Genomic DNA, 137,534 nt, shown 5'->3' with positions numbered 1-137,534 from the left:
TCACACAGCATGAGTAGAGATGGGAGATCCTGCCCAGATTGTTGACTCTTGAGTAGAAGAAATGACTATAGTTGTTTAAGCCACAAAGCAGCCACAGCTAACACTGATGCAGGATCCATGGGAGAAAGGATGTGTGAATAATCTTTCTGCGCTCTGAAAGGTGAAATGAATTCTCTTTTGCTATTCTTTGTAGGTTTATAAATCACCTACATGTCTCCCTTCGCAGTCTTACCTTCCTCACAGAAGTTGCTGCTTCTTGGCTCTAGCAATTGACTTCTAGCTTGTGCTAGCATTTAAGGAGGGTTTGATTTAATTAAGAGAAATAGCCTGTACAAGGAAGCCTAAGGTATTTGGACTGCCCAGGAGAAACATGATGTCGAGAGTGGGAGAATGAGTCTAAAATAACACTTCTCAGTTAGATCAAAGATTACAAGAAAATTCCTATTTACCATGACTTTTATGTACAAATGCATACAGAGTATGTTGCAATTTTCCAATAAGCAATCTGGAAAACACTTTTTTTTTTTTAACAGCAGAATTCCACTCCTATCCTGCACCTTAGGGGGTGTGGTTCCTAGAACAGAAAGCTGAGATAGAACTAAATTATTCTGTGTGAGAAAGTTATGTGAACTAACCCCATGTTCACTGTAGCATTATTCACAATGGCCAAGACATGGAAACAATCTAAGTGTCCATTAAGGATGAATGGATAAGGAAGATATGGTGTATATATATGCAATGAAATATTTCCCAACCATATGAAAGAAGGCAATTCTGTTATTTAGGACAGCAATGGATGGACCTTGAAGGCATTAAGCTAAGTGAAATAAGTCAGTCAGTAAAAGACAAACACTGCGTGGTATTGCTTATATGTGAAATCTGAAACAAACAAACTACCTGAACTCATAGACAGATTGGTAGTTGCCAGAGGTGGGCATGGTGGGATAGGTGAGACGGGTGAAGGGAGTCAAAGGTATACACTTCCAGATATAAAATAAATATGTCATGGGGATGTAACGTACAGCATGGTATTGTATATTGTAAAGCATTGCGTGTTGGAAAGTTACTAAGAGAGTAATCTTAAAAATTCTCAACACAAGAAAAAAATTATAACTGTGCAGTGGTAGATGTTAGTTAAGCTTATTGTTGTGATCATTTTGCAACATATACATGTATCTTATAATATTGTACACCTACAACTCAATTATGTCCCAATTTTTAAAAATGTCATATTAACCTTTGGGGGACAGGTAGAAAGAAAAGTATGTGGCGTTCCTTGGCTGGCCTCTTGCAGATGACTTCAGAGAGGATAGAAATGTCTAATGGCAATTTCAGTTAGAAGATTCACTATGTGGTTTATGACAGAAATCCTCTCTTTGGTCCATATGATCTATGGTAAATTCTGGTAAATATTCCAGGAATGGATTTACTTTATGGGGCTATAAGAAGTGCCAAATGGCACCCTGGTTCCCAAAGAGAGGTCGATAGTGGATCAAAATACCACCCTTTCTTAGGGTAAGGGATTGCTCAGGGTGGTGGGAAAGTCTAAAATTAGAAAAGCCTTTCACTTGACAACATTTAAAACACTTTTTATTCTGGACATTCTCAAACATATATAAAGATAGTAAAGTGGAATAAAGAATCTTTATGTGTCAACTATACTTCCAAAAAAAACCCCAACCCTTTTATCATTAAAAAAAAAGAAGACTCTTCATGTACCCATCATTCAGATTTAATATTTTGACAAATCTGGGTTCATTTTTTAAAAATCATATTGTAACTTTTCATAAAGCTGTATCAAAAGACAAGAAATGTTGAAGACATTAATTTTTAAAAAATATTTTATTTATTAGAGAGAGAGAGAGCACAAGCAGGGGGAGCAGCAGGCAGAGGGAGAGGGAGAAGCAGGCTTCCCCCTGAGCAAGGAGCCTGATGTGGGGCTTGATTCCAGGACCCGGGATCATGACCTGAGCTGAAGGCAGATGCTTAACCAACTGAGTCATGCAGGTGTCCCAAGGACATTAATTTTTTAATAGCAGTCATCCAGAACAGCACTGGAAATATATTTCTTCTGAAATAAACTAGAAATTAAAAATGTCTTGAAGCCATTGGAAACCACAGGATTAGTTGAATTAGTTTCTAAGATTTGGGGTGAGATAGCACTCAACAGATGTAGTATATCATTCTAGCATTTCTTTCACCACATTGTGAATGTGACCTGTAGAAATCAGGAAAAAAAAAAAAAAGAAGAAAAGAGAGAATAAATGAATGAACAAATTAGGATTTATCAGTTTCGTCTTTCTTTACATTATCTTGTTCGAATATCAAAACTTCCATTCTACTCCTCCCCTACTGCCAAATTGCTACATATTTGCAATCTACATCAAACCATGGCCCCCGGTTCAGCACACTGTATTAGAAAGAGTCACCATCATCAGTTAAGGTTCAGAGGAGTTTCCTAGGTTAGAGCCTCATTATGCGTCCTTGCTTGAAAGCTGCATTGGTTTGTTCTTCCACAATATCTATTAAGTGCCTACTAGGTGTCAGGCATTGTTGTTAGGTGGTTGAGGGAACTGGCAATAGAATGCTCTGTAGATTGGCAAAGTTAGCTTCTGTTAACAAATGTCCATGTATCATCAACCATGCCAAGGTAAGAGTCTCCAAGAGGCAGAGAATACCAAACGATCTTTGCCACTAACTGGATAACTAACTATAACAGTAAACTGTCACATCCTTCTTCCTCTAGGACTACTTTGACATCAGATTCCAAGTCATTGTTAATATGGGCCTTTTAACAAATGTCCTTGCTTGGAGAGACAACAGTCAATTCTCGGGAGGTAGAGTATAAGGAGGAAAAAGAGTGATCTGGACTCTGGATGAGAGTGAATAAAGCACATTAGTTCTTGAGGGAAGCCATTAAAACAATCGGAAGACAAATGCTAGGATACTAAAATGGTATGAAAATGAAACATGAAATGAACTAAAATGAAGAAGGACTTTATTTTGTGAGGTATGTGGCAAAATAGCTAAGAAAGAGACAGATTGGGCCAGTGACAATTTATCATACACATGAATGTACCATCCTGAGCAAACATTCCCAAAGACCTGATGGGAGCTAGGATTTTATAGATAATAGCCATTTCCAAGTGAAAACTAAACTTTGATTGCAAATTCCACAGGGCCTGGCAATAAGAGATTGAAAGACAGGACAAGTAAACTATTACTCATTTGTCTGAGAGAAACAGGTACTCAGATTAAAAATGTAACTAGGGGAGCTAGGAAATAGGTAACTGAGCAGTTACCCAACTTTGACAATACAGCCACCAAAAAGTCAGTAACTCTTCTTCATAGTGGGGGCTTTGGGAATTTTGGATGACTGGGTGAAAGGTCCACACTAACTTTACAGAGATTTATTTATTTATTTATTTATTTATTTATTTATTTATTTATCATAGACAGAGAGAGAGAGAGAGAGAGAGGCAGAGACACAGGAGGAGGGAGAAGCAGGCTCCATGCTGGGAGCCTGACGTGGGACTCAATCCTGGGACTCCAGGATTGCACTCTGGGCCAAAGGCAGGCGCTAAACCGCTGAGCCACCCAGGGATCCCCACTTTATAGAGATTTAAATAGCTTCCTGTCACTTTGGAGGAAGGATTATTATGTTAATATTCTGGTGTTGTCACAGAACTAGGCACATTACATAATCACACTTAGTATAACACCTCATTTGGTTAGTGTTGGCAGAGAAGACCTAGGAACTAGACTTAGAGAAATGAATGTCTGGTCGCACACATAATTTGACTACCAAAAATCATGGTCTAGTTAACATACACATGGTTCATATGTGGCATGTTCATTTGGTACCTCACACAGCCACTCTTCCTGTGGTAGACAACCTAACAAATCTTCAAATTCTTTCCTATCCTTCCAGGTTTAGCCCTTTCAACCCATGGAGGCTGACTACCAACTGTTGGTGTAGGCTAGCAATTAAAAATGAGTTGTCCTCCATTTTGCAAGGGATGTTGCATGTATTTGTGAGAGAGGACCAAAAAAATAAAGGATGTTGTTATTGAGAGTTCATTTTGATATTCCTAAATCAAACAATTCCCACCAACTTACCAAGTGCCTTTTAGAAAGCATTCATTGCTTTTCTTTTTTCAATATCTCGCTTGAGTTGACAAAGGGTGCATAGAGGGAAACATCCCAGCCATAGGAAATCACTGAAAATAGATCCCTGTTAAAAAACAAACATTGGATCAGCATATAGCCCATAAATATAGTCACACAATTCCTTGTATTTGTATAGCTTTTTAAAACTTTTTAAAAGGTATCTTTTATGCTACTGGTTTATCATGAGAATTCTCATTATACCCATTTTTCTGATGACCAAGTGAAGGTAAATAAGTTGCTCAGATTACATAACAAAGTGGTAGCTGCACTTGGTCTTTCTTTTATCAAGCCAGTGCTCTTACCATAGTATAACACAATTTCAAATGATTTCCTGGTTCAAGATAGCTTTTGTCCTTTAGCATCTCTTCTGAAATGCTTCCCTTTAAAACCAGCTGTAAAATGCACCAGTTTTTCTGTAGTTTGAGAGCAGAGCCAGACCAAGGCACACATTGTATCCCTCTAGTCATTTTCATTGACATCTCTCAAGTTCTGCAATGGAGGAAGTTTGGAGCAGAGGGGAGATACATAAATTTTGGGGAAAAGAATGAATATTGTTTGGAAAGCCATAGAATAGGGTACTTTGCAAGGATTTGAGGGCCCTCTAAATAGAAGGGTCCATTTGGATCCTCAATGACCTTCTGGGAAACATACCCTTGAAGGGACTCCTGTTCTGGTTGCAGGAGGCACTGGGTGAACCAGGGAGTTATAGTCTGATAACCCGATTTTATTACAGTGTATCTTGACAGATGGAAATAATTTTGAACTCCATTATTTGACAGGGCTTATTTTTTTAAAATATTAAGTTTGCTATAATTCCCAGTTTACAGTGTGAGCTCACGGGGTGGGGCAGGGGTGGTGTATAATCAGGAGCTTCTAAAAAGTGAAATTATGAGTGATTTATGTTTTACACACAAAAATTTTTCTCATTGTTACAGTGATTTTGATTGTTATCTAACAGAATAAGCATGTGGGGCAAAAGAGCAAACAAATAGCAGTCTTAAAAAATCTAATGCTGTGATCTCATGATATGGAAGAATGGGTACTAAGCTTGAAAATAATTCAGTACTTGGGATGCCTGGGTGGCTCGGTCAATTAAGTGTCCAACTCTTGGTTTCAGCTCAGGTCAAGATGGAGCCCCATATTGGGCTCCCCACTCAGTGCAGAGTCAGCTTGAGATTCTCTGCCGCTCCCCTCCCTTCCCCCTATGTAAAAGAAATTAATTAATTAAATAAATATTTGGAAAAGAATAATTTTGTCCCTTGTCGTCTCTTTTTCCTGATAACCTTTACTTATAGTACTTATTTTTTGGTTTTAATTCATTATTACTTTTAATTTTTTTTTATCTTTTAAACCTTCATTAAACCAGCATTATTAAACACTTATAATATGTCACAAGGAAGAAAGTATTCTTATTTGATGAGGATCTAATTACTTGGCTGTTCCAGCACATCTATACCTGTCTTTTAACCCAGCTAGTTTTCAGGGGGAAAAAATCCCCATTATTATTTGTTGAGAAACCTAGGAAACCTATAGAAAATAAACCCTGATTCTAAGTACGTTACACAGTGTTGATACAGAGAAGAAAAAAATCATTCCTTGCTCACAGTGAGAAGAAATGAGCTATAGGTTTATACCATGCTGAAGTTAACAAAAGACAGAATTGTTTTGACCAGAGAACACCCTTTCAAGAAATGGGTGCCAGAAATAAAGATTCTGCACTCATTACTCTGTTTGGTTAAATGAACTGGTGCTTTACTTGTTTGGAAGTTGTCTTGTTATGAGCACTACTTAGGAATCACTGAACAAATAAATGAATGAATTAGGGTACATGGCTGGCTTCCTTCTCAGGAAGGCAAGATGTAATGTTGGAAAAACCAGACTGTTGGGAGTTAGGATAACCTTGAGCCCAAATTCCAACATTTACATGTTCTGTGACCTCAAGATATGGTTTCCATATTTACAAAGGGAAGTAACAATTCCTGCACCACAAGAGTTTGCCAGTAGTGAATGAGCAAATATAGGTGAGATAATACCCCAGCTTATGGTAGTATAATCAGTGGTTGTCTCTTTTCTTCCTCCTTCTCTCCTGCCCTGCCCAAAGGGATGTATCCATAAAGCAAAGGGCAGATCAGAGAGGCTGCATTGTAGCAGCCCCATAAAAGTTTGCATGGGTGTGAAAGGAAAACAAAGCAGAGAGCCTGAATGATACAAACCAGTCCTGGGAATTATTTTTAGGTCTGTTCTAAGGAGGAAATAGAGATACACTGCCTATAAATAAACTGCTTCATTGTGTGTCTAGGAAACCTACTATATCTAGAATCTTAGGCCTAGAAATCATCTTGCACAACTTCCTCATGACAGGTGAGAAAACTGATGCCATCACATGACTTATTAGTCAAAAAGTTAGCTATTTGCTCAGCTGTTCCCAAACCCTTATCTCCAGGTTCCAGCTCAGTGCCCCTTCCTAGGTACTATGTTGGGGTTTTAGGCTGCTTTGAGAACCTTACCCTCACACCCTCACACCATATACATAAGTACACATGCATGCACTTTGCATACAATTCAGGAAGTTCAAGGTCCAGGCACAAGGTTAAGAACCCCTGTGTGTTATGCTGCCTTACAGGTAGCATGAATGAAAGTAGCCTTGAGCACTGAGCAAGTCAGGAGGCAGAGCAAGTACACAGGAGAAATGAGGCCAGGGCCCTGAACACACCTCTGCCCTGAGGAAGTGGTTTAGTAATTCTCTGAGAAAAGTACAAAAATAAAAATAGTTGTTTACTGAGCACTTATTGCATGCCAGGTCCTGTGCTATGCCCTTTCCATATATTATTTTACATGACTCTTTCTACATGATCAAAGGGGAGGTGTCATTATAACTATGTATCAGTGAGGGGGTCAAGGCTTAGGGAGATTAATAACTTGCTTCTGTTCCTATGGGGGCAGTTTCCAGGAAAAGAATCCATCATATCACTTCTTTATTTAAAATATTTCAATGGCTTCCCTGCTCATTCATGGCAACAACTAAAGTTCTTACAATGGTTTTCAAAGGCCTAGAGTTTCTAAGTCTTGTTCTGATGTCATCTCTTTCTATGGCATCCTACCCCCACCCCCTCATTCATTTGATTCTTGCCTGTCTGGCCCCTTGCAGTTTCTGGAACATTCCAGATATACTCCTTTAAAGCCTTGAGTGACACTCTTTCCTCTGCCTGGCTCTTCCTCAGATGGGCCATCTTCCCATCCTTTTACTTTTGTACCAAGGCCTTCTCTGATAACCCTATTTAAAGTTAAAACTCCCTTTCTAAAATGTGGATGGTTATTGAATTTTATTGATGTTTTTCAGACATCAACTGAGCTGATCATATGGTTTTTCTTTTTTTGAATCTATAAATAGAATATTCTGCTATTGAACCATCTTTGCATCCCAGGGGATAAATCTTGCTTAGATAAAAATATATTTTATGATACTGAAAAAAATAATAAAATAACATTAGAATCCTTCAACATTCTCTACTCCTCTTCTTTATTTTTTTCTGTACCACCTTACCAGTATCCTATAAGGTTTTTACTTGGTTACACAGTAGTGATCTCCTATTAGAGTGTAAGCTCTACCATTGACAACCATCATAGTAATAATTGATTCAAGTGAGACGCTTCAATGGATGTTAATCTTAGTGGATCAAGGTTTGATGAGGAATAGAGTATTTTATCTCTCTACAAGGTCCTTACTCATTATAAAGGGGAAAATGGCAACCTTATAGTGAAGAATCCTGGTGGACACTATCTTAACTAGGTAATCAATGTAAACAATCATAATGGGATACACTGATGTCATGTGCCTCTTGGTATGAAGCACAGCAAATATCACATCAGTTCTGTGGAGGATCTGCCAAAATGTAAAACCCAAGTCTAACCATGAGGACATACTTGGCACACCAAATTGGGGGAAAATACAGAATAACTGATCTGTACTTAAAAAAAAAAAAAAAAGACAAGGAAAGACTGAGAAACTATTCCTATTGTAGGAGATGAAAGAGGAATGACAATTGAACACAATGTGTGATCCCAGGTTGATTTTCTTCCCATCCATAGAATGTCATTGGGTTAATTGGTGAAGTTTATATAAGATCCACAGATTAGCTAATACACTGTATCAGTGTTAAATCCCCGATTTTGATGGTTGTATTATGGTCATATAAATGAATGTTCTTTTTTTTTTTTTTTGAATGTTCTTGTTATTAAGAAATACATGCTGTAATAGAGGTAGTAAGACATCAAGTCTGTAATTTCCTATTAATGCTTCAGAAAAACAGAATAGGCAAACGGGTAGAGGAAAGAGTAAACAACACAAAGGTGGCAAGACTTTAAAGTATTTGGGGAACGTGGGTGCAGGGTATTCAGGAATTCGTTTTCTTTTTTTGTTGTATTCTTTCTGCGACTTTTAAGTCTGAGAGTTTGTTAAAATAGAGGTCTCAAAAAAGTAAGAAGAAAAAGGATGTAAGCTACATGCATGCAGACAGGGCTTTCGACTTGCTTTGTTCACTGAGATGTCTCTAGCGCCCAGAAGAGCAGCACCCCACATGTTCCGTGCACGCGACAGGCCCCGTTGAATGCATGCCTACCAGTTTAGGACGGAGCCAGGGTCTAGAGGCTCAATAATCCCTTGTGAATGAAGGAGCACTGGCTTATGAGGCAGCCGTGCCAGCTCGGAAGGGGCCGACCACACAGCCGTTTTCTCCCCACGGCTCCCTAACAGACCGTGGTGCAGGCTGCAGATTGGCAGAGCCGCGGGCGGGCCTCTGGGCAAAGCGGCCAGAGCGCTGCGGGCCCTCCAAGGCTCCCCTGCGCGCCTCGCAGCTGGGGCCGAGACACACCTGCCGCGGCCAGGTAAGATGTTCTTACGAACTGTCCCACCTGTGGGCGGCCACGGCCCTGTGAGTCCCTGCACAGGTGTGGGCCGGGAGCGGAGACCGGGTCGGGGTCAAGGCGCCAAGGCCAGGAGGGATCGCAGCCCGCGCTCAGACCCAAGGGAGCCCTGGGGCCTCGCAGGGCAACGGGCCACTCACCGGGATGCCGAAGCGCGTCCGGTACAAGGTCCTCATGGCGACGCTCGCTCCGCACAGGCAGCATTCGTTCATGTCAGAGGCGATCTGACACGAAAGGCACAGGGGACAGAAAGCCCCACAGAGGCCTGGGTGCGGGGGGAAGGCACACAGAAGAGTTAGTGTAAGTCATCATACTTTCAACGAAATCACACCTCTTTCAGACAAGATGCTGGCTCAGAAAATGGCTTTAATGGGCGCTCGGAGAAAACAACGTCATCCTCTGGCTCCTTGGGCCTTGCTTCTAGAGCCATCTGTCCAGGAATTGGGGATAATTCGTGAGTCACTACACCAGATCAGATTTAATTGCAGAAGCTCATGCCTTGCTAATCTCAGCATGTTCACATTATCTTTCTTCCCTGCGCTTGTCACATTCGGGTCATGCTTGCAGAGGAAGTTTGTGGCGTCAGGATGTCTGAGAAGCCCTCTAAAAACTGGTAGGGCATTGAGGGTCAGGAAACACCGAGTGAAGAAATCATCAGGGACAAAGAGAGGAAATAGATTCTAGATGGTCATTCGGGCAAAAGGACTCTATCATCATCATGAGGATGGATGCAAGCAGAAATTAATTGGTATCAGTTGTTTAAAAAGTTGAGTGCAATTTCACTTTACAGAGTTTCTGTAGGAAAGAGGGCCTAAGAAAATGACAACAAACAGGAAACTGTTCTCAAATATGCTCGGAGTAAAAGTCTATTTTGAAAAGTGCTGGGGTGGAGTTCTGGTATGGCTGTACCCTAGATAAGAGAGTCTGTGGTTTTTTAACTGATTGTTTTTAAGCAGAAGGCGATCTCCGAAGAAACTGCAACTTCCATCATACACACAAAAAAGGAGGCTGTTTCTCACACACAATGTCAAGATGAGCCCCCACAGAGAATGTCTGTAACCCATATGGCATGAGACTCTGAAATAAGAAAAAATTTCTCACGCAAAAGTGTGTTTTGTAGTGGAAGTGAGTAAAGCTAAAAGCCTGCAGTGCTTCCTGAGATGGAACAGTGAGAAGAGTTGCAAGAATGTCACTGACAGCTGGAAAACACAGAACAGCATTGTCAGAAAAGGTAGAGGTAAGTAGAAGACAAGCTAGAGCAACGTGTCAAGAGCATGGTGATATAAGAGGTGAAAAACTGCAAAAGGCAATTGGTCTGGACGAGGATCACAAACTCAAGGTCATGCAGGTAGAATGAGTGAAATAGATTGGAAAAAACACAAAAGAGACAGCAGTGGGCACAAATAAATATGGCAAGCTGTAGAATGAGAATCACTTTTAGTGGGATCAGCTAATGCTAAGCAGCAGCTGAACTCTGCCATATGTAATGAAGGCTCATCTTTCCAGATTTTCCAATTTTCGAAAGAACTGGCAATCTAGAATGGAAAGTCAGATTTTTATGTGAAATCTGACTTTTATATGTTTCCTAGTATTTTTTTTTAAATTTTTTTAAATTTTATTTATTTATGATAGTCACAGAGAGAGAGAGGCAGAGACACAGGCAGAGGGAGAAGCAGGCTCCATGCACCAGGAGCTCGACGTGGGATTCGATGCCGGGTCTCCAGGATCGCGCCCTGGGCCAAAGGCAGGCGCCAAACCGCTGCGCCACCCAGGGATCCCTGTTTCCTAGTATTTTTAAATTGCTATCTGAAGAGAGCTCGTTAAGTATAGGATGAACAAAACACATCTGGTGGTTAAATCCACTCAATGGGCTTGGGAGTTGGACAGTAAAGCAGAAGCTCAGTGACAGGGTAAGTAGACGAGTTCTATTAGGTCAGGAACCTGAACTCCTAGAATCCAGGAGAAGCAATAAGTAGGTACACTTACAAATCCCCAGGTCATCAAAGCAGTCAAACATGCCAGTTTGCCAGTCGCTATTCATCATACTCCCTCCTGTACCATATCCTGGCTGCGAAACAACTGGATTCATTTTTAAGACTAAGTTCCAAAAGGCACTGCCTGTGAAAACAAAACCAAAAAATATTAACCCTACCTGTGTTGGTTGGATATCATGTAAATTTTAGTTGAGAGGACGTTTCATCACACTTCTCCTGATTAGGGTTGGCCACACTCAACAAACTTAGCAAGACATAGGTAACAGTCTATTATTGATACTTGGTAATTAGAAATTTCAAGGAAGTGGAGTGAGGGTTCATTTTTCTGGGTTTTCTGGGGGGATTTTGTTGCCCCTTTCGTTCTGATCTTATTTTCTTTTAATCTGCAAGATGATTTTTTTTTCTTCTATTTTCAAGACAACCATCCTGAGCAATGTCTATTTTGCATATGAGGTGTTTTATTTAATACTGCTTGTAACGACTCTTACAACACTATTGCATGGACATGATCTCAGTTGCTTCTTGAGAACTTTGTGAGATAGAGTTCTTTACTTCTCCAGAAAGTTGTCATTACACTGATGCCTCTAGCTAATGTCAGTCCTCATTGCCTAATTGCTACTGGTATCCTGATAGCTAAAGTTTTAACAGATGTCCTAGGTTACTTAAAAAAAAAAAAAAAAAGATTAACTTCTTTTTGTGAAATTGTCAGGCAAGAATCTGAAAAAAATGGTGGGAAGACTTTAAGCTTTCACAGAAAAGTCCGGTAGTTGCAAAACCACTAAGAAATAGTGTCTCTCAAACAAAGTGGGGCCTATACTTTTCAGATTTCATCCAGGGATCAAACGAAGTCTCCTAAGCTCTACCCAGTCAGAACTCCGGAGAATGTATTTGGTTTCAAAAAGGCTGATGTTAAAACGTTCTTGTGTACTGCTTCATATCTAACCATGTGTTGTGCTCTGGAGCCCTGACCCCTGCTCATGTCAAACACTTCCCTTAATCAGGTGTGAGGAAACATCCAGTCCTATTATCTGTCCACCTGTTCCATGTAGCAAGGGAAGGCCCAAGTCAAAGATGCTCCCAGAGTATATCTCAATCCTGACTGTGCACTAGGCTCATCCCTAGTGCTTAGTTGAAAACACACATACTTTTTTTTTTTTTTTTGAAAACACACATACTTGATTCTGATTCAGTAGCTGGGGTGGACCCTGGCAAGTAAAAGTTTTCAGAGGTGATTGTGATGTAGACAGCTCTGGAGACCACTGCTTACTGGTCATTTCACTCTCTTTCCACCCTTCCCAGTCCTCTTCTTAGCTCCTCCCTTGCCCTGCTCTTTGTTCTGGTTGATTTTGTCTACACTGACATCCGTGGCTATCATTAGTTGATTTCCCCGACAGGTGATTATGGAAAAATCATGGGACAATAAGAGCCAAGGCACTTTGACTGCCTTAGAAGTCTGCCTCTAATATTTATTATCAAGAACCTGCTTTATGACACAAAGGGAAAACAACCAAATTGAGAAGGCTCCATAATTATTGTCACATCTCACTAGGGATTACATTTGAAACTATTGGGCTAGATAAACATTTCACTAGAATCCAAAGATCTTTCTCCTCTCTGATTATTTAGGAGGACTATGACATCTTTTCTACTACCATCTTATCAGAGTGGGCACATGCTGTCAGCTCAATGTACTATCTGAAAAATAGTCACAAAATTTGAATAAATTGCACAGGTAATGTTGTGTACAATATTGAATGTTACAGATATACTTCTGGCCTGAAGGATGAATTATCCAATACCTTCAAAATATATACTGGGAAAATCATTACACAAAATGTACAAGTAGCTGTTGCTGCTGCGTGTGTATCATTAAAGAAAAATATGCCAGTAAGACTATATTCTTAATAGAAAATTACTTCTTAGAAGAAACATTGCTTTTGGTGAAAAAATTTGCATAACCAAACAAATCAGTTTAGCTAATGTATCAAGATGGAAAACTATGTTAAAGTTCTTTTCAATACTCCAACCCTAAAAATATTCTGGAGCAAAGACTATATTTTAACTATTCTTCCAGTGTTTCATTACCCTTTGCAGAGCCCTGGAAACATTTATTTGTGTGGTCAGCAGTTTACAGTAAGTATAAAATTTGCTGTGCTTAGTGTGAAGACAAAAGGCCAGTGAGGAGGCTCGAGAATCAGTTCTGATAGGAATCCTGAAATGGGTATAGGCTGTAATTACTCTACACACAAATTACATCTATCTTACATTGTACTGTTTGTATTAATTCAATTAATTTCTAATCTAACACAGGGACTCTTGCCACTTGTTCTTAAACCCCTAAATTCCTGTTCTTTAAGTAAAATGTTTACAAAACACACTACAGTGTATGTCTGTATGCATATATTATGTGTCTATTTATAGATTTTGTGCTTCTGTATGTGGATACACTGAGCAGTGGTTCTTACTGTCCTGTGCACAGGACTCAGTATCCTTTTAGAGTGTAGAACCTAGTGTAGAACCTAATTCATAGGGCCAGAGGCTTGTTTTGTTTTTTTTTTTTTAAGATTTTATTTATTTATTTGAGAAAGAGAGAGAGCAAGAGCAGGGGGAAGGGCTGAGAGGGAGGGAGAAGCAGGCTCCCCACTGAGCAGGGAGCCTGATGCAGGGTGATCCCAGGACCCCAGGATCATGACCTGAGCCGAAGACAGATGCTTAACCAACTGAGCCATCCAGGCGCCCCTGCAGTGGCAGTGCTGCTGGCAACTGGCCCGCACTTTGACTACTCAGTGTCTAGATCATGATTAGGAACTGGGTTCAAATTTATTTCCCACCTTCTATGTGTTCTTGGACAAGTAAACTAACCTCTTTGCTCCTCAATTTTGACACCTTTAAAATGATTATAGTACCGCTTTTCTCATGGGTTGTTGTATTACTGTGATGAGACTATGTCAATAGACTTATGCCTTTTAAACACTGTGTTTTCTGTATGGCAGTGAGCTGACATATGCCCCCTTGTGTCTATCTGAGGCTAAATGTTAAGTAATAGGTCATACACCTGACTCAGTATCAGGCAGTGCCTGGGATCACAGCTCCATAAAGCTAACACAGTGTGGTGATAAAATGAGCAATGGGGTAGGAATCTAAAAACTTGGATTTAGTCATTGCTGGTATTTGGCAGGCTCAAGCAAAATCCTGTTATGTGAAGACATTTTGAAAACTGCAAACCACTATATATATGAGAGAAAGAGAGAGTCTAAAAAGAGTCTAAGTGCCAAGAACATGGATGGAAAAACCTGAGTGTGATATGTTGCCAATATGACAATGGTTTACACTTGCTTTCCAAAGTGTGTTCATGCTTGATCTCTAGTTGACACTTATCTCTGTTTAATATTTCCAGCAGACTAAAGCACTCAGACAATGAAGGCTGATAACATGCTTTCTACTGTAGACATGAAAACTGAGGCAAAGAGATTACATGCTGGGGCTAGGGAAAGGTCATGATCACTAGTCCAACCTCCTTAACTTATAGATGAGGACATGAGGCTTGTCTCAAAGACTGAGTGTTACTCTGTATCCTCTTCCCAGTCTCTTCAAGAAGAAGACATGAGGACACCTCACAGGAAACGTTATAGAAACCCAAAGATGAGAAGGTAGACCAGTCAGCACGATCCAGTGGTTTTCATCATTGATGCTGGCCACAGACTCCAGCTTTCCAATCATTAGCTAATGACCTTGTCCCTCAGTGTCTTCATCTGTGAAGTGCACAGTATGTGGCTTCTAAAACTGTCAGGAGCATTAGATATTTGAAAAGCCTTTAGAGTGATGACTGGCATGGGATACATTCTTCATGAGTAGTAGTTACATAAAAGTGAGTACTTGGCCCTGGAGGGAAATCAGTAGAATCCCCTCCCCTTCTTTACACTCTCCTGTATATTATGGGATATGGGCATTTCTTCTATAAGGCCACAGATGAAAGGGAAAGAAACAGAAAGTAAGTCACATGCCTACAGTGACAGAGTGACAAGGCTGGGATCTGAATTCACTTCTTGGGACTCTAAAGCAGTTATGCTTATTTCCACCCAATCTGGGATCGGGAACCTTGGCCAGCTAAAGTGAGCCAGACCTGCTTAGGGAGAAAAGGTAAGCATATCTTAGGTTATCCTTTCCCAGGTGAATTTTGGAACCACAGGGAGGTGGTTTGTGACTAATGTTGCTTTTTTTTAAGTCATGTGTCTGTGTGTCTGTGTGTGCTCATGTGTCTTTCTTTATCCAGGTAGATATTTTTAGTGTTTTGAAAGCAGTCACTCAAAAACTCCTTTAGAGTTCCACCATACAGGTTCAGCTAACTGGTTCACAACTAGGATTATTTTGCCCCCCCCCCCGCCCCCGGGGACATTTGTCAATGCTTTGAGATATTGTTGGTTGTCATGATCAAGGGTGAGGTGCTATTGTCATTCTAGTGGGTGGAAGCCAGAGACTTTGCTAAACATCCTGCAAAGCACAGGACAGCCCCCACAGCAAACAATGTTCTATCCCCAAATATCAACAACAGTGCTAAGGTGAGAAACATGGTTAGAAAACATCAAAAGCCTCATGACACCTGAGCTTTGGGAGGGCTTCTAAAGGTATTTGATTCGGTTTTCTAGGGGTTATCTAGGATCCCTGGGTGGCGCAGCGGTTTGGCGCCTGCCTTTGGCCCAGGGCGCGATCCTGGAGACCGGGATCAAATCCCACGTCGGGCTCCCGGTGTATGGAGCCTGCTTCTCCCTCTGCCTGTGTCTCTGCCTCTCTCTCACTGTGTGCCTATCATAAATAAATAAAACAAAAAAATAAAAAAAAAAAGAAAGAAACCGAGGCTATAGTAGCCAGACAAGCAGTCCTTGTAAGGAATGGGACCTAACACTTGGCCTCCTAGTCACAATGTTTCAAAGGCTAGAACTCAGGGATCATAACACTACCCAGTTTCCCCATAGATTGGTTCATATCCTATTCTGAAATCCTGCTTATCCTGCCAGTTGCTCCCCTTCCACCACTTGCCTCTTTCTCTTCCTTCTGCTTCTTGTTCCTATGTGGACAGTGTAACTCTCCAGTTCTATTTTTTCTCTTTCAATAAACTTACTATTTTTAAAACTTTTTAAATTCAATTTGCCAACAGTGTATAACACCCAGTGTTCATCCCATCCCATCAAATGTCATTAGTGCCTGTCACCCAACTTCTTTTTTTAAAAATTTAAAGTCAATAAATTTTTATTTAAGGAATTTTACATGTGATTCCTTCCACTGCCCTTCATTGTAGTTTTTTCAAAGTCAGAATCATAATCTTCAGAATAGCCCTTTTTTTAAACTTTTTTTTAATTGAACTTTTGTTCAGTACAGTTGTCACTAGCAATCCGGAGTTCTTTCAGTTGGGCTTCTTTGATTCCAAGTGAAATATGAACACACTTCAAAAATTCTCCACCTGTAATCTTTAGAGTCCAATTTCTTTATTCTAGGGACACATTTAGGATCAGAGTAGACGGATCTGCCTGTTTCTCAATTCAGACACCTTCTAAACATGAATGAGTTCAAATCATATTCACCCCTAAACTATCACACCCTAGAATTGTACAGATTGTTGGGATATGCCAATATCTAAGATTTTAAAAATGTGACTATTAGGTCTTTCACATCATCTTAGCAGATAGATGTCTTACAGTTCTTTCCCACAGATCTAACACATAGTTCTGTGAATAAAGCAAACCACACATATACTCAATGAGGCATTTCCAACCACGTTGGTCTACAAAAAAAAGCCCCATTAGGATATACCTCAACTCTTTCGGTGAACTCCTAACTGAAGTGCAATATACATTCAGTGAAGTGCAGAAATCATAAGCATTACTGATGAATTTAATGGTGAACAGTTCTTGTAATCACAGCCTGATTTAAGAAGTCCATTATCAGCACCACAGAAGCCCACCTTACTCTTAGAAAGTCCCTCTGCCTCTGCCTGTGTTTGAGCCTTACATATATTGAATTATATGCACTATTTGTTCTTCTGTGTCTGGCTTCTTTTGCTCAAAATTAGGATTGTGAGATGCAACCATGTAGCAATAATTCATTTATTCTCATTGACATATAATAAATCATCATATAGATATAACACAACTTATTCATCCATGCTACCATTGTATTGTTTCCAGTTTGGACTATTAGGAATGGTACAGTAGTGCTATGAACATTATTGTACATATCTTTAGGTGGGCCAGGTATGTATTTCTATAGTGTCTACACCTAGAAATAGAATTGCTGGGTCCGGGGGTTGGTAGATAATGCCAAACAGTATTGTCAAATGGTGATACCAATTTACATTCCCATTAGTAATGGATGAGAGTTCCATTGGCTTCATGTCCTTATCAATACCTGGTGATGCCATCATCTTTCTTTTTACCCATAGAGTGCTACCAGAATCTGGGAAGTGGAAGCCTAGGCTTAAGACTGAGAAAAACAGAAATTATGGTTAAATGATTAAATAGAATTGCCATATTTAGGAAAAAATAAAGAAGATTGTTAAATTTGAATAAGTAAGTCCCAAGCAATATTTGAGACATAATAATACTAAAACATTTTTCATTCTTTAGTTGAAATTCAAATTTAACTGGGCATCCTGTATTTATCTGGAGGGTTTGGGGAATAACTTTGAAATTAGAAAATATGGTGGCAGTTTCTGCCCCCCAATTTACAGGAATGGAACTGGCATGAGGGAGGCCAAAAACAATGGAGATTTCCTAAGTTGTGCAGGAAGCTGTTTCCCATCCCCCAGGGAATGAGCAGAGGCCAAAGGACACTAACGGTGGCCATGATTTATGATTTCTATCTAAATTCTTACAAGAGCATTTCCTCTGGGAATGCAATTGCTTATTTATGGTTAAAGGAAGGAAACTGAAATTTCTTGAGCAGTTTCTACTGCTAATTTCCATTTTAAGCAATCTTAGGTACATGATGAGCCCCATAACAATCTTTTCTCCTAGTTTGAAACCAAATACCTGGAGCAGCATAGCCAGGTGCCCAGGCAGGTGAGCTGAATCCAAAGTCCACACTCTTCCAACCTACCAAGTCCTGTCTTCCAGGTCCTATCTTTAGAGGAGTCCCACTGACTGGCCCCAGGGCCTGCATGGGCTCCATTTCTCTCAACCAGTCTCAGCTATGCTGATGGGATCCACCAATGGCTATTACTCTCCTTGGGTTTCCCCAGGCTCCTCATTCCCTCTATTTCCATCCCTCCTTTCTCCTCTGTCCATTTCCTTCTGGCTTTCAGCTGCCTACCAGACCATTCCATGGGTTGTAGGCAACCCATTTCTGGAAAAGCAAAGTAAATAAAGTCAATTGGGAAGGCCCCGCTTTGAGTCACTTTGAGCTTCTTCAGCCCCCAACCAGCCTCCAGCAGGCCTGTCTTTTAGTGCAGGGATTGAGTCTGCATCTGGAACCAGTTGTCCTACTACCTTGCATCGCAAGCAGAATTCTGCAATCTCTGCAACACATGGGGACTCTGCCTCTGTACATGTTGTGTATAGACCAGAAAATGCCATTCCAAAATATGCCTTTATGGCATAAGAGTTATTCTGAATCCATTATTTTGAGAAACAGCACACATAGGAGAAGCTCTGAAAACAGAGTCAAACTTATCCTTTAAGGTAATTTACATTTATAAGGGAAAAATCTCCTTTTGTAAGTGCCCCCCTCTCCTATCAGGAGTAGAGGGATGACTCTATACCACAAGAGACTCATCAATGGAAAAAGTATGGACTTAAATCTGCATGACAAGCCTTTATTTTCCTGCTCCCTTTCTCATAACTGGCTTCCCCCACATTTTCTGTCCAGTGCCTTTAGCTAAAGCTGGTTTAAGCCTGAATTCTTTTTTGTTTTCATTGAAGTTCGATTTGCCAACATATAGTATAACACCTAGTGCTCTTCACATCAAGTGCCATCCTTAAGTCTGAATTCTAAGCCACTTCTGAGAGTTACTCATTTTCCTGCATACCTCCCATGTATATGAGATATATGTGTAATCTTTTTTTGTTTGTTTTTCTTTGTTTTCTTGTTTTTCTCTCTTTAATCTGTCTTTTCTTTCAGGGCCCCTAGTCAAGAATTTGGAAGGATAGAGGTTAACATATTTTTCCTCTTCTACAAAGTCGTTTCTGAAATTTTAGCCAAACCAGGAAATTTAAAAATGATTATTTATGCATGGTTGAAAAGATAAATTTTTTTTAAAAGGTTTGTTTATTCATGAGAGACACACAGAGAGAGACAGAGACATAGGCAGAGGGAGAAGTAGGCTCCATGCAGGGAGTCTGATGTGGGACTCGATCCCAGGACTCCAGGATCACGCCCTGAGCTGAAGGCAGAAGCTCAACCAATTGAGCCACCCAGGTGCCCCCCAAAAATGACATTTCTTAATCTAAACTAAATAATATCTGAAACAAAAAGCCTCTGGTCACTGCTCAGGGTGATGGAATAGTGGGAGCTGGGCATTCTGCCCAATTTACTGACGCCCCCATGTTAGGCCTTAGCTGAGAATATAGCTCTTCTCTTTATAGACTTGGACTGGGGAAAGGAGGTTCCTCACTTACCAGTATCTGGCTTCTAGTCTTCCCTCCCTCCCCAGATACATTCAGATCCTGCTCCTCCCAAAGAATTCCCTCTTGAGCTTCTCCCCACCCAGAAGCATCACAGCAAGCCTGCTGTTAGTCCTGGGTCTGATCTGTATCTGGAGACAGTTATCTGGATCACCTACAGAATGCAGTATTGCCTGTATCATAATAGGATCCTTGACTAATATACCACCAATCACATTATTTCTGAAATTTTAGCCAAAACAATGAAAACTCCATTACATGTAAGTTTAAAAACAATTGTGCATCATTGAAGTTATGGCATTTCCTAATTGAAGTTAAATCATTTCTATCACCAAAAGCCACTCCAAAACATTTTCCCTTTGGTTAAAAATGGTGCTCATGCTTGGTAATCCTTAAATTTAGAGCCCTCTCAGGAGTATTTGTTTATTTGATAGTGCTCAACTGGGAATTTTTCTGACACCGGGGGAGTCCTTTATCCTACTTTTGTCAAGGAAGTAAAGGTTTGTGCTCACTAAAACATTTAACTGAGGCGAGGATTGGTGACAAAAACCATAGAATACACTGGATCCTTGCAGGTCTCTTCTCACTCTGCCATCAACTAATTCATTCAGATTCTTTGCTACTTTTGTCTTAAAATTTGTTAATCTGCTGTCAGGCATACATGGCTCTAGGGGAAGAATGCCTGTTCACTCCTAAACAGTTTTAGGGTGCCCAAGGACTCACCCTGTTTTTTCAGTCCTTTGGCTGCCATTTCTTTCTCTTATCCAGTCAGGCCACAATGCTCACCAGTTTGCAGGCATTCCCTCCATCCAGTTCCTGCTGTGAGCTCCTGTCCCTTGTTTTCCTATTTACCTGTTTTAATATCTCAGCTAAAATGCCACCTCCTCCATGAAGCCATTCCTAATCCTCCAAGTTGGATTTGCCTGCTCCTGTTCAACCTTGCACATCACTCTCATGATGGGCTGGAGAGCCTGTTGGATGAGGGAGTCAGCATGCTGGGTGCTAGCCACACTTTCATCTTTTCTTTAAATGCCAATAGCAGTTTTTGCCTTTCCTCTAAATGCCAATAGCAGTATCTCCACTTTCTTCTCCCAAGGGTCATTGGGAAAGCCCTCAGAACTGACATTAACTTCAGATATGAGATTCAGAGATGTGCAAACTGAGCACTTATATTTTTCTTTGTTTTCTTTTTTTCATTTGCCGGTTTTTCTGACGGTGCAAGTGGGTTTCAGTCATCTGGGTCCCCCAAAGACAGTGACTTGCACATAGCCTAGAAAATACTAAGTAAGTATTGGGCTTCGGGATATATTACCCTAAAATATGGCAGCTTAGCATGTTGAATGTATTAAGGAGGCTGAGAAAATGGCAAAAGCTTGAAGGTCATTTTGACCTCTTCTTCTTGCCCTTCTTCCCTAAAAGCTATAGATAAATCTGTCATGTGAAAGGTACTTTCCTAGTACCAGGAACTGCTCTTGACATCCAGTGGATGGAGGCCAAGGACGCACCCCCCCCCCATTCTTCCTTCCAAATCCTCCACTTAATCCCCCATTCCTGCCAACAATAAAGTATTTGGCCCAACAGTGTCAAGACTGAGAAACTTACTCATACCCTCATCTTGTTCTTAAGAAGATTTGAGCAGCTCACAAACTTACATATATAACAAGATACAAAAAGAAAAAAAAAGAAATTTGTCACAGGGAAAATAAAGTCTGAGCAAATTTAGCATGTCCTTTAAGGTTCCCATACAGTGCTGGACATGGGCTGCATATGAGGTTCTGGGCTTCCTGCCAGGCAAAGAAAAGAGGGCATGCAAACATTTAGGAAATTGACTATGTCTATAAAATAAAAACATATTGATACCTAGAGAAATTTCTCATCAAGGTCCTCAAAAAAAAAAAAAAAAGGAGATGATATATGACATGTGGTGGTCCAAGTCTTTAACAGTATCTCTAAACGGAACTGTGACTTTCACGAACATATTTCCTAATATACGGTTAAATCACAATGCTGGAGCAGAATCACTGAAGGCAATCTACGAGCAGCTAAAATGATCCCAGCGAACTGCTTATCTCTGATCATCTGGATGATCCAAGATTAAAACATCAGATTTAAAATGTAGATTGTTCAGAGAGACACGTGGATGTATATTCTTGGGCAACCCTCCATAAGTAATATTTTCACCAGCTAGGACTTGATAAAAATTGGGCAGCAATGGGTCTGAATTAGAAGTCTTTTTTTTTTTTTTTGAATTAGAAGTCTTTGGTGAGAACCAGAGTTTAGATTCTCCATGAGAGCTGCTTATTATGCATAAGAACAGATATGCAGCAGGAAAGGGATATAAAGCAAATGTATTGTTATAAAAATTAAATGATGCAGTCAGGCCACACATCTGAATAGAAGGCACCCTAGTGTAGCACGGAGGGAGCTAACGGAGGGAGCTAACGGCTATCCTAACTCAACATGGAGATAAGATAAAGGTATATCTGTAAGAAAGCCTATGTTTTCCTCAGATACAAGTTCAGGGCCTGCTTTACCAAGTAACCGATAGTGAAGTTGAGAAAGGAAGAATGGCCAACACAGGCTACAACTGGCATTTAGATGATCATTTAAAAGAAGCAGATAGTGTTACGCTAAGAGATACCTCTTCTGCATGTACTTATGAATTGCATGTGATCATAGGAGTGATCAAAGTCCCAAAGTTGTACACCATAGAACCTGGAAAATGCTTATATCAGGTGTTAGCAAAGCCTACCCCCTGTGACAATAGAAGAAGGCAGTAAAACACCCTTGGAGTCCAATTTTAAGTAACTAACTTCCTGGTCAGTGCTATGGAGATCAAAGAATTGCAACGTGGAATCATAGCATAAAGAGTTGACCTTTTAAAAACACCAACCACTTGGGTCCACTGTGATTCTGACCCATTAGTCTGGGCGAGAGGATTAGTGACTTTGGAGCCGGTATGTTTAATGCTTCCCAGGTGACTCCAAGGTGTGGTGAGGGTTGAAAATCAGTGTATTAAAGAAAGCCTAGCCAAAATGATAATTTGAGTATTGAAATAGTGGAGCCTTAAGACTTGTACACAAAAATAAAACACATTTCCTCTCAATTCAAATTTCCCCTACCACTTAAATTTTGACTGCAAACACATATAATTATAAAAATGTAGCCAAAATAGAATGTTCAATGAAGACACCCTAAAAAGCACAAAAACATCAAAAGAAAAAAAAATCTGTTAATCCACCATACAAAGTTAACCTTATTGAAACTTGTGACATACATCCTTACCTGTAGTCCAATAAAAAAAAAAATTGTGGATAGGACCATGTTTTTTAAGGAATATTCTCCTAAATATGGCAATAAATCCATTTCTCCAACAGTGTAGAGAAGGCTGCTCCCCTTGCTGTTTCTGACACTCGGGGAGCAAGCGTTCATCTCTTTGAGAAGTGGCATTCAATCATTGTGCTCCAGCTCAGAATCATTATCTGATTAGTTAATGACTCTGGAGTTGGTGTAAAAAAGACAGAGAGGGTCTTTCTCTCTAAGAAAGAATTTAATTGGAGTTGTTCCAGCTCATCCCACAATTTATTTCTGTCTGTAGAAATAAAGGTTGAAATATTACTGAGTGAATCAATCTTTGAATTAACTTAAAAGTCCCAATTCATATGCAAATATCCTGAAATCCCTCACCTAAACCCAGATCCCTCACTTAGGCAATGGTCTATTTCCCCAGACTCCTGTCTTGCCTTTATTCTTTCTCTCCTCATATCCTTTCTAGAACTCGTCTCCAGTAGGAGCTCAGCAGAGAGGAATCCCAAAAGAAGAGGGTATCACCACCTCCTGGACTTGCACAGGGCTTGGCTCTCCCATGCTTAGCCTATCTGGTATCTGGTCACACCCACAGTGCAGCAGTCCCATAGATATCTCAGATTTAATATTTTGGCTACAAGAACTGGAAGACCTATGAAGCATAGCATTGTATTTTAAATATTGCTGTGACTCATATCTGAATTGGAATTACTTGCCCTTTTTACTAGTGTGGGCCAAAGCTCCTTTACCAGGGAAGTCACTACAGCCAATAGCCATATCCATTTCAGTACAGAACATCTCCACCAGACTTTATTTATTTATTTATTTATTTATTTAGTTAGTTAGTTAGTTAGTTAGTTAGTTTTGGGTAAACAATCAAGTTTGTTACATGATGTTAAATTTTGTTTTACTTTAAGTAAGTGGAAGAGTCTCCCTCACCCTTATCTTCCCCATTGTAATGGAAGTAAAGAGGGCTAAGATAGTGCTGGTCCTTAGCCATATAGTCAACTATCAAAACTTGCAGGCTATTGAGTTTGGGTGGTATCTTAAATTTAAAACTTGACCGGGGTGGGGGGTGGGGCGGGTAGGGCTGGGGCGGCACCTGGGTGGCTCAGTGGTTGAAAATCTGCCTTGGGCTCAGAGTGTGATAGTGTGATCCCAGGGTTTTGGCAGGGAGCCTGTTTCTCTCTCTGCCCATGTCTTTGCCTCTCTCTCTGTGTCTCTCATGAATAAATAAATAAATCTTTAAAAAATAAATAAAAAGAACGTGACCAGGACCCATCCAATACTTTATCAGAAAACAGCAAAACCATTTTGAGTGCTCTACTTGGTATAAATAGATCTCAAAACTTCCATGAAAATACAGTTACTGGTGACCATGAAACATTTACATGTTGACAAATTTAGTTCAGGCAAAAGGCAGCAGACTATACAAACACTTGATTATAATTTTTTTTTTCTCAAAATCTTCCAGATATACTTTTCTAGAGCATGGTCTATACACCAAGAGCATCATCCATTAATTTCACACACATTTGTCTCCATTTTCACTCCCCCAAGTTAAACTCAAGTGAGCTTCAGTGCAATCTTCAGTGCTAATTTCTCAATAAAACTGATGGCTACATGGGATGCCAGTTCAGGCTGCTGGGCTTCCTCCACATTTTGCTAACACATTGAAGTGCTCTTAAGGTCAGTTACCTCCCAGGAGGTAAACTAAGCATATCCTTAGGGCATCAATAAAGCTAGGGCAATAAAGTAAAATAAATGAGAGAAAATTTTAGAAAAATATTTAGTCTTCCTGCTGAAATGAATGCAAATCCTTGAGGGAAATATTCATAATTATATTGGCCTTGACACTGATTTACATATGAAAGGGTGTAGACCGGTAGTACACCATAAGTACATTTTCCAGTACATTTAAGATGTCTAAAGACGCCCATCAGGTCAGCTGTTTCCAGGTCCTTCTCCCCTACTGGAGTCAGGGTCACAGCTCTGCTGGTGCTGGCCATTCAACTTTTAATCCCACCACAGTGCCTGGATGCTCAATGGGTGTTTTTTTTTAAAAAATGAACAAACAAATTCATGAATATAGAAACTGTTAAGTTTCATACACATGATTGTAAAGTCTCTGGACTAGACATCTAGATGTCAGAAATACCACCTCCCGACCCCCACCTCCCTTGTAACAGTCATTTTTAAGAAATGTGCTAGCCTTAGGGGTCTGGACAAAAGAGGGAGGGAACAAAGCTTCTTTTTTCCTCTTCCGTTAAATCATGTAGGCGAGAAAAGCTAATCATTCCGTCAACAAGGAAAATACTGAAAGCCGACTTGGTATTATTGGTGATAATAACAATGTAACAAATTGGGAAAGGTAACAAGTGGCCAGATCACTTGTTTTTGTTTTATAAAAACAGAGACATTTAGCATTAATTCTGACAATAAGATAATAATAAGCTTCAAGGTGACTGAAAGTAGAAATCGTGCCTCCCTACCAGCAAAACTAATTCCAACAGCAAATCCTGAAACCAATGGTAAAGACACTTTCTAGAAGCAACTTAATATTTAAAATATTCTGTTTAAACACATCAGTCTTCATGGTAATGCAAAGATTTCTTCTTTAATGATCAAGAACATTTTTTCCCTCTTAAAAATGCATCTCTAGTAGCACATTTTAAAGAAACAGGCTACAATTTACCTCGGCTCTTAAGAATCACTACTGCCAAGTTGAATTTAAAAGACAACTGCATGCTGCAGACTTACGGGTTTAAAAAAAAAAACCCAAAAAACTCAATGAGGCAAATGATGAACATGTACCACTCAATTCTGCCCTGGCCTGTATTAATTACACAGTAAGATTTTACTGGTTCTATCGTTTATTTTTTAAATATTTTTTTTTCTTTCGAAAGAAGATGGGAAGGACAAAAGGTTACACAACGGAAAGGTATTATTTTGTATTGCAGTAATACTCACCCCACTCTGGTTAACTAGGAGGCCAGCAGCCCAGGCCAAGCAGGAGAAGCCCCAGGGGTACAACTGCTTGGCAGGAGGCTGCAGCCTTGCGATGTAGTAGCTGGCAAGGGTGGGGTTAGGGGTGGGGAAAGTCAGGAGGTGGGACAGGAGGAAAGAAAGCTAGTTGTCTCTACTGCCTTGGAGGCCACTGTTTTTCTATTTAAGAAAATGCACAATGCATTTTATCTCACTATATTTATTTTCTGTGATACTTGCCTGACAAACCTCGCGCCCTTAGACAGCGAGATTTATTTATGATTAGGCAGAAACACGTTTTATGAAGGTCCAAATTTTGTTTATTTACTTAGGGTTTCTCTACTTTTTCCCCTCCCTAAGGCACTTACGCGGCATGGAATGTGTTTAAAAGTAAGCGTTGGGCAGCGGGTCTGAGGTCTCAGAAATGCTAAAGAGATAGGCCACCTTCCTTCTGGCCAGGTTGTTGGGACTTAGGTTCCAAGCTAAGGGGCTGGGTGGCTCGGACAAGAGGAGTTAGTGAAGGGTAAGGGGACAGAGTGCGGATGTGGCCAGTGGCATTTCAATACCACTCACCTGGTGCCAGTGTGGAGAGTGGGTTCTCACAGATGAGACCGACATCAAGGAGCTCACTGTGGGAGCAATTCTACGAGTGAGTGAAGGGTGCAGAGGGCCTGAGCAGGGTTAGAAAGCAAGAGGAGGGATTTAACAGAAACTCAGGACAGGAAAAGGCAGTTCTTCGAAATTGGGCAGGGGAATGGAAGGGGAACTGCCTCACTTATCAAATCGTTAGACAGGCACATAGATACACGATACTGCGTCTAAAACCTCAATTGCTTCCAGACTGCCCACTAAAAAGGAGTTAGCTTAGCAGAGGTTGAAATGTCCTTCATTCCTATCAGTGTGGCCCTAGCAAGTTGTATTTTCTTTCATAGGGTTTGAACAGAAGAGCTGAATGCCTCACATCCCTCAGACTGCTTTCTGTTCCCCCAGGTGAGACATGTGTACAGAGGGAGCTGGTGGGGGAGGCACCAGGTAAGCGGAAAGGGGTTCTTGAGTGCTCACCTCTCTCCCAGGAACGCTTGCCTAGACTATTCACATGCACATGTACCATTAAGTGGAAAATTCACTATCAGTAGGATACATGCTTCTGTTTTTTAAAGATACATTTATTGGGACGCCTGAGTGACTCAGTGGTTGAGTGTCTGCCTTTGCTCAGGGCGTGATCCTGATCCCGGGATTGAGTCCCACATCAGGCTCCTTGTGACAAGCCTGCTTCTCCCTCTGCCTGTGTCTCTGCCTCTCTCTGTGTGTCTCTCATGAATAAATAAAATCTTTAAAATAAATAAAATAAAGATGTGCTTATTTATTTGAGAGAGAGAGAAGGGGGAGGGCAGAGGGAGAGGGAGACAAGGACTCCTCGCTGAGCAGGGAACCCGATGCAGGAGCTTCATCCTAGGACCCTGAGATTGTGATGAGCTGAAATCAAGAGTCGGACGCTTCACCAATTGAGCCCCCCAGGCATCCGTATAATAAATGCTGTCTTATTTCAGGTCCCTGGCGTGTGAGCAATAACCACTGTGTACATAGGCCACTTCCCTGTCCTGGAAGAGCTCACGGCCTGGAAAGTGAGACAACTGAACAGTCTGTACAGAAAATATCATTAGCATCTTACAAAGTAAGAGGTCACCTGTTCTAGGCCACTAACTGGGTGGCTCTTGGACAAATCTCTTAACCAAAAAGACTGTGATTTATTTAGGAACTGGTATGTGCCCAGCACAAAAGTGTTGCATTTCAATCGTTTCATATATTAGTATATGTTTTCACCACTTGATAGTCACAGCAAGAGATGTGCCCCTATTTGGCTTCATTCTAATAAAGAAGAAAGACAAAAGAAAAACACATGGAAGCACAAATAAGACCTAAGTATGGATGCCTGGGTGGCTCTGCGGTTGGGTGCCTGCCTTCGGCTCAGGCCATGATCCCAGGATCCGGGATCGAGTTCCACATTGGGCTCCCTGTAGGAGCCTGCTTCTCTGCCTGTGTCTCTGCCTCTCTTTCTCAGTCTGTGTCTCTCATGAATAAAAAATAAATCTTTAAAAACAAACAGACAAAAACAAATAAGACCTAAGTAAACCTATAAATGGACACAATAGTTGCATTGTTCTAAGAGTCTCAAAGAAAATTGTCAAGGGGCTGAGATTCTGAATAATGGGGTAGTAAGAAGGAGGCTTACCTTGGACAGGGTGGGCAGGAAGGGCCTCCTTGAGGCAGAGCCAAAGGAAGAGCAGCGGCTGGCTGAGTGGAGGGAGTGGTAGGAGAATCCTGGTAGATGGCAAAAGTCCCCCTGTAAACTCAGTGGATTTTAAGGAACTAAGAGGGGGTGACCGCAGAACAAGCAATAAACATTCTATTGGACAACGTGCGGAGCCAAGGAATAGAGGTGGAGATAGTTTTACAGGACTATTCAAGAAAGTCTCCATGGAATGCTGTATTTCCAAGACAGATTGGCAGCCTGGATTGTTTGTATGCATGCATGTGTGTACGTATGTGTGAATTCATGCTGGGAAAACCACCAGGCCATTTGTTAGTCTTTTCATGATTGATTAAAGGAAGTGGCATGGCCACAACCTCGCTTCTGTTGCTTCTCTCTCTGCAAAAGGGCTCAGCAAGCTTTGGGGCTGAGGATGGGTAGATTTAGTGATAGATGACCAGTTCCCTGAGAAACATAGTCAGGGCGGCTGTGTGTGACGTCTAACATGAGTGAACTGCATTAGGGTCATTGCCATTTTCAAAGTCATTGCCATTTAGTCAAAAGGGACTAAATAACCACTGGTCTGGGCCATGTGGAGGACTGCTTGCAATGAATTCCATAGGTCCTGCTCCTGGGGTTAGCCACCCAGCAAATATATATCCAGACAGTATGGCAGAGTGGCGCTAAGTGTGGCCTCTGGAGCTAGAATCACCAAGACTGTGTGGCCTTGGACTAGTTAGTCACTGTCTCTGAGCTTCTGATTCCTCACAGGGCTATTTTCAGGATTCAAAAGTGAACACGTCCTCACAGTCTCTAAGTATGTAGCCGGTATTCACAAACACTGATTTTCTTTCTTCAACCCTGAGTTAGGGAAGTGGAGAAAAGGCACCATAATGAGAACAAATTGAGGAAGGAGGCCATGCAGACTTGCCACATAGCATGTGTGCAGTGAGGGAGAGGGGGCAATCGAAGCTACTGCCCTGGCACTTTGCTTAGTAGTTGTATAATTTAAGGTTTTCTGACTTAGTCACAGAATATTAAACAAAAAGGGGATTCATTGCCTAATGTCTGAAAAATCCTGGGCATGACCAGCTTTGGGACCAATTGTTGCAGGGCTCACCCCTGTGAAGGGCCTGGTCTGTCCTCCCACTGCCTCCCCTCTTCTTCATGCTGACTACACTTCTGCTCAGAATTCACATGCCCTGGACTGTTGTCCTCCCAGGTCCTGGGGCACGAGAAATTGACAATAGTTAACATCCATATCTGCACACTATATAAGTACTGTTCTAATTTTTTTTAAGTTGGCTCCACACACAACGTGGGGCTTGAACTCACAACGCTGAGATAAAAGGTCATGTGCTCTATAGATTGAGCCAGCCAGATACCCTCTCTTCTAATTTTTTTTAAAGATTTATTTATTTATTTATTTATGATAGACAGAGAGAGAGAGAGAGAGAGAGAGAGAGAGGCAGAGACACAGGCAGAGGGAGAAGCAGGCTCCATGCCGGGAGCCCGATACGGGACTCAATCCCATTCCAGGACCGCACCCTGGGCCAAAGGCAGGCGCTAAACCACTGAGCCACCCAGGGATCCCCTAATTTTTTTTTTTTACATAAATTGATACTTGTAATTTTCACAAGAATGAGATAGGTAGGAAAACTGAGGCAGATTAAGTAACTAACCTGAAGTTGCAAATGAGAGACAGAGGAAGGATTTGAGCCAGCAGTCTGGTTTCCAAGTCTGAGCTCTAAAGAGCCTCTTCTGAAAAACAGCCACTATCTCTTTGGACCTATTTGTACTAAGGTTGTTGTGTTTGGGTCCCTAAGGCTAGTAGAAGGTGATGTCTACTTGTCCAGTGGCAATCACTTGCCCATCCTGAAGTGGGCACAAGGAAACACCATGCAGAGCTCCCAGGCTGGGCAAGGGGAGGGACTGGCCGCCAAAGGGGATCTGGATACTCCATTCAGAACAGACAAGTGAGGGGCACCTGGGCTGCTCAGTGGTTGAGCGGCTGCCTTGGCTCAGGTCGTGACCCCGGGGTCCCAGGATTGAGTCCTGCATCAGGCTCCCTGCAGAGAGCCTGCCTCTCCATCTGCCTGTGTCTCTGCCTCTCTCTCTGTGTCTCTCATGAATAAATAAATAAAATCTTTAAGAAAAAAAAAGAACAAACAAGTGAAACAAGAGCTTTCCATCATGACCAAGATGGAAAAGAAAGAAGAAAAAAGGGAGGAAATGATGAACTCAGTGGGCTAAGGTTTAAAGTCCTAGAAAAGCATTCACGCAAAGATATGGCCCATTGGACATATTGATTCATACTTCAAATAAGATGATGATAAAATGGTGAGCAAAGAGACACTGGACCAATGAAGACAAATGAAAGCGGGAGCAGTAACATTAATCTCAGACAAAGTAGAACTTCAGGCTAATAGCACTTAGAGTGTAGGGAACATTTGTCTGGAGTTATAAAAGGCACAAATAATAAAGAAGATAAAACAGTCAAGGGAGACATCAAAGAACATAGCAGCTAAATACATAAAGGCAGGAAGGAGACCTTGTACAATTAATGAGAGATTTCAAAATACCTTGCTCCCAATCATCCAGAATTCATCATCAAAATAATCCTTCAACTCAACAAGTAACACAATGTTTTAACAGTCAAAACTTTATTCAGATGAACCAAATAATATAATCAAATAACTTGAGATAACACATATAAGGATTTCTTACCTGCCACACATAAAGACAAATTTTTCATAAAAATGAAAAATTAAAGGTACATGATGAATGTGATCTAAAAGCCTTAAATAGTTGGAAGTGAAGGCACAAACTCCGAGGCAAGTCTTGGATTAAAGAGAAAAGAAATGGGAATCCATTCATTCTCTAGAAACCAATGAAAAGCAAACTACTTTTTCTTGAGACCTAAGGGATCCTGAAAGTAATACTAAAAGGAACATTCAGAGTTTCAAAATGCCTTAGCGATTTAAAAGTAAAACCAAAAAATAAAAGAACTAAATATTCATCTTAAAATGTCAAAAAAGTCAATCAGGAAATTGGATTAATTTCAATTAATAAATAAAGGTAAAAGTTGAAATTAACGGTATACATAGAAAAAATAATAGGATAAAAATAGTAAGACGATAACTCAGTCAAACTCTACTGAAAATGACTCCAAAAGTTTACTGAATAGACTCCCCCTTCAGATCTTTGCCTCCGTGGCCTTCTGTCTCCCTAGGCATGGCCCCGGGTTCCCTGTGGAGAGCTGTTACTGCAAGTCCAGACCTGGCGGTGATGACTTGATCCACACCTGTGGAAAAACACAATTTGATGGAGGAAATCTGAAGCTTGAATTCCCTTTATTAAACAATTCATGAATCTGGCAGTAACCCACCTAGTAAGTAGAGCAATGCTCTGAGGAGTTGTTAAAAAAAAGGAAGGTTTTAATAACCTCCCAGGGAAAAGAAAAGATAGAATTATTTCAGTCATGGTCCCTTTCATATATTCTTCTTCCTTTTTTTTTTAAGGTTTTATTTATTTATTCATGAAAGACACAGAGACATAGGCAGAGGGAGAAGCAGGCTCCCCATGGGGAGCCCTAAGCGGAACTCGATCCCAGGACCCCTGAATCATGCCTTGAGTTGACGGCAGATGCTCAACCACTGAGCCACCCAGGAATCCCCCTTTCATCTATTCTGTTAGTATTACTTGAAGGCGGGAAGAACAGGGATTTCATCATGTGGATTACCTCAGCTTCCTCTATGGGATCTGGAGGGTGTATGTGACAGATTGCCTCTTTGGGGCTTACCAGAACATTCCTTACGGAGCAGTTAAAATTACACTTCCAGTGGACTTTGAAACTGCAGTCATGCTGAACACTTAGCCTCAGTTTGGTGACTTGGTCTGGCATAGGTGACTCTATCTTGGGCCTGTGGTTTTCTTTTTAACAACCCCAAGAGAGCAGCCTGTACATCTGTTTTTGCTTCCTACTAGGAGTATGTTGCTTGGCGCACTGCAGTCCCTCCAGAAATATTGAGTGAATGCAGGAGAAAGGTAAGAGAGCAAAGACAGCTGGAAGGATAGAGTCCAAGAACACAGAAGAAAAAGAGAAAACCATACCTGGAGACGATGCAGTACAGAGTTTCTATAAAGGAAGCCAGGGCAATGATGCCGAATGCTTTAAGAAGCAAAAATGAGTGAGGGATTACTTGTCTTATTTTCCACCACAAAGTTCTTTTATAATCCCAACGCTAAAATGTTGACCACTTCACTGATTCTGGCTGATGTCCATGGAGTATCTACAAAGTACTTTCAAGCTCGTAATCACATTTGGTACTTCGAAATGTCCTAGAGGATAGTATTTTTATCATCCTTATAATGATAGAGATAGATGGAGAAATAAAGGCTCAGAAAGGCCGGGTAACTCTTCCAGAGTCACAAAGCTGGGAAAGTCAAGGATGGTACTCAGGGGTTCGGATCAAATGCGGTGCTCTTTTAGATGTTCCCACATAGGTTGATTGCAGCTATAGAAGGTTGTCAGCGGCCTGGTCGTCAAGACACATATTCATCAAGCACTTCCTGAGCTAGGAGGCATCCAGTATACTGTAGTGAATGTGATCCAAGACAGCCAGTCCTCTCCTGAGCTGACTCTGGGGCGGGGAGTCAGAAGATCACAAGCCACCACACAGGCTAGGAGCAAACAGGTGCTTTGCTAGAATAATACACAGGAACTTCACGTCAGCTGCGGCGAGGGTGGAGGAGTGGAAGGTGTCACACACTTTATTTTCCTCTGAAAACTAAGTTTCAGGACCATGTCCTTAACTATGTTGGCTGCAGCCAGACACATTCAAGCTTGTTCTGTTCTGCAGGAGGGTTCAGTTACCGCACAGGTGGGTTCAGTAGAATTGCGGGTAGAAAGTCAGATCCCCACCCAGACCAGCTGAAACTGGTTTCAGTGTTTTCACAGTCTGGGAAACACTGTGAAAGTGTGTCTGTTTGAATACACCCAGGGTGAGGGTGAAGCAAAAATTAGAATTAGCGGGGATCCCTGGGTGGCTCAGCTGTTTAGCGCTGCCTTCGGCCCAGGGTGTGTGATCCTGGAGACCCGGGATCGAGTCCCACGTTGGGCTCCCTGCGTGAAGCCTGCTTCTCCCTCTGCCTGTGTCTCTCTCTGTCTCTGTGTCTCTCATGAATAAATAAAATCTTTTTTAAAAAAATTAGAATTAGCCCCTGGGTGGAGAAGTGACACAGCGCCCATCACCTATGCTGTCAGCATTACTGTAAGCAAGGGCAGGGCATCTCTCTCATCTGTATGAGGAAAAAAGTGCTGTGTGACTTGATGCAAATCTTGAAAAACTGACTTCTATCTACATTCCTCTCTTTCCCCAGATTGACACGTAGAAAAAGTTGACAGGAAAGTACTCACAAGACACAGTTGCAAAAGTTCACACTAACACCGGAAGGAATTCATTTCTGTTAAAACAAAAAGGGAATGTATTTCTTTGTCCCCTGGTTCAAATCACACTGCACACACTTAGTAGATGAATTGTAGGTCTGATAAGACAGAAATCATAGTTGCCACAACTGTGATAGACATTTAGTGAGGCCAGAGTGTTAGGGTGTCAGTGGAGAGTCGCCGGTCGTTCATTCGCTGACTTACTGAACGTTGACTACGCAGTTACCACGGGCCTGCTCTGTGCCCACGCGGTTGTAGGTGCTAGGGAAGCAGAAGGGCATGAAACAGGGAAAACTCTTGCCCCTGTAAAGCTCATCGCCTAGAATAATAATGTCGGGAAGGGAACGGGAAGTGTAGGAGGCGGGCTGTGAGTGTTTGAAAGAGTAGTCGGGGCAGTGGCATTTGAGCAGATATCTGAAGGAGTTTTGCAGTGAGTCATTCTGAAACCCAGGAGGAACCTTCTGGGAAATGAGACTGCACAGCATGAGGCATGAACATGTTTGGCACTTTCCAGGGAGAGTAGAGAGGTCAGGGTGGCTTGAGTAATGACACAAGCAGGAGATAACTGGGTTCGGCTCATGTAAGGATTTCATAGGCCATTGTAAAGACCTTTACTCTGGGTCAGAGGGGGAAGGTGTAAAGAATTTTGATGAAAGGATATTAATGCTGGTAATAGTTAACCTGCATATAGCATTTCCTAGATGCTGGGCACTGCTCTAAGCACGTTATATACTCATTTACTTACATAAGTACTTTATGTATTTATAGAAGTGTGCTCATTTATTTCCTATATCAACCCTGTAGGTATCATTCTCATTTATACAGGTAAGGAAACTATGACTCTAAATAAAGTGAAGTAACTTATCCAAAGTCACATAACCGGTAAGTAATAAAAGCATAATTCCAACCCAGGCAGTCTGGCTCATTTCCTCTTTCCCAGGCCATGCAGTGAGACTACTCTGCTCAGCCTGCCTTGCAGCGAGGCTGTGGCCGCGTGACTGAACTGTGGCCAATGGAACGTGAGGGGTCCTGACCGCACTATCTCCAGCTCCCACTTTCAGTCTTGCGTGCCCTTACCCGTCTTCCTGCTGAATATAGAGAACTTCAAGGTCCTAGTGGAAGGTAGAGTCACAAGATGAACCGAGCCTAGGTTTTTAAATGACCACGTGGCAGCCTTCCCACAGAATTTCAAATAACTGTCCTTTGAAATTTGCAGTAGACTTCTATTGTGTAAGCCACTGGGAATCAGGCCTTGTTTTAAAAGCCTCGAATTTATGGCCCCCACAACGAAGAGCACACAGATTATTAAGGGAGACAGGCTTGTGAATGACGGCAATGCGGTCCTCTAACACAGGCATTACAAGAGAAGTGTGCTGCTCAGAGAAAGGAGTTCTAAACACTCTCTAGGGAAGTGGAGGGTATCACTACCTGGTGACATCTGAGTAGGGTGATGAAGGGTGGCTAGGAGTTTGGGTGAGGAAGTGTGGGGAATAGTGGTGGGGCCAATTCAGTGACAGCTCGTGAAATGGGTTGAGGAGTCTGGGGAGGATGAGATGTTCGGTCCCCCAGTTTATCTCATTTCATGCTAATTCCTGTTTTCCATCCTCCTGTCCCTGATTCTTCATGTCTTCAGGCCTCTGACCTGAGGAGGCAAACATACCCCAGTCGTTTGTTATGTTAAACATTTATTCTAATACTTGTCAAAATGGCAAGGAGGACTTTATTCAGGACTCTTGTGACACCTGTCAGGGAAAGAGAAGACAGGAGAAAGAGATGGGGCTAAACTCCGAATACAGCAAAGGCAGCTGGGGACTTCTAGCCAATGAGCAGACCGAAGAGGTCAGTGCATGGAAAAATGCTAAGAGAAGGCATTAAGGGTGGGGGGATTCCTGCTGAAGACTGGCCAGACTACTCTGATCCCCATCTCTTATGTTAGAATTCTGAGCAACTCAGACTGAAGGTGTAAGCAGAAAGAATTAAGGGTCCCCAGCAAAAGAAAGACAAGACATAGCTTTCTTGACATAAGATAATTCATTTAGGCCCCAACCATCTGTGAAGAATAAGACAAATAGGATAACATCCTGTGAAAGAATATAAGAACAAATAGGAGATAACCTAATCATATCAGGGCCAAAAAAGTCAGCAGTAAAATTCTTAGTATTGGTTCCAAGTAAAGATCAATCTGACACATGTTCTTAAGTCATCTTTACAGGATCTAAACCCATTTGAGCACTCACATACTAGATCAGCTGCGGAGAAGTGATAATGCTGACTTTTTCCAAGCTCTCTGGACTTCAACCTGGATTCTGTCACCTTAAGATGATTTCTGCCCTAATTCCATGCTGTATTCCCCATTGCTCAAGCCCCTTCATGAATATGTATGCACCCTTAACTTAAAATTTCTTTAATTTTGTTGTTCAGGGAGACTCTGTTTTGGGAAGTAACCCTGGTGTTATCTTTTACTTGTTGCAAATAAAACCCTTCATTTTCCCATTCTTTGACTTGGTTGTATCTTTCAGCTCAGCATCCACCAAGAGGTGGAGCCAGTTTTGGGTGACAAAGGTGCCCCTGTAGCATTGCCAGATAAAGATACCAGAAGCCTAGTTAAATTTGAATTTCAGATACATGATGAATACATTTTTAGCATAAGTATACCTCAAATATTGCATGAGATATACTAAAAATTTTTTTATTGTTTATCTGAAATTCAAACCTAACTAGATGTCCTGTATTTTTATTTGCTAAATCTGGCAAATCTACACCCGAAATGAGGGCAGATAGAAGTACATAGGAGGAAATGGAATTGGGAAGATGAATAGAATGAGGGACTGAGAGACTTGTGTGAAAGTACCTAGACCCATTACTCTCCTCATCTTACAAAATCCAAAGCCTAAGGCCCACTGTGGTACAAATTTCTCTGAGCTACTCCAAAGAAAAAAGATAGGGAATACATAAAGTCTTTCCACTACATTGTCCAGAGTGGTCTTATGAGAATGAAAATCTGATTACTTCCCTGTTTTAATCACCTTTGACTTTTCAGGGGTTTGTAATCTATGGCCTCCAGGCAAAATCCATCTGCCTTCTTGTTTTTGTAAATTAAGTTTTAGCAGAACACAGCCCTGCTCATTCACTTATGTTTATTTGCGTCTGCTTTTGCGCTACAGTGGCAGAGTTGAGTGGCTGCAACAGAAATTGTCTAGCCTGCAGAGCCTATAATATTTATGACATAGCATTTATTTTTCAAAACTCCCAAATGTCCTTCTTCCTCCTCTTTTCTGCCTAGTGAAATCCTGCCCTAAATGTGAGATTTCTCTCAACTTATACTCTAGGAACCCTACTTCTCTGTGCTCCCATAGTATTTATACCACTTCAGTATTACAAAAAAATTGTTTGTAATTAGAGGTTTGGTATCTGTCCTCTCTACCGGCAGTGGTTTCCTTGGATGCCAGGAATCATATCTGGTTTTCCTTTGTAGCTCCTTGAGCTCTTAGCACAGGCAAGTACATAGTAGGTATTTGTTGAATGACTGGGAAGGATAGCTGCAATGGGAAGAGTCTGGGGTGTTAGATCCAGAAAGACCTATTTTGAGCTCCATTCTCTTCCTCTTACTGTCTACTGATTTAACAGTTATTGAGCAAGTTACTTTTTTGTTTTTTTTTTTGTTTTGTTTTGTTTTTCTTTTTTGGGGGGGGGTCTGAGCAAGTTACTTAACTGAACCTCAGTTCTCAGCTATAAAATGGGGATAGTAATACTAGTGAGGCTTCAATGTGACAACTCATATTATGTATACTTGGTATATTATTTCCTCTCTTTCTTTCTCCTTTGAATGAAGGAAGGGAGTAGAGAAAGGGGAGCAGTGGTTTCCAAGAAAGGGGTAGGTAGAGTAAGTAATAAGGAGATCAAATGGACTATCTCTCCATCTGTGGCTAGTTCTCTCTCACCTTGGGGAAAGGATTAGGTACAGACACATCTGTGCTATGCTTTGGGGTTAATCACTGCACTACAAATCATAGCTCTGTCTAGACAGACCACAGATGGACACAAGGCCTCACATGGAGATAATGATCAAGGTGCTCAACAAGCATCATGGTCTTCACAGCTGGTTCTAATGACCCTTCTCCAAATTGGGCATTTCACAGCCTGGGTCTTCCAGGTCCATGCTATGCAAGTAAAGAGTTCTTCCCTGTTTGCTCCTGGTCTTCAAATCATTTGGATAGAAATATACCCCCAGCCCCAAATTAGGAAGTTAGCTCTTGAATTAATTGGTCAAAGAATAAATCACAAGGGAAATTATAAAATATTTTGAGAGAAATGAAAACAAAAACATAACATACCCAAACTGGGATGCAGCAAAACACAACTAAGAGGTAAGTTCCACAGTGAAAAATGACTATATTTTAAAAAAAGAAAGATCTCAAATCAAAAACCTAATTTTATACTTCAAGGAAGTAGAAAAAGAACAAACTAAACCAAAGTTACCAGAAGGAACGAATAATAAAAATTAAAGCAGAAATAAACAAAATCGAGAATAGAAAAACAATAGAAAAAAAAATCAACCAGGAGGTTTTTTTTTTTTTTTAAAGAGTTAATTTTCTTAACTGGAGTAAGAAAAAGAAAGACTCAAGTCGGAAAAATCAGAATGAAAGGGGAGACATTACAACTGATATCACAGAAATAAAAAGGATCATAAGGAACTAAGACTACTATCAATAATTATATGCTAACAAATTTGATAACCTAAAAGCAATGGATAAATTTCTATCAGCATACAACCAACCAAGACCGAGTCATGAAGAGTTAAAAAAACTGAACAGACCCATAATTAGTAAGGGGATTGAATCAGTAATAAAAAACCTTCCAACAACGAAAAACTCAGGACTAAATGGCTACACTGGAGAATTCTACCAAATATTTAGAGAAGATTAATACCAGTCTTTTTCAAATTCTTCCCCAAAATTAAAGAAATGGGAACATGTCTGAATTTTATGAATCCGGCATTACTCTGAGATTAAAATTAGACAAAAATACTAAAAGTACAGACTAATATCCCTGATGCATATTGATGTAGAAATATTCAACAAAATTCTAGCAAGCTGAATTCAACAACACATTAAAAGGATTAGGCACTATGACCAAGTTAGATTTATCTTTAGAATGCAAAGATGGTTTAACATACAAAAATTAGTCAAGGTAATATATCATATAAGCAGAATGAAGGAAAAAAACCCACATGTTTGCCTCAATTGATGTAAAAAAATATTTAATAAAATTCAATGCTCTTTCATTTACTCAACAAATTAAGATTAGAAGGAAATTACCTGAACGTAATAAAGGCTATATGTGAAAAGCCTATAGCTAACATCATAGTCAATGGTGAAAAGACTGAAAGCTTTCTAAGATCAGGAACAACGCAAGGATGCCCATTCTTGCCACTTCTATTCAACATAGTGCTGGATGAGTACTTAGGTAGGAGAGTAATTAGGCAAGAAAAAGAAATAAAACGCATTCAAACTGGAAAGGAAGAAGTAAAATCATCACTATTCAAGATGACATGATCTTATATGTAGAAAACCGTAAAGACACCACCAAAAAACTTAGATCTGAGAAACCAATTCAGCAAAGTTGCAGGATACAAAGTTAACATGCAGAAATTAGTTGCATTTCTATATACTAACAATGAATAACCTAAAAAGGATATTAAGAAAACGATACCATTTACAAAAGCATCAAAAGTAATAAAATACTCAGAAATCAACTTAACCAAGGAGTCAGAAGACTTGTACACTGAAAACTACTAAACATTGCTGAAAGAAATTTAAAAAGACACAAATAAATGGAAAGACATCCTACATTCATGGATCAGAAGACTTAATATTGTTTAAATGTTAATACTACCCAAAGTGAGCCACAGAATCAATGCAATCCCTATAAAAATAGCAATGGCACTTTTTTTTTTCAGAAATAGGAAAATCTATCCCAAAATTCATATGGAATATCAAAGCACCCTGAATAACTAAGACAACCCTGAAAAAGAAAAACAAAGCTGTAGGCCTTACACTTTTGGATTTCAAGACATATCTGTGGTAATCAAAGCAGTGTGAGACTGCATAGACACAGAAATATAGACCAGTAGAACAGAATAGACATCCCAGAAATAAACCCTCATATATGTGGTTAACTCATCTTTAACATGAATTTTTAACAAGACATCACAATGGGGAAAAGATAGACTTTTCAACAAATGGTGCTGGAAAACTGGATATCCACAGGGGAAGAAAATGAAGTTGGACCCTTAGCTTACACGATATACAAAAATTAACTCAAAGTGGATTAAAAACCTAAATGTAAGACCTGAATGTATAAAATTCCTAGAAGAAAACATGTCATACATTACATCATTGTATTCTGGAATGATTTCTTGACAAGATGTCAAAAGCAAGGCAACAAAAGTAAAAATAGACAAATGTGAATACATCAAGCTTTAAAACTTCTGGGCAGCAAAGAAATAATCAACAAACTACAAAGGCAACATAGAATTGGGAGAAAATATTTACAAAGCACATATCTGATAAGGAGGTAATATCCAAGATACATAAAGAACTCCTACAACTCAACGACAAAAAAGCAAACAAACAAACAAACAAACAAAAAAAACAATCTGAGTCAAAAATGGACAAAAGACCTGAATAGACATTTATCCAAAGAAGACATATAAATGGCCAACAGATATATGAAAAGATGCTCGACATCACTAACAACAGGGAAATGCAAATGTAAACCACAGCAAGATATTACTTCACAACTAATAGGATGTCAAAACAATAAAAAATAGCGAGGATATGGAGAAACTGGAACACTTGCACAGTGTTGGTGGGAATGTAAATTGGTGTAGCCACCCTGGAAAACAGCGTGGAGTCACCCTAAAAAATAAAAAAAATAGAATTACCATATGATCCAACTATTCCACTTCTGGGTATGTATATGCATTTTAAAAAACCCTAAAAGCAGGATCTCAAAGAGATTTGCACATCTATGTTCATTGTAGATTATTCACAATAGTCAAGATGTCCTCTGACAGATGAATGCATAAAAATGTGGCATAATACATAAATTGAAGTATTTTTCAGTCTTAAAAAATAAGGAAATCCTGGGGCGCCTGGGTGGCTCAGTTGGTTAATGTCTGACTCTTAATTTTGGCTTAGGTCATGATCTCAGGGTCCTGGACTTGAGCCCTGCATTAAGCTCCTCACTCAGTGGAGAATCTGCTTAAGGCTTCTCTCTCTCTGCGTGTCCCTCCCCCTGCTCATGCTCTCTGTCTCTAAAATAAATAAATTAATTAAAAAAAAAAAGGAAATCCTGTCATATGATGCAACGGATGAACCTTGAAGACATGATGACAAGTGAAATAAGCCAGTCACAAAAAAGACAAATGCGGGGTGATGCCCTTTATACGAAATATCTAATGTGGTGAAGTCCACAGAGACAGAAAGAATGGGGCTTGTGGGGCCGGGGAAGAAAGGAATGGGGAGTTATTGTTTAATGGGTAGAGAGTGTCAGTTTGGGAAGATGAAAAAGTCCTGGAGGTGGGTAGTGATGCTGACAGCACAGCAATGTGAACTTAAAGCCACTAAACTGTACAACTGAAAATGGGGAGGATGGTGAATTACATGCTAAGTATATTTTCCTATTACACTCACACAAAGATATTCCAGAATGTCATCTCCACAGATCATGATTCTGTAAATCCGGGGCCCTGGAGTCTGCATTTTGAACAAGCAGCTGAGGTGACTTGGAGAGGGGTAAACAAGCAGTTGGACGTACAGGGAGATGGGCAGTTGCTCACAATGTGGGAACCCTGTCCAGAGCCCTGGGTGACTGAGACACTTCCTGCTGCTCTGTTGGACCTCTCGGTTTTTACTGTGCTGATAACTCGCCGCTGAACACCACCTAGGCGTGAGGTGCTATGCTAGAGTACGGGTGGGAACACAGAATCCAGTTTTAATCTCAGGGGACGAGGTCAAAGTATAGAACCAAAAAGCCCAAAGGGACCCTTTATGACTTCTAACACTTCAACACTCCCTTTCCTCTTCTGACCAGTGGGGCAGTGACACCTGTTTCACAGGGCGGTTTTACAGGCAAAACCAGATAAAGGATGTGAATGTGTTGGTGTTTTTTTTTTCTTTTAATCTCTGTAATCCATTATTCAGTATTTACCTACAGGGTGAGTGCTGGAATCTTGGCTCCATAAAATGCCAGGGCAGAAGTTCTCAATCCTAAGTACATATTTAACACTACCAGGGAGTTAAAAAAAAAAAAAAATCTCTGTTGATTTCCTCCCCTCTGAGATTCTCATTCAGGTGGTCTGGGGAGGGGCCTGACCATGAGCATTTTTTTAATAAAGCTCTCAGTTTTTTCAACTGACAGGGTTAAGAACCACCGCACTATGGAACATACAGGAGAGAATGGTGTATTCAAACTGGTATGATGAGAAATGGAAAAGGTTATGTTTGCACTAGACCGTGGAAGGATACGTAAAATTTGGGGAATAATGGTTTGGACCAGGCAATATGTACACATAATATCAAATCCAAAAGTCCAAAAGTATCTATCCTGACAGGTGTATCTTCCCCTCTCTCTCCGCCCTCTCCTCTGTTCTGTCTGGAGCAAACCTGTCTTACCAGTTCTTGTTTCTGCTGCTGGAGATACACTTTCAGTTGCTATTAAGAAATTTGGCAGTTTGGTAAAGGGAAAGGAGAAAAAAGGAACAGGTGTCATTTTCTCTTGCACCAACTTCCACGAGGCTCAGAGCGGCAACGACATAGGAATGGCTTGAATGAGGAAGTTCATCTACTAAAAAAACCGAAAAGTTGATTTTCAGAATGAGCCTTTTCACTTTCGGACGATGGGGTGTTACTATTTCTTTCTTCCTGTCTAGTATGTTCTGAATAGCTCGATTTCTAAAATTGCACCTTTTATTTTGAGGAAACTGTAGATTCACACGCAGTTGTGAGAAACAATCCAGAGAGCCGGTGTCCCTGTTGCCTGTGGGCCTTAATTTTATTCTGGTGCGAATCAAGCTGTTTCAGATCCAACTCTCTGGAACACCAGGTCTTGAAACACTGTGCCTGGGGCCTGGGAGTGAGCCAGCCGCCGGGAAGGGGCGAGGAGGGGAGGGGAACACAGGGTTTCCGTTCGTCCCCTTGCTGGGAAAGCAAGACCAACCTGTGAATGGGCTTACTTCTGGGTGTCAGGTGCTGCCCCTCCGCTGCCCCGCTCCCTGTCTGTCGGTCCGTGTGTGCGCTGTGAGGCGGTGAGGGACGCCCCCCAACAGAGGCTAAGTCGAGCGGAGCCCAACGGGCAATTTCTACTTGTGTCCAGGCCCCGGGTCAGGAGTGAGCCCTGCTCTGGCGGATCCCATCCTTCTGACTTCCAGACGCACAGGGACGAAGAGCTGTAGGCAGCAAGCCGTTCCTGACTCTTTTCCACAAGGTTCTGATCTGTTACTGGATTCCTAAGTAATGCACCCCCCTCTGTTAAAAGAGGCATAAGCGAATCCGCAATGATAACCAGGTGGCCCCAGTCTTTCCCGGCCTCTTCCGTTCTGAGCTGCACTGGCAGGAAGGGACGCCTAGTTGGAAAGCTTCTAAGAGGGCTGATGTTCCCTTTATGTCTGTGTTCTGCAGGGCAGCGCTTTTCCTGATTGAAAATGCAAATTGCCAGGGTCGAGGTTCTGTCAGCGGTAGGAGATTCCTGGAGTTCTAGGCCCCCTTTCTGTGGCTGATCCTGGCCCAGCGTCCGGGTCTTTGCTGACATCATTTGCCTGAATATTTCCAGGTGCAATAATACTTCGTATTTTATATGGTCCTTTCGGGTGAGGTACAGACACGGACACGTGGGGCCCCATCACATATGTTCCTTAAGATACTTAAGGTAACAGGGGAAAAAAGTGGAACCCGACCATTACTAAACACGATCCCTGGGTTTTGTAACTATGTGACATAGGAAACCATGCATATGTGTGAAATTCAGGCACATTTTTTTCTGTTTGGATAAAGGCTGCCGTTTATTGAGTCTTAATATAGGCTTTTATATGTGTGATCTCATTTGATCCCCCCAACAGGTCTGAGAGACAGGCTGTTAGCATCTCCACGTTGTTGTTATAGCTGCTAGTGCTATACCAAGGTGAAGTGATTGTTGAGGGTCCATGTGGCTGATAGGTGAGGCCAGGTTTCAATCCAGGTCTGTCTGGTACTAGAACAGAGACTCTTAACCTATTTGTGCTACATATAGTTAGAGAAGCCTTTGGACCTCTTCTTAGAATAATGTTTTCAAATTCCAAAAAAATAAAATACAAAGAATTACAAAGAAAAGAGCAATTGTATTGAAACATAGTTACCATTTGTGATATGCAGTTTTGGGGGTGACCCTCAGGGATCCTGCTTTGGGTGTCGCTGCCCTTGACTTATTCCTTCCTTCTGGGTTTGAGCTGGACTGAGAAGAATGACTCATTTCTAATGATAAAATAGGACAGAAAAAGAGAGATGTAACCTCTGAGATTACTTTATAAAAACACTCTGGCTACTTGAGTGGTTTTTCTTGCTCTCCCTCAGATTACTTGTAGGACAGAAAGCCAACTGTCCTATCCCGTGGCAGCTTTGTGGAGAGGTCCACGTGGCAAGGAACTCAGGCTTGCCTATGACCATATGCATGAGCTTGGAAGCAGATTCTTCCCCCATCCTGCCTCAAGACCAAGACGCTGACTGATACCTTGAGTATGTCCTCATGAGAGAACCTAAAGCAGACAGAACCACCTGGCTAAGCTGCACCTGAATTCCTGACCACAGATACTGTGAAATGATCAGTGTTTGTTGTTTTCGATCACTACTTTTGAAGTGACTTGTTATGCATCAATAAATGGTTAATACATCAACATATTAAGATAGAGCAAATTTGGGATATATATATGGTATTTAGTGATGAAAAAGTATTTCCAATATAGGCAAAATTAAGATTGTATGCTTTACTTATTACTATTATTATTTTTAAAGATTTTATTTTATTTACTCGTGAGAAACACAGAGAGGGAGAGGCAGAGACACAGGCAGAGGGAGAAGCAGGCTCCACACAGGGAGCCCAACGAGGGACTCAATACTGGAACTCCAGGAGTTCCAGGGCCGAAGGCAGGCGCTAAGCTGCTGAGCCGTCTGGGTGTCCCAGATTGTATGTTTTATAAGACACATCAATATGAAGGCTGCGGTTCTTTAGCTTGAATAAGGACACTAAAAAGTGGAACAAACTTTGACGTGTGTAATAACCACATTTTCTAGTTTCTGCACTGATGCAGTGATATGTGGGGCCTGGCCCAGCCTGGAGAGATTATCTCTCCTGACCCAGCCACTTCCTAGAGGTGGTAAATGACATGCCTTTCCCATGCAGACCAATGAATCCAGAGCCCATACCCTCTCACACACCACTATCTCTATCCACTGGCCCTGATCACCCCAGGCCAGGTACCAGACAACTAGGGACAGAGACCACTGAATTTACTAAACTTACCCATCCTAAACCTTCTCACCTTGCCTCACCTGGTCCTTCCCCTGGAAACCATAGAAGGCTCTTGTCTGTGTTTTCCCTTTACTTGCTCTGCCTCCTGACAGTCTCCAGTGCTTCCCTTGTGACCCTACTCCCCAAGCCCATGGTATGATGTATGCCCCCTCTTGGGAACTGTGAGTATAACTGTTAATGGACTGAATGTGCCTGTCCTCCAAAATTCAAATGGAGAAGCCCTAACCCCCAGGGTGCCTGTATTTGGAGATGGGACCCCTAATATAGATATGTACTTGAAAGCCAACACCTCTCAGACTTTTGCACTGATGTAGCATTAAGGACAAAGAATTGGAAAAGCATCCCTGGGAGGTTAGAAGAAATAGGCCAAAGCAGCCTATTTGAACTCTGTAAGTGCAAAATGTCTTTGAAGTTTCATGTTTGATTTAAAAAATATGTGTAGACACTATATTTTACTCCAGTCTACAGTTATTTCATTATAAAATGTTTTTATTTGCCTACTGCCACATAAAGCCATTCCTGTAGGATCTGCCCTTTCCTGAACACATACTCCTGACCCTTCTACTGCATATCTCTGAGAACACAGTTTTCCTAATTTGAGAGTAGGACCTTAAGTTATGTATGATAAAATGGAGATGTCTACATATAAAAATTCTCAATACATCCTTTGTTATTTTCATAAAGAAAATAAAGAACTCCTCTAGGAAATTTTTTAAAAGATTTTATTTATTTATTCATGATAAATACAGAGAGAGGCAGAAGAGACATGGGCAGAGGGAGAACCAGGTTCCCTGCAGGAAGCCTGATGTGAGACTGGATCCCAGGATCCCGAGATCATGACCCAAGCCAAAGGCAGATGCTCAACCACTGAGCCACCCAGGTGCCCTCTAGGAATTTATCTATCAACCGATAGATATATTTGTTACATATGTATATATCTATATATGCCCATATATAATACAGTATACATAGTAATATTATATTGATTCCTGAGCTAAGTGAACACTATTTGACTATCGTAATAAAAAGTTTACATTACTTTACACACAAGGTAAATAGTGTCCTGTACAGAATGTTCCCTTAATATGGTTTATGGTGGTTTTAAGATAAGTCCACTAATTCTTTGATATGCTTCCATTTAAAAGGTGGAGCCCAATTCACCTTTCTTTGAATGTGGGCCAGACTTAGTGACTCGCTTTTAACAGATGGAATGTTCTGGAAGGGCTAGTATGTGACTAGGCTAAGTCATAAGAGCCACGCTGTTTCTATCCAGCTCTCTGGATTATGTGCTCAAGAGGAATTAAGTTGCCACGTTGTGGGGATGCTCTAGCAGCCTGGGGAAAAGCCCTAATGGAGATGCTCTTGTCAACAACTAGCACCAATGGGTGAGGTACAGGAGTGAGTCATCTTTAAAAGTGGCTCAGCAGGCCCCAGTCAGGTCTTCAGATGACTGCAGGCTCAGCCAACACGTTGATTGCGAGAAATTTTGTAGCTGTTTAAAGAGAACAAGAGGGATCCCTGAGTGGCGCAGCGGTTTGGCGCCTGCCTTTGGCTCAGGGCGCGATCCTGGAGACCCGGGATCGAATCCCATATCGGGCTCCCGGTGCATGGAGCCTGCTTCTCCCTCTGCCTGTGTCTCTGCCTCTCTCTCTCTCTGTGTGTGACTATCATAAATAAATAAATTAAAAAAAAAAAAAAGAGAACAAGAAAGATCTCCATGAAATAATATATGGAATAATTTCCAGGTTATATTGTCATATGAAAAAAAGCAAGTTCAGGTGGGTGCATCTATTATGCTACATCTTGTGAAGGAGGGGAGATTATGTAATGCATGCATACATGTGTAACACACTGTTGTGTTCGTCTAAGTCTGTGGTGCTATGAGCACCATATTACCCGTTGTAAGCCTTCATAGACACTTCCCTGACTATAGCCAATGTTGTCGCTGAACCAGTCCTTTATGGGTTTTAGGATTGCAAGATGCACCTTGGCAACAGCCATCGGAGAATTTTGAATAACAAGGTTTATTACTCACAGGTCCTGGAGGGTATTCGGCATGCCTGGGGCTGCACAACAAGTTTGCAGGTGAAGGAAAGGGAAGGAAGTAGGGACTGGGGCTCTGCCTTTATTAAGGTCCAAGGGTGTATGCCTGGAGTTCATGGGTTCACTCTTTACTGACAAGTTTAAAACATAAAGAACAGGAATTAGGAAGCAGGAAGGGAGAAGCAGGGTCACTCAAGTGTCAGTTATCTAGGATACCATGGGCTTTCTAAAAGGGCAACTTAATGGATGGGAGTAGCCTGGTCCCAATAGTAGTCTATTGGTTTGCTAGTGGCTGCCATACATTTAGCAATGTGCTTATTCAAGATGGATATCTCTGAAATGGATGCCTGGACACTCAAGAGCTCAATGTCAGGCTCTTACATTACAAACATTTATGCAAAGAAAAAAAGAATTAGACCAGAAACTAATGAAAAGGGCTACCCACCGGGGACGGAGAGAGGGAGTAGGGAACAGGAAAGAGGAAGGGGATGCAGATTTGTCCACATATACTTTTTATGAAAAGTTGTGGCTTTTGACACGTAAGTGTTTTACATATTCAAAATATAGTTAAATAAAAGTAACCAAAAGCAAACTCTAAAACTGAGCACAAACAAAAGCATATAAACTCTGACTGTATATCCAGTGGATAATATAATCACTCAAAGAAAAGTATTATTTTGAACAAATTTTAATATAGTATTCTGATGGTATATATTTAGTGGAATATATTCTAAGGGTATTAAGAACTGCAAAGAAATTTTAGACTTCTCCCAGTAGGTGCCTTGTTAGTAGGAATATCAGTATCATGATTTTGAAATCATTTTATGTATGCTGTAAGATAAAATAATAGGTAAACAGATAACATTGCTAGAACCATGATTTCCAGGGCAAGAGAAAACAAAGTATGAAATAAACTCAGTTAAGAAAAAAATTCTTTAAATATAAATTTTTAAATATAAATTGAATTGAAAATATCCTCATGAGCTTACTAATTAAAAGAAATATTCCATAGGTCTGTCCACTGAAGAAGTCTAGAAACAATGATACTCCAGTAGCAAGAAGTATGGCTAGCACCCATATAGTGGTTTCTAAGAAACAATCCTCTCAGTAAAAAGAAGCAGGACTTCAAGAAATGACCAATTCCATGGCTGGAGCCAGGAAAATACAATGTGAACCTGGAACATTTTGTTGTGCCAGAAAGGAAAGAAGGAACAACAGAATTAGAAAATCACTTTGTGGGGCACCTGGGTGGCTCAGTGGTTAAGCGTCTGCATTTGACTTAGGTTATGATCCTGGGGTCCTGGGATTCAGTCCTGTAACAGCCTCCCCACATGGAACCTGCTTCTCCCTCTGCCTGTGTCTCTGCCTCTCTCTGTGTCTCTCATGAATAAATAAATAAAATCTTAAAAAAAAAGTTTTGTGCTCCAATGTAATAATAAATTTAAATAAATATAATTTATTTAAAATAAATAAATAAAAAAACAAAAACAAAAAAAATAAATAATAAATATAAAAATAAATTTCACCATCAATGAATTAGGTGAAAGTTTCTTAGGGAATGGAATATCCCCATGGTGCCACGGGCTCACCCCACAGATTGTTTACTAACTGCAAAGGGGAGAAGCACTGTTATCATAGACAGACCTGGCTCTCACCATCTTAACCAAGTGACCAAACTTAGAATCCTTATTAATGCAGCATCTTATGCTTCCTGATGAAGTGCAGGATGAAGCACATGGCACTGCTGATGGAGTGCAGGTTTTCCCCACTATTGGAAAGTAGAATAATCCTATGAAACGTTTTGTAAACTGAAATAGCAGTAAAGTGGGAAGTATCTCCTGCTTTCTGAAAGTTTGCCTCATGCCCCTGCACCTTTATAAAAGACCTACACAATTAACATTGCAACAACTTTTTAAAAATATATTATATTTATTTATTTGAGAGAAGGAGAGTGAGCACGAGCAAGCGGTGCAGAAGTGTGGTGGGAGGAGCAGCAGAGGGAGACAGAAGCAGACTCCCCACTGAGCAGGGAGTCAGACAAGGGGCTCGATCCCCTGAGCCAAGGCAGATGCTTAACCGACTGAGCTATCCAGGCACCCAGCATGGAATCAACTTTTTTCATAAAAGCAAAAATCCTCTTTGGGTTTCTCTTGGAATCTACTGTAGGTCTTTCATGAAGTGGCATAATGCAAACTTTTAGAAAGTGGGGGATACCTGTATTTCACCCCAAAATGTTTACTCTGGATCAAATTTTTAAAAATATTTTACTTATTTATTCATGAGAGACACAGAGAAAGGCAGAAACAGAGACAGAGGGAGAAGCAGGCTCCCCATGGGGAGCCTGATGTGGGGCTCAATCTCAGGACTCCAAAATCACTACCTAAGCCAAACGCAGATGCTCAACCACTGAGCCACCCAGACATCCCTAACCAGGATCAAATTAAATTAAACCTTAAGTCCTAACTTCTAGTCTGATTGTGATTCCATTTTAAAATGTCAAAGGGATGGGGCAGCCTGGGTGGCTCAGTGGTTTAGGGCCACCTTCAACCCAGGGCCTGATCCTGGAGACCCGGGATCGAGTCCCACGTCAGGCTCCCTGCATGGAGCCTGCTTCTCCCTCTGCCTGTGTCTCTGCCTTTCTCTCTCTGTGTCTCTCATAAATAAATAAAATCTTTAAAAAAAATGTCAAAGGGAGAAATTATTTATACTTTTAAGTCAGATTCTTACTAAATCTCTTAATTTAAAAATCGCCATATTTATAGGTTTGATTTATTAGATTCGTGTTCATTACTTAGATTCAATATTAATCAAATAGGTCTATATTTATGAGGTGAATAAAATATCAGATTTATAAATGTCCTTGAAAAGGTTTGGGGGAGTTTATTTAATAACATTTATAAATGGCACCAAATAATATTTAAGGGCCTTCAAAGTGGTTTTTAAAATTTGCTCTATTTATAAAAGAACAATAAGAATTCTAAGTTGAACTTAAAATCTTAAAGGAAGCTAAGTTTTTAAATTACAATACCTGTGAATTAAATATTAATTTTTTTTAAATTTTTATTTATTTATGATAGTCACACAGAGAGAGAGAGAGAGGCAGAGACACAGGCAGAGGAAGAAGCAGGCTCCATGCACCGGGAGCCCGACGTGGGATTCGATCCTGGGTCTCCAGGATCGCGCCCTGGGCCAAAGGCAGGCGCCAAACCGCTGCGCCACCCAGGGATCCCTAAATATTAATTTTTAAAACTAACCCCTGAATAATCTTTTTCTATGTACAAAAGCTAACATAAGGGCATCAAAAGACTCACACTGACAATTGACATTTGGACTCTGTGACTCCTGGGTAATGTACACAGCATGCTTTCTGGAACGGAAAGGATCAGATATAATGGGTTAAACTGCACTCAAAGGTCAAGAAAATGCAGCATTCTTCTTTTCTGTAACTATGCTCTGGTTCTGAAAGTGTCATTTCCTCTGATGGGGAGGTGGGATGGTGGCGTGAGGGTAGATCACTGAGCATTCACTTTCTAGTTAAAGATAATATCAGAGACAACTCAGTCCGCTGTGTAGGTGCTCAGTCTTCCAGGTGTTTTCCTCTCTTCCCCTCACCCCAGCCAAAATGGCATTTGGGAGGGGAAAAGTTTAGGCATCCACATGGCACCAGGTGGAGTGATGACTGGCCCACAGCAGGATTTTGTTTTACCCAGTGAACCTTACTGGGGGTTCCGGTTGCAGTGCCTTATCCCACTTAGACCAGGACATTAGTCTCTGCCTTTTCTGAATCCTCTTGGCATCCAGCAGCAATTTTGTGTTGACTTGGGTCTCTGCAGGTCCACTAGACCTTTCTACTTTTGCCTACTCATCCAAGGCACGCAGGAGGCACCCAACAAGTCTCATATTGTCTTAGGGAGACTTTCCAGGCTCTGCCTCTAAACCGCTCTCTCTCTGTTCTGTTTGTCTCATATTCCAGACGTTTCCTTTGGGATTAGATTCTTATCTCCTTGGAACCTGCCCTTTATATCATACTGAAAGCTGCCTTATGGGTGGTTGAGACTTAAGTCTTCCTTTGCTCCTGCCCCAGAGTCCTGGGCAAACTCCAAGTGGAGCCCCTGGCCTGGCTCTGCAGAAATAAAGTATATCAAATCTATGAATGTCCTGGATTGCATAAGAATCCACAAAACAAGGGGGCCCGGGTGGCTCAGTTGGTTAGGTGTCCAACTCTTGATTTAGGCTCAGGTAATGATCTCAGTGTCGTGGGATGGAGCTCCGCATTAAGCACAGAGGCCGCTTAAGGTTTTCTCTCTTCTCCTTCTGTGCCCCACCCCCATGCCACATGCACTGTGCTCTCTTGCTCTCCTTAAAAAGATAAAAAATAAAAAAGAATTCACAGAACAGTATTTGAAAAAGATGAAAGAAAAATTGTTAGGATCTATGAAAGGTATAGGATATTAATTCTTTTAAAATAAAAATGCGAAATTTCTTCCTGATAAAATTTTTAAAAATAAACACATTTGAAAAAATTTGGAAGAGAAGTTTAACTACAGATCAGAGCCATTATTAGCAAAATAGTGCCTTTATGAAAATGAGAGAGAGGCTGTTTCCTCTGAGGAGGTGGGTAGAGCCTGAGGCAGGGCTCACTGCTTGGCAAAGGAAGTAGAGCACACATTAAATGCAGTTCCTACTCAGCTCTTGGCTGATTGCCCCTGGTCAATAAACATCCTGCCCAGTAGTACACAGTGGCCTGATGGATATGATGTTTCAATGCAGAGTTTTATTTATTCACTATCTGACTTTGAGCAAACACCTCAGCCCTTAAGACCTGAGATGTATCACATAACAAAGTGAAGAGGTTGTTACTGACCTTAAAAACTACCATTCCCTAGGGAGCCTACAGTTTTGTTATTTTTTTTTTTAATGTGGAAATTTTCTCAGAAAGTAGAGGAAGTAAGTACCAAATGCTAACCACAAGAAGGAACTTGCTGGAGAAGTAGAAGTGACATGAACTCATGGGAAAAAAGTAATTTGGTTATTACAGGGTTCATCGTAAATCAGGGAGGATTGGACATGATCAGATACATATCCTAGACTTCAGTGAGACAGACCTGAGTTTTTCTTTTTAAGGATTGATTTATTGATTGATTGCTTTTACACAGAGAGAGCAAGAGAGCTTGCAGGGTCAGGAACAGAGAGAGAGGGACAAGCAGACTCACAGCTGAGGGGAAGCCTGACAAGGGGCTTGATCTCATCACTCGGAGATCATGACCTGAGCTGAAATCAAGTCAGACACTCAACCAGCTGAGCTACCCAGAAGCTCCCAGACCTAAAATTTTTTGATAAATGGGAGGAGTCCCTGGACAGACCCTCAAAGGGAAGATGACTAGCGTCTGAGAGAAGTGCTTCAAAATTAAGTTCTAAATCTTGCAAACAAGGGTGATCTTGGATAGGAAGAAAAAGGAGAGGTATCTAAAGTGACACACTTGGCAACCTAGTAGATTCTCTAGGACATGCACAAAAGATGGAAGATGGTTAGTTTCAATTGGACCTGAACTGAAAGACAATTGTCAGGAAGCTCAATCCTTAGAATGATGTGATACTTGTGATCAATTTCTAAGGCAATAAAAAGGACTTAAAAATAAAATTTATTGAGATATAATTTACACACAATAAAACACATACTTTAAGTGGGCAGTCTGATGACTTTGACAAATGTATACCGTTGATAAAATACAGAACATTCTCAAAGACCTCAAAATTCCCTGTGTTCCATTGCAGTAAGTTCTCCCCCCACCCCCCCACCCCCCCGGGAGACCACTGATCTGGTTTCTGTCACTATAGATTAGTTTTGCCTATTCCAGAACTTCTTGTACGTAAAATCATACAGTCTGCATGCTTCCCTTTGTTTTCTTAAAAAAGACTAAGAACAAAGAAAGGATTTGCCGTTGGGGCTAAGGATTCTGAGTTAATAAAAAATGAGGAAACATGGAATTCCTTTATGCTGGGCTAGGATGCTCTGAGATAAAGGGGGACTTTTGAAACCATGCATGTAAAGCCTGTAGATACTAAAATTGAAGCCTCATAGAACTCATCAGCCTATGGCTCCTGCCCCACAAACTCCCACCATTTCCCCATTGGTAAGGGGAAGGGAGGAAGCAGTAAGAGATTATTTAAAAACAGTGTGGGACCACCGAGCCTGGGTGTTGAAGGCTGGTTTCAGAGTTTTGACTATAGACACCATATAAGGAAGATGACTGCCTCCAATCTAGAAGAGGAGCTGACTTGTTTTATCTGTTCATGCTATTTGACCAAAGCAATTGCAAATGAATATGGATAGGTACTGCTGAGTGTCTCCTAAGAAACTGGAAAGAAGCCTCCCATCATGTCCCCTGCTCTAGGTGCAAGGACATTTGGAATTGAGAAATCCTAGGTATTTCAAATAGGGATGACGACTCAGGTAGCAAAGGATCGGGGACCTCACTTATGAATTTCAAGCAAAGCCATGTGAGATAAGGAAGGAACCAACCCTAGTGTCCTGTGTGAAGGCAGGGGCCCCAAATGAGGCCTGGCTCTGATCCCAGGACCAAAAGACTCACAAAGAATTTGCCACTGAGAAAGCCAAGGGATTTCCTAGGACAAAGTCTGGGAAATTCCAAATATTCTATCCAAGACATTAGCATTTCACAAGAGAGAGGACTTTCCTCAGAAAAGAAAAATTCACAGAGGTGGCATTCCCATCTTCTCGACTTTTTCAAGTCTGTTTTGAGGTCAGGAGAGTTGGTGTCCTTACCTCACTGTGTCCCCTGACTTGAAGAGTGTGGCTAATTAGTGCATCAACCAGGTCATGATGAACCATCTTGAGATACCCGGATATCCTGCCATCACAGAAACCCACACCGACCTCTGGACTAGTCTTTGGAGGGGATTGTGAGAGTGAATCTCCAAGGCATCCTTGGGTAGAAAGGATTTCTTCTCCAATAACATCTTGCATGTGTCTAAGTGTGTTCAGCATGCATAGTACTGTTTTTTCTGTAAACCCATTTTTAGTATTAGTTTCTTATAAAAAGTTTGCTAGAAACAAGGAGGGAATTTTACCAGATTGTGATTTGAGGACTATCTTATTTTGTGATGCTTTAAAGATTGTCCCCTACTTTGTCGATTTTGCCAGTAAGACCTCTATGCCTTATCTTCTTTCCTTGTTCTCACAATAAAGATGGGATTTCTGTATCATTAACTATCTTCCCAGCACACAAACCTCTAAGAAAGAAAACTTTCTCAGGAAAAAACAAAAGAAATGGTAGACTACGAAATAGGAGCTTTGGATTGTCCTAACAGGTGCAGTGACAAACATGCATTCTGCCCCCAGGGAGTTTATAATTAGAATCGCAATGCATATTGAAACAGTTATCAGGCTTAAAATGATATTAATTAGTGAAAATAGAATATTATTTACTTTCTTTCAAAATTAGAAGTCCTGTAAATGTTAACCCATTCTAGATTTTACCTACTACTTCTAGAAAAGCATCGTCAGTACTACATTAATCTATTCTATTAGCAATGTTAAGTGTTGGATAAATTTATTTGGTAATGATCAGAAGAGACTGTGATGTAAGCATTTAAGTTGGTATCTATGTCATTGGAAATAGTACGAATGTAACAATTCATTAAGATGAAGGGACTATTTTTTAAATTTGTGTATGCCTGACACAAACTGAGATTAATATATGTAACCTACCCGACTGCCAACTTTATCCCCTTCCACACCCATCTTGGAGAGGAACGATCGTCTAAAATTAAACTATTTGCAGACAAGTTTTCTGGAGAATGTAACACTAAGAGAGGTCATTCTTTTTCTATATGTTTTAGAAGAACCAAACTTAAAAAATGATGTGATAAATCCCACGCAAACTATTAAATCTTAGAAAATGTAGGCTTTTGTCTTAAGTAGCTTGAAATAGCAGAAACAATCTTATTTTTTATAGCCTATTTTTGAAACATATACTAAAATGCTTAAATTCATAAGAACTATGTCCAAAGACGTTAAATTTATAAAAACCTTATTAGTGACTTAATTTTAAATATAATCATTAGCACTTTTTAAAAAGAATTTCATGTATTTTCATTTTCTTGAGTATTAAAAGCATTCTATGACCATTAAGCAGTCAGCTCATAGTAAGTCTAATGAATATCTGATTCAACATTCACTAAAATAAAAACAATTGTGACATTTGTGTTCAGATAGCATCTCTACAGGGACTATCTTCAGAGTGAAGGATGAAGTAGAGAACTGGTCATCAGGAATTTAAAATCAGCTCTCAGAACCTGTGCTCAGAGGCAGATACCTAAGTTGGGGGCTCTTGTTGCAAATGACAATTGCAGTCTCATTAGAAAATGAGTATTGGATTCCCTTCAAGTGGACTCCTTTTTTTTTTTTAAAGATTTTATGTATTTATTCATGAGAGACACAGAGAGAGAGGCAGAGACATAGGCGGAGGGAGAAGCAGGCTCCCTGCGGGGAGCCTGATACAGGACTTGATCCCAGGACCCTGGGATCACTACCTGAACCAAAGGCGGACGCTCAACCACTGAGCCACCCAGGCATCCCTGGACTTCGTTCTTTAGGTGGCTCTCACAACATGGAAGTCAGGTACATGACCATGATGAGCTGTACATCATGTGCAGAGCTGTAAACAGGAATGACGGAACTGGGTCAGCTGTACAATTTCAAAACCTCTGAACATCCTCTCAGGTTTGAGTTTATCATCATCATTAAGGTTCATTATCAGACCAAGTTATTATACAGGCCAGTCTGCAGTGGACTGAGCTGAAGATGATTTAAATTCACTAAGTTCTCTAGAGAAGAATGGCTAAGTATGACAAGTATTAAAAGAAATACTTTGAAAAGCCACCCAACGTCAGACTCAAGCACCAGAAGATGGTTGTAATATCATTGTACATTGATGAGAAGTTATGTTGCTCCTACAAGGTAAGAAGGGGGGAGAAGGAAAAGAAGAAGCAGAGAGGCAAGCAAAATGTTTCATTCAATGCAGGCCAGTCCAGCCTCTGTTCATGGGTTTGGGTAGGGGCGTGACCAGCTCCCACTGGCTCTGGAGAGACAGGTGACATCCATCAGTGACATCATCGTGATAGCTCAGAATAACACAAGAAATTGGCACAGAATATACCATGGAAATTGGCAAATGCTACAAATCAAGGCTCACCAGCTTTGCCATTCCTCTAATGTTCCTCTATTATGTTGGCTTAATACATGTCTAAGTATTTAGAAGTTGTAAATCAGAGTATCAAAATTGTTAGATAAAATATATTTTACCCTCCAACTCTGGCAAGTATATTTTTAGAATGAACTGGAGGTGTAGGTTCCAGAATTTAGCATTCTCAGACTCCTTAGGGTTCCATAACAGAATATACAAACACAGCTGGCTCCTTGGGTGTCCCAGCCCAAGTTGTGAGCAGTTCCTCTTCTATTTCTACCCACTGTCCCATCATACACAGCAACAGGCCTTGTGTGCACATATGGGGGCATCCTAAGCTGCATATCGAAGCTCTATCTATACCCCCGTCATAAAACATGTGCCTTTGGCACCCTTGGGGACTATGAGTGTGTATTCTCTTTGGGTAGCCTGTCCATGTAAAGACTGAACCATGAAGAGGCTGTATAAGGCCTGAAAAAGGCTTAGGGCTGTTTGGAGGGAGAATTCTAGGGTCTTAGGCACCCTGAGTATGGTATAAAAGGGAGTGCTGCAGGAACCCTGTGGGCATGTCTCCTCAGCCCAATAGACTCCTTGGCCTATAAGGAGGATGTAGTCAGAGGAGGGTGAGAGTGAGGATCTCTAAAGCAGAGAGCCTAGTGCTCTCTTCTTGCCAGGTTTAAAATGGTATTGTGCTGGGCATTGCACAATGGACCCCTCTCTATGGATCCTCCAAATTCTAAGTAAACTCTACAAAAATTACGAAATGCCTGAGTTATTAGATCCCCCTCCCCACCTCAGAAACTGGAGAATGGATGACCTTTGTTGATGCAGAATGACATAGAGGCCACATCTGGACACACTGAGCATCAGGAGCTAGAGGTCCCAGCTAACGTGAGTTGAAAAAATTAATTTTTTAGAACACTTATATTCTGTTCTTGCTCTCGTAGGGGCTTCAGTCCAAAACCATCTTCTTCCCCATAGCTTCCACTCTAATTCTCTGATGGACCCTTTCCATCAATATTTACATATGCTCAAACTTTTCCCATTCGAATTCAACCAAAAAATAAAAACTTCCTTGGACTGATTCTCTACTGTCAATTCTTGTCCTATTTCTCTTCTCATATCGAGAGCCAAAATTCTTGAAAAGTTGTCTCTGTTTCTCTCTTTAACTCTTAATTCTACCACGGTCTGGCTCTTGCTGCACCACACCATCAAAATTCAGAAGATATTTTCCGGGCCTTATTTGTTTGACCTCTCTCTGGAATCTGGAACTATTAAGCTCTCTCATTCCTGATATGACCCTTCTTTGGCTTCCAGGAACTCATTTTTCTGATTACTTTCTAATACCCCATAACCCCTCCACCTCCATGGCAGGCTCTCTTCCTCTCCCATCCATTAAATGCCTGCTGTCTTCAGGGCTCTGCCCTAGCTCCTCTGCTCTTTTTACTCCATTCTGTCTCTAAGGTAATCTCCATATGTGGATGATTCCCCAGCGTTTATCTTTAAACCAGATCTTTTTCTTTTGATTTAAAAGCCTGAATATTCCACTCTGGGTCCACCTGGAAATCTTGCAGTCACCTTAAACTCAACATATCTAAAACTCAACTCATCTTATTTCCTCTTCACTTAGAAAATGCCATCCTGTCTCCCAGCTACTCAAGCCAGATACCTGAGTTTTGCTTGGTGTCTCCCTGCCTCTCACTGAGCTCGGACTGGGTATGTTGCAAACTGACTAAGTCTAATAGGCTGTTAACAACTGTTAGGTTCTTTCTGGGAGATGCTGAGGGTCTCCAGTAGTTAGAGGTAGGTGAGGACTTCATGTTGTACCTGAAATTCACTTAAAAGTTGGCATGTACTCTAGTATCAAGCCTCAGGCTGAACTCTGCTCCAGCTATCGTTAATAGCAATCAGGCTCTCTGTTCCTGTAAGCTCAGCTCAATCCAGTAGATACTGTATTCGTTGAGATAAGGTAAAGCTGATGTAGCAAAGAGACCCAACAATAATGTAGTGGTTTAAAGCAACAGTCTAAGGTGAACATTTCAAGTTGGCAGGTGGCTCTACACCATGCAGTCACTCATGGACTCACGTTCCTTCTAAAATGATGATCTACCAATTCCAGGGCTTTTTTTCTCTGCATGATCAAGGTCCTAGCTATCCAAGTGGCGAGAAGGAAGGCATACTCATGGTCTTAAGGTTTAGACCCAGAAATCTAGGCACACATCCTGCTACTCACATTCTATCAGACAGATGTAGCCATACAACCACACCTGTTAGGCAGGCTATAATTATGGTGTAGCCACACATCTAGGAAGAAGGGCAGAATGCATTTTTTTGGTGGACAACCAGTTGTCTCCACCACTCGCACACTGCCAAATATCTTGCATAAAAGGGTTAATCAAAGCAGATGCACTAATAGTGTAGAGGCAAGTTCAGGTCACTTACTAGTCAAAACAGGTAGCAGAATCTTCAGGTCCAGGTCAGGGGCAGAGCCAAGAATACCATTCTGAAACAATTGGTCTGCTGGGCTTATATAAAATTCATATATTCCTGTGTATACAGGAAGCAGAAGTACCTTTACAGTATTGCTAGTTGATGTAAATGGCTTACATATCACTTTTTGCCAATTAAAAATTATCATTTATTAAGCTAATTAATAATTAGCCTATTGAGTTAGAAAGAGTTAAACCACTTGTTAATAGGTCCTCTGGAGTATGGGGACATGCTAAAGGCATTTCAAATATGCCTGGAGAGTAAATTTCTGATTAAGGGACTTTAAAGGCTGAATTTCTTTCTCTAGATTAAAACTAACATATATCACACTGTCCATGCTTTTGATACATATTGAAAACATTTACACACATACATGGGAAATACAAAAGAGTAGGTGCCAGAATAGAGCTGGTAGTTATCAGATAGAGCCTATTCTGTCCAGTTAATAACATAAAAATATTTCCAGAGAGATTTTATAGTTCAAGGTCTTATGAAGGAGAAAGGGATCTATACAGAAATCTATTGCATTTCTATACACTAATAATAAAGCAGTACAAAGAGAAATTAAGAAAACAGTGCCATCTACAACAGCACCAAAAATAATAAAATACCTAGGAATAAACTTAACCAAAAAGGCAAAAGACCTGTACTCTAAAAACTATAAAACATTGATGAAAGAAACAGAAGGTGGTATAAGCAAATGGAAAGACATTCCATGCTCACAGGTTGGAAGAACAAATATTGTTAAGATGTCCATACTACTCAAAGCAATCTACAGGCTCAATGCAATCCTTATTAAAATATCAACAGCATTTTTTACAGAATTAGAACAAATAATACTAAAATTTGTATGGAGCCACAATAGCCAAAGCGATCTTGAGAAAGAATGAAGCAGGAGGCATCACAATCCCAGATTTCAAGACATACTATAAAGCTGTAGTCATCAAAACATTATGGTACTCACACAAAAGCAGACACATACATTATTAATAGAACAGATTGAGACCCCAGAAATAAGTCCATGTTTATGTGGTTAATTAATCTATGACAAAGGAGGCAAGAACATACAATGGGGAAAAGACTTCTCTTCAAAAACTGGTGCTGAGAGGGCAGCCCTGGTGGCGCAGCGGTTTAGCGCCGCCTGCAGCGCAGGGTGTGATCCTGGAGACCTGGGATCAAGTCCCACGTCGGGCTCCTTGCATGGAGCCTGTTTCTCCCTCTGCTTGTGTCTCTGCCTCTCTGTGTGTGTGTTTCTCATGAATAAATAAATAAATAAATAAATAAATAAATAAATAAATAAATAAATAAACTGGTGCTGAGAAACCTGGGCAGCTACATGTAAAAGAGGAAACTGGACCACATTCTTACACCATACACAAAAATAAACTCAAAATGGATTAAAGACCTAAATGTGAGACCTGAAACCATAAAACTCCTAGAAGAAAACATAGGCAGTAATCTCTTTGACATGGGCCGTAGAAACATTTCTCTAGATATGTCCCCCAAAGTAAGTGAAACAAAACAAAAATTAAACTATTGGGACTACACCAAAATAAAAAGCTTTTGCACAGAAAAGAAACCATCAGAAAAAACAACAAGGCAACCTACAGAATGGGAGAAGATATTTGCAAGTAACATATCCAGTAAGGGCTTAATATCTAAAATATATAAAGAACTTATACAACTCAACACCAAAACCCCCCAAATAATCCAGTTAAAAAGTGAGTGGAGGACCTGAGTAGACATTTTCCAAAAAAGACACAGAGATGGCCAACAGACTACATGAAAAGATGCTGAATACTTCTCATCATCAAGGAAATAGAAATCAAAACCACAATGCAGTTATCACCTTACACCAGTCAGAATGCCTAGAATCAATAAGATAAGAAATAACAAGTGTTATGGAGAAATGGAGAAAAGGAAACCCTCATAGATTGATGAAAATTGATGAAAATATAAATTGATGCAGCCACTGGGGAAAATAGTATGGAGATTTCTCAAAAAATTAAAAATAGAATTACCATATGATCCAATAATTCTGGTGTGGGATATTTACCCAAAGAAAATGAAAACATTAATTTGAAAATATATATGCACCCCTACATTAATTGCAGCATTGTTTACAATAGCCAAGATTGGAAGCACCCCAGGGACGCCTGGGTGGCTCAGGGGTTGAGCATCTGCCTTTGGCTCACGGTGTGATCCCTGAGTCCCAGGATCGAGTTTCGCATCGGGCTCCTGCATTGAGCCTGCTTCTCCCCCTGCCTGTGTCTCTGCCTCTCATGAATAAATAAATAAAATCTTTTTTTAAAAAAAGGAAGCACCCCAGTGTCCATTGATAGATGAATGATAAAAAAGATGTGGTATATAAATAAAATTTTTTACGGTATTATTCAACCGTAAAAAAGAATGAGATCTTGCTACTTGCAACAATAGAATGCAGCAAGTGGGAATAATGCTAAGTGAGATAAGTCAGTCAGAGAGATGCAAATGCCATATGATTTTGCTCATATGTGGAACTTCAAAAATGAAACAAATGAACAAAGAAAAAAAGAGATTAAAAAAAAAAAAACCAGACTTTTAACGACAGGGAAGAAATCAGTGGTCACCAGCACGGAAGTGGGTGGGTAAAACAGGTGATGGGGATAAAGAGTACACTTAACTGAGGAGCACTGAGAAGTGTAGAGAATTGCTGAGTCATTATATTGTCCACCTGAAACTAATATACCTCTGTATATTAATTACACTTCAACTTAAAAAAGCTCAAAATTATTGAGGAAAAAAAAAAGTCTGAATCCACTCAGCATTTTGCCCAGTTCTGAAGGTCCTGACATCAATTTCCTGTTCCTCCGCTCTAGGGAACTGGCAACAGCAGTTAACCTCTGTGGCCAGGAGAGTATTTCCGGGATGGCCTGGATCCTCTTTTCAGTGTTTTACATGGCTCTTATTGCACAGTTTAAGGATGTCCACTTCCTATTTCTGGGTCTTTTTTTAATAAATAAAAGTGGTTCTTGTTTTTTTGCTTCAACTATTGCTCAAAATAGCTTGTGACTACTGAGGCCTTCTCCATTCCCTTGTGTGAGCTTGCATTAATGCCTGTGCCAGGGCAACCGGACTAATATTTATGTAAGGACTCTGGACTTTCTGATCACGGGGACAGAATCCCAGCATCACCATTTACCACCTGGATGACCTGATGCCATGACTCAATATCCGCCTTCTTCGGTTCCCTACCTATAAAATCAATTATAAGTACAAAATGCTTGTTTGTACACTTATTATCTGGCACACGTAGCACTATGGGGGTGTTGGTTATTATCATTAGTTTCTCCTGACAGACCTGTAGTCTTCTCCACTTTTATTTTATTTTGTGAAGTAAACCAGTAACAAATACTTCTATGCTTTAACTATCATCCTTAATATGTCACATGACCTGCCTCTCCATTAGGTACCTGCAGATGCCAGGTGAGATGGCTGCAAGGGTTGCTTTGAAGTTTAACGTGCTTGAACCTATGATTCCAGCATGAAAAAATTTGCACTTTAATTGTCCTTTATCTGTTGTCTGTCTTCTAAACATTTTACCTGATTATTAGTCTTTCTATATGAAGAAATAAAGGGATAAGAAAAAGAGAACTGAAATAATTTTTTAAAGAAAAGAGGCTCAGTGGGCAGTTGTTGAAAGCCTGAAAAGGTTTTAATGTTGCCTATACATTAGGTTTATTTATGTATTATTTGTTCCCCTTAGAAGTTGTAGATTTTTACTGGTGTTAAGATATGCTGAAAGTTCTGAGGAAATTATTTTGAAGTCAAGTTTGTTTGTGATGGCCTTTATGTAATTTGGGGCCATGAGGCTGCTTCATATTAACTATTTATCCATTAAGATTGTGGTAAATATTTTACCATCTGACTGGAATCAATACTAGTGGCTAAAATCTATATAAAATTTAGAGTGAAATAAAAATTTAGAGTGTATTTTATCAAAAAATTATACATAGGTCGACATACTTAATTCAATCCAAAAGTAGGGCCCAAATCAGGGACAGAATCCCAGCAACACCATTTACCACCTGGATGACCTGATGCCATGACTCAATCTCCCCCTTCCTCAGTTTCCTACCTATAAAATCAATTATAAGTGCAAAGTGCTCATTCATACTCTTAGTATCTGGCACTCGTAGCACTATGGGGGTGTCGGCTATTATCATTAGTTTCTCCTGACAGACCTGTAGTCTTCTCCACTTTTATTTCACGGAGCGATTCATTTTCCGGTTTCCCTGTCCTCCTAGGCAATGCAGCTAGGGGAGCAGTGGCAGGACAACAGGATTGTTAGGGTTCCAGTTTTCCTGGGAGTTGCCTAGCTGTAGCACAGAAAGTGCTAGGAGACTTTCTATCCCAGGAAATAACTCAATCCCACACAAAGCAGGACCTCTGGTCACCTGGCTGAAGGGTAAGGAGGACTTGCATGCCAGCCTAGAAAGGTCTGAGTTTATTGATACAGCAGCACTGACTTATTAACTGCAACAGGGACTTAAGTAGGGTGAACACATAGGCATCGAGTACTGTCCTCCAACTGTGGGTTCCTAGGAGCCTCTTCTCCCGAAAGAGAAAGAGGAAAAGCAGCGCTATTTATTTCCCCCCAGACTGCAGGTTTGCCACTGAGGTTGGAGCGTGCCACGCACCTTCCTCAACACTCACATCAGGGTGAGCTTCAGCGGGGACTTGCGTGTCTTTCAGACCAACGCTGAGGGTTTTATCACCTTGTGCCCCATAAGCAGGTGAAAGAGAATAGTAGCTTAGAGTAGGGGCTGGCACTCACACCCCTGCTCTTCCCCTTACCAGGTGGAGCGACCCAGAAGTCCTCTCCCTGTGTGGCTCTGGTCAGGGTGGCCCACAGGAGACCCACCCTCCCACCCTCAGGGGAGTCTGTAAATTCACTTAGCTCAAGAAACTGAGTAAACAGCAGTGACTTGCCACAAAAAAACTCAGACCTGGCTTTGGGCTACCAGAGTTGGAGATTTCCCTGTAGTACAGATCAAGCCGTACGGCAGCCTGCCCAACTATTTTGACCACTTAGCTGCTGTCAGATCTTTGTGAGCCAAAGCATTCTGATTACTGACATGTCTCTGCCGCCCTTTGCAGTAGGTGTGCCCGCACATCTTGTCTTTGGCTGTTAAATGCTGCCAATTGGCCTCTGGTACTCTGGGATCCCATCATCCCATCCCGTTGAAGTCAGCCAGCCCCTCTCCAGGGTGCTGCCTCCTAGAGTGACACCTCGCCTGTAGAAGAGCGCAACTGCAGAGCTTTCCAAGGACGCAGATGCCTTCGTGAGGAGAGTTGCTTTTTGGGCCTTTTCCGGGAACATAGATGGGACATGGGGGTGCAGGCTAGTGATACATCCAGTCCAACGTTCCTAACTCCCTAAGGCTTTGCGCTGTCTCCTCCACATCATGCTGGGCACACTCCTGTCAGTGAATTTGGCCTGGCCCAGTATTATATTCCCCACATCTTTTTGTTTTTTTCCAAGATTGTATTTATTTATTTATTTGAGAGAGAGAGTGGGAGTGCACAAGTGGGCTGAGGAGCAGAGGGAGAGGGAGAAGCAGACTCCTCGCTGAGCAGGGAGCCCAGTGTGGGACTTGATCCCAGAACCCTGACATCAGGACCTGAGCCAAAAGCAGACGCTTAACCAACCGAACCCTTCTTGTTCTCACATCTTTAAAATGAACTCCCACACATGTTCCCTAGGTTTCTGATGATATATATTAGAAAAGTGTGGCAGTTCTTTGGGAAGAAACTATTTCTTCCTGGGTCAGAGTGTGTACCTGGCCTGCGGGAACAGGCTGATATTTAATGTTAGCTGATGCATCATTTGTAAAAGGAGGTGGCTGGGCTGGGCCTTGAGGAGAACCAAAGAGCCCTTCCAAGAAATCTGCCCAGATGAAGTTTTGCACGGGTATTTAAGCCAAGGAAGGCTAGTTTGCTTGGACTTAGTTTGCAAGCTGCTTCCCCAGGAAAGAGAGGCTCATAAACTGTAAATCCAAGTTGTTTTAATTCAGCAGCCCAGACATTTACATTTTATATTTAGTTTTCAGCAATATCAGCCCTTTGGGTAAAAAGAAATGATTGTTTTAGGACCGTCATGGAAACTTTCTGGCTTGAGAAAGCTAAGAGCTCAAAGCTGAGTTTGTCATTTTATAAGTATTCAGGTGTACTCCCCACACTTGATCTCACACCACACTCCCCATAATCCTCATCAACTGCCTCCAACAGTCAAATGTAGCAACCGCTTGGATTGCCTCACTTTGTACTTCATCACAATCAAACACGGGTGATGGTGTGACTGTGATGTCCCAGTGTGCCAGGGATTCCTAGCTTCCCATTTTTCATTGGCAAGGAACTCAGAGCTGAGCTCTAACCAAAGAACATGATGGACCAAATCCTACCTTTGCAGGTCTACCTCCTGGGGCTGTCCCCATGCCAAATCTGGATTGGTCAGAGTGTACCAAGAGAGTCTAAGCCACATTTGAACAGGGAAAGTTTAATATAAAGGATTATTAACTAGGGGCACCTGTGTGGCTCAGTGTCCTACTGGGTTCAGTGTCCTACTCTTGATTTCAGCTCAGGCCATGAGCTCAGGGTCATAAGATGGAGCCTCATGTTGGGCTCCACACTCAGTGCAGAGTCTGCTTGAGATTCTCCCTCTTCCTCTGCCTCTCCCCCGCTCATGCTCTCAATAAATAAATAAATAAATAAATAAATAAATAAATAAATAAATAAAATCTTTAAAAAAAAGAATTATTAACTATAATTGGGTAATAACTACAAGGAATAAAAAGAATGCTGAAGAATGCCCTTGTGGAGAAAAGTACTCAAGGAAGAAACAAAGTTGGAGGCAGTCCTTCTCTTGGAGAAGGACTCAAACTTGGTTGGAGGAGTGGTTTTAGCTCACTAGATGGTGACCGGATTGCTGGGTGGCCCTTCCAGAGCTGGTTTCTAGACACTGGATAAGCAGGAACACCCTTTTGTAGGACAGGTGGGCTGAGCCTGGCCAGGAAATCATGGCCAGGACTGGCAAGCAGGAAACCACCTCTGGGGTACATGTGGGTGCGGCTGGCTGCTGTAACAAAGCATCAAACTGGGTGGCTTAAAGAGCAGGAATTTATTTCCTCATTGTTCTGAAGGCTAGAAGTCCAAGGGAAAGGTGTCGTCAAGGTTGATTTCTTCTGAGACATTTCTTCTTGCCTTGTAGGTAGCCTTCCTCTGATGTCTTCACATGGTCTTCCCTCTGTGTGATCTCTGCTTCTTATAAGGACACTAGTTATATTGGATTAGGGCCCATCCTAATGACTTCATTTAACCTTGATCACCCTTCTAAAGACCCTATTCCCAATACAGTCACATTAGAAAGTACTGTGGGTTAGAACATCGACAGAGGAATTGGGGGGGTTCACAATTCAGTTCTTAACACCCAGGAAGGAATTCAGTTCTTAAACATAACTGGATGTCTCCACCACGTGCTGCTGACAGCCAGCCACGCGTAGAAGCAAGAAGCAAATGGAAACACACCGGGCTCAGGAAGAGAAGCCCTTCCCCCTGCAGGGTCCCTCCAGCGCCCTCTACTGACAAAGCTTAATATCATGCTCATTGCCAAGGGTTCGCCTCCATTGTCGCAGAACAGATAGTGAAGACTGAATTTAGAGCCAAGAGGCAATAAATTAATAACTAGCACACTGGTTCTTCATTTCTGGGAGCTTCCTGATAGTCTCTTGATAAATTGCCTAGATTGGCTACTTTGCAAGCAGGAACACGGACACGTTGGTTTTGTCTTGCTTCGCAGTTTTCTTTTGATGGTAGTTGTGCATGCCTTCAAGTTATCATTCGAAAAGAGACACCGAATTTTTCCCAGGATTTTTTAATTTTGGTAAGTGTTAATTAAAATCATCTGAATTTATAATATGGCCTGGTTACGGACTACAGAAACAAGACCAGAAACTGACCCTTCCGGTTGCTCCTTGTATCTGATTCATCCCTGGTTCAAGGTTGATACTCTTGCTGTTCCTTTTTCCGGAATATTGTTGCTCCAGTTGTTACACAGCTTCCCCCATCACATCATGGAAGTCTCTGTCCAACTGTCACCACTCAGAATTGTTTCCTTGGCATTCTATCAAACATTCTCCCTTCCCCGTAACTCTTTCCCCTTATCAAGCTTTGTTTTTCTTCATAATAATTTACCACTATGTCAGATTATTTTATTTTTTTAATTATTTATTTGTTCATGAGAGACACAGAGAGAGAGAGGCAGAGAGAAAAGCAGGCTTCCTACAGGGAGCCCAATGTGGGACTTGATCCCCAGACCCCGGGATCACGCCCTGAGCCAAAGTCAGATGCTCTACTGCTGAGCCACCCAGGTGTCCCAGATTATATTATTTTAGTTTATTTATTTATTTACCTACCTATGCACATTTATGTATCTATTTACTTATTTATTTCTTATTAAAACACCAGCTTTAGGAATGTAGGTCTCAGAAACGGCATAGTTCTTCTGGAACATAAATCCATATGAATTTTAGCTCCTAACTGAATTAGCACAGCAACAATGTGTTTGCATTTTGGGTTTTTTTTTTTTTTAAGACTTTATTTATTTATCTTCAGGGGTAGTCGGGGAAGGGGAGAAGCAGACTCCCTGCTGAGCAGGGAGCCCAATGCAGGGCTCAATCCCAGGACCCTCGGATCATGACCTGAGCCGAAGACAGATGCTTAACCAACTGAGCCACCCAGGTGCCCCCATGTTTGCATTTTGGTTATTCTTACTCCAAATGGATGAAACTGAATTCCATTCACTTTGTGTGGGGTATAACTAACATTCAGTAAAATTTACTCTTGTGTGTGTGTGTGTACAGTTCTGTGAGTTTAGACAAATTCATACAATTTTGTAAAATCACTGAAATCAAAATACCAAACTTTCATCACTTCCCTTGTGCTCTTTTGTAGTCAACTCTTTTCCTGACCTCCAGTTTCTGGCAACCACTGCTTTGTGTTCTGTCCCATAGTTTTGCCTTTTCCAGGAATCCTACAGTACATTGCTTTTGGAGCCTGGCCTCTTTCACTTCACATTTGAGATCCTTGCATGTGGCTGCATGTATGATTAGTTTGTTCCTTTTTATTGATGGTAGTAGTCCATTTCATATATATGTACACACCCACCCCCACCCACCTCCACCTACCCCACCCACCTCCACCCACCCCACCCCACCCCACCCTGGTTTGCTAACCCTTTGCCAACTGAAGGACATTTGTTTTTTTCCAGTTTGGAGTAATTATGAATCAAGCTACTGCAAACATTCGTGTGCAGGTTTTTTTTTGTGTGAACCAAGTTTTCTTTTCTTTTTTTTTTTTTTAAGATTTTATTTATTTATTCATGAGAGACACGGAGAGGGGCAGAGACATAGGCAGGGGGAGGCGAAGCAGGCTCCATTCAGGAGCCAGATGCGGGACTTGATCCCGAAACCTTGGGACCACGTTCTGAGTAGAAGGCAGACATTCAACCGCTGAGCCAAGCAGGGATCCCCTGAGTTTTATTTTCTCTCATATGTAGGTGTGAGATTGCTGGGTCATATGGTAAATGCATAGTTAACTATAAGAAACTGTTTTCCAAAGTAACAATACCATTTTGTCTTTCCACCAGTGTTCTCACTACTGCTTTTTATAATGTAGCTTGGGTATGGACATAAAATCAGAAATTTGATCTTTTTGTTCTGCTTGATTTGTCCCTATTGCAAGGCTTCACACTTGTGGTTCCTTCTTTCTAGAACTTATTTACATGTGCTATTGTAATTTTCATTGACATTCACTATAGAGGAGGGCCTGCATACACATCTGATTAAGACCAGCCAAAAACCAGGGGATCCCTGGGTGGCTCAGCGGTTTAGTGCCTGCCTTTGGCCCAGGGCATGATCCGGGAGTCCTGGGATCAGGTCCCACGTCGGGCTCCCGGCATGGAGCCTGCTTCTCCCTCCTCCTGTGTCTCTGCCTCTCTCTCTCTATGTCTATCATAAATAAATAAATCTTAAAAAAAAAAAAAAGACCAGCCAGAAACCAAAGGAAGAAAGTCAGAAATATGAATGTGGAAAGATTGTAAAGCCACATTCCTTTTTCCTACATTCTTGTGCATATCCTAAGACCTCAACAATTTTCAATGAATAATTAATTAGTTTGTGCTAAAAACTTTATTTGTAACATTTTTGAGCGAATTAAAAGTATTTATGGAGTGTTTATTTTTAGTACTAAAATACTGATGATCACAGACAAACTCACGATTGATTCTAAGGTGTAATGTTGTCTTTATCTCTCTTGAAGGAAATAATGTAAGCAGAAAGCAATTTCTGTTTATGGGGCATTCCCGAAACAGGAGCTGACCTTTGATCCCGGTAATTCTCTTGGATACAGTGTCATATTTCCATTGCCTAAGTATAAAGGAAGTCAGGGTCATGATATTTTCTTTCTGTTACAATGCTCAATGTTGCCTAAGGAAAAAAAAATTAGGGATCCCTGGGTGGCGCAGCGGTTTAGCGCCTGCCTTTGGCCCAGGGCGCGATCCTGGAGACCCGGGATCGAATCCCACGTCGGGCTCCCAGTGCATGGAGCCTGCTTCTCCCTCTGCCTGTGTTTCTGCCTCTCTCTCTCTCTCACTGTGTGCCTATCATAAATAAATAAATTAAAAAATTAAAAAAAAAAAAAGGAAAAAAAAATTAATAACTTTAATCTTAAAAAGAAGATTCTTAGAGTTTTAAACTAAGAAATCAAATAGAAATCCAATTAGCATTTACATTATTACTTTCGATTTCTTTACATTGAATTAATGGGTAGGATATCGCTTTGAGAATTCATCCATGACTTTCACAATTCTCCATTTGCGTTCCATATTCCCATCCCTAATAAATCAAAACCATTTAAGAAACTCAGGCTTAGGAACTGACTGTTAAAATTGTCCTAAAATAGCACCTTAAAATCAGCTATCTCTTAAGGAAGTAGTTTCTCCTTGATGGCTTTTAGAAAGAGAGTTTGGAGAGGAAAACCAGTGCTGAAAATACCTGCAAATGGTGACAATATTTAATGAGCACACACCATGCTGTTAAAAGCTCTCCATATGTGATTCATTCAACAAATATTTAGTGAGCACTTACTCTGTGCTAGGCACTATTCCAGACACTGGAGATAAAGTACTGATCAAGACAGAAAACATCTATGCCCTCATGGAGCTTAGATTCTAGATGATGAGGACAGAAGATGAAGAAATAAAATCATATTGTATGTTTTACTATGGAGAGAAATAAAGCAGAAAAAAGAGAAAAGGGCATCTGTCTATGAAGAGTGTGCAGTTTTAGAGGGGAGACCAGCCTTTGTTGACCTGGTGCTCTTTGGGCAAAGACCGCAGGAGGTGAGGGGTAGCCTGGAAGGAACCTGCAGGAAGCCCTCCAGGGACCAGTGAGGCGGGTGGAGGCTGGAGCTGCACAGCCAAGGAGAGGGCAGCGGGAGAGTCAGGAGGCAATGGGCAGCTGGGTAGATTGGGCCTGTTTGAGACCTTGGATTTACACTGATGGAACTGGGGACCATGGAGAGGTTCTGAGCTGAGGCATGGCAGGTGCTTATGTTTTAACAGGATCTCCCTAGCAATTGTGGTAAGAATGGAAAGAAAGAGGAAGAGGAGGAGGAGGAAGACCAGTGAGGAAGCAGGGAGAGAGGGTGGTACTTGGACCAGGGTGGTACAGTGGAGGTGATAAGAAGGATTCTACATACATTTTGAGGGTAGAGCCAAGAAGCTCTTCCAATGTCTTGGATGTGGAATGTGAGAGAATGGGAGGCGTTGGGGGCAAACCCAAGGTTCTGGGCAGAGCAACAAGAAAAGTAGATGCTATTACTGAGATGGTGCAGAGAGTGGGAGGAGATTTGAGGGGGCAGGTCGGGAGCTCAGCTTCAAACATGTTAAGTTAGAGGTGCCTATTTGGCATTCAGAGAGAAACACCGAGAAACACCGAGTAGGCCGTTCAATATCCAATTTCTCCCAGCTCAAGTTCAAGGTGGATGTTAGGCTGGAGGTACATATTTGGGAATAATCAATGTACAGACAACATTTAGCCAAGAGACCGGAGATTATTTTCTTTTCTTTTTCTTTTTTTTTTTTTAATTTTTAAGATTTATTTATTTATTTATGAGAGAGAGAGAGAGAGAGAGAGAGAGAGAGAGGGGCAGAGACACAGGAGGAGGGAGAAGCAGGCTCCATGTCGGGAGCCCGATGTGGGACTCAATCCCGGGACTCCAGGATCGCCCTGGGCCAAAGGCAGGCGCTAAACCGCTGAGTCACCCAGGGATCCCCAATTATTTTATTTTCTTGTACAGTCCTTACACTGCCATCTACCTCATGGTAGATGTTATTTCAATCCTTGAAGCCAGAAAAGTTTAAATATCTTGTTCTAAATCATAGTAACCATATGTATTTAAATGTTCATTCTAATCTCAATTTCCATCTGACAATAACTTATTGTGATTATGAGTAAATTATCTAGGTCTTCATTTCCTCACAGATAAAATTAAGGGATAACCAGTTTTCAAATGGGGTTGTGTGAAAATCCCAAGGCTCCCTCAAGTCCAGTGAGAGCTTTCTTCAAACAAGAAAGGGATGCTGAGAAGGGAGGATTCAGGCATCTTCATCCAGGTTAAAGGACAGGTCTCTGCTTTCATCTGTGTTTATATATTGGGGCCTTATGTAAGATTTTATTTGAAGAATGTATTTCTGTTGCTTCTTTAACAAAAGAAAAATTCACGGGTCTAGGTCGTCTCTGTTAGCCTTACTTGCTCCAACACTTCCATTTACTCACCTAACAAGCAATTATGCCTGCTTACGCTGTTCTGGTCACTGTGCTCGCTGCTTTTAGGATTCTAGTTCGTCACTGAGAGGGAAGGAAAGCTACAGAGTTTTTCCCATTTTTTGATTAAAATGCCAACAGATGAGGAGGAGTAACTAAATATCCCTGTATCTGAGTGGAACAACATACTATGTTGCCTTGTGATTGGCAGGGATTAAAAAACGATGTCTTAGTGCTGGCTAGATTCTGAGGAAAGAGGCCCTCCTGTACTGCAGATGAACATAGAGACCTTTCTTTAACATGTGCACACCACCATGTCTAACCTTCCACTCCCACACCATACTCCCTGGAAATAGGCACAGAGACTTGCTGCTGCTAGCAATTTATCCCATGGAAATAATCAGAGAAGATGTGCCCAAAAATATGAATCTATTCATAAGACTATTGTTTGGGAGGGAGGAAAAAAGGTAAAGACACTATATAATCAATAGTAGGAGTAAATGATAGTACAGGCATCTAACCTATGCAACCATAGGTTAAACGTTCATATTTTGAAAGGTTTAGTGACATGGGAAAATACTAAGCAAAACAAGCAGATTTTGAAAAAGAAGTACAATGTGACTCCAATTTTATTAAAAATATGTTTATATGCCTATTAGAAATCTCGAAGACTATCAATCTGGTAATAGTGCATACCTTTGGACAGTGATGTTAAAAATCGTTTTCCCCTTTGCTTTTCCCGTATTTCTAGACTTTCCACAATGTATGTTACTTTTGCATTAGGAAAAAAATGCAGTTAATATTTCTTTTAAAAGATAGAAGAAAAGAAAGCTATGGGCACGTTTCACACCCTTTTTCAGTTATTTCAAGGACAAGAAGGTGGTGTTGCTCTTCCTGGGCATATGTTTCTGATAATGGGGAAGATGTAGCGACTCCTTGCCCAACATTACAAGAAGCCTTAGGACATCCTTGGTTAAGAAACTATGTTGGCTCCATAGGACGATGCAAAAGTGACTGTTTTACAGTGTGACTTACTAGTAGCCAAAAGGATGTTTCAATTCTGGTGCTCTGTTGGGGTTTATTTTCTTTGTTAGAACTGTAATTCTTATAAAAAAATAAAAGAACTGTTATTCTTTTTTTCAGATGTGGTAACAATTACCACTTAAAGGAAGGCCTGAAAGTCTGAGATTGCAGTTCCAGACCTTCTGATAGTATGCAATCTTATCTTTCATTTTGGAAACGAGTTATTAACATCATGGTAATAATCTTCTTTCCTTTGTTTTTTATAAGGACTACACAGAGGTTGTGTTGAACTCTGTATTTTAAATGCAAGTACTAAAAAGTAAAAATAATACTGGAAGGACTGAATGTCACATTCATAGATTAGCTTAAAACATGAAATTTAGGACCAGTGCCCCCCTAATTTTATTATAAAGCAAAATTATAATAACGCATTACCCGTGACATAGCTATTTTTGTTTCTTTAATCTTCATTATATATATTTTTACAGTTTTAATTATGGTACATGAAAATGTATATTTTTGTTACGGTGCCTTACATGGTGAATTCTTTTAGATGTTGTATGGCATTAATTTCTTTTTTTCTTTCTTCTTTTTCTTTAACTTTTTTTTTAAAGCACATTTTTTAAAAATTTATTTATTAATGAGAGAGAGAGAGAGAGAGAGAGAGACAGAGACACAGGAGGAGGGAGAAGCAGGCTCCATGCCGGGAGCCTGATGCGGGACTCAATCCCGGGACCCCAGGATCGCGCCCTGGACCAAAGGCAGGAGCAACTGCTGAGCCACCCAGGGATCCCCATCTTTCTTCTTTTTTTTAACCAGAAAGTGAACAGCAGCATTGTTTTTAATGAGTTTTAGTCCAGAATACAAAGGAAGGCACTAGTTGTTGCCCCAACTTGTTAGTACAAGGATAAACAATAGCTTTTTTTTTCCTCCACAAGGGCAAGTTACAAAGGATACCAGATGGACAAGATAAGACATTTGAATCTAGTTTTGAAAAATCAGCCTGAAACCTAGCAGTAGTACTGTTGCAGGGTAAAAGGCTCTCCCTGTACTCTGCCCCGCATCCACCCCTATTTACCAATTCAAAATCTGGGACTTTCTTGATCAAGAGATTCTATGAGTGAATTTCTCTCGAGACTTTTCGTGTGCAAGTGTCTTTTTTTTTTTTTTTTGGTTTTGCTGCTGATGTCCTTGACCTCAGTCACTGGATGAGTGAGGGAGCTGGTGGAGTTCTTTAGGAGTTCTTCTGAGGCACTTTGATCATGACAGTTTTCACTTCTGTGTATGCCTGTAACCCATACTCTCCCAGCTCCTGGCCACTCCCAGACATCTTGTAGCCACTGAATAGTGACTGGGCCCCAAATACATCATAGCAGTTGATCCACACAGTGCCAGCCTGGAAGGCTTGGGACAGATAATTGGCCTTGTCCAAGTCCTTGGTGAAGACAGCTGCAGCCAGCCCATACTTGGAATTGTTGGCTCTCCCAATAACTTCCTCTATGGTCTTGAACTTCAGGATCTGCATCATAGTCCCAAAGATCTCCTCCTTGGCGATAGTCATGCTGTCTTGCACATCTCCAAACAGGGTGGGCTGGATAAAGTAGCCAAGGTCAGCAGCTGCCCCTCCACCACACAATAGTTTGGCCCCCTTCTCCTTCCCAGATTTGATATAACCAAGGATCTTCTTAAACTGAGTTTCACCCACCTGCGGCCCCTGCTCAGTCTGGCTGTCAAAGGGGTTCCCAACTACATGTGACTTGGTCCTGGCAACACTCTGCTCCACAAACTCAGCGTAAACATCTTCTTGCACAAAGGTCCGGGAGCCTGCACAGCAGCACTGGCCCTCGAAGAACAGGGCAAAGTGGGCCTGTTCTACTGCCCAGTTCATGTCTGTATCTGACATGATGATACTGGGGGCTCTTTCCTCCCAGCTCCAGGGTCACTCTCTTGAGGTTACTGTTCCCTGCAGCAACCTGGACTAGGTGGCCAACCTTGGTGGAGCCTGCCACTTTGTCCCCATCCTCATGGGAGGCGATGGCAGCCCCAGCTGTGGGGCCAAATCCAGGAATAATATGGACCACGCCAGGAGGAAAGCCAGCCTCCTTAATCAGGTGAGGGCGGTGAGCGGAGTCTGCTCAGCTACCCTCGTCGCAATCACATTTCCCGTCTCCAGGGCTGGACCAGTTTCCAGGCTTGCATCAGGAGGCGGAAGGTCCACGGAATGACCTGCCCGCACACCCCGACAGGTTCATGGCAGGTATAACTGAAAAGGTCCCCATCAATAGGAAGGGTTTTCCCATGGTACTTATCAGCCCGGCCGCACAGTAACGGAGGCATCTGAGGACCGTGTCCAGATCACCAGGTAGGAGATGACAGGGCTTGCTGTGCGCTATCCAGGGTCTCCAGGGCCCCAGGTAGGTCCGGTCTCGCCCGGTCAGAGAGGCCCCTGTCGCGGGCGCCCCCGCGGCGCCGGGTGAGCCAGCGGGAAGGCAGCCGGGCGCCCTTGCGGCCTGGTCCGCATCTTCCTGTCTCCTTCAGCTACCTGACAGAGGACTTCTCCGGTGGATGGCGTGATGGCGGGGAACGTTTTCTTGCTGACAGCATCGTGCCACTCATTGTTTACGAAGATCTGGTTGTAGAAGACTTCAGGCTGCTGGGAGGCGGCGGCGGCCCGGGCGGGGCGGGAGCGGGCTTGCAGGCCCGAGCCCCGACGCTCTGTATGGCACTAATTTCTAACGGTTGCACCTAACACTGGGTCTGGCAAGTAGTCATAGTAGCATTCTGTAATGAATAGAATCAATGAATCAACTATGTTGCACCCCTGAAACTAATACAACACTGCATGTCAACTGTACTGCAATATTGAAAATGAAAAAAAAAAGCAAACTAACGTATGATAAGTTACAAATACTAATTGAGTTCCTACAGTATGGTATATTGGGGCTATTAGTGACTAAGGCAAAGTCCCAGTTACTACTGAATCTGCATTCTAGTAGATGGAGACTGATGAATTTCCATGAGAAGGTTACTATTATTAGTCCCATTTGAGGAATTGAACCACATAGAGATCAGGTAACTGGCTCATGTTCATCCAACTGGCAGATGTTAAAGCAGAGATTCCAATCCACACAAGCTGACACTGGACTTGCGTTCTTAGCAATTGCTCCCCTGGTATCAACCACGTGCTCTGGCAGTTGAGGGGACTGGTCAATCAGAGCTTGACTTATTAGTTTACTTGTCGCTGCTGTAACAAATTACCACACATTTAGTGGCTTCAAACAACACAAATTTATAATCTTCCAATTCTAGAAGTCAGAAGTCCAACTCTGTTCCACTGGGTAGAAGTCAAGGTGTCAGCTGGTTGGTTCCCTCTAGAGGCTCTGAAGGGAGAATCTGCATCCCGTCTCTCAGCTTCTAAAAGTCATCTGCATTTCTTGGCTCACCCCTGCATCACTTTTTTTTTTTTAAATTTATTTATTCGTGAGAGACACACAGAGAGAAGCAGAGACACAGGCAGAGAGAGAAGCAATGTGGGACTCGATCCTGGGACCCCAGGATTACGCCCTGGACCAAAGGCAGGCACTCAACCCCTCAGACACCCAGGCGTCCCACCCCTTGCATCACTTTAACCTCATCCTTCATAGATCCACCTCTTGCTACTTGACTTTGGTCTTGTCTCCCTCTTATAAAAGTCTTGTGAATACAATGTACCCACCTAGATAACCATGGTAGTCCAGTCTCAAGATTCTTCTCAATCACATTTGCAAAGCCCCTTTAGTATATAGTATACATACTATACATACTATGTATTTAGTATATAAGGTAACACATAAACTGGTTCTGGAGATTAGGACATGGACATTTTTGGAGGATTTTATTCGGTCCACCATTGTGATTACTAGAAGAGCTAAAACTTGTGCTTTAGGACAAAGGTAGGATGGGGTAGAAATTTATTTTCTTAGTTCTGGATGCCAGAAGTCTGTGATCAAGGTGTGGGCAAGGTTGGTTTCTTTTGAGGCCTCTCTCCTTGGCTTGAAGAGGCCATCTTCTTTCTATGCCTTCACAGTCATCTCTGGGTGCAAGTGTCAGTGTCCAGACTTCCTCTTAGAAGGGCGCGGATCATAATGGATTAGGGCCTACTCAAATGCCCTCATTTTAACTTAATAACCTCCTTTAGAGACCTTATCACCAAACGTGGTTACTGTCTGAGTTACTGGAGGGTAGAATTTTGATATATGAATTTGGGCACAATAGAATTCAGTCCATAACAGGCTTGAATAATACACCAACTTGGTCTCATGCTCTCAACAGCCCAGTTTTGGCAGATAAGAATGTGGTGGTGGAGAGCAGTTCCTCAGAGGAACTGAGGTCTCGAGCTGGCAAGTACAACAGGGAGGATTCACACATGGGGCTGCCTGCTCCAAAGGCCAAGTCCTTGCCAGGTTCAAGCTGCTAGGGCAACTGCAATGGCAGAGCTGGGCAGATGAGAGTGGCCTGTGGGTAGCGAAGAGACTAGCCTGAGGATGAGAGCGTATGTTGATTTGGGGGAAATAGCAGAGTGTGACCTGTGGAAGGCTTACAGTCTGGAAGAGGCATAGAGTGATTTCACAAAGAAGTCCTGGGAGAGGCAGCACTTGAGATGGGTTATTTTCTGACTCTAGCCAGTTTCCCATAGGTCCCACCCCACATCCACTCTTACCATAAACTTATACCAGGCAACTGTTCAGTTCTTTCAAATGCTCTTTATAACCTCACAGTAAATCTGCAGCAGAAACTTAGGGCAAGGGACCCCCTTCATTGAATGAATCTCCCAAAACAAGATGTAATTTCATTATTTGAACCTACAGTACTCTCCTGACACCCTGACCCTAGATCACTGGATGGATGATAGCTGTACCTCTTTCTAACCCTGTGACTTTAGAGGTTAATAATCTACTTCATCTCTCTCAATCTGCTCCTTAAATATTTATACTACTTTTTCAGCTTTTCTACCTGACAGAAGAAAGATGAAATGAAAAGGGACTGAAATAATTAAGTTTAAGCTGCTTTTTGAAGGCAAGACAACACATGAATTTTAACCTATATTCTTTCTTGTTCCCATTTATCATAAACGGCTGTAGTTTTGCTGATTCTAAGATTTCCCTCAAATTAACTTTCATCAGCCAACTTAGGAAAATAAAATTGAAATGCACTATTCTTACCTCTTTCAATTGGAATTAGTGCTAATGGGTTAAGATTTTAAGCATTTTAAAATACAGAGTGATCTGCAAATTATATAGCCAGGTTAGAACAGCTTATGTAAATTTTGGCAAATCATACAGCCAGTCCTCAACAGAATTATTGCCCTTTCAGACACTGGAACTTTTCCCTAAATGAAGAAAGGATTCCACTTTAAGGCTTCCTCTAGGGTACAGTGTAGGGGATGACACACCAGGCCTCTTGGTGCTAAACACAGATCCTCATTGGCCATGCTCCTCCACCATTTAACCTGGCCAGCGTTCTTCTAGAGCCCATGCCTGAGGAAAAGCATTTAGAGATCAACATTTTTTTTGCTATGAGAAATGGTATATTTTTAAGAGTCACAACCTTTTTATAAGTTCAATTTTTTCCATTTCTCACTTCTCTCATTATTGAAGACATCCCTCCACCTGTTTAAACTCTGTATTTTTATTATTACTGAAATTTTTTAGATAAATTATGCTTTTTCCTTATTTATTTAAATAAAAAATATTATTTATAAAAAGAAAAAAAAACAGAAGTCAATGGGTTTTAAGTTTATCCTGATGCAATGTCAGAATGAGATAAAATAGAAGCCAATCATATTTCCCTTAGAGTAGGGAACATTTCTATTCTCTCCTCCAACTCACTACTGCTATAGTAGATTAGTTATGGCTGCTCCTACTGTTGTAAAGCTAAACATTCACTCTCAGTGATTCAGTATTTGCTGAATAAATAGTTCATTACATTTTCCTGTGCTTATTTATTAGGGCCTGGCACATATATGTGCTCTGTCAGCTGCATTATCACCATCAACATTATCACCATTATGCAATTTAGTGTTTACTGCCACCCACAATCCACAAAGAACTGCCTCCCCTACCGCCCAGTATCCATGAGAACCACTTAAATCAAGTAAAATATATTTGAGGTTAATAGTGCTAAATTCTGAAGAGAAAAAAAAATAAAGTATAGGTAGCATTTATTACAAAATTTTACAGTGGTCAGGAAAAGCCTCTTTGAGAAGGTAACATTTAGGAGAAGACCTGCCATGAAGGACCGTCATAATTCAAGGACAGCATTCCAGGCAAGCAGAAGTGTACATGCAAAGGCCCTGGAGCAGAAGTTCACCAGCCTGCTGAGCAGCAGTGAGGAAGACAGTGGGCTAGAGATGGGTGTGGGAAAGTAGCTACAGATGCAGCCAGATCATGAAGGTCCTGGTAGGTGACAGGACTTTTAGTTTGTACTGAGGAACCTGGGAGATCCTAAAGGCAGAGGAACGAGAGAACCCCATATAGATTTTAAGAAAATCACTCTGGCTGCTGTGTTGAGAATATTTTGAAGGCGGCAAGGGAAAAAATTGTTAGGACACTTAACCAACATGCCAGTATCCTGTACACAATCTGATAAGATTAAAAAAAGACATCAACAGAAATTAAAAATAGTCCCTGGTGACTGCCTGCTTATTCTGGTCACCACTGCTGTACAGAGACCAGATGTACGAAGTAAATGTCAGGTCTGGTAACAACAGAAACACGTATGGATACAGTAGATAAAAATTTTTATTTACTTATTTAAATTATCCTAAAATATAAAACAGAGAATGGTTTCCTCAATTACAGCTTCTGGCAGTAAGTAAAGGTTACAACAAAAACAATAAACCTCAACTTTCTACAGCAGCTTTTATTTTTCCCTAAAATTAAAGTCCGTTTCCCTACATTCATTCATTTGGATGAGATATAAATCAGGCGTCTTTTAAAGTGCCCAAACTCATACCATTCCTGTAACTGCAGATGGGAATCACAATGAGCAGAAGAATGTATCAACTTAAGTACTCAAGGTCACTCAAATCCTACAGGATGAGACAGGGGAAGGATTTTGCTAGGTAACACTTAAACTAAATCCAGGCAAATATGGTCTACATCTGATTTCCTGGTTCTTAACTCTTTAACACATATTGCAAGACTGCTTATTCAAATCTAATTATGTGGTAACAAGACCTGAGAGTGTTTTGCAAAAGTTTGTTTTAAAGGTTCCTAGATCAATGTCCTTTGCTAATTTTCTATTCTATCTATACTTTTCTTTGCTTCATCTGTCTTCTTTTCCTTCCACAAATTCCCAAGGACAATCCCTAACAAAACCACTAGTCCCAATGTTCGATTGGAGGTAAATTTATCCCAACAATCCTCAGGTCGGTGAATGTCTAGAGTGTAAATCTGTAAGAGAGGATCACAATGCTACATTAGTACTTAGTATAAACTTTTTGGCATCACAAATAAATAGATTTGTACAGAGAAGACAACAGCACTTTGTTACAGGATTTTAAGGAATGGGAAGTCCTTTATGTACCCAAACTGTTTCCCAGTATAGAAAAGTCTACCGTATCTCTCATTGGGTATCATCCAAGCTGTGTGGTAAAACATTCCACTTGAGGGGTCATGAATGCTTAGAGAGGCAACCCATGCTATTTTTATTTCTAACTCTTTAGAAAGCTCTAAACCAGTTACAAGGATCTAAAATCTGCCTACTCCTACCCTTCAGTTCTAGCTTTATTACTTGGAGTAATGTTTCTCAACAGGTAGACAAGTCACATTTGGGAAAGGACAACTCTATTGTGTTGGGTTGTCTAGTGCATTGAAAGATAGTTAACAAACCCAGCCCCACTAACTCAGGGGCTCTGGTGACCCCTCCTCCCTAGCTTATTTATGATAACCAAAAACACCCCACGGATGTGTCAGTCTCCTTCCTACTGCCACATAGAGGGGGATCTGGCAACCCAGATCTGCTGAGTCACCTAGAACAAACACATTCCTTTTCTCCACAGTAAATCTATCAAGGAAGTCCCATTACCCTGTCTCAGTTACTCCTAGGCTTTAGCATTAGCATCCATCATTTCCCCAACTATTCTCTATTATACAGACTGTGGACTTAAAATCACCATGATTTCCATTTTTTTTCCAAAAATGAGAAGGCTATGTCCATCATAAAATACTGCATCAAGGACTAGACAGAAGGGGATCCCTGGGTGGCGCAGCGGTTTAGCGCCTGCCCTTTGGCCCTGGGCGCGATCCCGGAGACCCGGGATCAAATCCCACGTCGGGCTCCCGGTGCATGGAGCCTGCTTCTCCCTCTGCCTGTGTCTGCCTGTGTCTCTGCCTCTCTCTCTCTCTGACTATCATAAATAAAAAAAAAAAAAAAAAAAAAAAAAGCACTAGACAGAAGACCGCAAATGCCATTTAGAATTGTCAAGTGGGTTCCAAATCTCTCTTACAGTATTTGTAATTTCTGCCTTCCTCCACTTATATCCCAGTGCTTAATTAAATATGGCTACATATCCATTATCCTGAGCAGGCAATCAATTGATGGTGACAACCCCCACAGAGCTGAGTTATGAGTAAAAGAGGGTGCTAAGAAATTCTGAGGAGGCAAGTGGTGAAATCTAGAGGGTCCTGAAGAATCACCAATTCCTGTCTTAAAGCTTTCCTTGTGAGGAAAACAATGAAAGTGATAAGGCATGGGGTTTACTTTATGGATACTGGATTTTAGTTTCCTTCATACTGTGATGCAAGTCTTGCTATATTGCTAAGTAATTTGCAATAATCTGTATAAAACAGATCATCTACATACAGACTAACACCTTTTTGAATCTGTTCAAAGAAAATAAGAATAACATGACACAAAACTAAGAGGCCATTTACAAGCAATCTATTTCATTAAGGTTAGATTTAGTTCATTAATTTACCAAAGTCAATAATGTAGATTCACAATATAAGCTTTTGGGTGCTGGCCGAACATCTTGAAATGAGTTTACCATGATTTAGGCAGAACTCTGACATGTTAGCACTTCATGTCTTCTCTGGCTTTGGTTGTTAATGCCAGTGGGACCCAAACTTAGGAATGACTAGTTTGCTAACCATCACATCCATCACTGAAACTCACATATTAAAAAGATGGTTATGTTGATCAGTTTGCTTTTGGAGCAAACTCAATCTACAACCTTTAAGACATTGCTGAAATGTTTCCAGACACGAATCAGAGGTACTTCAAGAAAAATCAGAGGGAAAAAAAAAAAAAAAAGTAAATCTAGGTTTAGTTTTAGATTATTTCTCTAAAATAATACAGCTAGCTTTTTTAAGCAACACGTCAGGAGAGGGGAGGGCATGGTTCAAGGTAGTATAAGCGAAGTAGTTGTTTTAGGAAGTACCCTGCTTGGTAAGCACAGAGGTTGTTTTGTTTAAATAATTTTTACAGTTTATACCACAGAAAAATGAGGGGAAAAGTAAGAAAAAGGTCAAACCTGGTGTGCCAGATGGGCTCCTACAGCAGCAAGAGCAGTGTAGTAGGGTGCAGTCTGACCACTATTCACTCCCACCAGGCTCAGCGCCCCCAGCATCGCCACACCGAAGCCACTGAGCCACTGCTTGGTGTTCTCCTGGAACCGTAGCGCCGTGGACTTAAGACCAATCAGAGCATCATCTCTTTTGTCCTAACAACAGAAAGTATTAAGAAACTGTCCGGTTTTTATTGACATGCTATAAAACTCACCATTTTGGTTGTATAATCATCACCACTATCTAATCCCAGAAGAAACTGTCTTTCAAAGGATAGAAGCTGTGAAAGCCGACAGTAACTTGGAAACATAGGCTGACTGGTAATAAATGCACAGGCCGAATCGTAGTTAGGTGTCACTGCTAAGATGATCTTCCAGCTTTATTTTCACCTGTCATTGTATTATAACCCTATTAATGAATCTTAACTTCACACTGACCACATTCAAAATTAAAACTCAAGTCTAATTGTTCACATAGCTTCTCCTTACCTTAGAGCTCTCCAATCTCAAGAATTTCCTGTACATTTTAGTTTCAATCTTACTAAAGTCACAGATGTAGAAAATGGTCAATTGCCACCTAACCACATCCATTCACATTTTATTTCTAGCTCAATGTACTCGTTGCCTCTCCCATCAAATCCTTTCTGTTTAAGTAGAGCTAGGTTTTGGTGATACATTCACATCTAGCTGACCGATCTCTTCCCCAGCAATTTAATTTCTAGGCATTTCCACATACTGTTCTAATTATGGCCAAGTGTTATCAGAGGCTGTACGCTGAACTCTGTACCCACCTGGAGGCATATAATGACCTGATAGGCTATCTTCTGGGCACCAAATCCAAATAATGAATGTGGGGTTAATGTATGCTTTTCCTTTCACACTGTAAGTTCAGAGGAGAGTCTGCTTCTCTCCCTCTCCCTCTGCCATGCCCCCCCCAAGCCCCCCTCCACCCCACTTGTACTCTCTCTTTCAAATAAATACTCTTTAAAAAAAAGAAAAACACAGTGCCTGGCATATAGTAAATACTGTTTAAGTACTTGTAAATAAAAGAATTGATCTCTGGTAAGCATACCACATGAAGCAAAAATATTTTGTTGGTGCCAAGGAAGCATGAATGATCTTCTTTTGAGAAAAAAATACTTCCCCTTTAATGTGGTTCGTAAAGTTCTTAAATGGCAACAATAACTAAACCAAAGAAAAAAGATATCATCATTTTACCTGGTGGGCATAGATAGTATCATATATTAGAGTCCACATAATTCCAGAAAAATAAAGAGGCAGGCAAATAGATGGATCACAGGAGCCCTTGATAGCAGACCATCCAAGTAATGCTCCCCAATTAAAAGTCAACCCTACAAATGGTGAGAGACAGAGAGAGAGGACAAGTCTTTTTTTTTAAATTTTATTTATTTATTCATGAGACACACACACACACACACACACACACACACACAGAATGAGAGAGAGAGGCAGAGGGAGAAGCAGGCTCCATGCAGGGAGCCCAACGTGGGACTCGATCCCGGGTCTCCAGGGCTGAAGGTGGCACTAAACCGCTGAGCCACCCGGGCTGCCCAAGAGAGGACAAGTCTAAGTGCACTTTAGACTCCCAAAGAGAAGAGGGGGCATCAGCACATAAGTGTCTCTATACATTAGGCTTTGTGCACTGTTTCCTGAAATGCTCTTAGCTCTCTGTGGTGGTGATTAGCTACGTAGCAAAAAAAGGAAATAGGCTCAGAGAGGTTAATTAATTGACAAAATAATCCAGGTAACAGAAAGAATAGTATCACCCTGATAAACAGGATGTTTCAGGAAAACAACATTTACCCTACCAAGTATGGTGGCTGGCACAGTCCATGAAAATAGAAGCTGGGGTTTCACCTTAGACCTACCTGAGCCAAAACCCCCTGTTCTTTCCTTTATGACTCTATTTCCCCCATAAGCTACAGAAACAAGAGCATAGGCAGGTACACTTATTTATTCTGTAAGTCCATCTTCTCTGAGGACTGTAAACAAACATCTACAAGCACACAGCTCCTAAATCTCTTTGTGCAATCTGATCACTTCCTTACACTTCAGACTAGAGACTGAACTGCCTGCTGGCATCTGTACCTGCAAGTCCCTAGGTATCTCATACTCAGTGGGTCCCACATGTCTTTTCTCAGAAACCATTTTTCTTCTTTTATTCACTAAAATAATAGTTCAAACAACTAGAATAGTTCTAGGAATACTCTAGCTTATTCTAGGAGTAAATATTTTTGCAATAGATTCTGATTTACCTACCTGTCAACCTTTGCTTGCTCTGTCAACAGATATTTATTGAATACCTGTGATACAGCAAATGCTATGCTAGATGCTGGGCCATCTACATGTAAAGAAAGTTTTATCTGTTAGGCATTTACAATTTACAACTGAGGAGGCAGAGGCGGCTTTCAGCATCTTCTGTTTTAGTGATTGCTGGTTGAAAATAGTAAGCACCACGCCAGAGTGCTGTGGGAGCCAGAGGCAAGACTGGCTAGCTTTCTCCTGGGAGATCTAAGGGAAGGCTTAACAGTGATGGTCTGTCTAGGGTTGCACATACTAACCCTGATTCTCTTGCCTGACTTTGTTTTCTACCCCAATACCCCAAGTCCTCAAGGCATCCAAATTAGTCACCTAAAGAGAAGGGTAGGGTCAAATCAGTTAATTTTTTCTTTGTGACATACTTAGATTTTAAAAGAGCATTTCAGAAAATAATAATGATAATATTAATAAGTATGTAAAATTCCTTAGCAAATAAAAATGGCTAATTGCCCTCCCTTAAAATATGAAAATCTATTCTCGGTTTGGAAAATTTCATGACTGACTTGACATTTTATTTCTGCCACACTGTATACACACGCGCGCGCGCACACACACACACACACACACACACAAAAGTATAAGTTTGAGGGTATTGAAGGAAATCCTTGTAATTATTTCAAGCTCACCTAGGGCTAATTGAGGCCAGTATGTAATTCTTTTCATTAGTGGGTAGGTGATGACAAGAAGCAGGGATGCTGCTCCCAGAGCTATACTGAAATCAAGAAAAACCATTACAGATTAATATCACCATCTCTTAGAAATTGCTAAATAAGACAACAGTAGTAATACTAACTGGAAAATGACTTGTTACATTTTTTATGTAAAATTATCTTCCTAGACTTTAATTAGGATAAAATTAGAAAATATTTTAAGTGTTACAAAACAACCAAACAAAATAATAATACATATAATGCTTTCATGTATTAGGCACTTTTCTAACTGCTTTACATATGTTAATCCATAATTTTTACCACAAACCTAAGAGGCAAACTGTTTTATTCTAGTTGTTTTTTTGCAGATGAGGAAACTAAAGCACAAAGAGATTAAGTAATTTGTTGACTGTCATAGAGCCAGTCAGTAGCAGGGCCAGATTCAAACTTAGGGCAAGATGGCTCCAGAGTCCAACTTACTACCCATTCCATGCTACCGCTTCTCTAAGTGTTGTTTTCCAACATTAAGACAGCTAGTAAATGGAGATGTCCCAACAGAGTTAGAATCAAGATCCCCCCTCTCAATATGCACAATGGGTGTCACTTCTCTAGGAGAAGATAAAGCATCTATAAAAGGATAATAGCATCCTAAGGTGTTTTTAGGTACTTCATAGCTTGCCTAACACGGTCCTTCCAGGAAAAACATTCCAAAAGCATTTTCACATGATAATTATCAGGGCAAAGTGTGCAATTAAATCTAGTCTCTATAAAATGACAATTAAATTTTTTGTCTTTTTTTCTCATTTATATACTTTGTAGGCAGCCATCTGATGTGCAAAAGTTTAATTTTGTCTCTACTTAAGAGATCTAGGAATGAATCCTTCCACTTTTCCCCCCTCTGTCATCGATTATAAGCATGGCTCTGGGAAAAACCTGCTTAATCTTTTTGCAAAATGAGTATGATCACTTCTCTCTACTTTAGAGATTGTGTCAGGATAAATAAAATTATACATAAGGGTATATACCAACATCCCTGTATACATCTGAAAAAGTTATGAAGGTGCCATGTGTTTCTTAGGTAACACATAATGGAAGTATAACAGTGGCTCAGAATAAATTAAATGCTGATCTTCTCATTCCTTTGGCTGAAAGTATTCTTGCTTTTACGACATGTGGTAATGTCTTTATACTTGCTAACTTACAGATGCTCCATAGATAGCCAATAAACAACTTTGGATACAGATATTTTATTTATTCTTACTTTCTCCATTTCAAAAGAGAGATTTTATATGTGATTCTGAAAAACACATTTACTATACCTGTAGTAATTCAGACACAAAAGAATGCCCAGTGCCAAGGTCAGCTGTCCCCCAAGGAAAATAAAGGACTGAAAAGTTGAAATGTCTCCAGCAGCTATTGGGCGATTTGCTGTTCTTATAACCTTAATACATAAAAACAGATATTTTAGCCTCATGTAATGGTTCAATCATAAATTTAAACATGTAATCAAGAGAATGGCCCATGGCAGACACTAAGGAAAAAAATATGAATAAAAGGTAAAACCAACATTGGAAGCGCTGCCAAAAATAAAAACTTCATATTTAAAACAGCTTTGAAAAAAAAAAAAAATAAAACAACTTTGAAAAGCACTAAAAATTCCCACCACTCATTCCCCTCTTTTTTCATCTCCCATCTCCATCTCCAACCCCACAAAATGAAGCAACTTCCTTATCTGGCTATTTAGCTACCCAGCTTATTAGCATGTATATGTTTAATTTCCACAGAGAAAAAAGAGACAATAATTATGGTAATTCTCAGGAAAGAGGAAATTGCAGTGAATGTTTTGATTACAGGAAGCACTGCAATCAGCAATCAAATGTAAATAAAGAAAGAAGACAGATTATCTGGGTTTGAAAGCAGGAGTGCTTTTGCCAGGCTATTTAAGGATGGGACTATAATCTAATATTAATTGCACCCAAATATAAAGGGCAGACTCAATGTAAGAATATGAACAGACAGAGCTATTATGTGGACCAATAGGATATATTAGTTGTTCTTTTCCTGTCTAGAGATCATGAAATGTGATTATTCTAAACTGAAGCATTAAAAAAAAAGGCATAACCAAAATTTTCAGCATTGTTAGAAGAATTCAAGACCTGGGACCCAAGAGGCCAGCATAACCTACTTATTGGCTGTGTGAATTTTGGCAAATTATTTAAGCCCTCTTGGGCTTACATTACTTACTTGTTAAAAGAAAAATAGAAAGAGAGGGAGAAGAAGAAGAGAAAGAAGTAATAAGAGCACTACCTCAGAGTAAATGTGGTGTCTAAAGCATGTAAGTATGCAGTAAATGTTAGCATATGAATATAACGTATTTCCGTTTTGATTTATATCAAGGGTTAGCAAACTATGCCTATGGGCCAGATCCAGCCTACTGCCTATTTTTATATGGCCATGAGCTAATAAGAATGGTTTTTCTTTTTTAGGCAGTTGAAAATCAGTTTAAAAAAAAAGTTATATGACTTATGAAAATATTATGAAATATAAATTTCAGTGTCCATAAATAAAATTCTATTGAAACAAAGATATATCCATTTGTTAACATATTGTATATGGCTACTTTCATGCTCCAACAGAATCAGGTAGTTGCAAGATGGTATGGCCCACAGAGCCTAAAATACTTACTAGGAGAAAATTTGCTGACTCATTTTATAGCATGCTTCACTGTGCAATAAAACAGTTTGTCAAAAACCATAATGACTCACCTTAGTTAGACTGCCAGACTTGGATCTTTTATCTTTGATTTAATCCCCACAGTTTTAGTTGGCAATATATTTATATCTTGTATTTGTTTTAGGATATTATGGTTATTCCAACTAGTACGTGAGTGCTTACCATGTGTCACTATTCTAAGAGCTATGTATTTATCCCACCACTGAATTCTCATAACATTCCTGACTTTTAGCCACTCACAAGTTCTGGCCATTTGTTTTAGAAAACTGAAGCAGAGAAGTTCAGTAACTTTCCAAGGTCATGGATGGGAAGTAGCACAGTCTGTCTAGCTCACCTGACCATACTATTAACCACAGATTACACAGTCCTTTTATAACTACACAGGTAGTTCTAATTACCTAGCTAAATTCAAAAGCTGAAAATAAACCAGCACTCCATCAAAAGACTAAAAATGATGTAATATGATGATCAAAACTTATTCTATGCGGTTTTTAATGAAACCATTTACTCATAGCTTATAAAAATGAATCACTGGGGCACCTGGGTGGCTCAATTAGGTATCTGGCTTTGGCTTAGGTCATGATTTATTTATTTAATAAATAAATAAATAAATAAATAAATAAATAAATAAATAAATAAATAAATAAAAATAGAACTAAATCACTAACACTTATATGCTGAGATTATTTCGATGTTTATGAACCTAATGTTTATCACATGGTTGGTAGATTATACAGAACATCAACAGAACACACTTAACTCATATACCCAAATAACAATCGATTTATCATTTAATATACTAGCAATTTACTTATTATCTAACATACCAAGCAAAACTCTGAGCCACAAATATATCCTTAATGATATATAGTCTTTAAGAAACTGTGAGGTAAGCATTACAACTTAGTCAAGCCTTTTAACTCATTCTTTAAAATGTAAAAAATCTGTTGTGTTTTTTGAACACTAATAATGAACTATACCTAAGAGAGATTAAAACAATCTTATTTACAATTGCAGTAAAGAATAAAATACCTAGAGACAAATATAACCAAGGAGGTGAAACACCTGTATATTGAAAACTAGAAGACATTAATGAAATCAAAATCACAAATAAATGGATAGATATTTCTTGCTCATGCATTGGAAGAATTCATATTGCCAAAATGTTCATACTATTCAAAGCAATATACAGATTTAATGCAATCCATATCAAAATCCCAATGGCATTTTTCAAAGAAACAAAATGATCCTAAAATTTGTATGGAACCACTAAAGACCCCAAGTAGCCAAAGCAATCTTGAGAAAGAAGAACAAAGCTGGAGGCATCACACTTCTTGATTTCAAACTATACTACAAAGCTACAGTAATTAAAACAGCTTCATTTTGGCAGAAAAACAGACAGATACATCAGTGAAACAGAACCGAGAGCCCAGACATAAACCTACACATACATGGTCAACTGATTTGTAACAAAGGAGCCAAGACTATACAATAGAGAAAGAAGAGTTTCTTGAATAAATGGTGTGGGGAAATACAGACAGCCATATGTAAAATCTGGACCCCTATCTTACAGTATACACAAAATTAACTCAAAAAGGTTTAAAGATTTGCACATAAGACTTGAAACTCCTAGAAGAAAACATAGCAGTAAGCTCCTAGACATAGGTCATGGTAATGATTTTTGGATCTGACACCAAAAATAAAAGCAAAAATAAAGTGGGATTACACAAACTAAAAAGCTTCTGCACAGCAATGGAAATCATCAACAAAATGAAAATCAACCTACTGAATGGGAAAAAGTCTTTGCAAAGCATATGTCTGGTAAGGAGTTTATATCCAAATATATGAAGAATTCATATAGCTAAAAACAAAACAAAACAAAAAACCACCACCCAAAAATCCAAATAAAAAATAGGCAGAGGACACGAATAGACATTTTCCAAAGAAGACATATAGATGGCCAACAGATGTATGAAAAGATACTCAACATTACTAATCATCAGAGCAATGCAAACAAAACCACAGTGAAGTATCACCTCACACCTGTTAGATTGGCTATTATCAAAAAGACAAGAAATAAGTGTTAGTGAGGATGTATAGAAAAGGGAACTCTTGTGCATTATTGATGAATGTAAACTTTTGCAACCACTGTGGAAAACAGTATGGCAGTTCTCAGAAAATTAAAAATGGAACTACCATATGATCCAGAATTCCATGTGTCTAGGTATTTATCCAAGGAAAACGAATACATTAATTTGAAAAGATATATGTACCCCCATGTTCACTGCAGCATTCTTTAAAATAGCCAAGATATGGAAATAATCTAAGTATCCACTGATAGATGAATGGATAAAAAAAACCTGTGGTACATACACATGCACACACATATACACAAAATGGAATACTATTCAGCCATTAAAAAAAATCTTGCCATTTTGAAACAACATGGATGGATCTCAAGGGCATTATGCTCAGTGAAATAAGTCAGACAGAAAGACAAATACTATATGATCTCTCTTACATATGGAGTCTAAAACAAAACAAAAACTCAAGCTTATAGAAAAAGAGATTAGGTTGGTGGTTGCCAGAGGCAGGAGTTGGGGGGGGGGGGTGGAGATGGGAGATATGGGTAAATGAATTTTTTTTCCCATTTAAATAGACCAAAATATTTAAAAAGAAATTAGATTAAAAAAATACATATAACATTTTAAGTCCTATTAGAAAAACCTCCTTAATAGCTATAAAACACTGATTTAAGAGCTTTGTTGTATGTCTATATAGAACCTGGACTCTTCTAATCAGAGAAAAATGTCATAGGGGAGATAAAAGATATCTAATCAGTAACCCTGTAACCTAAAGAGAAAAGAAAAATCACTTAAAGGGAAACGGAAATGGTCATATTTTGTTAATTAAAAGTTGGTTATTATTTTTTAATTATATTACCTATTAGTTTTTTAATTAACCTTTTCTCTTTTGAGATGATTATAGATTCATATGCAGCTTTTTTTCTTTTTAAGATTTTATTTTTGGGGGATCTCTGGGTGGCTCAGCAGTTTAGCTCCTGCCTTCGGCCCATGGCGTGATCCTGGAGTCCTTGGATCAAGTCCCATGTCGGGTTCCCTGCATGGACCCTGCTTCTCCCTCTGCCTGTGTGTCTGTTTGTCTGTATGTCTGTCTCTCCTCTGGGACTCTCATGAATAAATAAATGGAATCTTTAAAAAAATAAAAAAATAAAATCTTAAAAAAAAAGATTTTATTTATTTTTTTTTTTGAGAGAGAGCAAGAACATGGGGGAGTGGGAGAGGGAGAGAGAATCTGAGACAGATTCTGCACTGAGTACATAGCCTGATGTGGGGCTCCATCCCACAACTGGGAGATCATGACCTGAGCCGAAACCAAGAGTTGGACGCTTAAATGACTGAACTGCCCAGGCACCCCAACATGCAGTTTTTAAAAAACATCTCTGCGTTTTAAAAAATATAAAGATCCCACATGTCCTTTATCCAGCTTCTCTCAAAAGTAACATCTGGAAAACTTTATAAGTCAATAAAACATTACAACCAGGATTTTGATATTAGCTGCTCTAAACATGTTCAAGAATTATTTTGAAGTGATATATACCAGAAGCCTCAATCATCTGGTTATGCAGAATGAAAAACTGACTGGGGTATATGAACCCCAAATCAAGAAAGTATGCATCTCCTGACATGAATCAACTACCCCAGCTGGGTCAGCGGGGTCTAGAGATGTGTTCAACATGCAGTTTCAGCCACCTGCCACTATCCTATCCTCCAGTCACACACAAACCACATCGCTGCAGTGGTTAAGTTTTATACTTAATCTCACAGCCATTCAAGACCTTCACTCTTCCTCCCACCCTTGTTTTTGCCATCTTATGCTAACACAGTTCAAAGTCACCGCCCTGGAAAGTTCTCTCTGCTCCCTTTGGCTGAGGTAGGTGGTTGTCAGTAAGTTCCCTTGTGGACACCACTCTCACAACAGTGCTGCTGGAGTCTAACTATGAAACTATGAGGTCAGGAATACTGCCTTTCATTCATGCAATCCTAAAACCTGTCACTGTGTCTCACTTACAGCAAATACTCAATAAATATTTTTTAGTTAAAAAACACATTGTGATATTGTTCTTACAAACTAAAAATCATTGCAGGTATACCTTGCTAAATGAAAATTCAGACCAGTAGTATGAAAGGCAAACTAGGGATGACTATTCACCTTATTATTATTTTTTAATATTTTATTTATTTGTTCATGAGAAACACACACACAGAGAGGAAGAGACACAGGCAGAGGGAGAAGCAGGCTCCACGCAGGGAGCCCCACATGGGAATTGATCCCGGGTCTCCAGGATCACGCCCTGGGCCGAAGGCAGCGCTAAACCCCTGAGCCACGGGGCTGTCCCAACTATTCACCTTATATAAATGTATACAAAATTATTCATTTTATATTAATTTTTCATGGGTTTCTTTTAAGTTGAAAGTTTACTTGATTATTTACTCAAGCATTTAATGAATGATCTTGTACTTGTAATGGCACAGTCACTAGGATAAAAGGCAAATAAGATGGACGCTTCCCCTGAGAAAATAACTGTCTGTTGAGGAAGAAATAATTATACACAAACATTTGAACATGAAGAGAAAATAATCCAGAGAAATATAATGCATCAAACTGTTAAGTGAAGTTTCTCTAGGGGTCTGGGAGAGGAGATAAGAAAGACTTGAATTTTCTATACTTCCTACTGCCCAAATTTTTCAGATTAAACATGTACTATTTTTCTAAGGAGGAAAAAAAAAGAATAAAATTACATTTTTGTAAGGAAATAATCACAGCAAATGCTAATAGGGGCTTCCTTGGCTTATTTAAATTAAGATTTGAGTTATAGAAGAATAGTTACAACTCCACTATATATCTCAAAGGAAAGAATGACAGTTCTTTGGGATACACAAAAGTTCAGAAGGAACTTTTCACTTTGCTCCTAACATCCTTACCTTAGCCTTCTAAATTCTAATTCATTTTGTAAAAATGAAGTACACTCCCTGCCTGCATGGCCACTTTTGTTGAGAAAGTACACTGCACTTTGCAGTATCAACTATTCTACTGAAAAATGGCACTTCTTACAATGCTGGATTTCAAGGAGTACAGTAAAAGATCCTTTGCCTTCTGTGGACTTTAGAAGTGATGCCACCATGTCACTCTGCAAAATTGAGAGGAGCCTCCCTATTCCTTTCCCGGAAGAAACTACCTTTTTATCATAGTCCCGGTCCCACATGTCATTAATAGTACAGCCTGCTCCACGCATCAGAACAGCTCCAGTGCCAAAGAGGGATAACATGTACCAATCTGGAAAACAACCTGGTTCAGCTGCTAACCCAATGCTCCAAGTACATGGCAGATACAGCAGCCAGGTTCCTAAGCAAAAATAAAAAGACAAAAAAGGTACACATTCAAGTTAGTTAGTTAACTGTCTTCATTTGTTCAAACACTACATCCCAAAAAAGTAAAGAACACAAAAATCAAAAACACAGGACAAAACTGGGAAAATAAATTAACAACTTATATCACAAAGGACTTTTTGGCCCAATATGTAGGGTTCCTAGACACTGAAAAGACATCAATAGTCCATGGAAAAACAGACTAAAATAATAATGGAAGTTCACAGAAAAAGAAATACAAATGACTTATTTATTTATTTTATTTTTATTTTTTATTTTTTATTTTTTTATTTTTTATTTTTTTATTTATTTATGATAGTCACAGAGAGAGAGAGAGGCAGAGACACAGGCAGAGGGAGAAGCAGGCTCCATGCACCGGAAGCCCGACGTGGGATTCGATCCCGGGTCTCCAGGATCACACCCTGGGCCAAAGGCAGGCGCCAAACCGCTGCGCCACCCAGGGATCCCCAAATGACTTATTTATATGAAAGATCAACTTTAAGAAATACACATCAAAATTACATTGAGATAACATTTTTCACACATCAGATGAGCAAAACCCAGTCAGATAACACACACTGGGGAGTCAGATACTCATGCTTTTCTCATGAGGTTACAAAGCAGTCCAGCCAAACTATTTTTACCATGCTTGTGTACCACCTCCCACCACCAGATACATACATTTGAATGTCAGTATGTTCAAAGGCCATGTCAGGGAGGAGACAGTAGAAACTGATAATGATAACTGCCTCTGGGGAGGAGAACTGGGTGGCTGGGAGACAGGGGAGGAAGACTTAGTTTTCACTCTATACCTTTGCACTTTCTGAATTTTGCATCACATGCAATGTATTGCCTACCTGCTAAAAAAAGGTCAGCAAAACTTTTTTTACTGTTGTTAGTACAATAAAATAAAATGGTCTTGCAGGAAAGAGGTCATTAACCTACTGGTTTTTAAATATTTTACAACTACATGAACAAATGGGATTAGTTCTTGGTACTTAGCCCATAAACCAGATGAAATTAAGCTGTAGCCAAAAAGATTGTGCAGAAAGGAGGCTTTACATGTAAACTCTGATATTCTACTTTCAAAAGTAAGTCTTTCAACGAATGTTTGGATATGGTGCCTATTAAGGTAAATTCTGAGCTTTACTGCCCAATTTTGCCACATAAGAGAAAAAGGAGATGTGGCTAAATAAAAATGAGATCCTATACAAAAATGGCCAAATGACAAAGTACCTATAATCATATTTAAACTTCATAAGCTTAAGCTTTATTCATTTATAGGTATTTATAAAGCACGTACAAGAACTGGGAATACAACAGTGACTAAGGTAGAGAGGCTTTCTGCTTTCACACAGCTTATAAATGAAAAGGAAGAAACACAGTTAAACAATAACAATAAAATGGATCAATTCAAAAATAGGGCAAATACAGGGTCCTACAAAAATGCACAAAACAGTGCCACCCAAGTTACTGGGGGAGGGATTAGGGAGGATAAAGCAGAAAAGGCAAGCAGAGACTGAAAACAAGCAAGGGCCAGTTCAGACTCAAATTCAGGTTCAGGTTCAGGTTCTCCTGGACAGACACATATTTGGTGTGTTCCATATGAAACAAAAGCAACAACAGCTAACATGTCAGTAAATGTTACTGTTCCAAATGCTTTATACACACCAACTCATTTAGTTCTCCACCATACCCTTACAAAGTAGGCACTACTATTGTTCCTATTTTACAGATGAGGAAACAAATGCACAGAGAGGTTAAGTGTTTAACTACTTCCTTTTTCCTGGATCTCCCAGTATAGCTCGGAGGGACAGAGTGATCCTGCCCTGATAGATACAAAAGAACACCACTTCAAAGGCATTATTTTCCTAGTGCAACTAGAACTGAAGGGTCTATTTAAAAAAGAATTCTGGAGAGAAAAGATGTTGTAATCACCTACAGCATTTTTGTGTCAGCAACAAAATTTCCTTCACTATCAGTCTGCATTAAAGGTACTATATTCATTTACCTATAGGAAGCTGTAGGGCACTCCTATGGATGAGGGGGGTTCCTAGGGAAAGTCAGACATTTGGTTTGATGTCTGCCACTATAAATGGAATGATGCCAGACACTAAAGTATATTAATTGGTTCATCTTTTTTTTTTTTTAAAGATTTTTAAAAACTTATTTGACAGAGAGAGAGAGCACGAAAGCACACAAGCAGGGGCGCAGTAGACAGAGGGAGAAGCAGGCTCCCTGCTGAGCAGAGAGCCCAATGCAAGGCTTGATCCCAGGATCATGACCTGAGCTAAAGGCAGATGCTTAACCGATTGAGCCATCCAGGTGCCTCCAGGTGCCTCGACACTGAAGTATATTAAACTTTAAGGTTCAGTATTCCTCATCTGTAAATGAGGGGAAAGACTATCTCTCAGAACTGTTAATGAGAAAATGATACTGGTAATGATGAAAATAAAAACAGAGCAAGTATGTAACTGTTGCTATGTGCCAGGTGCTATCAAGAAATACTTTTGATTCTCAGGACAAACCTATGAGATGGGCACTGTTTTTATGATACCCACGAAACAAATACAAAAATTGAAGCACAGAGGAAGTAATTTGCCCAAGGTCACAAAGGGCAAAAAGTGGCAGAGTTGAAATGTAAACTGAGGTGGTCTGGCTCTCCCTAAGGGCAATGTTATCAGTCATTCTACCCAAACCTCCACATACACTGAAGTCCTTACTGGCCCTCTGCACTCCTGATTCTCAGCAATGGTTCTTGCCTCTCTTCTCAGTGGTACTTTGATTATTCTCTCTTCCATGAAGAGGGATGCAGAGGAGATGAGGATGCAAACAGGTTTCAGAAAGAAATGTCTACTGTTGAAAAAGGAAAATGAGCAAGTCCTGAGAAGTGGTGGGCAGACCAAAAAGCCTATGAAAACTGAACCTAAGGTTCTTGACTAATTACATATTATCTTCAAGACAACATAATCACCCATGAATGGAGGGAAACAAAAATTATACCACCAATTTAGTGTCAAGAGTGCCACCTGCTGAAACTTTGTGAAATACCACAGTTTGTGACACATTTGAAAGAAGTTGTAATCCATTCTGAAAAACAATGAATTCCACTTTGGTTTATAAAATCAAGATCCAACTTCAACAAAGTAAAACAATGAACATAAAATTGCCCCACGAAAGAATAATTTAAATAAAGAAATATCAAACCTGTAATTAATTCTACTGTCAATTTATTGTCCTTGGCATATAGTAGGGGCTCAAAAAATGTTTGTTGAATGAACAGTAACATAGACCATTAGTAAATGGTCTTTAAAAAAAAAAAACCAAAAAAACAAAAAAACCCTGCAATCATTTAGTACTAATGCCTAACATTTCTTGGGCGCTTATTATATCAGGTACTGTTCTAAGGACTTGAAACACATACACACATAAATGATTCTCATGACAATCTTATAAAGTCAGTACTGTTAGTATCTTCATCTTATAGATGAGAAATGAAGAGGTCTGTTTTCAGAGTTTTACTCATTACCCTTAGTAGCCAGCCTCTTACTGATGTAAAAGTCAGAGGTTTACGGAAATGGGAATAATGGCAGCTGTTGATCTGTCCTGATGTCTGTAGGCCTACACTGCAGCTCCATGACACAGACACCAAAACGGAATTATAATTATGCTTCAGATTAGAACTGGGCTTGGAAATTAATGACTATCAACTCTTATGTGGCCCAAAATGCAAGGGGTTGTGATGGCAGGACTGTGTTTATCATTTAATTTGCTTTTATACTTTAATAGCTAATTGTTTTTTTTTTTTTTTAGATTTTACCTATTTATTCATGAGAATAAATTTTAGATTTTACCTATTTATTCATGAGAGAGAGAGAGAGAGGCAGAGACACAGGCAGAGGGAGAAGCAGGCTCCATGCAGGGAGCCGGATGTGGGACTCCAGGATCACGCCCTGGGCCGAAGGCTGGAACCAAACCACTGAGCCACCAGATGTCCCAATAGCTAATTGTTCTAACACTTAGTGCTCTGATCCCAAATAAGTAGTGCAAAGACCTAGAATACCATAAGCAAATCTAATTTGAGGTCTTGGCAGACGTGGAGTGAATATATCTAGGCACCTGGATGCACTTCCATGCACTACCATGGCAAATGCCATCACCTAGATTATCTGCAGTTCAGTCTCGGCCCCTCCATTCCCACTGTCCCTCCTTTTTCCATCCAGCTCTTACCCAGCCTTGCCTCCCAGTGTTTTCTACACCCATCTGCTATCCCAGATCAACTCATATCCTTGATGTTTCAACTCTCAACCCTTGAGTCTGCAAAAACATCTCCCCCACCCACCAAGATTTCTTCTCCCTTCGGCAAAATCTACCTGTCCTTTGAGATTCAATTTGTTCTTGACACTTTCTAGCAATGTTGATCCACAGTAACCACTCTTAAGTGTGCCACTTGCCATCTGTACCACTAACATTTGACCTCCCACTGTCCCAGCTCACCCAATCATATTTGTCTTTTTCAACTAGAAAGCAGGGCGTTCCCATAGACCTTTCTGTCCCCGAGACTAGGCAGTATGGTAGGAATTCGTTTGATGCTACTGGCAGGCTCTATACGAGGCACTAGATAGAACTGTCCCACGTATGGGGCGCTTAGATTGTGTTGGAGCAGTCCATCAAGCCCTCAGTGCGGGAGGTTAATCAGCGGGGAGTGCTACGACGAGAACTGAAGGTAGAGGTATAGAGACTGAGGTGGTAGGTATTATGTAAATGGGAAGGTCACAGAAATCTTCGGGGACGGCTGTGAGCGGACAGGCAGTGGGCAAGCGCTACCCGCTGCATTCGGGGGAGTTCCGTCTCGGCGTGACGGCTGGGGTGGGGTCGGGCAAAGCTAGCACGCAGCATCAAAACTAGGTTCCTCGGCACCATTACGGTGTCTGTTCTTTGCTTTGGGAGCCTCACAAGATTACGGCAGGCATCAAACAGCAATGAATGTGGAAGTGCTTCAGTACTGTAAATCTGTGCAAATAAAGGGGCACGGAGTTTCCGCTCAAGGCCTGTTTCAAAGGGCCGTGGAATGAGCCAACTTCTAAGTGCCCGCCCGGGGCACTGGGACGCAGGGGGACGTGCGACCAGGAGGGCCACTTCGGAGCCCGCCAGTCCGGGGGTCCCGGGAGTACCGGGCGCCTCGGTTTCCACAACGCCCGCAGGCCCCCCGCCCCCGGCCCGCGGCGCCGCGCGCTTCGGCCCGTCCGCCCCGCACTCACCAATCGGCTTGTCCAACCGCATGAGGCGCAGGTAGGGCTGCAGGGGGCGGGGCGCCGAGTTCACCACCGCAGCGGCCGATAGGCCGAGCCGACGCCTGCGCGGTCCCGGCTCGGCCAAAGGCCGCCCGTGCCCAGCGCGGAGCGCGCCAGCCGCGCGCGCCAGGGCCAGGGCGCCGGACCCCCGCAGCCACGGCCGCGTCAGGACCCGCAGCCCCCCCGCGAGGGCCGCGCCGCGAGCGGCCAGCATGGCGCCCGGGAGAGGGCGTGGCCCCGCCCCGGCCTGAGGTCATTCCCCGGCGACGGGTCGCGGCCGGCCCGCGCAGTGACGTCACCGCAGGCCGGCCGACGCGCGCCCAGTCTGAGCGGCCGAGTGGTCCGAGCGGTCCGAGCCTTTCTAGTAACCGGCCGGGGCGCGGGGTGGCCGCGGTCGCTTTAACCTTGGGGGCGGGGGTCCCTGGGATGCTTAGCGTGATGAGGAGTTCCTGTGGTCGGCTTTCTCAATAAATGGAGCAAAGATAGTGTTGTACCAGGAAAATAAGAAGACCTCGAAAAAGCTACCAAAATACTGATTTGGGGCGTAAAAGGGGCACCGAGGGCCATTGTAAGAATGTAAATTAAACCCGTGCTCAGAGTCAAGGGACACGCATCACACAAGTGAAAACCTTAAATTTGACGGTCAAGTCCGAGGAGTTTGTGGACTCAAGAAGCAGTGAGCTTGTGAGATGCAAGAGCCTGCAGCTGGACCATCTGGTGGTGCTCTTGATTCTAGCCAGGTCTCGGGTAGGGCTGTCTGCCGGGCACTGTTGCAGGCACTATGCACGGATTATCCTATTTAACCACTTCCCCGGTAACCATGGGTAAGCCACTCCTCTGCATTGTACTACTCTAGAGAATTGGGTTAGTCTTTAAACTCCTCTCCTTAAAACCACAGCAGTGATTCTGTGATACCTTGAGTCTCCAGGGGTGGTGAGGAGGGGGCAGTCTTTGATAATTCTGCAAAAACAGCTCACCACTAGTTAGTTCACTGATTGTGCGCAGAGGGATCAAGGCATCAGGAAATTTTACTAGAGGAGAAAACACACTTCCTCCTGTGTGTGTACCCTCTTCTCTCAGGACTCCACCACGACACTACCCCACCCTGACACCAGATGCGCGGGCTTTCCACATACCAAGCAATTCTGTGATAACACGTGGTATTCTATAATTTAACTCAGTGCTGGTACTAAGTTCCTGGAGATGCCATTAGGTCCCACAGGTTAAGGGCTTGGGCTCGCGAGACTGCCCCTTGCCCCACTTAAGATGCTAATTGCAAGTCCAGGTCATTATCTGTGCTTCTGACCTATTGGCTATTGACTGGAAGTTTTGGAGACCCCTTCTTGCATTTGATTAACTTGCTAGATGGTTCACGGAACTTAGGAAAACATATTACTTACTATATTACTGCTTTATTATAAAAGGGTGTAACCCGGGAACAACCAGATAGAAGAGATGCATAGGGTAAAGGGTGTGGGAAAGAACACAGAGCTTCCATGACCTACTCTCTCCACACCTCCGTGTGTTCACCAACCCTAAGGCTCTCTGAACCTTGTGGTTTGCGGTTTTTGTGGACACTTCATTACATAGGCATGATTGATGAAATCCTTGGCCGTTGGTGATTGAACTCAATCTCTAGTCCCTTTCCCTTCCCTGGATGTTGGGTGTTGGGCTGAAGGTTCCAATCTTCTAATAATACATGGGTTAGTTCCTCTGGCAACCAGCCCCCATTCCTTTTTTTTTTTTTTAATTTTATTTATTTATGATAGGCACACAGTGAGAGAGAGAGAGGCAGAGACACAGGCAGAGGGAGAAGCAGGCTCCATGCACCGGGAGCCCGACGTGGGACTGGATCCCGGGTCTCCAGGATCGCGCCGTGGGCCAAAGGCAGGCGCTAAACCGCTGCGCCACCCAGGGATCCCCCAGCCCCCATTCTTGAGGACTTTCCAGAAGTCTCCTTGGAGTGAGAGTGGTATACATTGTCCTGCCTCTGATGAAAGGAACTCAGGGGAGGTTCAGAGAAAATGGAAACCTCCAAAGTGGACCACTGTTCCCCTGCACCTTGATGCAAAAGTGCTCTTCCCAGATGGTCCTGAAATGATCACCAATGAGAGTGCCCTGGTCTGGAGTTAGGCTTCTAGCTTCCTCAGCGGGCTCATTACTTTAGAGTAATCATTAGACTTGTCATCAAAGCAGTTTCTGTGTTTGTTGGAGAAAGAGCCCTAGAGCTGGATTGGGGTGGGGGTAGGGAAAGGATGAAGGTCAAAGTCGAGTTTGTGGGTTCGCTATTTTGTTTGATTACACTACCACTGAAAGTTATATGAGAGAGCAGCAACTTTCCATTACTAATGCCCTGGCATTTGCAGTTGTTGATAGAATCCTTCAACTACATACAATTTTCTCTCCTTAAACACTCGTGGAACTTTGTTTTTTCTGTTTTACAAAATTTAAGTAATTTTCCTTTGTATCATACTAATTTTATGTTCTCATTTTGATTGAAAACCCCTTGAAGTTAGATATTTAAGAAAATTTAGCAAACTACTTATTGAATTCTTGTTTTATGAAAGCACTGTGTTTAGCACAGGGTATGTCAAGGGGGAAAAGTCCTATCGTCAAGGAGCACACAGACTATTCATTTAATGTTCATTAATATAGGGCCACCTGGGTGGTTCCGTTGGTTAAGTGGCTGGCTCTTGATTTCAGCTCAGGTCATGATCTCAGGGTCCTGGGATTGAGCTCTGTGTGGGGCTCCATGATCAGCGAGGAGTCCACTTCAGAATTCCTTCCCTCTCCCTCTGCGCCAACCTCTAAAATAAATACATGCATACATAAATGTTTTTAAAATATTCATTAATATATAACTGAGAGCATTCCTTTCTTCATATAAGGATGCCCCCAGTTTTTCACATAACCATCTGCCACTAGTAAGAGCTCATTAGTGATAGTTTTTAAAAGACTCTTTAAAAGTAATAGGCAATGCCTTCTCAGGTTGAAATATCACTAACTTTTTCTATATGTTAAAAATAAAAATACTTAAGCTAGTTTCAAATTTGTTCTTCGCTGTCATTAAGGAAACATCTGAGTGGCTACGGTGTGCCAGACAATATGCTAAGTACAGGGAATATAAAGATGATTTAAGATACTGTACTTCTTTCTTCTGAGCTTAGAGTCAAGTTAGAAAGACATATGGATACAATTAAAATGCACCATAAGTGCCATAGTAAATGTACAACTCCTAAAGGGACAAAGAAATAGGACTAAGTCTACTTAAAGTATGGGGGAGTCGCGGAAACTGATGTTTGAGAGGGTCTTCATAAATGTGAAAGTTTGCCACAAAGAGAGGAAAGTTAGAAGATCGGTCTGGATGGAGAACAGACGGACCATCACCAAAAGTTGAGGGGACTGTAGGTTCAGACCCCCAGCCAGTGTGCAGGCAGGAGAAGAGAATTCTTGGCAAGAGTAAGAGTTAAGGCTGAAGAAAGAGGCAGGTGCCAGGCTATGGAGCACCTTTCTGTGACTATAAGAAATGGGGAGCCATTTAAAAATTTTAAGCAAAGTCAGAGAGAACAATTAAGAGATGGTTATAATAATACCAGTGATAAATCAGGCTTTACATTTATTAAGTGATAGAGGGGACAAGGAAAAGAAAAATAGATGGGACAGGACTTTGATCACGATTGAGTCTACCTGATAAGGGAGGAAATTGTGTTTGTACCTGATGATCTCTTTGCTTCAAGGTCAGCTCTTGTGTGGGGGAGGCGGCAAGGACAGATAAAGCCAAGTGCTGAAGTAAAGTAAGGCTTGCAAATGTAGGGATCTGCAGGCTTAAGGTTCCCCCCCCCCCAGGCTTAAGTTTTATTAAAAGAATAATCGTGCAATATTGAGGTTATAAAAATTACTTTATTTCCAATGTGAAAATATAAAAACTACTTATATATAAAATTTAGGGGTATCGAAGCATCCAAACTCTAGGTTCTGTCTTTAGCTCCTTATATATGTACTTAAATTTAATTGAGACAATATTCATAGCAGGCATAAATATAAAGAGAATTATATTTCTAAAAATTAAGATACAGGAGAAAATAATACCTTCCATCAGTGATAAAAGCACAGAACTATGGTTGTCAGTGCCACAGACTTCCAAACACCCTGTCCATTCCAAAAGATTACTAGGAGACAATTAGAGGGATTTCATTGATGTTGATAGTGATGGGGAGAATGGCCATGTGACCCATTCCTGACCAATAAGACATGAGGAAACATGAGGAAAGGTCCACTAGGTCTACTGAGAGACCCTCTGAGAAAGGATTCTTCAGGACTATGAAGGAGAGGAAAAAAAGTTGCTCATCTTTCTCTGACTGCTGCCGGGTCTGAATGGGTCCATGGAATAACTCCAGCCATCATGCATGAGCTTGAGAATGAAGCCAATGCTAAATGTGACAGAGCAGAGAGATGGAAAGGTGCTGGTTCCTTGGTGACATCCTGAGCCTGCCCTACTTGAACTTCTTATTATGTAGGGTTATAAATGTCCTGATGGTTTAGGCCATTTGAATCAGGGTTTTCTGCTACTTGCAGCCAAAAGTTTCCCAACTAAAACAAGAATTAAAGGTAGATGAAAAGTAAATATTAACAGGTGGTTATAATAATGTATTTCTCCTTTTGGGGAGTCAATTTCTTTTATAGTCACTTTAAAATTTCATTTCAAGTTTACATAATCCAGTCCCTCTGAATTGTTCTTTTTTCTTGTACTATCACTTCTAACCATCTGTCCTCTCACACAGCATTGTTGACAAAGACAGAACAGAGAGAAGAGAAGCAGCAGTTGAACCCAGCTGCCTGTTTAGGTGCAAAGAGACTGTCTCTCATGTATAGGCAATTTGAAGATTGTGGCAGTAGACTCTTTCCATAGAGAGAGCATATAGAATAGATTCCTGCTATCTTTTAATAACTGTTTTTTAAAATAAAAATAACTAAGCACTTTCTTAAAGTTAATCATATAGCCTTCACTTACTTGCCTCCTGGCTGTATTGAGAGCACCCATATACCTTTTTTAATAACCTTAAATAAAAATAGAACATGCAAAGCACTAAGTGTAGTGTTTGGCGCAAGGTATTATTAGCAGTGGTCTACTTAGAACAAAAGACTCCATTAAATCTAGCACTGAGAGTGTCCCAGTGGCCCTAAAGCCCTCGCTCGTTGATTTGTAATGTATCTGCTTGCCTTCCTATAGCTTGGATTTTGTTTTCCTCTTATCAATACATTTGAAAATTTCAATCTCGCGGCTAGTGTAGGCTTTTCCTTTTCAGATGCAAGCAGGAACTTTGGCATTTCTTATCACAAAAAATCCATATGAGAAAGCTGGCAAGCCCAGTGAACTCCCTGGGCGGAGAGATTTTTCTGTTAAAGCAGGGAGGGTGTGATCATCCACCATCTTCAGAGTTTGACCATTGAGTTGAACAGATCTGTAAAGGGGAAAGATACATCTAAGTTAGCCCTAGTTGTGTGTGCTCTACAAAAGTCGTGACATTGTTTTAAGATCAAAAAACTTGTGACAGCTTGTATTATATAACTTGTATTTCTGTCTATATTGGGTAAATGTTTGACCCAGATGATCTCTAAGCTATACTGGGAGAGCTGAGTCATTGTGACAGAGACCATATGGCCCGCAAAGCCTGAAATACTTACTATCTGGCCTTTTACAGAAAATGGAACACACATAATCTATACTAGACACAATGACGGAGGTATCAAAAGGACAAACATGACATAACTTCTAGATTTGTGGCAATTTGATTTGCTGGTAAATAATTGAAAATGTTTTTTTATACAAGGCAAATAGATATATAGAATGGGATGTAAATTTCACAAATTTAACATTAAAAATGGCAGTGAAACTTCCTTATAACTATGCCCATAAATCCTCTAAGTCCCCTTCCCCCAGGTGATATGCATTCATTTGCATATCTTATGTTGTTAAGATATTTTGGTAGAATATATATTGCTGGAGTGAAACAAAAATAATTGTTTCACTGAACCACAGATTCCCCAAAAATGTATGTTTTCTTTGTGTTCTACTGTTGGAATTCAAATTTAAAACTGAGTCAAAAATGTGAAAAATATTTTAAGGACAAGTATTATTTTTATGTGTATTTATTATTTAAGTCAAATTAATATAGGCTCACAGCAATAAATCCAATATAAATAAGAGCTTATAATGAAAATCTTTAGCCGGCTTTTAGCTCCACTGATAAGTTAATTCCATAATTCTAAACATCTTATATTTCTATAATCTTTTTCTCAAGCACTTTTTACATTCTGACGTTTTTCCAACAGGAAAAAAATTTGTTGTTGAAATTAGTTAATGTCAGAGTTATATGTATGTCCTATATGTGATACATGTAATATATATAGAACACTTACAGGAGTTCCTTGAATATAGTAAACACTGAAAAAGTATTATCATTATTCTGATGAATAAATATAACAAAATAACCTTCTAATTCATCATAACCATTTTTAATATTTTGATGTATATTCCTTCATCTTTTCATCTCTTTTATGTACATACATGCATATTTTCATTTAAACAAGAACAATCATACAGTATATAATCTCTCAAAACTTGATTCTTTTTCCCTTAACACATCTGAACATTTGCTCACACACATCTACTACATCATTTTAATAGCTGTACAGTATTCCACTGTGTGAGCATATTAGCTTAGTAATCGTCTAGTGTTAGACATTTAATTGTTTCCAGTTTAGAATTATTTTAATTTTCCTTTTTAAACATCTCTCAAACTTTATCCTCACTAAGTATCAGTCAGCAGAAAAATTGGTTTCCATTTAAACTTGGTTAGATGCCCAGCTCTGGTTATGTACCAACAGATTTAATAAGATAACCATGATGATGCTAGAGGCTACCAAGCCTGCCCTGCATTTACACTTGGTCCACATGAGCATGAGTTCTGTTTTAGTGCCTATATCACATCCATTTTTAGATGGGATGGGGGAGGAAAGGCCATGACCACCATCAGGAAACCACAAACATTAATAGGCCTTGAAAATACTTCTAAATGCTAGTAGTAAGAGCTGTTCTGCAAGAAATTGAAAAACGTTTTCAAGAGTACCTGAACAAATTTCAGAAACGCTTTAGGAGAGGCCACAGGGCTTAAAGGTAAATCTCATCATTGTAAATTAATAGTGCCATGGGTTCAGATGATGAAACATGGGCAAGATAATACCCAAGACCATCTGGCTACATTGTTTAATTAGCTGTAAAAATAGCTAAAGGATGCTATCAATACATTGAGGAAAGCTGAAAGCATGTTGATTATTTTTGCACTGGGCTGGGTAAGTGAGGGTAGGTTTTATTAGAGGGTAGTATCCTGTTTCATATTTTGAAGTCAGTAACATGATAAGAAATAGAAGACATGCTTGTCAAGTTTCAGATGAAATAGAGCTGAAAGGAATTAGCAAGCAAGAGGAATCTGAATTAGGGATGCTGGGCAAAATTTATCTGAGATAAATATAAAATACTGCTTTTATGTTAAAAATATTCTCTCAAATATTTACTAAATGCCTACTACACAGGACCATCTGTAGACACTATACAAGTTGTTCAACTAAAGAATGTTTTTTTGAAAGATGATCATTGTTTAAGCCTCTGAGGTCATTAGAATGAACAAGTTTGTAGACTGTTCACAAATTTAACATTAAAAATTTCACAAATTAAACATTAAAGTTTCACAAATTTAACATTAAAAATGGCAATTACACAATTACACTCATCAAACTTATCTGGAATACTTCTGCAACATTTTATTTTATTTTTTGCAACATTTTATTTTTTTATTTTTATTTTTATTTTTTTAAACAATTTTTTAATTTTTATTTATTTATGATAGACATACAGAGAGAGAGAGACAGGCAGAGACACAGGCAGAGGGAGAAGCAGGCTCCATGCACCGGGTGCCCGATGTGGGATCCGATCCCGGGTCTCCAGGATCGCGCCCTGGGCCAAAGGCAGGCGCCAAACGGCTGCGCCACCCAGGGATCCCTTTTGCAACATTTTAAAGAGAAAAGTGTAAGTAGTGGATACTCATCAAAGAGAACTTAGGGTAATAGAACATGATCCATAATTTCACCAGTTCTCCATTATTAAGCATGAAATGTGTGATCAGAAAGCAACAGGGTCTGATAAATACAGCAAAGAAAAGGATCATTGAAGAAATTGGGCACATTAAACCTGGAGAGATCAATCTAATTGTCCTGCAGCTATTGGAGTTACACTGGAGAAAATTAGATATTTGGCATCATTACACATTAAGGGTAGTGAATTCAAGTGCTCACAAAGCCAAGGAATTTATATGTGTAAGTGCAGTAGGGCAGGGTCTCAGAGATAACAGGGTGATGGAGGGACAGAAGAACCTGTCTAAAGTAAACAACCCCAATTCAACTCCATCTACTTGGGAAAACAAGCCCAGAGTTCCAGAATACCTGTCTTTAAATTTTAAAAAATATATATTTATTTACTTATTTAGAGAGAGAGGGAGGAGGGAAAGAAAAAGGGAGATGGGAGAAGAGAATCCCAAGCAGACTCCCTGCTGAGCCAGGATTCCTAACCTCATCTGAGGTTACAACCTGAGCTGAAACTAAGGGTTGGATGCTTAACTGACTGAGCCATCCAGGCGCCCCTGGAATATCTTTTTTTTTTTTTTAAGATTGTATTTATTTATTTTTTAAGATTTTGTTTATTTATTCATGAGAGACACAGGGAGAGAGGCAGGGACACAGGCAGAGGGAGAAGCAGGCTCCCTGTGGGGAGCCTGATGAAAGACTCCATCCTGGGACCCTGGGATCACAACCTGAGTCAAAGGCAGATGCTCAACCACTGAGCCACTTGGGTGCCCCTCGAACATATATTTTTAAAGAAAAGCTAGAAATCCAGATATTTTTGTAGTTATCAATTTTTAAATGTTGACAACTTTGTAAACATAAAAATTAACACAGAGTGCATGCCAACCTCCCCTACTAGGAAAAAAGAGGGGGAAAAAGCCCCCTAAACCCACTTGTACACAGGCATGAGGTGTAGTTTCCGACCTCTGCTCTTGAGGACAGAACCAAAAACAGCAGATGAAAGGCAAGAGAGAGGCTCGCCTTCCCCTCACCAGAGAGGATGGCTGCCTGCCTGGAGAGGCTGGCAGATCCAGCAGAGGAGGAATCAAGCAGAGCTGAATGGCCTGAACTCCCCATTGAAGGTTGGACTAAAATATCTCTATGCTTTTCCAACTCTACAACTATTATTCAATTATTTCAGAAAAGCTTTTTCCCTGTCAGCATCAGACACCAATATCAGCATCAGACATAAAAATATCCGTTTCAGAAAGTCAGAGCCCAAATAGAAAAAGTATCTGTTAACGAAATATGCATTATTTACATTAGGGCGGAAAATGATTAAAATGGCAAGAAAATGGGTTAAGTAAACCTTGGTAATTTTACAAAACATGCAGTCCATAAAAACGTCTACAAAGGTTTTGTATGGAAAGACATTCCTGGGTACCCCCTCTTTCCCATTAGAGGTTGTATGATTACAGTTGTAAAATAAAGCATAGGGAAAAAAACAAGGAATGGCATCCAATGTTAATGATGTTTGTCTATGGAATGCAGGTCTTTGGGGAAACCATGCTTACTGTCCTTTTTCAGGTTCTGATGCTGATTATTGTGGAAAACATCTCTCATACAGCATTTGCAAAGATGGGAGAAGATGGTGAGAATTTTGGAGATTCTTATTTTTTTGCTCCAATGTGAGAATAGTCATGATGAAAGGAGCTCCTTCCCAACACAGAATCTTACAGTTTGCATGCCTGCCTCTTCAAGGCTCATGGTCATTTTTGGGTGTTCTGTTGAATATGGTATTTTATAAGACATAACCAATGACTGGCTTTTAAAACTAAAATGTGTTACAACTAACTTCAAATTATCCACCTAACAGCTACACTCCTAGACATTTTTTTCTTACTCTATCCAAATAAAAACACTGCTTTAACACTGTAAGAGAATCACACTCAACTCACATGGTGTAATATGTACGCCAACCCCAATGCTCTTAGTAGCAATTATACATAGGTATGTTTTGCTTTAATGACTGTGTTACCAAGAATTACAAGTTTTGTAGAGCAAATAATTTAAATGCCTTGAGGGCATTGACATATCAAATTGTTCTGAAATGCAAACTACTCTGTAAGAGAATGGCTAATTTGTGTTCATATCCTTCTGCTTAGGACTCTGGGTGACTTATACCTGTATTGATAAATATTCATATATAAATTTCCCGAACATTAAGAATTGTTAGAACTTGAAGTAGTTGACTTTTTTTTTCTTCCTATCAACACTTTCTATTCTGATAAACATCAATCAATTTGGTGAAAGTTTGAAGTGAAAAAGGAAAATCACTCACTTGGAAAGTAACTCATCAGGTCCTAGAGGTTGTATGAGATACTTGTCCACTTGTTTGTCAAATAGATGATACGGCAACTGCAAGCGTTTGGTGACATTATGGAGGTTTAAGGCATACAGAGTTAAATCTCCTTCTTTATACCTTGGGCTAAAAGCAAATGGGTTAGCTCAATAAAAATATTTAACTTAAGCAATTAAAAGCAATTACAAACATAATCATGGTTACTAAGTATTGGTGTCTATGATGATGGGTCCTCCTTTTATCCTTCATGATTACAGTTGATGACTGATGTGGTCCTATTTGAAAATATGATTGAAACTATTGCTCCTCATGCTACCATTTTCTGGATTAGAGCATTTTGGGATCTTTGATGCTTTGCCAGGTGGAGTTGCCAGGAAGCTGGTCAGCCCAACCCTGTTCAAACATAGGAAAGTTAAATAATAAAAAGCAAATTTTGTGTGTTCCTATGAATTCAAATCATAAACCATGCAAACAGGAGCTTTTCTTGCCTTATGAGAAAACTAAAACAAACAAGAAAATTGAATCTATTGGTACTTTTCAGAATTTCTATGTGAACCATTCATTCTCCTACTCCCTAGTGGGTCCTCACTATTTAAAGAGTTTCCACTCACCAGAAATCATGTGTGGCTTTATTTTGGCTAGAATTATTATTTCAGTATAACCCTTTCAGGAAGGACATTTTACTGATTAAAACTTGTTTACTGGTAAAGGACGTGTTACACACTTACTGATTGACATTGGTGCAATGAAGGTATACTCGAAGTTTACTTCTGTCTGGACCTTTCACACTTGCCATGAACACATTGGTGCCCACGAGTTTCTTGAACAGAAGAGATAGCCAATAATCCTAATGCAGTGGTTGGGGAGAGAAGGAATCAAAATAGATCTTATTTATTTCTTTACTTAACAAAAACAGTGTGAGCAAATAATTAATCCTACAATGACTGTTATCCTAGAAGTATTTAAATGGAATACATCTTTGGATCCATGGTCCCACCATGAATCCGAGGGCAAATTTTTATTTGCTGCTTTTTATCATTGGAGGACTATGTTGGTACAATTCAGAGGGTCATGACCACTAGGAGATATATTTCAAGAACGTTATTCATTGCTGAGAGAGTTTAAATATTCTTTATCATCTATCACCCAAGAATTCAAAGCAAAGCTCAAAGCAGAACATTTAGATATGCACAAGTACACACTCCCACTCAAAGACAAGTCTTTACAATACAATTTCTACCTACTTAAGAGATTAAAATAATTTCTTTTTTAAAAAGATTTAAAAAAATTTTAAGTAATCTCTATAGCCAACATGAGGCTCAAACTCACAACCATGAGATAGTGTCCGTCCCCTGCTCCACCAACTAAGTCAGCCAGGAGCCCCTAAAATAATTTATTTTAGAACCTTATAACCCCCCTTCCTGGGTAAAATAATGGATTAGGCAACAATCCTTACTAGCTTTAAGGTAAAAAAATATATATATATATATAGAGAGAGAATCAGACATTATGTGATTCTTGTTGGAAGCACATCACATCTCCTATGAAGAATTGCTACAAAACATATCTCTTCCAAGTGGCTTTTGGGATCAAAAGCCTACATTCCTGATTTGGCACCAGATACAGTTGCAGGTAGGGTGAAAATGAGACTTTATTCATAAATATCTTGAAGATTATAAACAAAATAGCCAATTTTTAGGGTGAGATTTTTGAAAAAATAAATTATAATTTCACGACAGAAAAGTTTTGAAGTTTTGGATACTGTTAGTAATTTTAACTTTGATTTACTTTGCAAAAAAACATTTCTTTTTTAATTAATTAATTGTGTGCAAGCAAGGGGAGGGGCAGAGGGAGACAGAGAATCTCAAGCAGACTCTTCACTGAGTGGGAGCCTGACCAGACTTGATCTCTGGACCCAGAGATCATGACCTGAGCCAAAATCAAGAGTTAGACTCTTACCTGACCGAGCCACCACGGCACCCCACAAAGTTCTGAGTTCGTTATCTTATGAGATTGGAGTCATTAAATTTGAAATTTTCCTTTAAAAAAAAAAATCCCATGTGGCGCCTGGGTTGCTCAATTGGTTAAGCATCTGACTCTTGATTTTCACTCAAGTCATGATCTCAGAGTCATGAGATCGAGCCCCATATGGGGCTTCTACTTGGTGTAGAGTCTGTCCCTCTCCCTCTATTCCTCCCCTTGCCTCTGCACTTGTGTTCTCTCATCAATCAATCAATCAATCAATCAGTCAATAAATAGCAATGGGAAAATAATGATCACTTACAGGTAAAGGTTCGAAGTTTTCATCTACTAAGTGGTAGTTTCCAGCTCCAAAGAGCACTTGCCTCATCACCACTTCTATGCCCATTCTGGCCGACAGGCCCAATTTATCCAGCCACCTGCAAAAGAGCAAGGCCCAGCTCTCTTCAGGTTTGGAAAAAAAAATCAATTCTGATTATACAACTATTCTGATTGATTCATCTATGTGGGAGGAATTGACAGGAGACCAGACAAGTGGTATAAATTATAAATAAGCCAATCACATGAAATGGAGACTATCCTTCCCTTCACATGTTCACACGTGTGAGCATGATAATAAATCATAGAATACTATTAATATGCCATAGGAGTTCCTTTCGAGGTAAGAAAACTTCTACAAAGCAGAGTAAACAAATTCTCACCCCACAGGCAATCATTCATCTTGCTGGATACCCTCCCCACCTCCCCAAAACCCAGGCCCATGTGAGGAAGAAAAGGCTGAAGAAGAAAAGGCAGTTTGTAGTCATCAGTAGTAAAATATGAAATAAGTAGAATCACACCTAGACTTTTGTGGCTATCTTCCTCCACCCCTTCCATCTTTAGCTGATGGCAAAACAAACATCTTTATTCTTATCTCTTCTCATGCCCCCATGAGCAAAAATAATTTATTTTTTTATTCTGGATTTACAAGAATTAGGAGGGTAGGAGAGGAAAGAGAGTAATTCTCAGTGTAAGGTTATAGAATTCTAGATTAAGAGTGTTAATAGAGTTCTGGAATGTAAGTAAACCAGTTGTTTAAAGCAATCAAGTTTGTGGTTGGTTGGATAATGAAGGTGATTTAGTAAGTCTTGAAACTTATTGGTAGCTCCTCACACTTCAGACTCTAAACTCCTTGGGAATCTATGAATAGAGCCACATATACATAAGGTTTCTTCTCAGACTTAAGCCTCTAGAATATACTCTTTTATGATCTCTTTCAGAGTAAGGAAGCCTTGGCATATTTATGGGCCATAATTAAGGAACAGCACTTCTAATGCAATTCATTCATACAATAATTAATTTGGGACACCCATTAAAGATGTCCAACAAACTTTAGTAAAAGATTTCCTTGCAAAATCTGGCATGAATTTTGGCTCTCAGCCATAGAAATGGGCTTTGATCAGCTTTCTGGGTGATGAGCTGTTTCAACATCCTGTAATAAAAGGCCAGGAGAATGTTGCAGCCTAATCCCCAAGGCGGTGCTGTTTCACTCACATAAAGCCAGCTGCAAAGGTGTTGGACAGCAAGGGTGCTCCACCCCCGTATGCTGAGCTTGTTTCTCCTAACCAAACCTTCTTGTGGGGGCTGGTCTCCTCAACAACCTATGGAACAGGAGATTCCCTATTATATTTGTAAACAAGCTGACCAACTACAGTGATAAAAATAAATGACATTCAAAACCTTGTATTCCCAGACTGATTTGTCCAATATAGTTACAAAATGTGTTTGTGGTCATTTAGGTCTTGGGCAATTTACTTTTATTATAATACTTAGTGTAGAAGGAATTTAAATAATCCCATTCCTATTTGAGGCGGGGCTTGGAGAGTTAATTCTACCAAAGACTATTGGAAGTGTTTTTAATTTTTAATTGGGCATACATAGGAAACACATAGGATGCTAAGGGGGACGGAAGGTGAATAAGTATCTGTTATCTAAAGAAAAACATGTAAATGTATATACACATGGAATCTAGAATTAGCTAGACCACAAAATAAAAATTCTGGCTTTACAGAAGTCTCTCCTTATCTATGGTTTTGCTTTCTGCAGTTTCAGTTGCCTGTGGTCAACTGCAATCTAGAAGCAGATGGTCCTCCTTCTGACCTATCATTAGAAGATTGCTAGTAGCCTAAAGCCACCAATACATATGTCATTCACCTCACTTCATCTCATCATGTAGGTGTTTTATCATCTCACATCATCACAAGAAGAGTGAGTGCAGTATAGTAAGATATTTTGAGAGAGGGAAACCACATTCACCTAACTTTTATTATAGTTATACTGTAATAATTGTTCTATTTTATAATTATTGTTGTTAATCTCTTACTATGCCTAATTTATAAGTTAAACTTTATCATAAGAATGTATGTATAGGAAAAGTATATATAGGGTTTGATATAATCTGTAGATCCAGACATCCACTGAGGGTCTTGGACTATATCCCTTAGAGATAAAGGGGACTACTCTCCTTAAAAAAAAAAAAAAAAAAAAGACTATTACCTGGAAAATCTTTTGCACAGTTGAAGTAAAAGTGTCCAACACATCAGGGTTTAGGAAATCTTCTTTTGTAGCAATTCGTCCATTCAAGTAGTAGCTAAATTATTTGGAAAATATTCAGAAAAACAAACCATACTTCCTGCTTTTAAGTTAATTGGCTAACTTGTTCTCCTTTCTACCTCTTCACACCCCTCTGTTATTAAAAAAAAAAAAAAAAGTCAGAACTTCTAGCAAGAAAAGACCAAGATGGAAGGGGATAGTCACAATTGCAGGTTCTTATAGGTTACCTGTTCTTTGGCAAGCATATTGATTTTAGCTACTTACCTGCCCCACGATTTAAATGATAGTGTGTTTTGATCTTATAGAAACTACCATATATTTAAAATAAAGTTTAAAATTTTCTTTTCTTAATATTAAAAGTCTAGTACAAGCTGCTTGAGATACTATTTGTTTCTTATTTGAACTATGTCAATTAGTAATTAAATGGAAATAATTTTTTGAAAACTAAGCAGTAAGTAAAGCTAGCATTAGTTTCTCAGTACTAAGATCAGGTGACATACTTACTGGTGCCATGTAACAGAATCAATCACTTTTCCTCCAGCCTTCAGGAAACTGGAAAAAAAATCCATTATGATCTTTACTTAATCCTCATATGCCCAGTATATATGCACAATATATGCACAGGAATTTTACTTCCTGGAAATGAGCTGGTTGCTGCCTTTGCATCAGGCAAACACAAACTTCCCAATACTGATACAGATTATAACATAGGTTCCCTTGGCCCTCAGATCCTTAGTATTCTGAGCCAGGCAATGTTTCCTCTTTTGGTAAAACATTAGGTAGCAAGTGGCTTAATTACAGGCGGACTATTGAGAATTCTCCACCGGAGATAAATACTATGTTTAAGAAAAGTGGTTCTGCTTCCTCTAGCTCCTACCTCCTTAGCATGGGGACTGTCTTTCCTCGAGGCTGGCCAATATCAGGACCATAGAGATTGGCGGTTTTGAAAGAGGTTTTGCCTAGAAGTTTATGCAGCTTGACAAAATCTTTTCCTAACTGCAATCCATCGATGAAAATACCAGCCTTCTTCCGGAAACTGTTAGGTTCTGAAAGAGAGCAATTCTCAGGGTAATCGCGTACCTAGAAATCTTGTATTCAAAAGCAAATTTAACAGCAGCATCTAAGAGCAAGAAAACATTTCCCAGTCACAAAAACTTAGACTCCAAAGGCAAGAAAAGTAAAACCCCTCTTTATCCTCTTTATGAAGAAGATATTTCCATTAAACACAAATTTAAAGGACATAACAAAAGGGTGAGGGGATATTAAAACAACCTGAAGTTAATGATGGGAATATTAAACTAGTGGATAGTTGGGGAATAGTCTTCATCCAGTACTTAGTACACTGATTTACTTAAAAAGGATGAAAACTTTGGGTGAGAGGTGAAGACATTTAAAAACTGATTTCTACAATGCCATTAAAAGCCTTATTGAGACCGTTTATTCACAAATTATCTGTGCAGGTGAACCTGGATGTAGCCATGCTGAAGACTCAGGAGGGAAGCAGAGAAGTGTTCGATCCACTGCCCACAACACCCTGTATGGGCATTTCCTTGCTCCCTTCTCCTTCTCTCTGGAAAGCAGACCTTTTTCTTGCAAAACGGGGCCCAAGAAAGAGGGGAGACATGATGGTATGGCCTTTTTATCTTACTCTAAAGAACAGAAGGAGTTCGGGATGAGTACAATAGAAAAGGAGGGAGGGAGAGATGTATAGAGATGGGGAAGGATGGGCTCAGATGACTCATTATTCATGTGGTTGCCATTGTTCAAAGTTGTTCAGTGTCTAGCTAAGATATGGTTACCCCTACCTTTATATTGTGTTTTGTGCTTCGACTTGCCAGTTACCCTTAGCAACCTCATCCCAAATCCACCTCTAGACATCATGGAGGTACATACCACTCTAGGCATTTAGCTTATTTCTTTGCTTGCTTTCGTGTTGGTCTGGCTCCCTTCCTCTAGAATGGAACTCTTGAGACTCTTGGTCTCAAGCAGGGACCTTGCTCTGGAGCCAAACTACCTGGGCTCAGATCCCAAATCCTCCGCTTAGCAGCCCAGCATCACACAGCTATTTAACCTTTTTGTGCCTCTTTTGTCATCTGTAAAATGAAGGTCATAATTGTATCCACCCAAGGGTGGTTTATGAAGAGAAAAGAATACTTATTAAATGCTCAGAACAGTGGTTCAGGAATGTAGTGCGTGCCCACCATATAACAACATCCCATTTCCCATTTCACTTTCAGTTCCATTGGCTCACGTGCGGAAAAAGCATTATAAATATGTTGGAATAAATGTGGCTGTAGTTGGAATTTACAAGTTCTTTGCAAAAAAGTGAAGAAGGAAATCATCAGGAGCTTGATCTAGGTAGGATTCTATGCTGGGAACTTCTAGCTTGAGCATATCATGATGATTGGGGTAGAGTCGCTGAGATTAAGTGACAAATTGAGAAACAAAGAAAATAGAATGGCAAAAGGAAAAGTGCCTGCTTTATAGTTTTGCTGAGTCCAGCCTGCCAACCACCCTAGGTTTAAGTGACCCTGAAAATGTCAAGTGAACCCAGGAGCTGTGGAAGTTTCTGGGTCCAACCAGTTGCCTTCAGCTCAAGTGTAACATAAACTAGGATTAACAGGGATCCCTGGGTGGCGCAGCGGTTTGGCGCCTGCCTTTGGCCCAGGGCGCGATCCTGGAGACCCTGGATCGAGTCCCGCGTCGGGCTCCCGGTGCATGGAGCCTGCTGCCTGTGTCTCTGCCTCTCTCTCTCTCTCTCTCTCTCACTGTGTGCCTATCATAAATAAATAAAACAAAAAAAATTTAAAAAAAAAACTAGGATTAACAGTAGGTTCTAGGATCTATAAAGAAGTTTTTTGCCAGAAGCAATTCCAAAAGTTGCATTGTTGACCACTGGTACAAGTGTGCCCAGCCAAAAGTATATCTGCTAATATTAAAAAGAATGTCATAAATAGGAACAACTAATGCCAAAGGGGAGTCCCTTTATGAATGAAATGTTCCTGGGGGTACTTACCATTGCCTAGTTCCCAAGAGATGTTATAATTCTTGGAAGAGCAATAGTCCAGGAGCAACTGAGCGTTAGAACTATTCCACTGCAAATTTGCTGTTCGTAATAAGGCATTTAGACCAAAGATCAAGTCCAATCCTGAGCAATTTGCAAAAGTGTACAGCATATCCACAGAGCTTCCTAAAAGAAAAATGTTGCAATGTAATGGCTGGGTCAGCACCACAATAATGAAGGCCTCCAGATTTGTTCTCCAGTGAATTACTATTTTGGTTGTTAAATTGAAGGAATTACAGTCCTAATGAGTGACTATAATTAAGAGACAAAAAACTGGACAGGCAAATTAAAAAATTAAAAATAGATAGGACTTCATTGCCTTCAGCGGTTAAATCAACTTTCCATGCTGAACCATGTGAAGTACCAGAAGCTTTGGTCTGGCACTCAGGTTTTATTCAAATGACCTCAAGTGAACTCATGCTCAAGCCACACTATCATTAGTCAACATAAGCCACACTCTTCATAATTAAAACATCTCTACTCACAAACTCAGGCACAAAATATTTTGGTAGATTTAACTATATTTAAAACAAGTTTTTGGAAAATTCATGTATATGATTTATTGATTTTAAATAAGTACAATTTGACATTAAAAAATTGACCTATGATTATAGATCTGTGGTTTCCAAACTATGTGCCAAGACATCCTGGCAAGTTTCAAGAAATTCATCACATGGTTGTCAGATTTAGTAAATGAAAATATAGATGACCAATTAAATTTGGACTTCAGATAAATTATTCAGATGAATAATTTTTACTGTATGTCTATGCAACATTTGAGAAATACAGTAAAAAAATTTTAGTTTATCTGAAATTCAAACTTACCCAAGCAACCCTACTCACAGGAGCACTACAGAATCCTTTAGATTTGCAAGGGAAACATCAACTCTGTTGGACATGACAAGAACTATTACTATTAGGTTTTTGGACCTAACAACTTCATAATTGAAAATCTTAGGTATTTCCTTGGGGCTAGGTAAGATAGGAAACAAATTACTGAGTCACTTAAGTGCCATAAAGGTTTGGAAACTTTTGAACTCAGCGTTTCTAACCATTAACTTGTTTAAAATCCCTTCTTGAGAGTGGCAACAACGTCAGTTTGAATATCATCTTGAAGTCAGGTATCATACGCATAGTAAGTCTGTAATTTTCATGCATATTTAGAGTTATTTGTTGAATAGAAATCCACTCGAACTCTCCTAGTTCAAAAAAATCTAAATGAATTACTTGGATCAGCATAGCAGAGAAACCTTAAATTTAATATTGCCGATGAAGCTGAGGTGCAGGGGCATCTAGGTGGCTCATTGGTTGAGCATCTGCCTTCAGATCAGGCCGTGGACCTGGGCTCCTGGGTTAGAGTCCCACATCAGGCAACCTGCTCAACAGGGAGTCTGCTTCTCCCTCTGCCCCTCCCTCCTGCTCCTGCTCTCTCTCTCACTTGCTACCAAAATAAACAAGTAAAATCATTAAAAAACAACAACAAAACAAAACAAAACTGAGTGGCAGAAACATCTCATGCAAGTTGTTTGAGGTGTTTTGAATGTTTGCTGTGTCACCCACTTCCACAGAACTGCTGCCTATCATCAAGGAGTTTTCAGACAACGGAAGTTGAAAAGCCCTCCAGTTCTGTGGCCCAGCATTCAATCAGAACCTGAGCCACAGTTTGAGATGGCACAGAGCCTTGGGATTGTTGAGTTCTCCCCAAACCTACACCCTCATTTTTCCATGAGGAAATTGACACCCAAGGAAATGAAGTGCTTTGCCCAATACTGCATAGCTATTTGGTGGCAGTGTCATTACTAGAGCCTGTTGTAAAAGGGTGACTCGACTGTCTTAATCACAGCTCCCCATTAGACATATATATATATTGCAAAATCATGCTGTGGAAAGTTTCCTGGATCAGGAATCCTAAAACCTGAGCTCCAGAACCCACTCTCCCACTTATAGACTCTATGATTGAGGTGACTCCTTTACCCTGCATGAGCCTCTGCTACAGATGCACAGCCCTGGAATTAGCACTATCATGTGCCTATTCACAAAACTGAGGTTGAAATGACAGATGTGAAAACCCTTTGTAAATCATATAGTAAACCTTTACTTTATTGTTACTACCTAGTCTTTCTATGGCATTTTCAAAAAAGTTTGCATTTCAGAGTAATTATTCAACTCATGCTTTACTCTTTGTCTATTTCATTTTTCCAAATGCACTTGGAATTTATATAGCTTACAGTTGTATTATATGCTTCCTACAATGTAATAATAATATCTCCTAGAATAAGAGCTGTATAATACTAGATTAGAATCCACTCTTAAAAAACCCACTCAGCCTACTTTCTCCTCAAAATAAGAACAATAGGAAAACTCATAGCTAATTTTCCAATTCCCAATCATTACCCCATCTCTCACCTCTTATTTTACAAGAGAGTGGAAAGATCCGTGGGACAAAGATAATCTAAATGACACACTGAAAACTGACATTGACTCTTGCCCTGGTGTTATATCATGTCTGTTTACATAAGTGTGTCCAGTTCCAGTGTGGAAATGGGTGATGGAGGTGGAGCAGTCAGGTGATGATGAAGAGAGGTGGAGAAGGAGAGCAAAGAATTAGCCCATTAAGTCAAGTTATTTTAATAAGGAAGTTCTTTCTGCAGTCACACCCAGAATTATATCTGTAACATTGCTTCCTTTTCCTGCCTAAACAGGCTTATAGAGTTTGTAGTCTCATGACAAACGTTTTTGTCATCTTCTACTTAAGTGAAACCCACCGTCCAATGGGTCCTGTAATTAGAAAACTTAACTGTATCTTCTAGGACATCTGTTTTAAGGGTGTAGGCCACTGACTAAGCAATTACCTGTCCTTGCCACAGTAGACTTTTGCAATCTCTTCCACTGGACAATGTCAGCCCAAGTTACTCAGGCATTGCCAACCTCAGTCAGCAGTGCAAAGCGATGTGTGGAAACACTTATAGGCTTCTGAAACACTTACCACTATAATGAGTTGATGCCAGACGGAACACCATCCATTCCTGTCTATATGTTTCTAAGACATGTACATTCAAACAAAACATTTCAAACCAGGAGTCAAACATTTCAAAATACATATAAACTATCCATATTTGTTCAATATTTTAGCCAAACAGGTGGCTGCAGTTATAATTAGACCTAGTTACATAGTTAGTGAAGGAACTTCCTTCTGGTGTAGGAACTAGGAAGGTCCTAGTCCCAGAGGCAGGGAAAGATAGTGGAAACCTACCATCTTGATTCCAGAAGGATTGTGTGAGGTAGGAAACTGGTATAAACTGACAGAATGTTTAACATGATACAAAATAAAGTAGAAGTCAATAGATTACCTAATAACATGGAGTCTTCTCTTCGCAGACCTAGATCATAATGATTTATTATAGGTGAGATCTTACTACTATGGGTCTCTTGTACTCCTGTCACTCCTTTCATGGGATCTGAGACAGCCCTGTGTTATGCCAAATTCCATTCCACCATAGATCATGTTATTAAAGTGTCAGAGTAGTTCCCCCACCCCCTTTAAAATGCAATAAATAATTTAGAGGATTGCCTTTATCTATTAACATGCAAACTATTTTCTGATTTCTTATGTGTCATATCTTTTCTATACCTTATAAATAAAAAAATATAAAGATAAAAATCCATGGGATACATTGAACTCCAGAGAACATACAGTAAAATCTTACAAAGATAAATAATCTACTTCCAATAATGTATTCTTGGAAATGCTGAGTGACCTAAATTAACTACAAGATCATTTATTTTCCAAAAATCCAAGAAAAGAGCGTTGTAGAGTAGGTTATTTCCTTAGCTGAGATCTGGGGCAACATCATCCCTTAGCTGGGTATAAAATATCAACTTTCATGGGCAGCCCTGGTGGCGCAGTGGTTTGGTGCTGCCAGCAGCCTGGGGTGTGATCCTGGAGACCAGGGATCAAGTCCCATATCGGGCTCCCTGCATGGAGCCTGCTTCTCCCTCTGTCTGTGTCTCTGCCCCTCTCTCTGTGTCTATGAATAAATAAATAAAATCTTTAAAAAAATAAAATACCAACTTTCAGATAAAAATATTTTTCATAGTTAAATAAAGATTGCCTGTTTCAGTCATTTTAAAGCTCTGCACGGCAATATCCTCCCATATTGAAGACTGGATAACTGTATCAATGAGTGGAAATAAATTCCTGGTTAGTCTAGCTAGTTCTACGTTTGCAAAGCCTGAGAGGAAAGAAAAACAGAGAGCTGCTTGATGGCCAGCACTGTCTGTTATGACTCAGGCTTCCACTCCCTAATGGTACAACTCATAATAGTGGTTGCTTCTGGGAGGAGAGATGGAATAGATGACGAAGTGTGGATGGTTTTCACAACTTACACTTTTTTTTTCCTAAAGATTTATTTGTATTTTTGAGGAATCTGTCCACCCAGTGTGGAGCTTGAATTTTCAACCCGAGATCACAAGGTGCAGGCTCTACTGACTGAGCTGTTCAGGTGCCCCCACTATTTACTCTTCATACTCTTGTACTTTACTTTCACACTGGAAATGTATCTGTGTCTTCCCTGACTTCCTAGTTCTCCAGAGCAGTAAAGGTCATCATTAGCTCATGAATGAATGATTTCTAGATTTCACTTCATGGCTAGTAGGCAAAGTCAGGTGAAGTAAAGAAATGGGGTTCACAATTTCCCATTAACTCTTGATACCATTTGAGTATTATGCAGCTTTACACAACTGCCGTAGGGCGTACATGATTCAAGCCCAAGTTCAAGCTCTCCATGTATTTTGGGGGCTGGGACACCTGCAGAGTGCCTTTCATCTCTTACTTGAGTAAGTGCTGTTCTTGAACTTTTTCTGATACTGTTCTTGGAGCAGCAGTTTTTCCTGGAATGGCCATTCCAATTGTAACCTCTTCTCTACATCAGAAGGGATGGATCCAGATTTGCAAATATCTGCAAGTGGAAGAAATAGTTTAGAGAATGTATTTTCACAGTGATAAGGTTCAAATCCCACACATTTATTTCATTACCTATCTATGTGACTAAAGCAGGATAATTACATTTCTGGTTTTTAGGTACAAGACTGGAGGAAGATACATTCTGTTACACACGTCAAATTTGCTGGCTAACCAATCACCACACAAAAAAACAACCAACGGGCAGGTTTCCTAAGAAACAGTGGGCATACCCTGGATACAAGATACACTGGGCATAACTACAAGTTATTTAACAATTCAGAAGGCTCCTCAGAAACTTAAAATTGCTAGAGAATCCCAATGAAGAAGACATAGTTCAATTCTCTTAAGATTCATTTTCAAAATACATAAAATTTGTTTCACTGGCCTCTATCCGCTTTGTGATGATTTTCTCTTGCCATAATGGTAGGATAGGAAATATTGACTTTTTTTCCCCCTTCAAGTATGGTATCCTCAAAGCTTCTGAGACCACAACATGTGCACTTGGAAAAAGCAACCACTATGCTGTCAGGCAGACTGTGCTTCTTTATCACAAGGCAGCAGAGCTGCTGAGGGCTGGCCGCCAGGGCTGGCTGACCCGCCAACAACTTCCTTTCTGGAAAGCTGCTCATTCTGGCTTTCTGGCAGCTCATGTCTCATCCATCCCTGTGCTCACAAAGGATGCTTCAGAGGCTTTGACACCCCCCGCCCCTTACCACATACACACACAGGATGAGGAAAATCGATGAGCAAAGGAGAATTTCCTGTCTGAACTTAAGAGATCTTTCAAACACATGTGACTGAGGGAATGGATAAGTCTGAACATATATTATTCCAATATATTATTTTAAGAGAATTCTCCTGCTTTTTTTCAATGTTTTTCTAGTTACTCTTTTATCAATTTTGGCCCAATTACTGATTAAGTGTTCTAGACACTTTCTAACTGAAGAAAATAGAAGGAAAATATTTCATAATATATGAAATAATTAATTATTCACTAATATATACATTATACATACATTATTATAATTCAACTATATATACCATATTTTTAATAATTGTTACAATAATTATTTAACTGCCATTTGAGGTCTGTATAGTACTTCTGAAAGACACAGGACAAATCCTTGTGGTTCCCTCTAAGGCAGGTTTCTCAGGGGAGCCAACAGACCTCGAAATATCAGAATCACCCGAGGAGCTTGCTAAACTCATAATCTAAGGTTGGAATGGAGAATCCAAACATTCAAACTCACCCAGGTGGCTACTGAATAGTCAATAAAGTTTGACAATCACTGCCCAATAAATCAAGTCTTAAAATCCATTCTGAGATACAGAGCATATGTCTACACCCTCTTGTTATACCTTTCATCCACATGCTATTTTCAGAATAAATGGATTTCAATCTACTGCTTGTATCTTCATTTGGAAATACCCTTTTTAGTTTGACACATTTCTGCCCACACATTCCCCACTAAGCAGCTGTGTCCTTCAGCTACAATCATTGTTCTATTTACAGGACAATTAACTCTCAGTTATGCCCAGCACAATTTTTTTTTTTGCAAGGTCCCACATTCATGAAAACAAGAGGAGGAGGAAAGCTGCCCACTGTTTCCTCCTTTTATGCCAGTGCCTGCATTGGTCAGCTGAGAGCTCTTGATTTCTCATTAATTGTTAGATGTCAGCAATGACACTTCTGACAATGCTCAAGAGTAACTCAAGGGAATTAAAACATATCATGAATCTTTAAAAGGCTTCACCCTGCTTGACTTGAGACTGCCAGTAACTTCTCTCTTCAAAGGTTGGTTCTTTTTGGGGATCAAAAATTAGAAAGTCCGTCTTGGTGCCACCAAATCGCAGGTATGCAGGAGACAAACCTCTGGCCAGGGTACGAAGCTTTGGTGAACTGTTAGAAGACAAATGAGAAATTAAAATTATTTTTTTCCCAAGACAATCCAGTCAAACATGCTTACTCTCTTCTCTTTCACTGGGCCTATTTCTTAATATGTAGCTGTAAGGCCTTGGAGGGAGAAGTCTTATTGCTATAATGGAGAAATCTCAATCTGCCTCTTTTTAATTGAAGATCACACTCCTAGGCACCTACAGGCAACTTGGAGCTCTGACTCTGGCAAGAACTTATATTTTATTTTATTTTTATTTTATTTTTTTTAAGAACTTATATTTTAACTTGATAGGTAGGATAGTGTTCAGTGCTTTCAAAACATTCATAACCTTTTATGGTTGATGAAGGAAAAGAGGTTAAGAGAGTGGAAACTCTAGGAAAGATGACTGTGTTTCTTTGAAAAATAGATTGTCTTCAAAAACTTATATTCTTAGAGCACCTGGGTGCTCATTCATTTAAACATTGGACTCTTGATTTCCACTCCAGTCATGATCTTGGGGCTTGGGTCAGCCCCACATCAGGCTCCACGCTCAGTGGGGAGTCTGCTGCTTGGGATTCTCTCCCTCTGCCTCTCCCCCCACTCATACTCACATTATCTCTAAAATAAATAATAAATCTTTTTTGAAAACTTGAAAAAAGGTTTATGTTCTCAGAGAAGTTCATAAGTGAGTTAGAAGTCTTTCTCTGCTCCCTAACTCTGGCTTTCAAAGAACACACCATCCTTCTAAATTTAAGTCAAATGGATTAGAATTAGATAAGATTCTAATTCCTATCATTAACAACTCTAGTCTGAGCAATTCTAAATGCATATCTCATCAAGTCAAACATGCTCCTGATAGGTGACTAGTATGTGCTCAGAATGGCACCAAATGCTCTAGAATGGAATTAGAATGATTTATAAACCCTTCCTTCAGAAGGATGAAGATGTCATGGATATTTAAGTGAACAAAACTAAGATAACAGAAGACACAGGTAGTAGGAAACTATACATTTCTGAAGTCTCACACATGTGATTCTGGCCACACTACTCTCCAAATTCTCTTAAAACACATAAAACCAATGCTGTGCAGTTCCTTGGAATGGTCCAATTACTTAGCTTACATGTGGGTTCTTTCAAATTGGAAAATCATTCCAGGAGGACAAATTAGCAATACCTTCTAACATCCTAGGAATTAGAGACCTGACCTAAAGTATCTAAAATTTTAAGATAGTGCTTAACTATATATATGACTCAGGACGCCTGGGTGGCTCAGTGGTTGAGCCGTCATCTGCCTTTGGCTCAGGGCATGATCCTGGGCTCCTGGGATTGAGTCCCACACCAGGCCCTCTCCTCAGGGAGTCTGCTTCTCCCTCTGCCTATGTCTCTGCCTCTCTCTGTGTGTCTCTCATGAATAAATAAAATCTTAAAAAAATCTCTATATACCACCGTGTAAGATGTTGGAAAGATGTCTTTATTTATGCCTAGGAAAGAGGACTTAAAAGATGGAAATAGACCAAAGATAAGTCTCCTGCATTAAAAACTTCAGCAATTCCTCCTTGCCATTTTTGTTTGTTTGTTTGTAACTTGAGAGCTTCTTATTGTACTACCTTGGCATTTTTGCCTTCATGATCCTCTTCTTCCATAAAAAAAACATATTTAAAATTATATTTCATGATGATATTTCTAAAAAGACAAACATGTTAGAGGAGGCTGGGTATCTCAGTCGGCTGTCTAACTCTTGGTTTCAGCTCAGGTCACGATCTTGCGGTCATGGGATCGAGCTCCAAGTCAGGCTCTGCGCTTAGCAGGGAGTCTGCTTCAGGTTCTCTCTCCCTCTCCCTCCTGCTCTCTCTCTTTCTCTTTTTAAATAAATAAATATTAATATTAATTAATTTAATATCAACATTAATATTAATAAAATTAATTAATTTAAATAATTAAATATTAGTATTATTTAATGTTAATTAATTTAATAATAATTTAATATTATCTATTAAAACATCTTCTTTGACCTAAAGGTTAATTTACTTTGGATCTTAGAAGAAGTTGGAATATTTTCATGGTCCCCTAAGTGTGTTACAGGTCCTAGGATGAGGAAATGCAGCACAGAGTGAGGCTTCAAAAATAGTATCAGGCTGGGTTCAGTGCTGGCTGAAACACACAATGGCACCAAAGAACTCCAGGAAGGATGGCTTCTGCCATGAAATCCTTAACAACTACCAGACGATAAATGCTAATAACCTTGACTAAGTCAGGATTCAGATGAAAGCCATTTCCACTTTGCTACAAACCCAAACAAAAATAAGCTGTAGGGAAAGGAAGAGAGCACTTTGTTTGATGGGCACAGAGTTTCAGGTTGGGAAGATAAGAAAGTTCGAAGATGGGTGATGGCGACGGTTGTACAGCAGTGTGGGTGTACTTAATGCCACTGAGCTACACATTTTAAAAGGTTCAATGGCAAGTTTTATTTTTTGTAAATTTTACCATAATTTTAAAAACTGCAGACATAGTGTGATTTCAACAATGAAAATAATATATATAGAAGGTTAAATATGTATAGTGATGGATGGTAGACTCTTTTCTGTATTTTATAAGCGTTCCATAAAAAGCATATGACATTTTAAGCTACACAAGGTGGTTTTGTGTATATGTTTCTAGTTTTTAAGGGTAAGTGAGGAAACCAAAATTTAGTGAAGGGAGACGTAGCCATCCATTAATCAATAAATATTCCTGGCAGACCCGTTCTGCCAGGTATTGTACTAGTGGCTGGGGATACAATAGCAAAAAAGACAGACAAAGCTCCTGTTCTCATATAATTTACAGTTCTGCATAAATACTTGTTTTTGGTTTAAAGATTTACTTATTTATTTTGGTTAAAGATTTATTTATTTATTTATTTATTTATTTATTTATTTATTTATTTTAGAGAGAGAGTGTGCGTGTGCATGAGCATGTGAGTAAGTGGGTTCGGGGGGTAACGTGGAGTGGGGGAGAGGGAGAGGGAGAGAGAAAGAATCCCACGATGAACAGAGAGGCCGACGAAGGACTCCATCCCACAACCCTGAGATCATGATCTGAGACCAAATTTAGAGTAGGGAGCTCAACCAACTGTGCCACCCAGGTGCCCCAATTGCATACATATCTATTTAAACAAGTCAATAGGCAATTCCAAAACAGTGCTATGAGAATATACAAAGGGGATCCTAACCCAGACTTTGGGCTGGGCGGTAGGGTGTGGTTAGAGGCTTTTGGGGGCACTAGCTTCATTGTTAGACATTCAAAAGGAATAAATCTTATCCAGATAAAAGATAGTGAGGTGGGATTGAAGGAATTGTTCTAGGTGGAGGGAAATGTCTGCAAAGACCAGAGGTAGAAGACATTATGGCACCACTGAAGAGCCAACAGGTGTGGTTAGAGCCTACAGATTGGGGGCAGGGAATTGCAAGGGGAGGTCGGACCACAGAGGCAAATAGGGCCACCATGGAGGGACTGTGGGCCCCCGTGTCCTGGAATCCAACTTTACATGAGAGCAATATAGAGCTCTGGAAGGCTTTAAAGCAGTGGAATGGTCTCACCAGACGTCTGTTTTAAAAAAGAATCTCAGGCTGCAGTGTAAATAACTGAATAGAGGGACAAAGACTGTGGTCATGTTAACATAAAAAGAAAGTGATGGGGGCGCCTGGGTGGTTAAATGTCTGCTTTTCAGCTCAGGTCATGATCCCAAGGCCCTGGGATGAAGCCCCACATCAGGTTCCCTGCTCAGTGGGGAGCCTGCTTCTCCCCGTCTCTGCCTCCCTCCCCTCCTCCTTCCCTGTCTCTCATGAATAAATAAAATCTTTTAAATAAATAAAACCCAATGCTATGGCTCCTGCCAAGTAAAGAAAATCACATGTTTCAAAAGTATTGGTATTAAAGACCTTTTTGTTTGTCTCTTTTGTAAGGGAACATTTTCTTGTTTTGATAATACAATATTAATGCCCTCTGACAAAAACCAGATTTTAAACAGCTACAAAACATGTCATAAAACAAAATTGATCAGAGGTATGCTATTCCTATCATATACAGGAAGAAGGGGGGATATACCACCACCACAGTGACATGGAAATTAAAAAAAAAAAAAAAAACACATAAAAGCAGCTGCAGACATTCCACTTCCAGAGCAATTTGTTAGGGGAAAGAAAAGTCTGCAGGTATTATTTTACCTTCGGTGTAAAAATAAGCTGCTTATCTCTGACATGAAAGCAGAGGTGTGCTGGAGCCAGCTTGTACCAGCTCCTATCAGCTGTGAGAGCCAGTTGTCATATTTTGAGAACAAGTTATTTAAACTGTTGGCAGTTTGAAATCAGCCACAGTGGGAGTATTTATACCACAGAAATAAAAACAACAACAACAACAACAACAAAACCCAAAAACCCATAAATCAGTTTCCTGTCCTCTCCAAGAGTCAATTGTTAAACATTTCCTAGAACATGGGGCATGAATTCAAGCCACAGGTAGGACCATTCAGAAGATAATGTGACATGAAAGCAGGCCGGAGGTCTGAGGAACATCAAACATTTAAGAAAGCTAGAGAAAGAGGTGAAGAAGTGTTAAAGAGGTGAGGGAACCCCCAGAAACAGAAGCGACATAGACCTGAAAGGATGAGAAAGAGTTTCCGTTGTCAACCTTGCCAACTGTTTCCAAGAGATTCCAGTCCTTTGCTAGGGCTGCAGAATCAAAGTACCACAGACTGGTGCCTTACACACAGAAATTTACTCTTTTATGGAGGTTTGGAGGTGGAGGCCAGAAATCTGAAATCCAGGTGTGGGCATGGTCATGCTCCCTCTGAAGCTACGGGGGGAAGGATCCGTTTGGGGCTCTCCTCCAGCTTCTGGTGGTTCCCTGCTGCCGTGGGACTCTAGTCTCCACACAGCCTTCTCTCCCTCTCCCTCTCTGGAGGCCTATCTGTCCCCAGATTTCTTCTTTTTGTAAGGACATCAGTCAGAATGGATTAGGGCCCCCTCCATTCCACTACAACTAGTTCTTAGCTAATTATACTGGAATGGCACTATTTCTAAACAAGGTTACGTGCTGAGGTATGACTTCACGTGCTGGGTTAAGACTTCAAGTGTATGAATGGTGGGGGAATACACAGAAATTCAACCCATGAGAGACACCAAATAAGACATGGATGGAAAGGTGTTCATTGGATTTTGCAATACAAGGTCACGGGTGTAGAGGTGCCTGGGTGGCTTAACTGATTAAGCATCTGCCTTTGTGGAACATCTGGGTGGCTCAGCAGTTGAGTGTCTGCCTTTGGCTCAGGGTGTGATCCCAGGGTCTGGGGATCGAGTCCCACATTGGGCTCCCTGCGAGGAGCCTGCTTCTCCCTCTGCCTATGTCTCTGCCTTCTCTCTGTGTCTCTCATGAATAAATAAATAAAATCTTAAAAAAAAAAAAAAGCATCTGCCTTCGGCTCAGGTCATGACCCCCGAGTCCTGGGATCAAGTCCTGAATCTGGCTCCCTGCTCAGTGGGGAGTCTGCTTCTCCCTCTATCCTTCCTCTCATTCATGCACGCACTCTCTCTCTTTCTCTCTGTCTCAAATAAATAAAATATTTTTATTTAAAAAAAGGTCACTGATGATGTTGGAGAGATTGCTTTTATGACACAGTGATAGGGACTTTGTGAGGGTGGAACAAGGACGGAGTGGGCAGTAAGGAAGGCCACCAAGGGGAGAAGAGAGCAAGGGCAGATCCCCTGGCACATGTGCAGAGTGGGGTTTGAGACAGGATAGCCTTGAGGATGTTTCCACACTGTGAAGGAGGACCGAGTCATGGGGAGAGGTTAAAGACAAGGGAGAGAAGAGATGACTAGGGAGCAAGAGGGGACAGAGAGGAAGAAGCAGTGGCCTGAGGAGAGAGAAGGAAAGAAAGCTACATGTGGCTGTGGTATGTGCACAGGCTTGGTGGCAAGAAGAAAAGGAAGTTCTTATCCAAGGACTTCGTTTTCTTTGGGAAATAGAAATGTAGTCATATGCTAAGAGTGTGGAAGTGGAGATGGGATCGGGTTTGAAGGAAGTGGAGAATGAGAAGGGCAGGGAATGAAGTGAGGGGTAGCACCAAGTAAGTCTGGAGACCAAGAATTTCTAGTGCAACCCCATGTGGCTGAGCCATTCCCCTCCACCCTAAAAGCGTATAGCCCAGCTATTCGGTGTGGCCAGCAAGACAGGAAGCAGAGGCAAATACATAAAACAGGCGTATTAATATGCACTATAATTCATAATTAGGTAATATTTTTTGTTCCCAGACTTTATGTCCACTTTATAGATCCCAAAGAAGGAAACTAAACTGAGCTGGATTTGGGTTTAGCAATAAGAACAACAGGGCCAGAGTGTGGGGATGTCATCCCAAGAACTATTCATGTGGGAAACCAAGAAAAGAAGCCCAAGTGAGCCATGGAAGAAACAGAGACAGAACAAGGCTGTTTGGTGGAGGAACTTAACAAATGGTTGTGGTGGGGGACACTTGGGTGGCTCAATGGTCAAGTGTCAGCCTTTGGCTCAGGTTGTGATCCGGGGTCCTGGGGTTGAGTCCTGTATTAGGCTTCCTGCAGGGAGCCTGCTTCTCCCTCTGCCTATGTCTCTGCCTCTCTCTGTGAATAAATAAATAAAATCTTAAAAAACAAAACAAATGGTTGTGGTGGACCCACAGAGTGAAAGGTTAACAGGGTAAGGTATGTAGTCCAAGAACAGGAGATCTTCTTTCTTTTTTCTTTTTCTTTTTTAAAATTTATTTATTTATTCACGTGGGAGAGAGAGAGAGAGAGGCAGAGACACAGGCAGAGGGAGAAGCAGGCTCCATTCAGAAGCCCCATGCGGGACTCGATCCCAGAACTCCAGGATCACAACCTGAGCCAAAGGCAGACGCTCAACTGCTGAGCCACCTGGGCATCCCCAGGAGATTTTCATTTAGGATTTCGATGTTAAAAGATTCTTAGTGATGAAAAGAGTCAAGGTGTGGCCATGCCATTAGGTGGCTGAAATGGGGTGAAGCAGGGTGTGCAGGTAAACTGGCTCCCTAAAAATAAGTGCCCTGCTTTTTAGCATTTGCCAATTTCCATGGTGTAAACACTCACCAGGCTGATTTCAAGGTGGCAGTGTCATGTCAGTGAATGTGGAATTGGGAAGGGATGCACATCTTTCATAAGGTGATGCAAGCCAGCTCCAATAGAACATTGAGAAAAGAGGATTATAATGTGTGGATATGAAGTCGTTAAGAGACACTTGATTCAGGAGGACCTGAAGATATCTAGGATGATGGTGGGACATGAGAGTAGAGAAAAAAAAGTGTGAGGTCAACGCTGATTTTTAATCAGTAAGGAGAAGTGAGTGAGAGCAAAGCCCACACGGAGACAGTGAACCTCACACTGGAGTCCTGACAGTCATCTCCAGCATGCAGTGGGTTCATGCAAATTCAGTAGTTTAGACACTTTGTATAAGTTATTTCACTCAATCCCAAACAACTCAATGAGATAGGTTATTATCCTCTTTTTACAGACAAGGAACCTGAACAAAAGGAAGCTATTGCTCAAAGTCACAAGCCGGCAGGGGTGTGAACTACATTCATACTGGTGGGTGATCACGTAGAAGTTGTGCTGGTGGATCGGAAAGGTGCTGCAGATTGCATAATGCGCAGCTTCTACTCCAAAGGGCTACCTCAGGGAGGCAGCCACGTCTGCTTCAGCACTAGGATCTTTAAAGAAGAGCCAAGTTTTAGCTAGGGCAGGAATATTTTGTGAGGAAGACATAGCAGGGTTGCCATGCAAAGGGCTCCAGGGAGCACAATGAAAGGTCTGGGAGGGAAAGGAACAGAGGAGCACGTCATCAGAGAGACAGTGCTTCTCCAGGCGTCAGAAAATGTGAGTCTATGGCTTGTAACTGTTCTGCGTTCTGTTTCTCTGGCTAGGGTTAAGTCTCTCAGCAACAGGCACATAGAGGGCCTGTGGTTATTTGCAATATTGGCTTTCAAAATGTGCATTTGACGTTGATCATAAGTGATTTTCTGAATATGAAAAGCAATTTTGTCCATGAAGATGCAGAGATCAGATTATCAAAAGTCATTATTAATAACTATCTAATGAGTTGGCAAAAAGGAATGAACGTTGTTGAAAAAAAATAAGCAAACCCTTATAAAAAGCAAGCACGACTGCACGATTACTGCTGTTGCTGTTCAGCACTGCTATGTCTGCTCTGGAGTAGTTGGGGTCTCTAGCACTGACCCGATGCTCCATTTTTTTTTTTTACCTTGTATTACAGAACTGTGTGTGTGTGTGTGTGTGTGTGCATGTGTGCGTGTATGTGTATGTGTCTTGTTTGAAGTGTGGACTTCACTGCCCAGAAGGTAACCATTAGCCACATGTGGCTGGGACTTGAAATGTGGCTAGTGTGAATTGAGATATATTATGGGTATGAAATATACACCAGATTTTGAAGATGTAGTTTGAAAAAGAATGTAAAATATCTCATTAATATTTTTATATTGATTACATGTTGACATGCCAATACTTTGATATTTTGTGTTAAATAAAATATATTTTAAAAATTAACTTCACTTTTTAAACTTTTTTTTTTTATATAGAGAGTGAGTATGAGCAGAGGATAGGGGGCAGAGGGAGACGGAGAGATAAAAATCTTAATTAAGCAGGCTCCGCGCCCAGTGGGGAGCCCAACATGGGGCCCCATCTCAAGTCCCTGCCTGAGCCAAAATGAAGAGAGCTTTGGGGTAAATACCCAGTAGTGCAATTGCTGGGTATAAGGTAGCTCTATTTTTTACTCTTTGAGGAAGCTGGGAAATGAACAAAGGTTGCGACATGAAATGAAAAGACAAAGGTTGTGTAAGGGGCAGTGTGGGTGGGGGGTTGGGGTTACTGGGTGACGGGCACTGAGGAGGGCACTTGATGGGATGGGCCCTGGGTGTTATAGTATATGTTGGCAAATCGAACTTCAATTAAAAAAAATGAAGAGAGCTTAACTGACTGAGCCACTCGGGTGGTTTTACCTTTTTTTTTAACATGGCTACTAGAAAATTGTAAGTTGCATATGTAGTTTGCTTATGAAGCTCACATTGTATTTCTACTGAGCAGTGGTCTTGACGCTCCCATCTGTGAGGACAAGTGCCTTTTTAGAGCTTGCACATAGTCAGGCTTAGAAAGTTTTTGATTGGGTTGTTGATTAGTTACCTTTGGGAAGAAGGCAAACTGAAAAGATGCTCCTTTCCAATTCTAGAGTGTTCTATCACTGGCATTTTAAGTTCTGTGTACTCTATGTTCTCTAATTGCAAATATGAAAAAAGAAAAACCACATCTGTTTGCATCATGGGAAACCAGAACCATGCCATCGGATTCAATTCACTTGGGCTTCTGTTGAAGCGCCTCAGAAGACTGGACCCTGATTCTCCTACTCTCAGGTCAGTGCTTCTTTTCATTACATCAATCTTCTCGATTTGTTTCTGGACAATCTTTTTCCTCTATACCCTACTCTACTGCCTTGAAAAAATATAAACTGCTTTTAAGAAACAAAACAGATGAACATAGAGGAAAGGAAGGAAAACTAAAACAAGATGAAAATAGAGAGGGAGGCAAACTGTTAGAGATGCTGACCTCTAGGAAGATAACTGAGGGTTGCTGGAGAGGCAGCAAGTGGGGGACGGGGTAACCGGGTGATGGGCATTCATGAGGGCTCGTGGTTACTGAGCACTGGATGTTATATGCAACTGATGAATCACTGAATTCTACCCTCAAAACTAATAATGCACTATATGTTAACTGAATTAAATTTAAATAATTAAAATATAAATATATACATATACATGTACACATACACAATACACATATATACACACATATGCTGCAGACTTTATTTTTGTGCACTCTTGTCCCTGCAATTAGTATCTGGGCTCAGACTCTGCTCCTTCATGAACAGCTGATTGACTAGGGGTCATTTCTTGAGTCTCCCTAAACTTCAATTCCTTTATTTCATAGAAATGGAGATACAGGGCACCTGGGTGGCTCAGTGGTTGAACGTCTGCCTTTGGCTCAGGTCCTGGGATCGCGTCCTGCATCAGGCTCCCTGCTTTTTTCTCTGCCTGTGTTTCTGCCTCTCTTTGTGTGTATCTCATGAATAAATAAATAAAACCTTTTTTAAAAAATGGAGATAATAATAGTCCTGTCCTCATAGTCTTGTAGTGAGGACCAAATGGATCAATACCTGGAAGATGCTACAAACAGGGCGTGACAAGCCAAAGGCTCACTTAGTACCAGCTATTTCTATTACCCTCTTCTTTTTCTCCCTCTCCTTCAGCTTTTATCTGCTCAGCTCTTGCCACCTTTGCCCGAGCATCTTCACTTTTGAGGAACTGTACAAGAATAACACCCACCTCACAGGTATTAAGCTTAGTGTTGCCATCTGAGATGGCCAGGTCACTTGGGGCACAGTGCTAACCATCCTGGAGAGATGGACTCTCAGACCCTAATTCAGAAGCTAGGTCTTAGCGGACAGTGAGAGGGAGCTCCTATTGGAACTTCAGTCTTGTAAGTGGCAGCTGGGAATAGTACGAAGTGGTTGCAGATGCCCCTGCTGAGCAGGCCTTAAAGACAGCCTCTGCCCAGGGAGTGGACTGGAGTGGGTGGGAGCCAGCCCTGAAGAAAAGCCCATATGAACACTGAGTTTTGTAAATCAAAGAAATAATTTTATCTATTGCATACTACACTCTTGGTTTTCATTATCATCCTCCAGCCTTTAACCAAGAGGTGGGGACCAGCCAGGCAGAAAGAGTGCTATGGGAAATGAAGAGACAAAGGTATCACCCTTGCTGAATTGCAGACCAGAAGTTCTGTGTGTGTTGGGGGCAAAGAGATGAGGACGGTGCTAGTCAATTGGTTAGCTTGACTGCAGGGCATCAGGCCTGGATCCCAAAAGTTGTGCTGTAGGTTTTTGTTTTTTTTTTTAAGTTTCTTCCTGAAACTTTATTTTTTTTTACTTATTACTTATTTATTTATTTTTCTAAAAATTTATTTATTTATTCATGAGAGACACAGAGAGAGGCAGAGACATAGGCAGAAGGAGAAGCAGGCTCCTTGCGGGGAGCCTGCTGTGGACTCGATCCCAGGACTCTGGGATCACACCTTAAGCCAAAGGCAGACGCTCAACCACTGAGCCAACCAGGCGCCCCACTGTAGGTTTTCTTCTTTTGGATCTGTTTCTCCAGGAAATATCCCCAGATGCCCTTTCTTGGGGAAGGGTGGGATGCACAGTAGTTGCAGTGGCAGAAGAGGACCTGAGTTCTCACATTTTACTAAGTGGTTCAGTTAGTGCTTCTGTGTTCAACAAGGCACCTCACATCTTCTCTTCCCCTCTCAGCCTCCCACCCCACCTCTGAAGCAAGGCCTGGGGTCCTCAGATATGGAGCCCATAGTTCAGTGTTTCTCCAGAATAATCTTTCTGTCTCCCACCCACCTGCTATGTGGTATCAGCTTTCTATCCCCAAGAGGAAAGGGCAAAAAAGTGGGGATTCCTCTCCACCAGGAAATTCTCCCTCTCCTGCCACAGGGAAAGATGGAGGTTAACTATGATCAAAAGAAACACTCAGACTACTGGTGAATGGTTGGCAAATACTCCTTATTTTCCAGGAAGAAGCAATGAGTTTAAATTTTAAACACTTTGTGTCAAACACTGTGCTACCTACTTATTTACTACCATGAAATCCTCATAATGGTCCTACAAAAAGGCTTTAGAAGGTTCTATTCTACAGGTACAGGAATCGAGGCTTGGAGTTGCCAAGCAACCTGTACCAACCAAGCCACCCATCTTCGGTAGAAGTTGGGAATGAAGCCAGTGTGGTCTGACTGCCAGTCTCTTCACCATTAGGCTATTAACCTGCTTTTCTTTACAGAATAACTGATCAAAATTAGCAATGGCAGCTGAAAGCATGGGCACAGGCAGGACAGCATCTAGGTGTTTGGGAATGAGAAGATTCCCAGCTGTTTGGACTGGTTGAGGTGTGGCCCTCCCTGGAGACTCTCATGACCTAGATGAGTGACCTAGATGACCTGGGACTGTCCCTGAAGTTCCCTGTCCTGGGATCAGCCTGCATTCATGGGGCAAAAGCCAGCGAACAAGCACCAGTTTGTCTCTCTCAGGTGAGAAAAAAAAATTATGGCTGATTTTGCATCGGTAAAAATATCTTCCGGAAAAAATAATCTTTTTATTAAGACTCTGTAAGTCACTGCAATAGTTTCCTAAATCTCACTTATTTAATATTTAGATTAAAAAAATAGTATAACACTGGAAATCTCTACATTGTGCCTAAAACTACTCCTTAAAAGTTTATTCTAGGGACACCTGGGTGGCTCAGCGGTTGAGCATCTGCCTTTGGCTCAGGTGGTGAGATCGAGTCCTGCATTGCGCTCCCTGCAGAGAGCCTGCTTCTCCCTCTGCCTGTGTCTGTCTCTGGGAATAAATAAATAAAATCTTTTAAAAATACAAGTTTATTCTAAAATACATAAAAGTATAGTTTATACACACACACTTATTTTCCTTTGAGACCTTTTCCATCTGACTTTTTAATTTTTTTTTTTTTTAAACCTTCCTAACAGTTTAGGAGAGGGAAGCCTGGTCCACAATCTTACCTGCCCTACACTGTGCTGCAGACTCAAGGGCTCACAGCCTCCAGGTGCACTTGCCTGGGGGCCCTCCTCCAGGCGGGTTTCTGGGGCAGGTGGGAAGTTTCTTTTCCAAATTTCCCCGTGATATTGGCCCTTAGTTGGCGCTCAGGCAACACTTGCTGAATGAACGGAGGCGCGAAAGAGCGGTCTGGGGGGCAGCTGCCCCGGAGAGCGAGGGAGGCGGCGAAGCAGGGAGGGAGAGAGGCAGGGCCAGAGGGAGAGACGGCTCCCGGGTGGATGTCCGGAAGGCCGGCGCTTACCCCAGGATGGTGAGGAACCGCGGGTCCGTGGCCAGGTTGGCGTCGATGGTGAAGGACAGGAACGCGGGGCTCACCAGGTGCACCGGCCGCTCGGTGGAGAAGTCCAGCTCCACGGAGTCCTCGGCCTGCGCGGGTCCCGCCAGGGCGCCCGGGGAGAAGGGGCCGAGCGGCCCCAGGAGCAGCAGCAGCAGCGGCGGCGGCGGCGGCAGCCCGGCCTTGCAGCGCCCCAGCATCGCGGGCCACCTGGCCGGCCCGCCCGAGCCGCCTCGCCGCGGGGGCCCGGAGCTCGCGCCGCCTCCCCGCCCGCCGCCGCGCGCTTTTCTCCCCGCGCCTCACCCCTCCCACTGCGGCCCTGCCGCCCTCCCTCCGCCCCTCCCCCGCTCGCTCCCACTTCCTTGCACGCTTTCCCCGCGGGACCGGTCACACCCACTTACGAAATCACCCGCACGCACTCGAAGGGTGCGGACCTGGCCCGGAGCCGAGCGCCCGGGAGCCGGGCACCGCGAGCGCCCGCGGGCATCCCGACCCGGGGCACCTTTCCCGCCGGAGGCCTCGTCCAGGTGGCGCCAGGTCCTCTGACCCTCGACGGAAACTTCCAGCTGGGCATTCGTTGCTGCCCATCCCGCCTTACCTGGCTCATAAACACTTGCTTGTCCCTTGATTGACCGTGTGTCCCCGGACCGGAGAGCTGCGTCCTAGGCGTCTCACCTTCACCTG

At 40.8% G+C, this 137,534-nt stretch overlaps 3 protein-coding genes, 1 non-coding gene and 1 pseudogene across 5 annotated transcripts; all 5 read right to left on the bottom strand.

Moving 5' to 3' along the window:
* Nucleotides 1-1,832: 1,832 nt before the first annotated feature.
* Nucleotides 1,833-26,033, bottom strand: LOC129501841 (placenta-specific gene 8 protein-like). Its single transcript, XM_055313137.1, has 5 exons — nucleotides 25,979-26,033; nucleotides 11,080-11,211; nucleotides 9,234-9,358; nucleotides 4,120-4,234; nucleotides 1,833-2,218 (listed from the first exon to the last, which is right to left on the bottom strand). The coding sequence occupies exons 2-4, from the start codon at nucleotides 11,180-11,182 to the stop codon at nucleotides 4,130-4,132; spliced, it is 333 nt and encodes a 110-aa protein (XP_055169112.1). The 5' UTR covers nucleotides 11,183-11,211; nucleotides 25,979-26,033; the 3' UTR covers nucleotides 1,833-2,218; nucleotides 4,120-4,129.
* Nucleotides 16,770-16,901, bottom strand: LOC129501915 (small nucleolar RNA SNORA18). Its single transcript, XR_008662854.1, has one exon. It is a non-coding gene; the product is annotated as a small nucleolar RNA SNORA18 (small nucleolar RNA).
* A 47,676-nt stretch (nucleotides 26,034-73,709) lies between the features above and the next one.
* Nucleotides 73,710-78,356, bottom strand: LOC129501758 (aldehyde dehydrogenase, mitochondrial-like; annotated as a pseudogene).
* Nucleotides 78,357-79,647: 1,291 nt separating this feature from the next.
* On the bottom strand, nucleotides 79,648-99,128 carry COQ2 (coenzyme Q2, polyprenyltransferase). Its single transcript, XM_055313168.1, has 7 exons — nucleotides 98,868-99,128; nucleotides 93,417-93,583; nucleotides 86,743-86,864; nucleotides 85,400-85,485; nucleotides 83,652-83,785; nucleotides 82,401-82,589; nucleotides 79,648-80,319 (listed from the first exon to the last, which is right to left on the bottom strand). Exons 1-7 carry the CDS (start codon nucleotides 99,112-99,114, stop codon nucleotides 80,158-80,160), a joined length of 1,107 nt encoding a protein of 368 aa, XP_055169143.1. The 5' UTR covers nucleotides 99,115-99,128; the 3' UTR covers nucleotides 79,648-80,157.
* Nucleotides 99,129-102,780: 3,652 nt separating this feature from the next.
* Nucleotides 102,781-137,101, bottom strand: HPSE (heparanase). 2 transcript variants are annotated; one of them, XM_055312913.1, is made up of 12 exons: nucleotides 136,818-137,101; nucleotides 123,734-123,879; nucleotides 121,849-121,974; nucleotides 116,969-117,142; nucleotides 114,830-114,998; nucleotides 114,457-114,504; nucleotides 113,896-113,989; nucleotides 112,894-113,000; nucleotides 111,665-111,779; nucleotides 110,109-110,227; nucleotides 109,360-109,506; nucleotides 102,781-104,362 (listed from the first exon to the last, which is right to left on the bottom strand). In XM_055312913.1, the coding sequence occupies exons 1-12, from the start codon at nucleotides 137,048-137,050 to the stop codon at nucleotides 104,203-104,205; spliced, it is 1,638 nt and encodes a 545-aa protein (XP_055168888.1). In that variant the 5' UTR covers nucleotides 137,051-137,101; the 3' UTR covers nucleotides 102,781-104,202. The 2 variants fall into 2 exon arrangements, with proteins under 2 accessions (XP_055168888.1, XP_055168889.1); XM_055312914.1 differs by lacking the exons at nucleotides 102,781-104,362; nucleotides 109,360-109,506 and adding an exon at nucleotides 109,593-109,773.
* Nucleotides 137,102-137,534: the final 433 nt, after the last annotated feature.

Source organism: Nyctereutes procyonoides, unplaced genomic scaffold (assembly GCF_905146905.1).
Source record: "Nyctereutes procyonoides isolate TBG_1078 unplaced genomic scaffold, NYPRO_anot_genome, whole genome shotgun sequence".
In the NCBI taxonomy this organism is placed as follows: domain Eukaryota; kingdom Metazoa; phylum Chordata; class Mammalia; order Carnivora; family Canidae; genus Nyctereutes; species Nyctereutes procyonoides.
The sequence above is the reverse complement of the archived record's forward strand: the minus strand, read 5'-3'. Positions and strand labels throughout refer to the sequence as shown.

Bases quoted from the DNA above. Each gene is read 5' to 3' on its own strand.
- LOC129501841 (XM_055313137.1), bottom strand. From the start codon at position 11,182: ATGAATCCAGTTGTTTCGCAGCCAGGATATGGTACAGGAGGGAGTATG. The intron at 9,359-11,079 runs GTAAGTGTACCT...CCCCGCACCCAG, and splicing joins CTTTGATGACCTGGGGATTT to GCCTCTGTGGGGCTTTCTGT. The intron at 4,235-9,233 runs GTGAGTGGCCCG...GTTTTTTAACAG, and splicing joins GGACGCGCTTCGGCATCCCG to GGATCTATTTTCAGTGATTT.
- COQ2 (XM_055313168.1), bottom strand. From the start codon at position 99,114: ATGCTGGCCGCTCGCGGCGCGGCCCTCGCGGGGGGGCTGCGGGTCCTG. The intron at 85,486-86,742 runs GTATAGTAAATG...TCTTGATTTCAG, and splicing joins TTGTGTCTGAATTACTACAG to TATAGCTCTGGGAGCAGCAT. The intron at 80,320-82,400 runs GTTTGACCTTTT...CCTCTCTTACAG, and splicing joins GAGCCCATCTGGCACACCAG to ATTTACACTCTAGACATTCA.
- HPSE (XM_055312913.1), bottom strand. From the start codon at position 137,050: ATGCTGGGGCGCTGCAAGGCCGGGCTGCCGCCGCCGCCGCCGCTGCTG. The intron at 117,143-121,848 runs GTAAGAGATGAA...TTTTTCTTTTAG, and splicing joins CAAGAACAGCACTTACTCAA to GAAGCTCTGTGGATATGCTG. The intron at 104,363-109,359 runs GTGAGTGATTTT...TCCCCTTTACAG, and splicing joins CCTGATGAGTTACTTTCCAA to ATCTGTTCAACTCAATGGTC.